The sequence below is a fragment of the Tachypleus tridentatus genome, chromosome 12, assembly GCF_004210375.1.
Source record: "Tachypleus tridentatus isolate NWPU-2018 chromosome 12, ASM421037v1, whole genome shotgun sequence".
Classification (NCBI taxonomy): domain Eukaryota; kingdom Metazoa; phylum Arthropoda; class Merostomata; order Xiphosura; family Limulidae; genus Tachypleus; species Tachypleus tridentatus.
This window is the reverse complement of record NC_134836.1, coordinates 86038327-86159219: the sequence shown is the minus strand read 5'-3', so window position 1 is coordinate 86159219 and position 120893 is coordinate 86038327. Positions and strand designations below refer to the sequence as shown.

General features: G+C 32.9%; 1 protein-coding gene across 5 annotated transcripts; it reads left to right on the top strand.

Annotated features, from left to right (window-relative positions):
• The first annotated feature begins 11651 nt into the window (after positions 1–11651).
• On the top strand, positions 11652–101399 carry LOC143233882 (uncharacterized). Of its 5 annotated transcripts, none has more exons than XM_076470737.1 (15): positions 11702–11838; positions 44660–45005; positions 71824–71890; positions 76728–76781; positions 78546–80067; positions 82694–82887; positions 83651–83709; positions 84547–84680; positions 89647–89740; positions 90865–90946; positions 91391–91461; positions 95423–95580; positions 96139–96283; positions 96987–97145; positions 99011–101399. In XM_076470737.1, exons 5-15 carry the CDS (start codon positions 78596–78598, stop codon positions 99254–99256), a joined length of 2814 nt encoding a protein of 937 aa, XP_076326852.1. In that variant the 5' UTR covers positions 11702–11838; positions 44660–45005; positions 71824–71890; positions 76728–76781; positions 78546–78595; the 3' UTR covers positions 99257–101399. The 5 variants fall into 5 exon arrangements, with proteins under 5 accessions (XP_076326850.1, XP_076326849.1, XP_076326852.1 ...); XM_076470738.1 differs by lacking the exons at positions 11702–11838; positions 44660–45005 and adding exons at positions 61213–61410; positions 64068–64160; XM_076470735.1 differs by lacking the exon at positions 44660–45005 and having other exon boundaries at positions 11652–11838; positions 97002–97145.
• The last annotated feature ends 19494 nt before the right edge of the window (positions 101400–120893 follow it).

Below are 120893 nucleotides of genomic sequence, written 5' to 3'. Positions count from 1 at the left end.
TATTTTGTTTTTTGTACTCGCTTTTCTTAATGAAAATGTCATAGCTGATGTCTACTCATGTTGATATGAGCAAAAAATTGCAAACTAACATTTCAGCTAATGATCACTTCTATTTAGATTCGTGTCATGCTCATCTTAAATAACAGTACTCAAAGATAAACCAATTATGTATTTTAAAAGGCTCGCCCTACAGCCAGTGCGATTGGTATGCTGACTCAAAGCACCGGAACTCACACTCCTTCAGTTATTATGATGTTGTGCAACATTTGTAACATTGGCTAGTTAGTATAGAAACGTTTTTTGTTAACTGTTTAAATGTCACACTTAATTCACTGAAATTGCTCCATTAAATGCATCAAGTGGTGTTGTATTACATGAAAGAGAGTTGTGTGTTCTATTAATGAACAAGGTTGTACCTTTGTCGGTTCTTCTTCACAGTTAATTTGAACCAAGAATTGTTTGTCTAGCGATGAACTTTCCGGACTTTAATCCTGAGTTCAATGATTTGCTTTCCATTGCTACAAAAACGTGCTCAGCATTTTGGGGCCATTGGTGCGTTATAAGAATGATTTTCAAACTCCTATATTTTACTACAGTAACTCAAGAGTTGAGAATGTATGCTGATTACTAGCTGCTTGTTTTGTAATCTACCAAATAAAAATTAAGGACATCTAACACAAATGCGCATTGTGCATCTTAGTGCAACTTTCCTAAACAAACACATTTAACTTCCTTTTAGTTAATATTATTATTTGATAAATGTATTTAGTAGAAACATCCATTGTCAGTCCAGAAAGAGCTGATTTTTCGTAGAATGCCACAGTGGCTGTTCAAAATATGATAAAATTGTCCACATTGCTAAATACATACAAATGCACAAATGTTTAAAGCATATTGCCATCTATGGGTCGCATAAACAACTAGTCTTCGAAATATAAATAGAACACAGAATAGTATACAATTACTTTAACATTATGAAAATTTGAGGAAAAAAAAGTAACGAAAATTTGTGAAATTAAAGTCAGCAGATATTTAAACCACCTAAATGAAGTTAATGGCTAATATTGGACTAATAGTAGTCTAACCATAGTTTTGTAAGATGAAAATAAATGAACAAGTTTTAGCGAATGAACAGCTGGATCACTTGATCACGTAATTATCTTCATAAATGAAAATATTAATATTTTAAAACTAAGAAAAGGAATTTTGTAAAATAAAAATGGATTTCTTAAATAACAATGACAGATTAAATTCAATCACAACCGTCAATTTTCAACATAAGTTACCTATTCGAGGCTAATATGTTAAATAGAACTGAATAATAAGATTATTTTAAGAGAAAATATACAAAACAAACCACCAATACTTTGGTGATTACGTGTAAAATCAAAACTGACAAAGCATGAAAACAGTTATTAGCTTACCTTATATTTCTGAATATTTATAAGAAAAATAAAAAAAACAGTTTAGATTGGGCAACACCTTATGTATTTTGATTTACTAAAAATGAAATTATTTGCTTTTTTGCAGTATATTGATGCAAAAGTGTTTAGACTGCTAGAAGAAATTCATTTTAAATTTAGAAAGAGTATGTTTCAGTCGTATATTCTCCTTAATAGCTCAACAACGAGATTAAGGAATTAAACTTTAAAGTTTTAAGTTGGATCTCTGCAGTTTATATAGATTAGACAGATATCCCATTCTATACTCTTGTGTTTAACAACAGATAAACACAAATATATCTTATATTAATATTAGCAAGGGCTAAAACTTTGAAAATCAATGTACAAGTAGCATCAATATTAATAACAGAAAAGAAAAACTCAGCAGTTATATTCTTGTATACCATTTCTTATTTGCTATTTCTTATATACCATTTCTTATATGCCATTTCTCATATAGCATTTTTCTATGTCATTTTTATATACTAATTCTTATATACCTTTTCTAATATGTCATTTCTTATATACCATTTGTTATATGCTGTTTCTTATATACCATTTCTAATATGCTATTTTTTATATACCGTTTCTAATATGCCATTTCTTTTATGTTATTTCTTATATACCATTTCTTATATGCCTTTTATTATATACTACTTCTTGTATGTCATTTTTATATACCATTTCTTATGTCATTTATTATATGTCAATTCTTATACGTTATTTCTTATATGTCATTTTTTTATACTATTTCTTATATACCATTTCTAATATGCCATTTCTTATATACTATTTCTTATATGCTATTTCTTATATACCATTTCTAATATGCCATTTCTTATATACCTTTTCTTATGTGCTATTTCTTCAGTAACTCATGAGAAAATTTGCAAACAAAAACTCTGCTATACACATTCCTTAATTGCAATACTTCTTTCAATAATAAAAACAAAGAAACAAAATTTTAATATGAAATATAAAATTGTTTGTTTTAATGTTTTCATCCTTAAAGTCTTTCGTCGGGTAAAAATTTGCGCTAGCTGCTCGAAACATCGTTCAAAATATTTTTAGACAGACTCAGTTCCTCAACAACACAGGTAAGGTATACATACTTTACTGTGTCTAAACCTTCTTTTTAGACAGACTCAGTTCCTCAACAACACAGGTAAGGTATACATACTTTACTGTGTCTAAACCTTCTTTCAAGCAATAATATATAATAACTATTGATGCTGTATGTTTCTGAAAAGTTTGAAATAGTCCATGATGAAAAAAGAATCATTCGTAGACTATCGTTAGCACTTTATGATGTAGATTAATATGAGTAAGGATGAAATTTACAAATATTCACAAATTATCTAGACCGTGCAGGTCAAACCTCTGTGGCACAGAAATGGGAAATAAAGAGAGAGTAGCTAATATTTCTATATTTAATGCCCCATAGAAAAAGATGATCGGCGTGCCCTTTTCTTTTTAATGTAACTACCTGAAGCCATTAATCTATCAAAATTAAGATATACTAAAGCAGCTAAATTTTCTTAATTTATTTTATTACTCACGAGAAATGCATTATTGTTTTTAAAAAATATGCTTTTCTTATTGGTCTTCAGCTATTTCAGCAGTGTGCTATAAAACTATTTATCTTTCAAAGAAAATTTCGAAACCTTTTGGTTAAAAATAAAAAATGTTTAACTTATCTGAGATGTACCATATCGTACTGTAACATCTCTTAACATTGCGTAGTATTTGTCTCACAACGAAGAGCTACCTGGTACATCGTAACTGTTCCACTTATTTTATCCAGCTCTGACTATCTATACTCGTATTTACTAATCATACCCTTTGTTGAACTGTTCCAATCCCGTTGCATCTATTACATCTGCAGGCAACCTATTTCAAAGGCTGACCACCCTCTTTAAAGAATTAAATTATGCAATTTTCAGACGACTTCTTTTCTATCAAATATTAAATGTATGCTCCCTATTATAACTCCTCTCGGTGTGGATTCCTGTACGTGGTGAGGGGACCTCCCAGGGAAGGTTCTGTTCTATCTGGTTACCTTCTCTGGGATCTAAACATCCACCCACGTGTTTGCCGTGCGTGGCGACCCGTGAAGGGGAGGAGAGGATCCTGGTGGTTGAGGGGTCCAACCCTAACACACCACTTTGGCCTCGAATTCCTGTAGACGGTCGGCCTTTGGGTGCCCCCCCCTTGGGTCAATTGGCTGGTCCACTTGGGCTAGAGTCAACCAAGTACCAGTGTTGGAAGTTATCAACAGGTGTTGTGGACATTGTGCCTGATGCTGGTGATTGGGTATAGTGCTCACTAAACCCTGGCGTTGCTGCATTGTCCTTGCGTGACTTTGTAGTGCGTCCCCTTGTAGAGCTCCATGGTGGGTGGGGTCAGTGGGTACCGAAATTTTTTCTTTTTCCTAGGGATTCTCTAGAAAATTTAAATAAAATTGTAAAAAAAACAGTCAATGGGTAAGCGACCACATCTTGAATACTCAGAACAGCAATCTTCAACATCAGTAACACACGTACCTCATTTTCTTATATTACATTCTCTTTCGGAAAAACCTTTAGGGCAAATGTCCCCTTTTTTTATTCAAAAGGGACTAGAGGGACTTGATGGCTCTCCAAAATCAGTAAAGAAACTTCGATCTGGTGACATATTGGTTGAAACATCCACATCCCAACACAGTGAATTCCTCTTGAATTCAAAGGCTATTGAGGTTACACCCCATGCTACCTTGAATTCTTCACGAGGAGTTATTGTTGAAAGGGATTTGAAGAACGTTCCCGAGTCAGAGATTCTCGCTGGTCTCTCCACTCAAGGAGTTTCTGGAGTGAGGCGCATCTCCACTCGCAAAGATGGAGTTACACTCCCAACAAATACCCACGTTTTAACATTTACTTCACCACATGCACCTGCCACCATCAAGGCAGGTTATCTCATTTGCAGGGTTCGGCCATACATACCAAACCCTCTTCGATGTTTCCAATGTCAGAGATTCGGCCACTCAAAGACATCTTGTCGTGGTTCCCTGACACGTGCTCGTTGTAGAGGCAAGGACCACGATGCCTATGACTGTGACATGAACCCACATTGCGTAAACGGCAATGGTTCTCACCCCCTCTTACTTTCATTCTTGCCCAAAATGGTTGGAGGAAAAGGAGGTGCAGCGTTTGAAAACGACACATAACATTAGTTATCATGAGGCTCGGAAATTGCTGTCCACAACTCAATATCGGACATATGCTGCTGCACTTCATTCCACAACTACAGTGGGAGTGCAGACAGATCTCTCTGTGCCTCCAAGAGAATCGTTTTCAAAACAAATGAAAAGCCTTTTGACCTCCGTGGTTAAAAAGGTTGATGAATCGACTTCCACACCCATCTCTGTTCCTCCCATACCTTCCAACAAACCTCAAGATCCACGTCCTTCAGTTTCAAATACAGGCATTTCTTCTGATACATCTTTTTCTCCCACCACAAGAGACAAAACAATTATTCGTTCGCGTCCTCAGTCACTGGATTCCCCTTCCAATAACAAAAACCTGCCCACCCGACCCAGAGCAGGATCCATGGAGGTTGATAGACCTCCTCAGACTAAAGACAGTAAAGAAAAAAGACGTGGTCGTAAACCGAAGGGTTCTCCAGACACTTCACCTACCCGTTCTTAAAAATGGCCACCTTGATACAATGGAACTGTCGAGGTTTACGTTCTAATCTGGATGATATCAAATCGCTGATTGCTTCCTACCATCCTGTTTGTCTTTCTTTACAAGAAAACTTTCTCAAAACTGCTGATACTGTCTCCATTCGGCAGTTTTATCTGTACAGAAATGACAGGTTGTGTGATGGTCGAGTACATGGAGGGGGTGGTACTGTTGGTTGATCAACACGTGCCCACCCTGTCTTTGTCAATCAACACACCCTTGGAGGCTGTAGCCATCCGTGTTTCCTTGGGTCATACCATCACTGTTTGTTTTCTGTACCTGTCCCCTGGAAAAACATATGATCAATCAGATTTTGATGCTCACATTGAACAATTGCCATCTCCATTTCTAATCCTAGGGGATTTTAATGGACATCATCCCCTCTGGGGAAGTGCTATTATTGATGGGAGGGGCCGATCTGTAGAGCGGATGCTCTCTGATCACAATCTTTCTCTTTTCAATACTGGTTCTTCCACTTACTTTCATGCACCTAGTCAGTCCTTTACCGCTATTGATCTCTCAGTTTGCTCCCCTTCATTATTCCCCCATTTTTCATGGAGGGTTGACAGTAATCCACTAGGCAGTGATCATTTTCCGATCCTTTTGAGAGAGACTGGCCGTGGTCGATGCCACCCTACCCGCGTGCCCCGGTGGAAGCTGGATCAGGCAGACTGGTCCACTTTCACTGCTCTCGCAGAACTTGATCCTGCCATCGTAAATCAGCCATCAATAAAAGACTGTGTAGCAGCGGTAACTGACTGTATTACACATGCAGCTGCTCAGTGTATTCCTAAAACCTCGACATGTTTTCTACGATATCCTCGTCCGTGGTGGAATCCTGCTTGCCACTTAGCACGGAAGGCTCAAAAGCAAGCCTGGGATACTTTTCGTCGATATCCCACACTTTCAAACCGGGTTGCTTTCCAACGGGCCCGTGCACATGCTAGGTGGGTAAGACGTCAAAGCCAGAAGGAATCTTGGATTAAGTTCACAATCAGCATATCTTCTACCACCAGTTCCAAGATCATATGGGACAGGATTCGAAAGGTCAATGGAAACTATAATTCTATCCCCCCTCTCGATCTTACTCTCTGATGGTCAGGAGGTGACTGATGTTCGGAACATTGCTAACACTCTAGGTGAAAGCTTTTGCCGGGTATCTAGCACTTCTGCTTGTTCCTCCACCTTCCTGGCCATCAAGACTCGGGCAGAGCGATCACCTCTTTCCTTTTGAAGTGACTATTTCTTTGATTATAATTGTCCCTTTACCCTGGCGGAACTAAAAAATGGTCCTTCATCGGTCTGCCAGTACTTCTGTTGGACCTGATGATATTCATTATGACATGCTGCACCATCTATCTCCTGCTTCTCTTGATGTCCTTCTGATTGTTTTCAACCGGATCTGGCAGGAGAATGTTTTTCCTGATGCCTGGCGCCAGGCTATTATTTTACTTTTCTCTAAGCCAGGGAAAGACCCCAAGATTCCTTCAAACTACCGTCCAATTGCTTTGACGAGCTGTTTCTGTAAGACATTAGAAAGGATGGTTAATGCTCGTCTTATTTGGTTCCTTGAATCAAACAACCTCCTCTCGCCCACCCAGTGTGGGTTCCGTCGACAGCACTCCACCACAGACCACCTAATTCGTCTTGAAACATCTATCAGAGAAGCCTTTCTCAACCGCCAACATCTTATATCAATATTCTTTGACATAGAGAAGGCTTACGACACAACATGGTGGTATGGCGTTTTGCGAAACCTCCATACATATGGGTTACGCGGCCATCTCCCCATGTTTATTAAAAAAATTTTAATGGACAGGAGATTCCAAGTTCGTGTGGGTTCGACACTTTCCCGTTCTTTTGTACAGAAACTTGGAGTCCCTCAAGGCTGTGTATTGAGTGTTACACTCTTCAGTATAAAGATAAATGCCATCACTGAACAACTCCCTCTCACTGTTGCGAATGGGCTGTATGTCGATGACTTTCACATCTCATGTCAGTCGTCAAACATGAGATATATTGAGCGGCAACTACAAACCGCCCTCAATTGTGTACGGAAATGGACTCTGGCGAACGGCTTTAATTTCTCTCTCTCCAAAACTGTATGCATGCACTTTTGCCGTCGACGAGGTATTCACCCTGATCCTGAACTTCATATCGGTGAAGTTTTGCTGCCAGTGGTCCCGGAGACCAAGTTCTTGGGGCTTATCTTTGATCGTAAACTGACCTTTATACCACACTTAAAGCAGCTTCGGTTCAAATACACAAGAGCACTGAACATCCTCCGTGTTCTCTCTTCTACCAGTTGGGGGGCAGATCGCTGTTCAATGTTAAAGGTATATCGTGCTCTTATTAGATCGAAACTCGATTATGGATCAATGGTCCATGGCTCTGCCAGACCCTCGGCCTTAAAGATGCTGGACCCCATTCATCACCAAGGACTTCGACTCTGCACTGGGGCTTTCCGTACCTCTCCAGCTCAAAGTATATACATTGAATCTCATGAACCTTCTCTACACCTTCGCCGTTTGCAACTATCTTTACAATATACTTCGAAACTTCATTCCTTACCAAAGCATCCCACCTGGAAATGTGTTTTCCTTCCTCGGTGGGCAGTACTTTTTCAGAACAGACGATCTGTCATTGCTCAGTTTGGCCTTCGCATCCAGGCGCAATTGGATGAATTGGGTCTGTCCTTGGATAACATTGCAGATTCCACAGGTTGGCCCATCCCACCATGGCTTATTACAGCCCCCAAATATGACCTTTCTTTCAGTCACCTAAAAAAGGCAGATACTCCAGATTGGAAGTACCGTCTTTTATTCAATGAATATCTTTCAAACAATCATTCAGTTCCCATTTATACAGATGGTTCCAAATCAGGTAATTCAGTGGGCTCTGCTATGGGTCAGTAGTTCGCGCAGAATCCCTTCTACAGCTTCTGTGTTCACTGCTGAACTGTATGCCATATCTCTTGCCCTGGATCATATTGCAGCTGAGCAGTACTCCAACTGCACTATTTATACTGATTTGCTTAGTTCTATACTACCTTGGAATCGCTACATGTTAGCTCACATCCTATTCTCGCTGATATTCGAAACCGACTGGCCCATTTCTCATTAGCAGCTACTTCAATCCAGTTTTTCTGGATACCAGGCCATGTTGGTATTCGCGGGAACGAGCTTGCAGACATGGCAGCTAAATATGTCTGCTTCAGCACCATCACTCCTATGCCTATTCCGTACATGGACTATTGTGTTGTCTTCAAGGCTGGCAGTCCACTTGGAGTGAGCAACGTGACAACAAACTTTTTCAAATCAAACCCAAAATTGGACTTTGGCCATCTAGCTTCCGTAAAGTTCGAAAGGAGGAAGTTGTTCTCACTAGGCTACGCATTTGTCACAGTTTTTTAACTCATCATTTTCTTTTATCTGGAATTGATGCACCAATGTGTAGTTTGTGTAACACTCAAATCACTATCAGCCACGTTTTACTTTCTTGCCATCGTTACAATTCTCAACGACGGCAATATTTTAAACATATTTTTTCCCAGGGTCAGTCTGTAACATTGGACAGAGTTATTGGTGATGGTGACTCTGTCCACCTTGATAATGTTTTTAATTTTTTAATGGCCATTAATCTTTTTAATCTCATTTAAGTGTTGTATATTTATTCATTACACCTTTTTAATTGTGGTTCCTTTTTTACAGTTTTAATCTCTCTCCTTCAATTTGACATTGGACAATGGCCAGAACATTAAATAACTCGACACCAGGACTGGAAAGGCCAACTTCAGGTGACTAACGCTACTGTTTGAACTATCCGTTTGATCTACTCGTTAGTCGTCCTGGCGAGTTGTTATTATACTTTTGCTGCATATCATTTCACACTTTTACTACTTAACTTTTTAGTACTGGCCATATTGACTCATAACCCGGAACCAGGACTGGAAAGACTAACTTCAGGTGACTGACGGTGGTTTTTATACTTACCTGATAGTCTTCCTGGCGGGTTATGATCATTACCATTCTGCTACAGGTAAATATTTTACAACTTTGAAGACTGGATGTCACCATTGGTTTTTACACCATTTTCTGTTTTAATTGCTGTTTTGTTTTTATCTTCATTTACTTTTACAAATTTTACTCCATTTACTTGACTTTATCTTTTTACTGGACATTTGGCTACTCATTGTTACAATTTTGCTATGTATCTTTTAAAACTTCTATTCTTTTACATTTTGATACTGGTAGCTATGACACATAACCCGGAACCAGGACTGGAAAGACCAACTTCAGGTGACTGACGGTGGTTCTTGAACTTACCTGTTAGTCTTCCTGGCGGGTTATGATCATTACCTTTTTTCTAGAGTAAATACCTTACAACTTCTTATACTCTGCCTTCTATCTTAATATTGTAGACTAGGTGTCAACATTGGTTTTATACTTTTTTGTTTTACCTTCATTTTCATTTATGTCTATTACTACATTTATTTTTTATTTTTTTTACATTTTTACCGAATGTATGGCGCAGATAGCCTCGCTGCTTTGTGCCATAAAACACTAAATCAATCAATCAATCAACCCTATTATTACCACTTACCATTAAAACTCGAAAAATGTGTGATGCTTCAATTTTACCTATTTTCTTTGTAATTTTAAACCAGATGCCTTCTATCCATTTTTTTTTCTCAAGAGAACATATTTTTTAAAAGCTATATTAGTTTTTCTTATGTCAAACTCTCTATTCAGGAATCACCCCAGTTACACTTCTTCGAATCCGTCACAACAATTCAATATCCTTCCTAATATCAGGAGCCCAAGATTGGATATAAAACTCTAAATAAAGCATAACCAGAGATCTGTACAGGAAACAATAACTTCCTTTGACATAATACGGTTAAAAACAAAAAAGAAACAGTTATTGTTTAAGTAACTAGTGATATTAATAGCATCTCAACCATTCATATTTCATTTCCGTGATGAGCTCTGGTTCTGTGCAATAAATCTTAACAGCACTGAATATAACATATATATGTATATAGGTGGTGGGTTTTGTTTGTTTATAATAAATAATGTTAACTATTTCGCTCTTCTATGTAAAATATTTTCTCAACCCAAACGGGCCGTTTTTGCATATATAAATAATGTTAACTGTTCTGTGTCTACTTCGAGCACTGAAACCCGATTTTTAGCGGTATAAGCTCTCAAACTTTTCTCTGAATCAATAGAAGCGTATAGTTGACATACTATTATTCTTTATTGTTACTCATAAGTTCTTACAGTTATATTCAATATTCCTGTGGATAAAACTTCATAATTCCCTTTTCTTTTCCACCAGCACTAATATTTTGCCTGAAGGACTTAATAAATTGGTTTGTCCAAACACCAAAATCACTTTATTCCACAACGTTACTGAATTGACTTTAATCCAGTTATTAATTGTAGTTTAAACTAATATTGACCATATACATTACCTTTTACTTAGCGAAATTATATGCTATATTCCACTTATTAACTCAATATGACAAATGATCTAAATTTGTTTATAGAATAATACTATTCTCTTAGCCAAGTATACCCAAAATTTTAATACTGTCAATAAACTTGATCAATTTGATAACCCTTCTCTTATTAAAATTGTCAATGTGTACCAAAAAGAGTAAAATCGCAGCACAGAGCCTTGAAGTACCACATTTGCAACTCTAATCCAGAGTGACTGAACTCCATTTATTAAATCTTTTTGCTCTATCCCTCTTTAACTAATCTTTAATCCACTGAAGTAACCTATTCCCCACACCCACAGAAATAATTGGATTTACTAGTCTTTCATGTGATACTTTCTCGAAAGATTTCAAAAATCCGGGTACCCCCTATCTACACGAACATAAGTTGTGTATTTTTTAATAATATCAAACGATTTGTGATATACTAATTTTCCTGTATCAGACTTTACCGGATGTCCAAGAGAATTGGAAAATTTGTCAGACGACTTTGCACAACATCTTTAATTAATCCATTTAAAATCTTTACCCTGATAGAAGTTCGACAAGCTGATCTATAATTATTTGGACAAAATGTTTAGCTTCCAGTAAGAAAAAGCAAATGAACCAAGAAAACGGGTTATTGCTAATTAGAAACTGATAATTACTTATAATCTAATTTAGTAACGCTTAAAAGGAATTTTTAGGTGTTACGAATAAGCCAGACAATGATAGATTTTTGCTTTGACATTAATTAATTTGGTAGCATAATTGTGCTTTCTTAATATAATTTATGAAAAATGAAAGTTAACAGCTCATATTTAAAAATATAAAATTCAGTTAATATATTAATCGACACCTGACGAAAACTACTAAAATAGGTTACTAACTTAACTACTAACGAACATTAACGTGTATTGGACATACCATATCAATATTAAAGAAGTAACTCGAATGAATAGTAATTTATTTATTTTTACGGGTTCTGTAACTTAACTCAAAAACAACAGAGGGCAGTAAGAAGCAACGCCTCTCAATCATGGAAGGTGAGGGGATAGAGGTGAAAGATGTCCAACTGCAAAGAAGTGATTTACATGGATATGGATTTTCTGTACTTGGAGGCACAGGTTTGGGATTACCCCCCGTAATATATGAAGTTGTAGAAGACTCCCCGGCAGCACTATGTGGTGTGGTAAGTTTGTTATCAGTCTTAAAACTACAATGTATTTATCACTGTTATGAAACTCAACGTGAAGTTACCAAGCGTTTAGCCATGAACCGCAATCAAACCGAAAATGTATGTAATATTACCAGTGGTAGTATAAGTAAGTAAGTTCGTAGGTGGGCTCAAAGAAAGCCTGTTGACATTCAAGATTTTTCTTCTCATATCTGTGTTATATAGAATATATATATTAATTATTTTATATATATTACAATAGTTGCATAAAAGATTTTAAACTATTAAAACGCAATAGTAATTTACAAAAGATTACAGCATACTGATGAGTAAGGCACATTGATATACTTATTCAGACTTCAGAATATGCGTACATACAGCAAAAGTTTAAACACAAACGACACTTTGCAAGTTTTTCTTTTTTCAAAGTGGGATAACCATATTCATTCACTAAGGATGTATGAAATGAAGTTAAGATTTATCAAGAAGATTTGACTATGATTTGCTATGCATATTTTCTGAGAAAAGTATCTTATTATTCATTAAATATTCTCCATTTTATATTTTTAAATTAACTCCACACTGTGTAATTGTCATTTTTGTGAATGTTACATATTTATCTAAATGTATGACACTTTGTGAACACTGAATTAAGTAACTTAAGAGCATTGTGAAATTTTTATTAGGCTGAAATAATTGTACGTACCCTTTCGTAACAGGCTGGAAGAAAGGGATAATCAAAGGATACATGGCTGAGTTTAAAAATAATTTCTTGATATAGGATGGTACAAGATTGCAATGAATTTCTGAACTCTAAATTGTGAGGTAGTTGCATTTATTGAGGAGATACATGGTGTCACAAATAAAAATTAACTTTGGAAACTTCAGCAATATGTTTTTTCAATTTTAGGGAAAAGGTATAAAGGTATAAAAAGAGTGCACAATTACTTGGACCATTTCAACTAAAATGCATTAATTGTATATTCATGTATATATTAGTGTACAAATATGATTTGTAAATCATAGTTTTCTGCTACTTATTAGTTATAAATAAGGTTTTGAAAAGCTATTTCCATCAATTCCAGGTTATAAAATTCATATTAGTATACCTGATTCTTTAAGGTGAGTCAAATTAAAACTAAAGTTTGACTTATTATGAGTTCATATATAAGTAATCTAAATGTACAAAAATTGAAAGTAGAAAAGTGTTTGATCACTTAAAGCTTTACTGATTATAATTACTGCATTGTAATATACATATTCTCTTGTTAAATGATGAAAAGAATCATCATATTTTTGGTTAATACATGACAAAGAGGAGTGGAAAAATACAGTGCAACTGTTGTTATTTGTTTAATTTTGATACTTCTGAGAGAAGGCTAATATATTAAACTTTAATGCAATTTAACATTTAGACCAAAGTGTTTTATCATTTGAAGATTTTACTGTCACTCGACATAACTAAATCTCTTAAACTGCATAACTGGCATTTCCCTTTTTACAACAACTGTCTTTGTGAAAAATATGTACTCTAATAATGCCAAATAACATAGTTTTACTGTATCTGTTCTATATGATTTAAATAATAACTACATGATTGAAATACTAGAGGACATAATATTAGGCTTTTATGATATTTTACTATTCTTAAACATTTATGAATTAAATAACATTACTTTAAATAAGTGTGATATGGCATCTTTTTGAGTATGCTCATAGATTTGAAATATTTTGTGAATTAAAAAGAATCTTTACATGTTTTTAAACATGTATAACTCAGAGTGAAGAATTGTGGTTGAAAATATTTATAATCTAGACCATTGTATCACTATATTTTGTAGTTGTTGGTAAAAAAAATAAAATCCAGTTACTCATTCTTATAATTTTTCCTTGTACAATTGTTAAGATCTTGATTGAATTTTTCCTTCATGAAATACACTCAAAATAATAATTTTTTTGAAGAAAAATATTATAATTGACTATTCGATTTTCACTTGCATATTTTTTTAATTTAACAAAGGAACTTGGAAACTAAAGGGAGAAAAAGTTTGAAAATTTCATATAAATCATCTTACATCTTCACTGACATGAGACTTAGCTTTGTCTGTTTAAATCTAAGATGTGTTTATGTATATAGTAGTTCATTATTACTGGTGGTAGTGGCAGGTAATAGCTTAAAAATAAAGCACCTAGCACCTACATTATGTTATACTTTGAAATTCTGTTTACATTCATATCATATTCTGTCTATTGATATATGTCATGAAGAAATCCTCTAACTGCATTTGTATATTCTAATTCATTTTTGCATGGTTATTCTTGTGTTTTACATTTTGAAAACTTTTTATAAAAAATACTCAGAAAACATGTACATGAAGAAGAAGTGTTTTATCACAGAAATTTCACGGGAAGTCTGAAAAATATTTGAAGGAAGATTGCATTTGCCAAAATTATTGTTGGTTCACCTTTGCTCTTTATGTAAAAAAATTGCATGATTTTTTTAGTGAATTATGTATTATTAGCTAAACAGTAGGTCGACTGAAAATTATATAGTTACACTAGAAAAATAAGTTGGCTTGGAAATAAATATACCTGTACATGTAAAATAACTTGATAACTGTTATAGTTAGGATGTTAGCTCATGCTAATAATACTTACATCTGTTCACTTAAACAGACTTTACAAAGTCAGTAAAGGTATATGAAATAGTCTGTTTCATTTAGATTTTAATCTATCACTCATGATATGTTAAAATTATAACATCTAAGAATAAAAACACATCAAGTCAGAACATTTTAAGTAAGTAATGTTGCTTTTCTTTTGCTACTTAAATATTAAAAAATTATTATGACTTCAGAAAACACATTACTCTATCTTATATTTTAAATATAAAGCATATGTTACTACATTTATTTTAAGCACTTCTGGTAAAGTTTGTTAAAATTGTCCTATTACAAAAAGTCATGGTAAAATGTGGAATAATGAAATTAGGCATTATGAAAGTGAAGTTTTGTTACCTAAAATTGTAAATTGAATGGTACAAGGTGAGTCTATACAAGTTCAGCAGTAGAAATAAAGTTGTAATTTGATATTTACCTAAAATTGCAAGTTATACATTAATAAAATATTCAAATTTTGTTTTATTGAATACAAAGTTGAAAAAATTGAAAAATATATTGTAAGAATAAAAGATCTTTGCAAACACAGTATCAATATTTAATACTTATAGTGACATTACTAATTTAAGTTCAGCTATTCTTAAGTATTATGATAATTTATTCTGATTCTACTATGTTGGTGTACTGTACTTTATATACCTGTACATATAGTCAACCATTATTCACTTTAACAGGAATATATATAAATTCATATATAATTACTGTATAAATACAGTACATGTATTACACTGCAATAAAGACTGTTTGACCCTGCTGGCTGGCTGATGTTATTAGCTGTAAGAATGTTGCTTCTGCTTTATAAAAGATTATTTGGTGAGTTGGGTAGATAAATGGCAAATAGCTTTCAATTATAATAATTGCAAGATAATTTTAATAGGAATAATATTATAAGAGTTATATGAAAGAAGAGTATCTTTGTGTTTTTGGCTGATCAGTCTCTCAAGCCATCCAAGCAATATGCTGTTGCTGATGGTAGAACGAATAGGATTTTAGTTTGTATCTACAGAAGTACTGAATACAGGTCTAAAGAGGTTATAATATCATTTTATTGATCACTTGTTAGACATCATTTGGAGTACTGTGTTAATTAAGTCTTGGACTTCTTACCTTAGGAATAACATTCAATTGTTAAAAATGGTTCATAGGTAGGCTATCAGGATGATACCTGGGATGGAAACATTGTCATACAATGACAGGTTAAAATCTCTGAAATTTTCTCTTAAAAAGAGAAGAGTTGAAAGATGTTGATATTGGAATAATGAAAAATGGTAATAATCAGAAACTAATTTATATTAGTTGATTATTTTCATGACAATTTAAGTATCCTTTTAAATAATCAGTTGCTGGAATAACTTAAAACAGTTGTTATTAGAAACACTATTTTTAATCACTTTTTTTTTGAGAGTTGGTATAATTGGAGTTTTGATTATAGTTTATTTTTGGAGTAATCAGAATATCTCAGTTGCTTTATTTAATCAGAATTTAGATTGATTGATATAATTGCTGCTTATGGACATTCAGTTAACTTAGCTCTTGTGGATGGGACAGCCTAGATAGATTAGTAGGTCTCACGTTGTCCTTAAATGTTATGTTGCCTTACATTATAGATGAATATCAGGACTAACAGGCTTATTATAAAAAGTATTTTTGAATAGACTGGCTCAAGATACAAACACACAAATCAATAGTTTTTTGTATATTAATCCTGGGCATTAATAATGACACTTAAATCTTTGAGAAAATGTTAGGAAAACTTATTTAGGCCAGGAGCTGACAAACTTGCTTGTATTTATATATGCATGCAACTAAGTCTGCTTTTGCAAAGAAAATATAATTTTGTAAGGTGTATGTGACAGTGAGTCATTGTGAGTTAAAAATTGTATATAGTTTGTGTGCTATTATTGAGAAGTTGTGTTAAAAGTTTTTTTGTTAATAGAAATCAGTATTAGTTTTGTTTCACTAAAGATTTTTGCTTTCTGTTTATACATATCCTAGATAACTGTTGTACAAGATGTGTTTACATATATCAAACTGTATTTTTATTAGCTTATAGAAGTTATTGAATAAAAATAGTTAAATGTAAAACTTTGATTCAGACATTAAAAAAACTAATGTTTTGTACTGATTAGAAATATTACAGATTATGAATTTTACAAATGGTTGCATGCAAATTGATCAATAGTAACAGTTTTCAGTGTTGTTTCCTTAAATGTATAAAGTTTTAATATATCAATGTAGTGTTATATGTTGAAATTATCCACAGTTATTTTACCATCAGTGACCATATTTATGAATTTATACTATAAAAGAGATTAATTTTGTTTTGTTGAAACAAAACATAATTTAATGTACATCTCTACATCTGCATTGGAGATGCTTTAAAGCTTTGAATATATACATCTTTCACATTTTCAGACTGGAATATGTCTGAAAAAAATAAGTTAAGGAAGATTTAAGGGAGAAAATGCAGATTTCTGATCACTGTTTATACTAAATACATTTTTTAATTAATGGCCTGAGAGATTCATAAAATTTAATAAATGTATTTTGTTTTGTTTTTTCTTCAGTGAGTTTCATAATGCCTTCTTTTAGGGACTGAATTTCAAGGTTGTTGGTTATGAAAGATGTTTTAATATGTGCAATTTCACTAGATTATTTAAATGACAGTTTATTTATGTAACTATATGGCAACATGATTCCTTTTCAACACTGGATAATATAATAATTCCTTTTTCTGAAAAGGAAAAAAAAATGCTGTTTTCAGTGACTTTAGGCCCTATACATCTCTATTAATTACTTCATTTTTCTTGGTGGACTTTTTTTAGTTCAGTAATTAGAACCTGGTTTATACTAACTATAGCAGTTTTTTTTTTTTTTTTTGAGGAAGTAGTTGAAGTTGAGATGGTCTTGAAAAAGAATCTTAAGACTCAGTGTAGTGTAGAATTAGTGTAAATAATTTAATTTCTAGTTTATCAGGTTCAACTCCATATTTTGGTTTTCTACTTCATACTCATGTTGAGAGAAAATGTTAATCAAGTGAAATGGTTTTTAAAAGAGACCCAAAATTTGGGTCTCTTTTAAAAACCATTGCAACATTTGCATATGATCCTGTGTGCTGATTTCTTAACCAGAATTTAATCAGATGAAGATGTTGTAGCTGTCTTTATGTTGCATTGTCTGCTATAAACACATTGTATTAAACAACTATCAATAAAAGCCATTAGATGTGAAATGTATTAGAATTTTTGTTTTTTTAATACATTTTATGTATGGTACTATAAAACATTTTAGTTGCTTAGTTATATAATTTGTAGACATTCATTCAGGCTACTTTTATTAGGTTTATTAGTGATAAAATATCCATTTTATTAAATTAAAAAATAAAAACTTCACAGTATACACATAAGGAATAGACACCTTTACCATTAATTCTTCTAATTTGGTAAATTTTATGAGAGACCTGTGGGACATTAATGAATGATCTCCACTAGATACTTAACACTGAAGCACTTTGATAGTCCTGATGTATATTTGAGTTCACTGGAAACTTCATGCTTTATATTTGTGTGTAACAGTAGTTTCCAAACTGTTTTCACTGATGACACCCTAACCCACTTACCTTGATTTGTGTGACATCCCTGATGTCATATACAATATTTTTTTTTGTAAAGCTTTCTAATGTTCTTAAATATTCTTTGTTTAGTGAGACTTGCATCCCTAGCAATTTTCTGTGACATTCTAGTATGTCACAATAAATACAGTTTGGAAACCACTGGTTTATGGAGTGCACAGAATGTACCCTTAGTGTGGATAGTAGACAAGTAGCTCTGGTGAGCACACATAATGTATAGCAAAAATTAAAAATATGGTTAGTATGTTAGTTGATCTATTTTGTTATGAGGATACACTAGCAATGAGTCTAGTAAAGATGAATATGGATGTAGTAGGTATAATGTCTTCAAGTTTTGATCATTTGGAGATATTGTGTAGTAATGGATCTGGTTGCATAAATATAGCTTATTATCTGGTGAGGTTACAGTGTAAGGGATATACTATCATTGGTGATATGATAAGGATACATTGTATCAGTATATTGAAGACCAAATTAGGATAAAATAGGGTAAACAAGGGACCATTTTTTGAACCTTTAAGCTTTTTCTGCACACCCACTCATGAGAAAAACCTTTAATATTTCAGGAAATTATCAATTCCTTTCTTAAAATGTTGTAAACAGCTGGTCTTCTCTGCTGTTAATGGGAACTCATTCTATAAGCTAGTTATCTTGTTAGAAAAATAATACTGTTTTAATTGAAAGCTAACTTGTCATTTTCCAAATATTAAATGTGTGTGCTCTCATTCTCTTGCCCTCAGGATGTAGCACAAAGTAATCAGAAACTTCTGTCCTAAATATCCTTTGGATAACCTTGTAAACTTCAATGAGGCCATTTCTAATGCTTGTTTTTTTCAAGAGAATATAATATGAGAGATCTTAACCTATTCCTATAAGATAACCCTTTCATTCCAAGAATAATTTTAAGAGCCATCCTCTGAACCCTTTTCAGTAAGTCAGTATTCATCCTTATATAAGGAGACCAAATCTGTACATAGTATTGCAAGTGAGACTGTATTAATGATTTGTGTAGAAAGATAACTTGCTTTTTTGACTTGTAATAAATAGGTCTATAAATACACATAGTAATAGAGCATTGCTTTGTTGGCTGTAGTTACTTTATCCACCACTATCATGAGATTTTTTTTTCCAGTCAAGCAGTAAGCAGTAGGTACACATTGTATCCATGAATGGGGACAGTGAAATAGTGAATCTGATGGACATAACATACTATTAAGTTGGTGTATATGGTGTAGTTGTTAGTCTAATAAAGATACATAGTACAAGTAGAAGTAAACTGTGAGCTTCCATGTAGCATTAGTATTTTTATAAATTTCCTAAACACTTAAATAGATAAAGTGGTCATTCATACACTTCAACATGACAAAGAAATAATCCTGATGTACTTTTATATAAAACAAAACAAAAGATCATTATGATGTCACACACATGAACAATATCACTGAGCTTTCATACTGATACACCAGCAAAAGTACCCACAACAGGTGTGGCATTTTTGTTCTCTCTCTCTCTCTAGAGAAATGAGGGGATGGCATACATATGTCTGCACTGAGGTGGTAGCATGGGAAAAAAAATTTATATCATGTGATGGTTGTCAGACTCATAAAAAGGAAAAAAAAAATCTAAAAGTAGAGGGTTTTATAATTCCTCTAGAGTGTATCCAGGAACCCTTGAAAATTTCATGGTGATCAAAGGTCATGAAGTTAGAAAAATCTCATTGTGAACATACATATAAACAAAAGCTGCAATAAAGTAAAGGTTTATAAAGAAATGATAAATTAGGCATAACCCATTACTTATTGAAATGCATGCAATAAATTTAAATATTTCATTAGCTGTCCAGAAATGGATTAATTTTATAATCAAAGTAATATTAATTTTAAGTGAATTAGTTCTAATGATTTTGATGTATATGTATTATGTATTTAGCACACATTTTTTTATTAAATAATGAATGCATTAAATGTATATAACATACTTGGAAGGAGAATTTAAAAATGAGTTTCAGACTTGTTGTGATATATACCAAATGTGTGTATGACTCTTCAGGTAGTCAAATGCATCGTTATCTAGTTAGTGATGTGCATGAATAGATTAACAAGATTCCCACTGTCCATTTCTACTATAGCAAAACCACAGCCAAGGGAACATATTTATGCTATTGTTTCTTCATAATCTCTAGTTAGTCCCACATGATATTTTTTAACTTTTGAGAGGTTATAGTTTCTCTTGATTCTCTTGTTTTCTGATGTTCTATGTTTTCACAAGCTGTGTTCACGAAGAATTATAGTTCACAGGCCTACATTTCAATTTCTAATTTTGTCATGTAAATGTCTATCTACAAATTCATGTTCTGTTTTGTGATCTCATTTTTTATTCCTCCACATCAGTTAAAAAATGATTATCTTGATTTTTTTTCATCTTTTGGTCTACAGTAAGTTTCTCATTTCTTGATATCATTTGTCGTAAAATACGAAAGAAGCCTGAGGTTGCTTGAAAATATTTGTTATCTGTACTATGCCCTAGCAGAAAAACAAGAGTAAAAATGTAATTTGACTTCCATTTTACATCGTTTATGTGAAGGTTAATAAATACTTGATTTTCAAACTTGAATCTTCTTCAAGTTCATGTAGTAGATAAGTGCTATTAAGATTTGTTTGTTTTTAATTTCGTGAAAAGCTACGCGAGGGCTGTCTGCACTAGGGTCCCTAATTTAGCAGTGTAAGACTAGAGGGAAAGCAGCTAGTCATCACTACCCACTGCCAACTTATGTGCTACTCTTTTACTAACAAATAGTGTGATTAGCAGTCAGTTATAAAGCCCCACGGCTAAAAGGCGAGCATGTTTGGTGTGACAGGGATTCGAACTCGCGACCTTCAGGTTACAAGCCGAGTGCCCTAACCTCCTGGCCATGCTGGGGCCATATTAAGATTTCAAGGTGATCTTTTCATATTAACATTAGGCTTTTCACAGTGTATAAAATTTCGTTACAGAAAGAGCTAGCTACGCGAGTTATTTTAACATCTGCAAAGCAATAATTTCTCAGGATATTTTAACCTGTTGTTTAATATAACTGTTGCCGAAATCTGGTGTGTAGTTGTGATGAAATGGTAGCTACCGAATCACGTGCGTTTGAATATATTGATGGAAGTGCCACGTGTGCTATTGCACAAGTACTTTTGTTGTTACTATTTTGATTTGTACTTTATTATAGTGAATGATTTTTAATACGCCAACTACATTTTCGCAAGAGAACATTTAATTTCTTGCTGTCCTCCCTCACAAAAGTCATCTTCAGGGTTTTAGACCCCATTCCCACCTTCTTTTTATTTGCGTAACCTGATTTGTATACGAATAGCTATCGTGTCATGGAAGCAATTGACGACCTATGGCAGTTGGTTGAGATGAAAGCATAATTTCATGCAAGATACGTTTCATTTGTCAATACGTGTGTTATCGCATACATTGGCATCATATTAAAGTTTGTGTAGCTGCAAGACTAACGGCCTTGATAGGTTTGGGAAATATACTTGTTTTTTCAGAAAATAATTTATACCGTATAATTAATAGGCGTTTAACTTTTCCTTAGAATGTAAACTTGTTGCTTGTTTGTATGTAGAACTAGGACTCGTTTGTAGATAAATAACTGGAAAATCCAATTCACACTCAAATTGTCTATAGTATGCCATTCACATACACAAAATATTGTCAGAGCGCTCTGCATGGTTATGTGTAGTTTGAGTTCTCTTCAACTCTTCATTTTTATGGTATTTCTTTGCGTGAATATTTTATGGAATACCTTTAGTTGCGCCGAAGACGTCATCAGCCTAAACTGACATCGTTTCATTATCCTTATGTTTCTCTACAGTATGTTTTCATTTTTTAAACTCGTATTTGTGTTCGAGAAGGACAAGAGTTCTGTTTATGGCTGTTATTTAGTTTGAAATTAAGTGTTACTAAAATCGAAACTACGAGTCTCTCTTAGTCACACCAAGCAATTAAGCTGTTCATGGTTAACATATCCGTGGATCTGCAGGTTAAATTTTCACGTACCCCTACAGTGAAAAAAGAAAAAGAAAGGGTTGGTGTGTTATATGTGTGACGGCCAAAACCCGTTATTCGGTCAGTCAAAAGTAGCCCAAGAAAGTTTACCGTAAACGCTGTTGTTTAGGTACCTGTCCTATAGCCCAGCAGCTCGAAATTAAAATAGTTATCGCAGACATCCTTTGAGTAACTGTACTCGAATTTCTGAAAAAACAAAACGAAAAGAAGAGAGATGTCATGTTGTTTGCGTGTCCGATAAATGTAATTCTGAGTGAAACGTGTCCGTACAAAATTCTGAAAGAATTTTACCTTCTCTCTAGTAACTAAAGAGAAACGCTCCCTCGTGATTCAGTGGTAAGTTTGATAACTGCAGTGGGCAGAACACAAGATAGTTCACTGTGTAGTTTTGCGCTAAACAATAAATAAATAAGTAAAAATAAATCCTAATCCAAGACTCTGAGAAGAAGCTGAGGCTTTCCGTAAGTGAAATACCTTGGTTTATGGCTTGTTTTTATTTACCCTAAATAAACTGCAGTATTTTGATTAGGCGTATATGGAAATACTCGGGGTCTCTTGTCAAGTATTTTCATAATTTCCTTGCTATTTTAATCTTATAAATCCATTTGGAGCAATGGCTATGTAGTTTGATAGATGGACAGCTCAGAAGTGTGTTTTCGAGAAAGTCGTGGATAAGCAGTTACTTATCTTTATATAGTGCATCTCTAACATCGAATTAACGCTTGGGGCACAGTTAGCTTGACAGCTTAACAAACAGAAATAAACAACAAACTAAAAATGCAATCTAATACGATCTGCCCTTATCGTGACTTCATTAAACTAGGATAACCTACTTAATGGTTATTTAAGAATGTTATGAATTTTGAGAAACATCATTTCATAATTTCATATAACAATTAAATATGTCACTCTTAACAGACTGGGCGTAATACGAACCCTAACATATCGTGTATTTTTTCTCAGAATCGTCTCTTTTAATGTCAAAATTTGAAAGGTAACAAGTATTTCTTACCGCAAAACAGACAGTAATATTAAGTTTCGGGGCCTGAGCGTTGTTTGGTGGTTAATATATCAGTCCCGGATGGATCGAAGGTTCCAGGGTTGGAGACGTGATGTCTGTGAAGATACTTCGCTATTTCAGTTTGGGTGTGTTATAAAAGACGTAGTGATGGATTCGTGATAAGGAAACCGAAGTCTAATAATGAAGATGAAAACAGTTGATAAAACACACACACACACACAAACTGTTTACAAAGTTTGAATGTTTCCGAATAAACAAATTTCATCTTCAGGGAAATCTTAAGGTCTTGATACAAAGATGATTAACATAATAATATAATTATTACGTGACAACAAGAAGCCCATTTAAAGTAAAAATGTATTTTTAGTACTTTAATTAAAATAATGTACAGAACAACGTGTCGACCTTTAGAGGTAATTTTCAGGTTAGAAAAGAACTTGAAAGGGAGCTAAGAAGGTCGAAACGTTGTTCTGTACTTTATTTTAGTTAAAGTTCTAACGGCCATACCAGCCGTCTTAAGAATACATCATAATCATTAGTTTACTTACTTATAGAAGTCGTAAAAGGGAAGATATATATATACATATATTACACAATATTTGAGTTTATGTGTGAAATTTTAGAACAGTTTTAGATCTAATGGGGGTTCCCCACTGATACAGCAGTAAGTCTACGGAGTTACAACGCTAAAATCAGGGGTTCAATTTCCCTCGGAAGACTCAGCAGATAGCCCAATATGGCTTTGCTATAAGAAAAAACATACAGATCTAATGGAGAGGTCTTTAGCTTTGAGTGAACTTTCTTTAACGTAGAGTTCAAGGTAAGAAGATCCTGTGGTAATGGAAAAGAAATCGTTGAATGAAATACTGTGACTTCTGGTTTCAGAATGTGAACGAATGATTGAATGGCTGGGTTAATGTAGTAGACGGTCGGTTTTGTTAGATATTTCTAAATGCTTTGCATTTATTTTAATAAAAAATATAATTTCTAAATAAGCATGTTTATATTTTTAACTAGTATAAGTAAATAATAATTTGTAATTTGTATGTTATAGGTTTTCACACAAAATTCTCATTGACGTCACAACACTGATTAATTTAATGGCATTACGATTTTATTGTTTGATTGTGATAATTCATTAATCGATATGTTTAAGCCCAAGTTAAGGTAAATACAGCCTCTTGGTGTATTGAATGTTCTTTAAGGACAAATGCATTTCTCAAACTTACTGCAAACAAAATAAAACAAATACAAACATGTATATTTTTGATAATTCATAGTCAACAAACATGTATCGTATAAAAAATTAAATTAAATTTTGTAAAAGTCTGTATGAATATACACATTTAAAATAATTAATAGGTATTTAGATCTGGTTACAGCATCTTCATTAACCAAACCTTTTCAGATCTACTGATGAATATATCAAACACTTGCAGGGAGTAAATTTAGGCTCAAATATAGAGTACATATACTCCTTTCGAAGGAATGAATTACATTCCCATTTTACATTTCCTCCCTGTCAGCTGGCTCAAATATAGGATAAATATACCCTTTCGAAGGAGTGAAATACATTCCCATTATAAATTTCAAACTTTAATGGGACTAATGCACTGTTTACTTCTTTTTCTTTCACTCATTTTTTTTCTCTAAGAGTGTCTTTGGTTTAAGTAGTGGACAATAGGTTCTTTTGGATAATCCTAAATGTTCACAGACCCTAGTTTTTAAGTTTCGTTTTTTAAGTTTTGAAGTTGTAGATCACTCAGATTAAATATTAGATTATCAGGATTGAAATATGGAGAGAAAGGGGAATAAAAGTGCATTTATTGAAAGTAAATTGTAATGCAAATGTTTCATCTTAGTCTTTATATTATTCAGTATGTTTGAGTGTCCGATAATGTGGGCTGACTCATTTGACCGCGAGTTTTCTTGAAGTTGCTGAATATATTTACTTAAGAGGGCTCTTGTGTCTGCTGTAATAGTAGGAAGAGATTTTCTCTGTAAGCAAGACACTCTCTTCTGTGTCTTAGTCGAAGTAGATCGTATTTCTGAAGCTTGTATAGGTCGTACTATTTTTATGGGCTGCTGTCTTTTCCTCAGTTGTGGCGTCAGTGTACACGCGTCCTCGTGAGGTTAAATATAAAAACGTACACGTGTGTATGCATGTGACAGAATTATGTTTTTTTTATTTTATAGAAATATACCTAGTTAAACAAGATACGAATATTTATTTAGAAACGTTTTTCTTCCGTTAAAACTGTATTTTATTTCGTGTTGTTATTAATGGTGGTTAGATTATCTATAATATTGTTATTTTATCTTCTCTTCCTTCCCTTTATTCTGGCAATATGTGTTGTTTTTCTGAATTTTTCTGTTTGTTATACGACTTTTAACTTGTATTTTATTTTTCAGAACTACCATAATGGTTCAGTAAAAAATATATAAATTCTTTCCAAACGAGTATGTACCATTTCTTTTGTGAATACAGGTAATATTAGACAATCAACTAACCGAAAAACATTTTTCGGTATCTGTAAATTTAACGTTCATGGAAGTCTTAAACTGAAGTACCCATCATGGTGTTAAATTGATATTTAGATGGTGAACAAGAAAGCAGGTGCAAATTAAGTCTGTAAGTGTGTGTGTGTATATATATATATATATATATATATATATATGAAATCACCCATTTAGTTATTATTTTCAAGGATAGTTTATAATACCCTTCTCTCATAAATGGTGCCGATATGAGTAAGACGTGGTTTGGGCGCTTGCCTTGCAATCTGCGAGCCACGGGTTCGAATCCCTGTCACTAAACATGCTCTCTCTTTCAGTCGTTAGCGCGTTTATGTGACGGTCAATCCCCTTATTCGTTGGTTAAAGAGTAGCCCAAGAGTTGACGGCGGTTGTTGATGATTAACTGCCTTTTCTCTAATTTAACTGCTGAATTAGTGATGGCTAGTGCAGGTAGCCCTCGAGTAGTTTTGCGTGAAATTCAAGAAGAAACAGATGTAAGAGTTCCAGAAACTTTGGCACGTCAAAAAAAACCAACAAAAAACAGTATATGCGCAAGTCGTGACTCGCTTTGTAAACCTTCTGACAATGTCCTCTATGATTTGTTAAAAAAATCCACTTAACATAAGTGTTGCATTGTGCGACTGGGTGGCAAGCGTTTCTAAGTGCTAACAATGTCACATAAAGAGAAAGCGATTGTTGAGACGTAGACGTTACAGTATTGTTACAACTATACTGGTTCTAACATTATGTTGTAACTGTCAGATAAAGGGGCTGCAGAAGGTTTGGTTAATAGGAAATGGTTTAAGTGGATAGAAAAGTGTACGAGATTTACCCGAGTTTTGTAACATCTTGCCAATAGAGATAAAGCTCGCCCTGGGTAAGGATGCAGGATATATATAAGTATATATAGTGATAATACATGTATAACACCTTTTACATAGTCGAGAAGACACTAATTAAATCGACAGCAGACTGGTTACTTGAAATGGTAGTTCCATACTTAGGATGCTAAAATCCAGGGTTCCATTCCCCGTGATGGACAGAGAACAGATAGCCCATTGTGTGTGTTCTAAAACAATAATACTTGATAAAGTTTCTTACATTCTTTCCAGTATGGAACACCATCTATCTACTTGTTTCAACATTAATTTGATGTATTTTGTTGTAGGGTTGGCAACCATGCGAATTTTCAAAATACAAAATCCACACTTAGTTCATAGAAACGTGCACACCACGAAGCATTGTAAGAGATCACTTCATTTTTTATTCTTCACACTTAATCGTATATTTTAATTCAGTGAAACGTGTTCAACTAAGTAGTTTTTATATTAAAATTTAAGGGCACGTAACAGCTTGTCAGAATCTAGATTTATATCGTTTTGACAACGTAGTTTTACTGCTAATAGTTAGTAGATGTGTCAAATAATATGCTTAATAATCATGCGCAAATATTCGCACGTTCTGTGTCGGTTGAAATTCTGTTTTGTCCTTGTATCATGTATGCTAACATTAACACAGTTGATTCTTCTGAGTACATTTGTCAGATTTGTTCCTTTTAATACATCTGTAGATAAATGAGAGTTACATGGTTAGAAGAAACTTTTTATACATCGACTTAATGGTGTCGTTAAAGTTGTAATGATACGTTTCCTTGTTAGTTGTAGTCATTTTGTTACCACTGTTACGTACTTGTCTCAATAAGAAATTCATGGGGTTTTAACGTAGAGATTACTTTGCCCTAGGGCCTAGACGAATAGTTTAAACCCTTAAGTAGCAGGAATGTTGTAGGTAGCTGCATCAATTGTTAACGACCGCCGTTTAAGGATTAAAATGTGGTGTATTTGAAGTGTAAAGCGGATATGATTTTTTTTGCTCCTGAAATGAGTGAACCTTAGTTTGGAAGATAACATTTTCCATTCAATTCATAAATAAAGTTTTGGACATTTTTTTTTCGTGTATTTACATAAAATTGGTCCAACGCAGCATAGTAGCTGGTTGTGCCTCTACTGTGAATTCCTAGTTTGGGTCTCGAGGGTATGTTTTTAGAGAAACTGTCAAATTCTACTGTTTAGTTAGACAAGAGAGCTTGAGAGCTGGTGGTAAGTGTTGTGGACTAGCTCTTTTTTGTTTTGTCTGTCAGTCCAAAATTACGAACGGCTATTCATCTTTGTATGCTTGATAATTGAAAAAAAAAGTACAGAAAACACATTTCAAAAACGCAACGACTGATTACACTATCAATATATACCCCACAGCTCCCCATTGGCACAGCGGCATGTTTGTGGACTTACACCGCTAGAAACTATGTTTCGCGATACCTGTGGTGGACAGGACACAGGTAGCCTTTTGTGTAGCTTTGCGCTTAACTATAGACAAACAAACACATTCCCTACACCAGAAATGGTACTAGAATGTCCCAAAGCAACTAGACATAGACTACAAACTTTCCGGACGTTTGAAGGACTTATGGTAGAGGGAGCGGCAACAACGGCATATCCAAATGTGTGTGTGTGTGTGAAGTAACGGCGGCGGTGTATAGCGATTTAAAATAAACAAATGCTCTTGTGAAATAAACGAAACTATTTGCACATAAAATTACGTACGTGACACTCATCAGCTAATGCAAATGTGTTGTTTCTTTAGTGAATCAAAAAGTAATTAAAATTATGGTCCTTTGTTGAAAGAGATTTCTTATATTGAATACTTTGGTAACACACACCCTCAGTTGTCTAAGGATTTTTTTGTTTGCAAGGCACGGAGCTACGTAATGGGCCATCTGAGCCGTGACAACAAGTATCGAAATCCTATTTATAGCATTATAAGCTCTCAGATACATGAAAGAAGTCTCTCCAGTGTATTTGGTACTGCTCAAAAAATTGTCACAAATAAACGATTGAGACTAATTAAAATGGATACCTGTAAGTGTTGTTGTTTCTTCTTTCTTGACTCACAATGTGTTAGTGGTATTTCAACTTTTAGTGATCTGTTACCGGTTGGAAATAATGTTGCACATATATTTCTATGGCATATCATACACTTAGCGCATAAAATTTAACTGAAAGGCAAAGTTTAGTCGTTTCTTGAGAATCGGCTAAGAGTCGCGTGCTTGAGAACATCGGAGCACGTCGTGATGTAATAGAACACGTATCCGCTTGTTGTCATTTATCTTCTCAGTTAAGATTTGTGACTGATTTGCATGTTTGTTCTCTAAAGATTCTGACGCCTGATACAAACGAAGTAGATGTTAGGCTTCACGCGTCATTATTTTGCACAACTATTATATATATTTTAATGGGTCACATGTGGCATAAAATTGCATAACAATTAAAAATCTGGCTTCCACTAAATAGTACCATGTATTTGTTATTATGGTAGTGTAATAAACACTGAGATAAGAGACAAACAAGGAACCAACGCTGCAGAACTCGTTGTTTTTGATGTGGTGTAGCACATCACTTCACGTTCCAAAACTCACCATTCACAGTTTCCCATTTATTTATTTATGGCCCGGTATGGCCAAGTGGTCAGGGAGCTCGACTTGTAATCTGAGGATCACGGGTTCGAATCCCCGTCGTACCAATCATGTTCGCTCTTTCAGCCGTGGGGTGTTCTACTGTTGTAGTCATTCCCACTGTTCGTTGGTAAAAGAGTAGATCAAGAGTTGACGGTGGGTGGTGATGACTAGCTGCCTTCCTTCTAGTCTTACACTGCTTAATTAGGGACGGCTAGTGAAGATAGCCCTCGTGTAGCTATGCGCGAAATTTAAAAACAGATATTCATTTACTTTAATGATATAAATTTAAGTAATGTGATCATAATATGTTTAAATGTTTTAAAGAGCAGCTGGTTATAAGATCAGTAACAAGTTTTGTTTTATATGGTGACTGATGTACGGACACTCAAAATGGCAATTTTAATTAATTATTGTTTTTTTATTAAACATAAAATGTCAAGAAACAAAACGCTAAGGAGAAGGATAGGGAAAATTGTTTGTTAGAACATGACCATAAGTTATTACAATAAAATATGTGGAATAATTTATGGATATACTATTTTCTTTTGTTGTTGCTATTTCTTGCGCGGATGCATCCATTTACTTCTAATAGTCTCTTCCTGCCACATTTTCATTCTATGTTTCCTTTCCTTTGGTGCTCTCTGACTTTTACACTTCCCCTTTAGTAGCACGAGATCACGTAATCTGAGGGTCGCGGGTTCGAATCCCTGTCCCACCAAACATGCTCGCCCTTTCAGTCGTGAGGACCGTTATAAAGTAACGGTCAATCCCACTATTCGTTGGTAAAAGAGTATCCCAAGAGTTGGCGGTGGATGGTGATGACTAGTTGCCTTCTCTCTTGTCTTATACTGCTAAGTGAGGGACGACTAGCGCAGATAGCCCTCGTGTAGCTTTGCGCGAAATTCAAAACAAACAAAGCATGAGATCATTTTTCACATTGAAAAGACATTTTGTAAGCAAATGTTTTTTCGAACTTTGAAAGTTTGTCTAATTTTAAAAATTTTCACAGATATAGACCAAAATAGTTGTTTTTGGTGTTCCATAGTGTTATTCTTTTAAATAAATCACCTAGATTAGAGTAAAAACAAACTTAAATAATCATAAAAGAATATAACTTGTCACTTTTAACAAGTCTTAATCAAATTTAATTATTTTTATTTTGTTCAATTATAGAAAACAAACGTAGAATTAGGTGTTCAGTGTTGAACGCGTCATAGAATTATGATGTAAAATACATTATATACTAAACATTATTATGAAAACCCCCACCACTACCAGATACATTTTTTATGAATTTTTTCTTAATGTTTATAAAATTCAGTAACTAGTCCAGACGTGGCCTGGTGGTTAGTCCATGGATCTGAAGATCTACAGCTTTAATTCCTTTGCTACGAGAAACAAAAATTTTAAGGCTGTTATAAAAGTGATAGTTAAATTCAACTATTCGATTTGAGTAGCTGAAACGTTGGCAGTGAGTTCTGTTGACTTGCTGCCTTCTCTCTTGTTTGTTAATTCTAAAGTAGGGCTCGAGCAGATGGACCTTGGCGAATATTTGAAATAATTATCATTGAACAAAATAAATAGTCAAACACTGGAATTAAAATATCTTGAGAAGTTAGTATGACTAGCTTTTACTTCTACCAGGAATAAACTCCAACTATAGGTCATCTTATATGCAATATCTGGCCCTAACTGAAGGTATGTATATTTTTCTTAGAATAAAGAAGTTAAGGTATTTATAGAATTACAGTAATGTAATAGTGTACACTAAATTTTCACATAACCTTTTTGTTAGAGTGGGTGGTGATGACTATTTGCCTTCCCTCTAATCATTTACTGCAAAATTAAGGACAGCTAATGCAGATAGCCCTCGTGTAGTTTTGCGCGAAGTTCAATGAACAATGATTTTTAATTACTTTTATTTAACTTAAATATCACTTGGTTAACGCAATTTATCTCAAAATTACTTAGTCCTTATTGATTTACTTGACATTTGAACTCTTATTTTTAATTAGTGAATATTGTACCATTGGGCATAATTTGTTTAATTAGAAATCACTGCGGTTCAGAATAAACAAACTGACATTCGCGAGGAATGTGAGAGGGTTAGGTGAGGGCGAATGTATGGCGTAAAGTCTAGTATCGTGATTTCAGCAATCTCTTCTCCATGACTGACTAGCAGTTGCACACCGGAAATAGTAAAGCACGTTAAACAGCATTTTACCGGAAGTAATTAAGAAGCACACAGTTCCGCGACAAAGTAAGAACCTTTTCTGGACCTGAAAACAAAATAATTCACACGATTTTAGGTCTCAAAAGCAACAAAAGTGTTTTTCACAAGCTTTGTTTATAACTCATAGTCGAATGTAATAAACTAAACGGTATATGGAATTTGACATACAGAAGTGTTTTATCTAGTTGGTTAAAATATTTGTCTATTTAAGTGTCTCCAGACGTTCAAATAATTATTGTTCTGGTGGAGAGAAAGGTTTCAGAAAATTCCAATTCCATAGACCACACTAAATTAGATTTTTTTTTTTCACCTCAAGGGATTTGTGGTGGTTGTATAATAGTTATATAAAGGTTGAGCACGCTATATTAAAATATTTCCACACGCGCAAATAAGAACATCTCGTAATAACTATAGCCGATATAAAGTGGCGAGCATCAATATTTTAAGCGGCATGTAATATCACTACGTTTTCACTTCTGTAAAAGCAACACCAATTGTTTCCACGTCATATTATTCAACTATTTCACACCTCGTCAGTTGGAGAATGAAGCAGGTATTCGCCTTATTCCATACGAATAGTAGGTGACGCATTACCAATGATTTTCTGTGCGAATGGAGTGATGAAATGAACAAAAGGAAACTGCTGTTGTCGTACACTAGAGGAAGTACGGAAACCCTGTAGTCAAGAATAGTATGCTTCGGACATGACAACCTTACCACAGAGCCGCTTGCAGTAGAAATTACCCTGCAAGGCTATTGTCGATTACAAATGCTCGTCAGATGAAACATGGAAGGACATAGCAGCATGGATAGTAGCGACGTGGTGAGGCTTCAAAAGTCCTTTTAATATAACTTACTAAACCCATTGTAATTGGTACGTTAAACTTTCGGAGAGTCGGAAAATGACAAAATGAATTTGCATGTGATTAGGCCAATGTGATAGCATCGAAAAAAAATTCATTTATTTAAGGACTGGTTGTGAATATATGGCTCCATCAAGACGAAACATTCAACAATATACGTCAGTAGCTCGACGAGTTACAAGTTCAAACTGGTATTAGTGTTCTTCATTTCCCTTAGATTTGTGTGACTTAGTTTGATCAGACAAACAGTTAAGTCTTCACCCATGTTGAGTTGATGTATGGATTTAAGAAAACTTAAAATACGTACATTAATATTGACCTTAGCGTATTACATAACAGCTTCTTACCAATAAGTCCCCCAATGGTACAGCGGTAAATCTACGGATTTACAATGCTAAAATCAGGAGTTTGATTCCCCTCGGTTGACGCAGCAGATAGCCCTATGTGACTTTGCTATAAGAAAACACACAAGTTCGTCATGTAAGATGGCTGTAGGTTCTCACTTCACTTTTGTATCGTCATCTTAGATTGTGAATATCCATCTGCATACTGATCTGTCAATGATCCTTAAACTATGATGTTCATCCATTTTCTAATCTACTTGCCCTTGCATCTGCTATACCCTAATTCATTCTGATTTATCCAACCATTTTATCATTTCTTTGTCAGTAAGTAGTATTTAATATCCACTTACTAATGTATTCACCCAAGTCAACTGTGTAGTGTGCTCAACAAACCTCCGACCAGTATACCTGTATCTTTTATGTACTTCCCTCATAACTCCACGCTTACTGTTCCATATATTTTGCATTTTTTTTTCATTCAGTTGAGAAAAATGCTAACTGATTATCCATCCACTTTGAACACATATCTGACATCATGTCCTATATACATTAATCTATAAAATATTTTGTACAGTTTCTCGTCTGTCAGTTATATTTTATCTTATCGTCCCTAACTGTACTCGTATCTTTATTTGCCGGTTTCTGTGTCCAACAGTCAGTTTACACTAATGTATTTAATTAGAGTGTACATTCATTAAACTACTCGTTGTGCAGCTGATTTGTGTTGGAGTGCGCAGGGTAAGGGTTAATTATTCTTAATTTAATTTATATTCATTCTACATGAGCAGCTTGATCAAAGTAAGTTTTGTAAGGTCAAGTTCAAAGTTTCTCATTTCTCTTGTTTTATTTTACTGTAAAATAGAAGTATTTTGTCCTGTTTTTTTACATCTTAACAACTGAGAAACGTTACTGTAATTGTTTTTGCTGTGTGTGTGTTTTCAGTAAACAAATGAGACTTAAAGACATAAAAAAAGATATTCGACATTACCTATGTAAATTGTGTTTTCAAGAGACCAGAAAGAAATATGAAAACAATAGATGGTTAACGAAACAAAAATTTAGGTTATTACTATACTGATCTTCCAAACTTTTCAACAAATACCCCTGCTGGTACAGCGGTAAGTCTACGGATTTACAACACTAAAATCAGGGGTTCGATTCTCCTCGGTGGACTCAGCAGATAGCCCGTTGTGGTTTTGATGTAATAAAATACACACAAGTGCTAGTGTAACGTAAATAGTAGATAAAAATTATTTTCCATTCAAAGTAAGTTGATATGCTTTTGTCCCGAAAATACCAATGCAACTATTTTTAATTACACCAACAGTAACAACAAAAATAATTTTTCTTTGTTGCTAGAAAAAATGCATCTGCTTCTGAATAAGCTGAAAATTCTGATTGTAAGAATCATGTTGGAAATTATTGATTGCTTATAGTTTTCGAGTTATGATAGATTTAATTAAAATATTCTTATATATATCATGAAAGTGGCCAGGTGGTTAAGGGGGCGTTGTAATGCGACGGTGAATCCCACTATTTGTTGGTAAATAAGTAGCTCAAGAGTTGGCGGTGGGTGGTGATGACTAGCTGTCTTCCCTCTAGTCATTAGACTACTAGCCCCCCGCTAGTACAGCGGTATGTCTCCGGATTTACAACGCTAAAATCAGGGGTTCGATTCCCCTCGGTGGGCTGAGCAGATAGCCCTTTGTGGCTTTGCTATACGAAAAACACACACATTAGACTACTAAATTAGGGATGGCTAGCGCAGATAGCTCTCGTGTAGTTACGTGTGAAATTTAAAACAAACCAAACCACTTTCTGTGTGCGTGTTAGAAGTTTGTACAATGTCCAAACTTCCCTTAATAAAACTTTATTTGATCATTGTTCATAAAGAATTCATAATAGCAGTACCAGTTAAAAAAACAAACATATACACGAGTATAATAAGATTATACACGAAAGATACATTCAGACTTTGTTCAAAACTTTCATCATGATATTATTCTTTGTTACAAGAAATTTTCTTGAGTTGTTGCATCATTTGTGTATGTTTTGAGTTTCGCGCTGTAAAAACCAACTGTAATCTTCCATCATCCTAGGATCCCATCATTTTTGTTATCGCTGTTCCATAGTAGAAATATCTTGGTGGAAGTGCTCATCATGCTTATCCCTCATTGCACCTAGATCATTCAGTGATATATCTAAATAGAAGTGTGAGAAGTGCATCTTAAGTGATATACTGAACCCTATTTTCTATAGCTCTCGAGAATATCACCAATAATTGCAGCATAGTTTTCATCTCTATGGCCCAACAAAGATACCTCCTTTCATTTTTGTGTTATGATTTTTGGAAACTTGTCAGACATATCTGAAACCATAACCATCTTTGCTTATCCCTTTTACAAAATTATTCACAAGTTTTACTGTTAAATGGAAGTAGAAACACATTTTGAAAATTCATTAAAGGTTGATACTCGACATTCTCTTTCCCTGGAATGTAATTCTCTCTTATCGGCTAGTACTTCTTTTTGAAATGATTTTAGTCATCTCAGTTACCCCAGAGATATAAAAACCAACAATGTTTAGTATATCCACTCTGCAGGCCTAGCAGGAATGCATTAACTTTTAAATTACCACACAAGTTACATCGACGGTGATCATATTTGATGGCCTCTAGTATACTCTTTATGTTTGTTTCATGTTCACAACAAGAACAAGAGGAATTAGTTTTCCTATTTTACAAAAGTACAGCTTTCAGACCAACTTTAGATTAATCGATAAAAAAGATTCACCATTCGTGAGGATGAAGTTCGGTATCTAGTTTTTCCATTAATGCATCAAAATGTGTACAAAAATTCAAAGTATCTTGCATACATCAGTGAGAAGCAAGACTGGTGGCGACTTCTGTAAATTGAAACTCTTATTATTGGAACTACTATATTTTATTGCTGTAAACGGGAGCTAAGAAGTTCCCCGTGTTGCTTGGATAGAGATAAATCATGAATCAGATCTTTTAGCTCTTGTGTGATCAGCTAGTGGATATGGTACTGGAAGACCATTCCCATAATGTACTGGTTTCATTGCAGGTGTGATATCTGGATATTTAATGTATTGTTTAAATTTTACTGAATATCCAGAAATATTAGTAAAAATAATTGTCAGATCTTTGAGCTCATGCCATATGAGAGAAGCTAGAAACAACATACTTACTTCGTTCTTATTCAGTGTGAAATGAGATGTGCAAACACTACAACACACAGTTGGAACCCACTGTTTTTCTTTGTAACTAAGTTTACAACCAAACTAATAGCAGTAAGCTACCTTTACCTTGTATGTGATAAATTTGCTTTGTGAAAATTTGATGTTTTCCATAAATGTAGCAGAAATTATTTGGGTGTTGTTGTTTTTTTTGGTACTTTTTAACTTTACTTAAACTGGAGGCAACCAACACTTCAAATGATTTACTAAAACAAAATATAAAATAATTTGTTTGTAGAACTAGAGCTTAAAATAATAAAAACAAACAATGACAAACTTTTGCAGATTTTGATTATATCGCGGGTATGATGCGAGGAAGTAGATATGACTTTGTTTTGACTGTGAGCGGAACGAGGCGAAGTGACCAACTGAGTGAGTGAAAGGCGACTGAGGCATATGACTCAGCCTCTTTTATTCTCAGTTGAGATACATCTGAAATGTTCTAGCAAACTGAGCACGTGAGAGTTTCATGATTCCCGGCCGGAGTAGGTGAGCATGGGAATGAAGCAATTCGCTACAGTTGTATCGAAAACAGTCAGCTCGTGAACAATATATTAGGACTTTTACACCAGCTTAATAGAGTCAGTATTTGAAGTTATCGAAAACGTACGCCTTTTACTCAATTAATTGTCAAAGTAAATTAAGTTCATAGCATAAATCTATTGTACTAAGTTGATTGCATGGTGTTTCACATAATGCTGAATAAATATTCAGATATTACAATAACTCAAAATCTAGATGGTATGGATAAATTCTTACTACCTTTTGTCAAATCAGCGCCATCAAATTACCTTGAATCATTTGAGATTTCATAAGTAACAAATTTTTTGTTTTCTGGTGTTATAAGTTATGTTATAAGCAGGGCTATCTGCTGTGTCCACCGAAGGGAATCGAACCCCTTATTTTAGCGTCCTAAATCCGAAGGCTTAACCATTGTCCCAACGGGGAACAATAAATTGTGAAAAACACTTGTAAGATAGATTACTCCAGAACGACATCATGTAGTGGATAAAAAAGATTTATCATTCTAACTTTGTTGGCATACTTTTGCGCTTATAATAATTAAATAGAAGGACTTGAATTGGTATTAAATCGTGATAAAAATGTTTGTAAGAAAACGAAATGATTTTCGAACAATGTGTAGGGTAGAAACATGTTAGCTAAAAAATAATTTATCTATGATACACGTGAAAGATCAGTCAATATAGTGTTCTCTGGTCTTATGCCAAGCATTCATAAATTTAGTGGGACGTTTGTTTTTTCCTTTTCTAATATAAATGTGAAGGCTGTTCGCAGTGCAGTTGGTCTTGTTTAAAATAAGACTATTTTTGAAAGTTATGGTGTAAATAGGGAGGTTGGAAAGTTACCTATAAAGTAGTGACGAAAATGTTTATGCTTTGGAGCACGTGACTTTGAACGTGAGAGTTTTTGTTGTTTTTTTCTCAAGAGCACAGATATGTTCTTTGGTTTAAAAAGTATAATGTTTCAAACAATGTACATATTTATCTTTAGATGTATATGTAAACGGATATGTATATTATAATATACACAAACATGTTGCTTTGAGCCACTAATAAACGAAGAAGTGTGCTACGAATTTGTTTCGGATTAAAATCAAAAGGATTGGGAGACATTAAATACAATAAACATACATCTTTCCTAACGTGTGTTGTGTGTATGTGTACGTGCGAAAGCCCATCTGACATTATGTTGTTTAAGGTAGGTGTTTGTGTATATACGTATAATAGTAAGTTGATGCTCGTAAACGTAACGTACACATTCATTCAGTCGTCTGTTTTCTGGAGGGTGGGTCGACTGCATGATTATTCTGGTGTTACTTGAAGTCCAAGTTTGTTGATTGGTGAAGAATAGTATATATACTTATATACTAAATGAGAATGTTAGCTTATGATTACATATTATAGAAAACTATTCATTACTTTTCTTATGTGAACTAAAAAACAAAACGTAACTGATAAATGAGTGTTATAAGCTGTATTATTATTGGATAAATTACTCCATCCATCATAATAGTTGTAGTCAATAAACCAATGTATATAGATGGATATCAATTGTTGCGTTAAAGGATTTAAATTCTTATTAGAAATAATGAAGAAACAGAAATACATGTAAAAGTTTACAAATTTTCCAGCTTCGAGTGAATTTCAGAGTCAGTTTCTTTAAGATGTTGATATTACTGCTGACAGTGAGCTCGGTAGTAGTTTGTTTATATTCCCGCAAGCCACCTAGAGGGATCATCTGTTTTGAACCACTCATACCTCTATACAGTAGTGTGTTGTCAGTCAGTCAGTAAACACTAAAATACTAAAATGATGTCAAATAAAGGACGCTCAAAGTTGCAATTTGTACTGTCGTGACGTCAGTTAAATGTGCGCATTCCATGAATCGCGAGAAGAATTCTGCACTCTATAGGCTGTAACATAGCATGATGTATGCATTTCAAAACATTGAAAAAATATTTTTAACTCTCAATTTTAGTTTTATTTACTCGTGAAACAGAACACTTGCGGTGACCCTGCGGAAGTACATGTAGTTTCATATGTTTAATAGTTTAATGCAAAAAATTCTTTCAAGCATTTCCCGCTGTATTCATTCATACATTTATGTATGTAACCACGAGTATATACGCGGACATTTATTATGGTTTTTACATTAGCATTGTACGTACACTCTGCACTTTAAGATGAAAATACCGCAACAAATCGAACCCATGAGTTTAACAATGTAAGCCTGTAAAATTACCACTGGACGTACCGAGAACAAAAATTTTCGTGTATCAACTTAACCCTTCTATGATGAAAAGCGAGGTATTTTTGTGTTTTACTTTTAACACATTTTGCTTTTTTTCTTTTTATTTATTTGTTAACACTAACGTCAGATCTGTTACACATTCCGAAAGTACTTTCTATAAAACATGTTATATTGACTGTATCATGTCTTAGTGTTTTAAAGTATTTTCTATAAACCTTTTTATATTGACTGTATCAGGTATTAGTGTTTTCTGGCATGAGATCAATATTTACGCTTCGATAACAAGAAGACAATCTGCACATTTTATATATAACAGCAACCCCTCTTGTTACTACGGTTTGTTTTGTAGCTAACAAATGAGACGCAAACATTTCAAAGGCACGCTAGAATGTCCCCCACCTTTAAGTATAAACAATACGAAAAAAACCACACAAGATTTGTGCAATTTGTTGAGTAAGCAAAAGAGTGAAATATTTGTATATAAATTTGTTCTTACCATTTATAATAAGACTACGAGGAAATATGAGTATTTCCCATCGTTTCAAGGAACAAATGTTTCCGACAAACCAGAATTATGTTTAGGCAAACGAAAAACAAAAAATGAAATCTATTTTTGTCATATGAACAATGCGAATGTTTGATAATGCTTATATGTTACAAATATTTCTCAGCTTTTAATACCACGTCTAAGTTGCCTGATTGTAGGTAATAAAAAAAAATAAACACCGTGGATTCGTTAGATATTAAACTAATTATATAGAATCTACGATCACGTTTTTGTTTTTATTTCAGGAAGTTTACTTTTTGTATAACCGGCTTCGGTATAGACGTTAATAGATATTTAAACTTTATATTTTATATATGCATTCGTTCGTACAAATCTACATGACTTATAGCCCAAGGACATATCAAAAGGATATATATTTTTCTTCTTTTTTTTTTATTAAAATACGGTAACGCATTGGTGACTGAACATTTTAATTCGTATCTACGCCTTGCGATTTACGTACTTGTTCAACGCGGCGAAGATAGGAATATCAGATCTACATATGGAAGGCTTTACATATAACGGCTGTAAACGACCATTACCGGAAATTCAGTGATAAGTGTTAGTTACGTGCCATTTTAATTAAAATATTTTATAGATGTCTTTCTTTCTACGGGGGTCACTCGCCGTATATCAGTTAACGTACTTGTTCTGGCGTTAAAAAAGTAAGACCTAGTGTAATTAATGTCGTCGTGGGAGAAAAGAGCTTATTGAAGCTTAGTTAATAAAGCTGCTGATGATAAGTAATAAGTTACACTATTTGTAGTAAACATTACATGGATTGTTTAATCAGTTTTTGTTGCACGTCAATTGATTAATTGTGCAAATACTTGTAGAAGAAACTTATTTCGTTACAACTTCTTAACCGTACTTTTATAGTTTGTTAACGATCTCTGTATACTCTCGAAACCGGATAAGATCAAATTGTAGCGTTTTTTCCCGGTTTAAATCTGTGTTGCGCGCATTATGAAAGCACGGTGGAATATTTACTAATTTCTTTTTTTTTTTAAATAAGGCGATATTGCACAAATATATATATATATACATATTTTGGCAAGTTATAAATGGGTAGGTTACATAGAAGTAACGTTCAATTGAGGAACCAACAAAAAAATAATTCCAGTTTATTTAAACTGTTACATGGAAGTATGAGAGTTCAGGTATATTAAACAACAAATGTAGATCTGTTACCTAGGGCTGACTTAACACGCTGGAAACCGGGTTTCGATTCTTGTAGTGGACAGAAAACAAATAGTTCATAATGTAGCATGATGCTTAACATAAAGCAACAAAAAACTGTTACCTGTGCCCACCAGTGTCACAGCTGTAAGTCTTCGGACTTATGGGTATCGAAACCGCTTTTAGCGTCATATTCGATACAGCCCAGATAGCCCATTGTGTGGCTTTGGGCTTAACTACAAACAAACTATTGTTACCCATACGCTATAATCTGCAACAGAGGTGTAATGTGTATACTTTAAACGAAAGAGTGGGAAGTATTTTTTATATACAAAGATGCTCTGTCGATGCCTTGAGATTATGACACGTGCAAGTTGTAAAACTCGTGTCAAGTAAGTATAAGGAATGGTGTTTGTTATATCCAAACCTACTGAGCGATTATCACACTTATTATAACATCGAATATTATAATAATTGGAACTTGGAGTTTGAAAACTACTTCAAAATAGGTTGGAAATAAACCAGTCTTCAGTTAGTTATTTTTTATTGTAATCGTAAGATTAGTGTTACATAGTTAGTTTTTTGTCAATTTATTTTTAAATGATAGTAATATTTAAATAACAAGTTAACGTGAAAAGTCTATCAGATCATAATTCGAACGAGCCCTGACAAAAAAAAAAGCCTTTGGCGTTTAGATAGAAGAGGTAAGTTTGCCATTTAAATGATTTCAGACTGATAGAAAGCCCTGGTAATTATTTCGTATATGATTCTCCATGTGAGTAATATAAGTTGTCGAAAATACCAACGGTGGATTTTTATAATGTTGGTTTTTCTTTAATCATTTGCTTCGAAGAAACATAAAAAAAACACAAACTTCATTTATCAGCTGACATCGACTGATTGACCTTATTTAAAAGTCAACTCATTTTGAACTTGTTCCAAATATTTTTCAATTTGAGTTTACTTCCTGGTAAAGTATACTTCATTACAATTTACAGCTTTTACTGTGAGATTAGTTTTAGGACAGGTACTACGTTTCAATTACTGGTGCAATCATTATTAAGAACACAAATGATCGAAACGTCGTACCTATTCTGAAAACTAATCTTACTTATTGTAAAAGCTACAAGTTGTGATAAAGTATATTTCAATTTAGATTAGGTTATTTGCAATATTTTTGAGGAAGCAGACTCCAAAAGTTTACGTTGTAAGATTATTCTGGGTCCGAACCCAATCCAGTAGTTAGCGTACTAAACTTTGGAGCTGTAATTCCCGCCTTGCCCCAAGTAGCACAGCAGTATATCTGCAGACTTATACTAGTAGGAACTGGGTTTCATTACCTGTGGTGTGCAAAGCGCAGATAGTCAGTCCTTGGTGTAGTGTTGTACTTAATGACAAACAACATGAATAACTCGATAAAAAAATCAAAATACTAGTACCTAAACATTTATTCTGCACATTCTATGTTAATTTTACTCACCTTCCACACTAGGATATTTGTGAGGGTCAAATCACACTATTGGGTCTGACAAAAGTAATTCTGGAGTTGTTGGTGGATGGTGTTGTCTAACTATCTTCCCTCTAGTCTGTAACTTCAAAATTGTGGCCAGTTAGCGTAGGTTGTTCTCGTGTTGCTTTTCGCGAAATCCAACTGAATAAACAAACAAATTATTTGTAATTATTTGTTTATTTAATTATTTATGCTATAATTTCTCGTATTTTCAAATACTCGGAGAATATAAGATGCTAACTTGAAGTGATTAATGTGTTATAGTATAAACACTTCTGTATTTTTTCTTAAAATCCAAACTTGGTAGGCCCGGCATGGCCAAGCGTGTTAAGGCGTGCGACTCGTAATCTGAGGGTCGCGGGTTCGCATCCCCGTCGCGCCAAACATGCTCGCCCTCCCAGCCGTGGGGGCGTTATAATGTGACGGTCAATCCCACTATTCGTTGGTAAGAGTAGCCCAAGAGTTGGCGGTGGGCGGTGATGACTAGCTGCCTTCCCTCTAGTCTTACACTGCTAAATTAGGGACGGCTAGCACAGATAGCCCTCGAGTAGCTTTGTGCGAAATTCAAAAACAAACAAACAAACAAACCAAACTTGGAACGATAATTAACTTTAAAAAAATCAAACAAGAACAACAAATCAATTAATTCGTAACGTAATAACAAGTAGATCTGCAGTAAAAGTAGATGCACGCGCATACTTGTCTTGGTTACATCGGGCACTTCGTTGAATGACATCATAAATCCTTCACGATTGGGCTACGTTAGAAATTGAAACGTTCAAAACCTATGGGTAAGTATTAATAAACGATAAAAGACAAAAACAACGGAGCCACTAAGTCGTGATTTGCTTTATTCGTGAAGTAAACGAAATGAAGCCATTTTCTTGTACTGTCATCGATTAATTATGGTTAAGGAGGACGTTTGTTGTTAGATGATTTTCTGTTGGATGAAGAAATGTCTGAAAATTCTAACCTCTCCTCGTACTAAACAGAATGCTATACTATCTTACTCTTATTACAAGTTAGTCCTAAATAGGATGGTTCGTGATTGAGAGTAAAGAACACAAAATCCAACGTTTTTTAGCAGAGTTAAAGGTAAAATATTTATTATTAGATATTTTCGACATATTTCGATGACAGTTACCACCACCAGAGCTATTATCTACAATGTTATCTTTGACCATAGCTTTAGTTAACTAACACTGTAGGACACTAATCATTATGCTGGTACATTTTCTACTGAAATAAATATAATAACTAGAAATAAATATTTTTATTTTCCATTGTGCCAAAACATGTCGGATTTTGTCTTTTAATATAGAAGCACAATGTGCCTGAAAAAAATTATGGTCCATGATTTTTTTTTTTTTTGTCATAGAAGTTACGAGTGGTTGAAAACAAATGCAGGTTCCATGTTGGTCGAAAGTTTGTTTGCTGATTTTCGCACAAAGCTACTCGCTGTTTATGGGTCTCATTTGAAGAAATCGACCAAATGGAAGACAACTAGTTAAAACCACCCACCGTTAACTTTGAGGCTACATTTTATCGACAAATAGTGGAACTGATTGTAACAATATAACGTCCGCGGTGTTGAAAGTTTGGGAATGTTCGATAAAGGGTTTCGATTTTATGATCTGCAGATTTCGAGTCAAACCCCGTAACAACTGTGTCATATGATCGCCTTTAGTTGGCAACTTTTGAGTGATTCTTTTGTTTAACATATTTGCTTGGTAGAATTACACAGTATTTCAATTCACGAAATGCATGCGAGAAGTATTTTTTTCTTCAGTAGTGACTTCATTAATAATATTATACGAATGTTTAATGCGTCTAATTTCAGTCTAATTTTTGTAATATTTATAATGGATATTATAATTAGAAAGATACAGACCTTTATTCTTCATATAATTTTTTAAAAAATTACTTCGTGGATTACTTTGCACTGTTGACATAATATATGGATTAAGAACTAACCTAAATTTCCTAAGCTGATCGAATTTCGAGATACATTAATGAGTTGACGATGAAACATACTGGTAAAACTAAGGACACCCAACAGAAAAAACAATGCATTTTAAACTTAAGTAGTAAAAGGTTAGCAGTATATTTAATTAGCTAAATTCCTTATGTGATTAATTTTTGTTTGATCTAAATATGTCGCTTGCTTTGTTTTGAAGTTAAAGCTGTATGTTTTGAAATGTCAAAAGTATTTGTATATTTTAAAGAAAGCTTTATATTATCCAACACGCAGCGGTGTTAATACAAAATTTCATCTACTGGAAGTTTTGTAGGGGAGAATGTATTTTGGATACTAGTGTTTGAATACAGAATTATTGCTCTGGTTAAGACTAAAGATCTTGAGAAAAAAATATACTGGCCCACTTTTTTTTTTATTTACATTAATTTAGTTGATGTCCAAAACCTTAGTTATGATATTGGCCGAGAGAGGTCACGCAAAACTTCTCGAAACTATTGCTTAGCGAAAACTGCACCTGTGCGTCGTTTCGTCATCAATAGATTGAAAACCTAAAGTCTCTGCAGTGGATAGTGATTTACAATACGAACTGGATTTCTTTTGTCACGGAATCTTGTCGTTCGCATAATTCGTTACTGAATGTAAAGCAACAGGTGTAATAATTGTACTAACTATATATAATTTCTTAATACAAATTGTTATTTATGACTTGTTTATTGTGAATGTGAACAGTGACGATGGTGGATCTGCGCCGCCTCCGATGATGTGAGATTTGTTTGTCTGCAGTGGTCAATGTCATCACGGGAAAACTACATTTGCGGGGGAATTCCAATTCAACGGCATCCATCGTTATCATGTGAAACTCAGAGTCATTGTACTAAGGAAAATTATTCACAAACACATAAAAAATGTAGATGTTTTCATCACTTGGTTGATTTCGATCTTAAAAAGCTGTGACTAGAATTAATAGTGTGACGGAAAGTTTGTATGGGGTCATATTCATATGTAACTAATGTAATTGAATCTTTTGTGACAATATTAATGACGTACTTCGTTTATTTTTGAAAGACCTTTTAAGGTAAGTAGCAATATTACTAAATAATTAATGCCTGAATAATTTTAACTTGTGGTTGTTCTGATTCAAGTTTTAATAACATTGCTGTGAATTCGGATAAAATATTAATCATTTTGAATTTGCTAAATAGATGTGATAAAAATTATCAAGTGTAACGTTACATATACTTTAGATTATAACCTTGAAGCTTATTTTCGCGAAGCCTATGAAATTTCGAAATGAAATTATTTTCAAATAGGAAAATAAAATACTTTAAAATCAGATTAAGGAATATAATTTAAATCAATACATTTCAGTAATCGAACGAAATCATTAAAATAAAAATAATAGAAATTACTACGGTATAAAAAGTTTGTTTAATTCAGCACAGTATTTTATGCTGACCTTAAGAACAATGGACACGAGTCTTAATTTAAAGTTAGAACATTTCTCTAAAGTAATAAACAAATTGTCAATCAACTTTAAGTTTAGGCGTGGTCATAACATAATGACCCAAGTTTTGTATCATAGTTTATTTAGATAATCATAGATAGGCGTCTGTAAATAACTTACACGTGCATGGTGTCTTAAAAAATAATAGTGTGAGAAGCCTGTTGTTTTCCTTTCTTGTTTACTGTTTACGATATTTAACACCTTCACTCCCAATCTGTAGGTCGTACGATCGAAGCCTAGCGCCGAACATTTCTTGCCCTTACAGTCGTGGGAACGTTATAAGATACAGTTAGTCCTGCTGCTTGTTGGTTAAAAGTTGTGTGATTGGCTGTTCAAAATTAGGGACGACAGCAGATGGTCTAAATAGCTTTGAAACAAATAAATTTATTATATTTATAATGAAGTAATCTGATACTTAACATATTTTCTAACGCACTAATAGATTTAATCAGTATACTCTCAGGTTTGTGCATACAGTATATATTTGAAAGTCTCAAAACGTCGTTTTCCTACTTTTAAGTTGAGTGTCGTATTACTAATAAACAGCTTTAATAAATCAACTTTTTAATAACAACTAAACAGATTTAGGAAGAAGGAAAATATCAATCTTATATAAATACATATTCTTTTTATAAATTTAATCCATAATGCATATGAGGACGTTTTTGGAGTATATACGATATATAGTATCAGATTATTGTGTAATAAATTTGATTTAGTGAATATGGCGCAGTGTCTGTTTGCTGTTCTTTTTATTGTAATGATGAATAGTTTCGTTTTTTGTTAAACATTAACAAAAAACGAAAAATTGTATTAATACATGTAGACTGCGTTGTATTAAAACAGTATATAAAGTATACGTTTTTGTAATAATTTTATTCACAAAAATAGTCATTGAAACAAAGCTACCTGTTCCTTTTTTTTTTTACAATATACAAAAAAAAATATATTCACTATCTTCGTTTTGACCCTTGGCAGATCATATTCTTTTAGTTATCAGGCAGGTGACAGCACTTCCTATCTAAGGATGACTCCGATTTTTATCGAAATGGTATTTCCTCAATAGGTCTTCAGAAGGTGACTGCTCTCCAAAGTAAAGAACTGTCTCTAGGCAGTGAAGTGTGATATAGATGTGGGACGTTGTGGGCTTGAGCACTCACATCTCCCTTTCCTACTCTCTGTTTTTATTATTTTAATTTCTACTGCTATTCCCTTATTTTATTTTTTTATGTGAGACTGGCGAACGGAGGTTAAGACTGATAGACAGTGTATCCTCACCGCAGTGTGGGTCCTACTTCCTCAGTCACCTACAAAACCTAGGGTAAATTTTATATCCCACACTACAGCCTGTACCCTGGAATCTTTTCAGTTGGTGCAGCATTTTTTATTTTTGTTTCGACTTCTTTTTGTTTATTACATACATAGATACATATATAAGACTATTCAATCACCTTTGACTTTATCCTTTTTTAACATTCTGCTACACTGTGTCCCTGTGTTATTATGTATTGATGATGCAAATTATATTATAAGAGTAATAACTATATAGTTAGAGTTCTAAATTTATTTTCTTCATTGTGTTTTGAAATTGACTTCTAGCTGTGAAAAAACAAGTTTTAGAACTTGAGCCACTTCTCGGCTCACTATTATTGACTCTGTTCTTGGTGGTAATTAGAATAGTATCGTTCATTGAATACAGGTATCATTCTGAAAATGTATTATTTCCCAAAGAGAAATAATGTGTTTTGTACGTATGAAAATTTTCAGTCACGATAGCGTATATAAATCTTTCAAGAATATACAGCCCCCCCCCACAAAAAATCATTTGAATATAGAACTGCCTTTGTTTGCAAATGCATACCACCTTTCGTGTTTGTATAATGATACGTGTCATATAATTTTCCTTGTGCATCGAGTTGTACGTAGTTTCTTTAGTATTTGAGAAACTTGAAAATAGATGTTTCCGGGTTTGTGTCCCACATAAAAGTGTGAATAAGTGTTTTGTTTTCATGATATTCACAATTTCTAAAGTATGTTCATGGATTCTTTATTTAATTTTGATTACTGTTATTAAAACAACGTGGCGCTGTTAACATTTTGCTACACAGTTTTCATTAATACTAACCAAAGGTATTGTTTATTAACAGAGTAATTTAGTATATAGGACCGCAGGATATACAACACAAATTCCATACAGATAGTAAAGTTCTTGGAATGCCAAATAAAATCATACTCATACGAATACACGGTTTGGTTTGCTATGAATTTCGCGCAAAGCCGCACGGGGACTATCTGTGCCATCGTCCCTACATTAGCAGTGTAAGACTAGAGTTCCCCTCGGTGCACTCTGCAGATAGCCCGATGTGGCTTTGCTATAAGAAAACACACACACATAAGACTAGAGAGAAGACAGCTAGCTAGTCATCATCACCGACTGCCAACTTTTAGACTCCTCTTTAACCAATGAACAGTGGGATTGACCGTCGCGTTATAACATCCCCACGACTTAAGGGGCGAATAAGTTTGGTGAAATGGAGATTTGAACCCGCAACTCTCAGTTTGCAAGTCGAGCTCCCTAACCACTTGGTCATGATGTGCTGTGAATACACGAATCGTCTCGTGACAATCATGAGGAAAACAAAGAGTTTAGTAATTCTGTATTAATGAAGTACCCTTAGGGTTTTCTACTGTCATAAACATTACAGCCAACGTGTTTTCAGTTTCAAAATCGTTCGAAGGTGCCAAATTGTTCTTGCGTGGTGAATAAAGGCCCACTTTTGGAACTTTTACTGCTTTTGGCGCTATTTTAGTGGAGCAAAGTTCTCGATTACATCTAAATGCTGACCGCCAAAGAGCTCAGAGAAATGTACACAGGTTAATTAAACATGAAGGAAAGAGATATAAAACGAATGATCGTAAAAACAGAAACGATATATAGAAAAGAGAGGTAAAATATAATAATATTATATATCCCTAATCTTGTTTACTGTGATATCGAATAGGCCATCTGTAATAAATATATATTAGTACTCCATGTATACATTTTATGTACGGTTCTGGTCAAGAGAAAAAAATCTTAATATTATTCATTATGTGTGCCTATGTTATGTCCATTTATTGCTTTAAATGTAATTGTAATAACAAAAGAATATTAATTTTGTTAATATCATTACATAACTGAACAAAAACTGAATATCTTGTAGTGTGGATTGAGTAGACTTCAACCAGTGATGCATATTTTCGTAATTAACATTTATTTATCAAACGATGAACCCCCTATTTTAGCATTTTAAGTCCTTCAACTTTCCGCTGACCCAGTAGAGGACTTCGAATTAATTACACCCTTCTTTCAGTTGAGTTAATCGTAATGAACGACCAACCTAAGTGCTAACATAATCTATTTACTATACGTGATGAAAACAGGGAAGAACAGTAACAAATCATTTGGAATCAAACATCAGAAAACTAATGCAGTTCGCTGCTGTACATAAAACTGTTTCGAAAGACTCGATAGGCGTGTGTGACGAACATTAGATGATTTTGCTACAACTAAACATTTGCAGACTGATAGAAGAAAGGGACATTGTGAAAACATTTGTTCAGGTAGGATCACCATCCGAAAAATATGAACAATAAGTTGACTAAACATCGTCAGGAATAAATGAATAGGTACTAAATAATAATGGAAGAAAAATCAGCAATAAATAAAACTATTACATATAAATATGCTGCCAAAACATCGATGCTCACTATAGAAACACTAACAATACCATCTTTCCGTGAATAGACCAAACGAGAAACGAAACAAAATTGTCTTTGTAGTCCTTTGCTTCGGAGAAAATGAAGTAAAGCTTTATAAATCCTATATAAATTTTTCTGCACAAATAAAAGTATGTCAACACTTTATATTATTAAATATATATATATATATATCATACACAAACATAAGGCTGATATATATATATATGTTACGATGTTGTGTTTCGGTGCCATATTATTCGAGTGTCTACAAGAGTCAAATGCCATAGTTCACTTAATGAGCCTACACGTTTTCATTGCGTTCTTTCCTAAATACAGACTTCTAAACAAAGCCACCTATTCTGTAACTGAAACGGTCCATTACATATCTTTTTTTTTTTATTTATCCGAATAAACATTTTCTGAAGCGGTTCTTTTTTTTATATTTGTACCTAATTGTTTTGTGAGTGTTTACACTGCACACAGTTGTAAATTCTTCATTAACTTTTTTCTAAATAAATAATTGACGATTGTCAATTTTGTTGCTAGTAAATATCTTATCTGATTAACTGATGTGGATAAGCATTAAGCTTAACGGCTTATTTTTAAACCCTAAAATTCTGTGATCGAACTCCGCAGCTAACATGGAATTGGTACTGTTCAACTTTATGGTTAAGATGTTTCCAAAGCATTGTCATATATCAGGGGGCCTGGCATGGCCTAGCGCGTTAAGGCGTGCGCTTTGTAATCTGAGGGTCGCGGGTTCGCGCCCGAGTCGCGCCAAACATGCTCGCCCTCCCAGCCGTGGGGGCGTTATAATGTGACGGTCAATCCCACTTTTCGTTGGTAAAAGAGTAGCCCAAGAGTTGGCAGTGGGTGGTGATGACTAGCTGCCTTCCCTCTAGTCTTACACTGCTAAATTAGGGACGGCTAGCAGATAGCCCTCGAGTAGCTTTGTGCGAAATTCCAAAAAACAAACAAACAAACAATCATATCTCAGCTGGAGACAAAAAGTTAGCTCATGGTCTAGCATCTGTAGCGATATCTTTTTACGATTTTTTTTATTAGTATTTTGTTTTTAACCATAGTATCGTGTAGAAATCGCAAGTTGTTTTGGTCATCACAATATCTAACAAACGCTAGAAAAGCGTTCAAAGTGCCTTTCAACAAAAATTATAATATTGCAGACTTTGAACAAATATAATTTTTGTGTTTACTGGATTAACTTTCTGTAAAGTAATCTTCATATGGAAATGGGTTTTTATTTCCGTTAGGATCTGGCCTGGTATGGCCAAAAGGTTAAGGCACTCGACTCGTAATATTAGGATCGCGGGATCGAATCCCCGTCACACCAAACATGCTCGCCCATTTCAGCCGTGGGAACGTTATAATATGACGGTCAATCCCACTGTTTGTTGGTAAAAGAGTAGCCCACGAGTTGGCGGCGGATGGTGATGACTAGCTACCTTCCCTCTATTCTTACACTGCAAAATTAGGGACGGCTAACGCAGATAGCCTTCGTGTAGCTTTGCGCGAAATTCAAAACAAACAAACCATTTGGATCAAGATTTTACTTTTTCGAAAGTAATTTTCCTATAGAAAAAATAGCCACTAAACTGGTCAGTATACATTTGGATAATGTTTACTCTAGTCGCAGCTTCAAATGCTAGGTTGAAAGGTACGGTGTTCGCACCAAAATCCCGTGTTAGGGATACAGTCAAGATGGACCTTTTTGAAATTAACGAGATCAAAAAGTGCTAGTCCCGAAACGTTAGAATCAAATCAAAAAGAGAAGAGGACTTTGAAGCCGAAAATATAGTAAGATTAAAATGCATTGTTTTTTCTTATTGTAACTTATTTCATTGTCATATGATTGATCAGACTTCAACCTACGAAAGGCACAAGAAATTGTTAAAGAACAACTTTCGTTTTTTTCATTAAGTGCGAGGACTATTTTAGATGTCATCAAAATGCTGTAGGCCATCCTTACCTGTAAATCAAGATAAAAGTTGAATGGCCTCGAGCAGAAGTGGCCTTGCATTTGGATTGCTTTTTTCATCAACACCAAAACAACGTTTTGTAATTTCTTTCCATTTTTCGAAGCAAAAGATTGAACTCTAAACTTTGCGAAATTTAATATGAGAAAATGGTTTAGCAGATTTTCTGTTGGTCAAAGTTTCCACCAAAAATTGGATATTTGTGTACGGATCTGCTCACGATCTTCGGTATAATTAAATTGTATTTTATTATTGTCCAGTGTAATAACTGACCATTGGCATGTGGAGAAGTAGGGACAGTCTACTTACTATTTCTACGGGTTGAATATATGCGTGTGTTGTACGTAGTATACACCTATGTGTTTGTGTATTTCTGTCGTAGTGAAACCTTATGGCTTCACGAATCTAATGTGACGTCGTTGCGGATAGTTAGATCATAAAATGTCCAACTGTTAAGCGTATTAGTGTTTCATTTATAGATACATTTCCGGTAAACAGTTAACTGTCTTCTTAGTGTCTGTATTCCCCTGCCTTCTAGTGGCACAGTATGGCTGTATGTCTTCGGACTCCCACTGCTAGAAACCGGTTTTCGATACCCGTGGCGGGCAAAGCATAAATAGTCCATCATAAAATGTCCAACTGTTAAGCGTATTAGTGTTCCATTTATAGATATACGAGTTTTAGGCTCATATTACTATACGGTATTTTAACTTGTAGGTCTTTTTTATATTAGTCGTAAAAGGTCGACGAAGTTTGAAAGGATTTCCTGATTGGCTTCTTTTATCTTCTTCTTTGTTTGACAGAGAATAAATAGAAGACCAAAGAGTCTTGTTTAATATAGCGTTATAATGCTATAAGAATATCTAATGACGTTAATCGATCCTAGCAGAAACCAGCAATTCCAAGCCGTGCAATGTATCAGTTATTAAACACAGTTATGTACGCAATATTTTTCTTTCCAAAGTCTAATATCTTTATATTCGTGTGTTTCTTTACCTTACTTTTAAATTGTGGGGAAATAATTTTTTCACTTCTTTGTAATTTCCTATATATTTCAATTAATGTTTTGAATATTTTTTACTTTCTTATCGCCTAAACCGTGTACTTTTCAAAACATATTTAATTGGATAATTATACTGTATTTTAATGTTTAATTCTTTTAGAGCATTGAACCTTGTTTCATTTCATAAAATAATTCATAAACACTGAAATTTGTTATTACTTCAACTTGCCTTTTAATCCCATTTTTGAATATCAATACACGATATTTGTACATTTGTTCTTTGGAACTTGCACTTCGTTGGCTCAGTAGTTTGAGGGCTTATTACGTTAAAACACGGGCTTTGATACTCACAGTGGACACAATACAAATTTAATTCGAAAGATCTTATAGGAACCAAAAGACAGATCTCTGATTTTAAATTTTAGGTGTACAACTTAAAACGGATGCGATAAAATATTCTGTTATCTAAATAATTTGTATTATCAGTACTGTACCTATTGGATTATTTGTAACTAACCTGTCAAAAATTGGTAGAAAATGTTAGGCTTAAAGAAAGGCGTTTGCTTAGAAACGTTGCTTAAATAATTCGAACTTGTCATTCCGATTTTACCATGGAATAACTAAGCCAGTAGCACTGAAAGGCAACGTTTACAAGATGATTCTAATTACACTTCACAACAAAGTTTTTGCTTTTTAAACGCTGTTGGGTGTTTCTTATAGATTTTTGGCTGCTGATCAGGAAAATCACATCCAAATTTGCCCATTACGTACCGTTTCATCGAAAACTTCACCAGGACATTGCTACAATGGAAAAACGATATCAGGGCAACTGGAATTCGTCAATGCTTGCTGACTACTGTTTGACACTGCAAAGTGATGCACCGGACAATGAATACAAACGAAAATCAGGAGCAAAACACTTTTATTTATGTTGAATTTAATAGCGTATTAAATACATAAACGCAATTAAATACGTTATTGCCGGTAAACTGTCTATTTCTTAGAGTTTCTACGTGATGAAGCAAAACCAAAACTATATTTGTGCATACCCACCAGGTACCTGTCACAATCAGCGAAAACTTAAAAAAAATCGGTGTGCAGTGTTGTCGATGTATTCCAAGGGCTTATATTAAATATAGTCTTTTGTAGAATACAATTAAAATTAAACTGATTTTTTGCAGCAATGGCAACGTTTGTCCTTTTATCGATATTTTTGTATAGGCCTTGTTCATATTTCAGAACATAATAGTGGGATGGAATTATGAAATTGGTTCTATACTGTCTTTTTTATTTATTAAAACGATTTTGTTGTGTATTCACAAAATATTGGTTTATAAGCCCATGGCAAGGAAAGCCATGGGTCAGAATTCTGTGTAATACCAATATGTTCTTCGCAGTATCAATAGCAAGTTTACTGATTTAAAGCGCGAAATGCTAGTATTCGATTCTATGCGTTAGGCAGAGCGCAGATAGTCCATTTTGTAGCTTTGTACCGAAACAAACAGTCGAGATTTAAGCGTTAATAGTTTGTGCAATATCTTTTTGGAACATATGACAGTGATAAAAAACAACAACTAAAGGCTTAATAATATTTCATTGTATATCAAAGGAAAACCATCTTGTTTTTGATTTCACTTTTGTAAGCAGTTCGAATACTTGTTATAAATTTTTCTGTCAACTCGATTTGGCGTCTCATATGATTGCGCTTAGTTAGGCCAGAAACACACGTTTGAAATCTTTAGCATTATTCACAACCTGTCACTAACTATTTGCACCGAGGTTTGGTGCATACCTGGTTGGCCCGGAATGGCCAGGTGGTTAGGGCGTTGGACTCGTAATCTGAGGGTCACGGATTCGATTCCCCCGTCATATTAAACATGCTTGCCCTTTCAGCCATGTGGGTGTTATAAAGTGAAGATCAATCCCACTATTCGTTGGTAAAAGAGAAGACCAAAAATGGCGGTGGGTGGTGATGACTAATTGCATTCCATCTAGTTTTACACTGCAAAATTAGGGACGGCTAGCGCAGATAGCTCTCGTATAACTGTGCGAAATTGAAAACAAAACAAACCCTTTAACTTTCCTGAATTTCGAAACGTAACGCACATATTTTATTTTGTCACATTTTTATAACAGCGATTTTAACGTTAAGCCTTGAACTCGTTTTGATTTTCCGTTCTTAATGAAACATTATCCAAGTATCATCAAATGTATTACAGTTATAGACCCAGGGTATTGTTAGACTTTCGGATGATCAGTTATATGTATCGGGTAAGTGATTATACTTAATAACATACTAGGCTGTATTACTTGTGAAAGAATTCTAGGTATATGTTAGAGGAGTTTTTAGCAACAGCCAAATCACTGGCTCTCCACCCTCCAATTATGTAGATCTTCTTTACGTGTAAGTTCAGTATGCATTACAGGTAACATGGCACCGGGCTTATTTTTGAATCGGCGATCACACGTTAGACAACCGTTAACAACGATGAACTGCTATTTTTATCACGTATATTATTTGATTATTATTTAATTTCAAAACCTAATTGAATTGATTAAACTTTTTAATTAGTTATTAGGAAGAACTATATTTTTGAAATTTACAGAAATTTTTGTCTGCTGTATATAGTAAAACAGGATAATTAAACCTGGTGAAACGTTCTCTAAGAAATAAAAATAAGTTTTTCCATGCACAATCGATAAAATAGTTTGTGTATGATCAGCTCTTGTATTCAAATAACCTGAAGTTATTTTCTAAGAAGGCAAAAAAAGGGTCTTAAATGATAAAATAAAAATTTCCGATAACTCAAATTTCATTCGTCTTTACTCTCCAGCGCCCTCTTGATGATGCTTTAGTTATTCCATTCTATTTATGTGCCAGTTCAAAGGCATATCGAGACGAACTATGGCTATTGTTATACTTTCACCTATACATTTTTAGATGAACAGTTTTTTCTCAGTCTAGCTTTATTTTCAGATACATAAAAAAAATAATATTCTTCAACGTCTCGGAAACTTTACACTGGTTAGCGCTGGAAGTTTGGGTAAAAATGGTGGTAAAAAAAAAAGTTCCAAATTCACATTAGTCACAGTGTGGTTAATGTTATGTGTTTCAAGGCTGAATGTAGGTTATTTAGTGTGCTCTGTATATATGCTCGTAGCATTGTTCTAGAAAGGGTTAGGATATATATGTGTGTGTGTGCTCGTGATAATGATAACGAAAAAATATCAGACATCCAACATGTCGTCATCTCGAGGGACCTCAATCACATTTAACAATATCCAAGATCAACATTTAAATAACTTGCACTTACATACATATCGGTGATGTGTTCTAGGCGTGGCCTAGAAACTAATGTTTTGACTTTGTATTGGAAAGTTTGTGATTCTCTTCTCAGGGCTATAAAAACGCTCTCAGTGCAATCTGAATGCGTTATAAGAGTGGTGACCAAATCCTACTGTTTAGTCGTATTAAAGTCGCCCAGGAGTTGGGAGTGGTTTTGTATTGCTAACTGGCTGCCCTCTCTTCTGTATTTGAATTCAGTATTAGGGACGCCTTAGCGTAGTTGCCTTTGTGTAGTTTTGCGAAAAGTTTAAATCGAAACATCAAAGTGACATTATTATATAATATTATATAATATTCTCCCTTAAGATCATTTTATTTTTAGCCTTCTGAATGTGAAACAATGGGTTCAATTTAAACTTAGCGATAAAACGTGCATAAACTGCGGATATTTTCTTCTACGTTTCTCTTAATTTGTTCAAAGCAGATTTAAAATAAGAGCTGTATAAAAAATAGCATTTACAATCTATCTTTTGTCTCTCACAAGTTAAAGCCCAAAGGCCTTTCGTTCAGTAAGAGACAAAATCCATAATGTTTTAAAAATTATAGCAGGTATTGCATGTAACCAAATACAGTTAACCTGATTTCTATCACTAATTTATTGCCAGTTGATTTCAAATGCTTTACCAGCTTTCATTGCTAAAAAGAGTAACTTTTAAAGTATTATACTGTCTACAAATATATTATTTAAAGAAAATTTTTGTCTCTCGTCCAGCCCAACTGACAAATTCTGGTATTGAAAGAAAGATTTCCTGGGCAGATTGAAATCCTATTTGTATACACTTCTAACTTGAATCCAGAATATCCAAATAAAAAGGGATGTGAAAAAAATTCGCTGTTTACCTGATTTTTATCACAAAGTTTAGGCCTATTGTTTTCAAATGCTTCGACAGCCTATTGTAAACATTGTTGTATCAGTTTTACGTCGAGTGACAAAGAATAAAAGACGTTTAAAAATCTTAACAGTCGACTTGTTTGGCTGCAGACTAGTAGGAGACATCTTCATGAGAAATATCTTTCGCTGATCAATCATGGAGTAGTTTAGATGTAGTTTTTTTTTTCTTTGTGTGTTGAGAATGAAACTAGACAGTGGACTCTGCGCTCTGTCTTTCGCAGGTATCGAAACCCAATTTTTAACATAATAAGCGTCAAATTTACCGCTGAATCATCAGACGTATTGGTTAGTAGGCGTGTAGTTTGCTGCTTATTTTACTCTGTGATTTTGGAAAAATTACTTAGTACACCGACGAAACCTGATCGAAAATATGTGAAAAAGATTCTTGATATTTAATTGAATATATGAACAACAGACTACTTGAGTGGATAGAAAGATTTGAGATAAAAAATGAGACGTCTTAATTTTCATCTAACGGCAATGATAAATGTTTCGTCGTCTTTAAAGCTAATTGTGTAATGTTATATTTTGATAGACGCTACTTTAATATTTTCATTGTTCAATTACGCCCGGCATGGCCAGGTAGTTAGGGCACTTGACTCGCAATCTGAGGATTGCGGGTTCGCATCTCCGTCACACCCAACGTGGTCGCTCATTTCAGGCGTAGGAGTTTTATGAAGTGACAATTAGTCCCACTATTAATTGATAAAAGAGGAGCCCAAGAGATGGTGGTGGGTGGTGATGACTGTCTGCCTTCCCTTTATAATTACACTGCTAAATTAGGGACGGTTAGCGCAGATATCCCTATTGTAGCCTTGCGCGAAATCCAACAAAAATAAACAGTTTGGTATTTGCTGTTTTTGATTTCACTACAACGTTTTAATCTAGATAATACATAGTCGTAGACAACAATATTATCACCAGATAATCATTGTATTAAAGATCAAAATACATAATTTCTAGTAAGTTACAAACTATAGAAAACAAAATACAGTAAGTAATTTTAAGAATTATTTCATGATAAAAAATTCTTACATCTTTCGTTAAACGTCTGTAAAATCTTAATAAAACTCATGAAAATAGATTAATTAAAACATTATTGCGCAGCAATTAAGCTGCATTACAAAGTTAATTTAGTATCCAGAACAGAAAACTATTTATTACCAAAATGTATTTTAAGGAGAACTATGGCAGCAAAGCAGGTGATGGTCAAAACAAAATAGATTCACAATTTAGAAAAAAACAAACAAACTGCAAACATACAACAACAGAGGAAATGGCTCCAAACCAATATGATATAAATATGGAGTACAGAAATGTACAATATGATATACAGTCATGTGAAAAAGTTAGGACACCGTATGAAAGCCTGTGTATTTTTGTAACATTTTTGGATATATAGATATTTAATCTCAATTGTAACAATACTGAGAGATTATAGGAATATAACTAAACAATTTAAACTGAAGAAAAGACTTTTAAGATCTTTTGTAAATGTAATTCTACAAAAATGCATATTCTAACTGAGGAAACAGTTAGGACATCCTACCTCCTAATATCTAGTGTTACCCCTTTTGGCTGAAATAACTGCGGTAAAACGCTTCTGGTAGCCATCTACCAGTCTCTGACATCGGTCTGAAGAACGTTTGCCCCACTCCTCAATGCAGAATTCTTTCAGCTGTGAGATGTTTGAGGGGTTTCTTGCATGTACAGCCCATTTCAAGTCACCCCAAAGCATTTCAATGGTATTAAGGTCTGGGCTTTGACTCGGCCATTCCAGGACTTTCCATTTCTTAGTTTTCAGCCAATCCTTGGTGGATTTAATGGTATGTTTTGGATCATTGTCGTGTTGCATGGTCCAGTTCCGCTTCAGCTTTAATTTTTGTATAGATAGTCTCACATGATCCTCAAGCACCCTCTGATACACAGTAGACTTCATGGTAGATTCTACAATTGTGAGCTGTCCAGGTCCTGCTGCAGCAAAGAAGCCCCAAACCACGACACTTTCACCTCCATGCTTCACAGTCGGTATGAGGTTATTTTCCTTGAATGCTGTATTTGATTTACGCCAAACACATCCTCTGTTCTGATGTCCAAATAATTCAATTTTGGACTCATCTGTCCATAGAACATTATTCCAAAAGTCCTGGTCTTTGTCTACATTCTCTCTGGCAAACTTCAGTCTGACCTTGATGTTTCTCTTAGAGAGCATAGGTTTCCTCCTTGCACACCTCCCATGCAAGTTAAACTTGTGCAGTCTCTTTCTGATAGTAGAGGCATGCACTTTCACATCAACAGTAGCCAGAACCTGCTGTAGGTCCTGTGATGATATGTTAGGGTGTTTGGAGATCTCTTTAAGCATCTTGCGGTCCGCTCTCGGAGTGAACTTGCTTGGACGACCAGACCTGGGCATGTTGGCAGTTGTTTTGAAAGCCCTCCACTTGTTGACTATTTTCCGGACAGTGGAATGGCTAATTTCAAAATCTTTTGGGATCTTTTTAAATTCTTTACCAAACTCATAAGCTGCTACAGTTTTCTTTCTGAAGGCTTCAGACAGCTCTTTTGCTCTCACCATGGTGCTCACTCTCACTTCAACAGTCAGGAGCACACCAAACTAAATGTCTGAGGTTTAAATAGGGCAAGCCTTATTCAAAATGCTGAGTAATGATTTTCTAATCATGTGCACCTGGTGTGATACACCTGTGTGTGAGTTGAGCCATTTTAAGTGGGAATAAATGTGGGGGTGTCCTAACTTTTTCCTCAGTTAGAATATGCATTTTTGTAGAATTACATTTATAGAAGATCTTGAAAAGTCTTTTCTTCAGTTTTAATTGTTTAGTTATATTCCGATAATCTCTCAGTATTGTTAAAATTGAGATTAAATATCTATATATCCAAAAAATGTTACAAAAATACACAGGCTTTCATAGGGTGTCCTAACTTTTTCACATGACTGTAAATATGGAGTACAGAAATGTACAATATAATATAAATATGGTGTACAAAAATGTACAATAATAACAATAATAAAGAAGTACCATAAAACAAATTCAACTGAAATGCTTTAAAGAAGGGGACGCCGAAAGATCAATACAGGGACAGCAAGTAGGAGAATCATTGGTTACCTTGAAACTACAAAGTACCACTCCAGCATGGCCAGGTGGTTAAGGCATTCGACTCTTAATCTGGAGGTCGCGGGTTCTAATAACCGTCACATTAAACATGCTCGCCCTTTCAGCCGTGGGGGCGTTATAATGTTACGGTCAATTCCACTATTCGTTGGTAAAAGAGTAGCCCAATAGTTGGCGGTGGATGGTGATGAATAGCTGCCTTTCCTCTTGTCTTACACTGCTAAGTTTGGGACGCTGTCGTGTAGCTTTGCGCGAAATTCAAAAACAAACACACAAAATACCAGATCCCTAGTGGAAATTTTCAAAGCATCAATTTTGCATGGAAAAAATTACAACATGTATTTAAGTGGAAGGAAACAGTGTATACGTCTGCTACTTACTTGAAATTCATTATTTTTACTGATTAAGATATTATGTTGACGTTTAAAAATTTAATACTGCTCAGAAGATTGAAAACTTTAAAATAAGTTTGTATAATAGATCGCACAAGTAATCAGTTTCTATATTTGTTTAATATAACGTTCAATTAAAGTAAACTAACTAGCTATAAATATAAAAAATGAATGAGACGTGATGTACTATCTGGAAGTGCATAATGCCATAAAACTGATAAGAAAACTGAAACCTATATTGGTTATTTTTTTTATAATGCATACCACAAGTGTCCAGAAAAAGTTGGGTGGTGGTGTGAGAAATTTCTATGTAGTGCAGCAAAAACGTTACAGGGACAAGTATTTCTTAGCTTAATTCAATGTTTAATTGGAAGTTTATAGTTGGAATGAACTTGTTTACCGAATGCTTACATTTACAAGGTGATACTTTGGACATTGGAATCAATCACCTGTTGTTGAAAGTGTAATTAACATATTCTTGGTCACGAAAATATGTTTTTGTTTTAGGTAATTTTATTAGAAATTAACACACTTAGTTTTATACATTATATACATCTTTGTGTTTCTGTACTATATAACTGAAAGTTTTGTTTTGTATTCTTCAACAAGTGTAGCCGTGTTAAAACATTCCAATATTATGTTGAATGGATATATATGTAACGATAGTTAATAAATTAAAAACCCGTTACAATTATTGTTTGCGATCTTTTGTTGCTTTAGGCTGCAACTCATATTACAGGCTAAAAGTTTGAGTATATTGGATATTTGTCGTACCCATAATTCTTTAACTAGATTGGTATATGTCTGTGTAATCTTGTCTATATATTGTTACTAGTTTTTGGCGTTTTTGTGAAATGTCTGTGCAAAATACGACATATACGTGCAGTACACGAGCAATACGTTTAAACAGTTATCTTTTTTATTTTTTAGTTTACGCCTGTGTTCCAGTGTACTTTGATCACAAAATTATATCAGTTTTCGCATCCAAGTTATGTGTACGACTGAAGATTGGAAAAGCATGTAGTCAATATACATTAATTGTCACGAAGTTTTTTCCATGTTATCACCTTCGCTGCTCTGTCACATTTATTAAACTGAAGCATTTCTTCTCTGTATTGTAACTACAGATAACATTTATCAACAGATTTGTGTGCCCATACTTATGTTATTTTGATGTGAAGTGGACATTCACTTGATAAGCGGTGCGTGTTTGAAATTATCGCGTGCAAATGGTATTGGAAACATTACAACACATGTACACACCCAAACGTGATAAGATTTTTGTTATATATAATTGTTATTCTGCATGGTTAGAGTTTAGTAAAAGACTCAATTTGTCTTTCCGAACACGATTATAGCGAAAATGTCTAGCAATTTTTGATAAGCGACATACCACAGTTGAAAATATTCAATTCTATAAGAAACGTCAGCGAGACCATGGATTTAGGAACATTTAGTGTATACAGTTTTTTTTCAGGTACGTGCGCTTCGATATTCAGCTATATAATTGTTATATATACAAATTTCGTTAGATTCTTGAATATTTCTATTTGTTATAGACATCGTTTGCTGTGTTTTCATACCATGCTGAGTTTTTGGAAAAGCAGTATCTAATTCTGACACCATTGGTAGTAAATTATCAAATTAATACATAATTTATTAATGAGGAGTCGAAATTAAAATCGCTTAACAAAGGTTAAATACGCGATGTTAAAACAAAAAAAATTCTAATCGCAGACATTGAAATTTATAAGCATTGCTGTTTTAGGTCTAAAGTTAATTGAGATTTATTAGATATACGGCCTATATTCGATAAGGAAATAACACTAATTGGTGTACGTGTTTTGCTTTAGTTTAGTTAGGGCTGAACTTTACCGTACTTAATGCTATGAGTAGATAAACTTGTAATGTTAATCTGCGAGTTAACGTTAGATCTTGTTAAAACTTTGATAAACATTTGATATGTTGCATGAAATGTCTACTCGAGGATATTTACATTCACTATTTATTTTTCATTCGGTTGGAATAAGTTCGCGTGCTTATGCATTTATATGGTAAGGTGTGCGCGCATCTTCGGGACAGACAGCAATCGAGTATAATAACAATAGTAATACTAACATATATATACAGTGTGTGTCTAGCATAAACGCGCCTTTACTTGTGTAAATACAAGCACTGTGCCTATAGACCATTAATAAAATAATTACAGACTAGAGGGTCACTCGGCGTTGATCATAATCGACCCTCAAAAAAATAGGAAAATGTGTCCGTATGTCCGTCATTAGCAACTTATCTTATACGGACTACTTTTGGCGGGACAACGACGAATGATATTTTACACATGCCATCAAGTTTCATTAAAATCTGATAATTTTTGAATGAGTTGTAGAGTATAAGTTATGTGAAAAATCGGTTCCCATGTTAACAGATAGGGACTTTTTTGTTTTGTTTTCATGACTTTTACCCTCCAGAAACTAATCACAACTGTGTTGGATCATAATCCAAATGTATACTAACTTTTGTTCAAATCCATTCAGCCGTTTTCGAGAAATATTTCTGACAAACACACAGAGGGGGTGAAAAAAACCTCCGCTACTGAAGGTGACTGAGCTGAAAATAGAAACCGAAAATGTTACCCTTTATTATAAATATATAATTTGAGAGAAGAAGATAATGGGATATTTTATATGAAAGACAACGTTTTGCACACTCAGCCCAATGCTTCAGTACTCTAGAAAGTTAGAAGGGGTTTATCCAAATATTTTAATTAGATCTGTTAGAAATCTAGTCCCAACACATTGTTCTGTCTAGCTTATCATTTTGTTGTAGTTAATAATTTTAAGCACCACTTCATTTTCGTATATTTCATATTTTATTCACTTTCAACTACTGTTATCACAATTTGTTACTTACCGTTTCGCGTCCAAGAAATGGTGAGTCTTGGGAAATTTAGAGAAATATGAAATTTTAAATCTGATTGATTTTTAGTGTTCCTTTTATTGCATAAACGTTCCACAAACTTTTACCCTCGGATTCAGTATGAAACCCTCTTATGAAAGTGTGCTTCTTCTTAAAGGTTAATTAATTAATTAAGACAATTCTAAAATCGATTGTCCTGATGAATGCATGAATAGAGATTATTTTTAAACAGGAAAACCACACAGGAAGTGCAATTGGTTATACTAAAAGGCCCGGCATGGCCTAGCGCGTAAGGCGTGTGACTCGTAATCCGAGGGTCGCGGGTTCGCGCCCGCGTCGCGCTAAACATGCTCGCCCTCCCAGCCGTGGGGGTGTATAATGTGACGGTCAATCCCACTATTCGTTGGTAAAAGAGTAGCCCAAGAGTTGGCGGTGGGTGGTGATGACTAGCTGCCTTCCCTCTAGTCTTACACTGCTAAATTAGGGACGGCTAGCACAGATAGCCCTCGAGTAGCTTTGTGCGAAATTCCAAAAAAAAAAAAAGAGAGAAGTAAAAGCGATGATACTTTTCTTCTTCTTCAAGCTGAAGGGAAGAATAAAGCTTCAAAGTATCCGAATTAAAAAAAAAAATCAGTACACTTAATATACTAACCATACAGCATACAAAAGAAAAGACCAGCTTTGTGAAAGATCAGTACAGGTCACGTGCTGTTCAGCGTGACGGTGATGATACGAGGTTTTATTCCTAAAGGAAACTTCAATTAGTCTATATCAGCAACTTATGATGTGCAGCAGTTGTGGTGCAGAAGGGACATCCGACGAAAGGTGGCGCTTCTGTTAGCGTATGTTTTCAGCATAATCTCGAGTCTTACTTTAAATAAAACCCATGTTTGTGCACATTAACTCATATCAGTTGTCTTCGCTAATCCTCTACGTGATACTAAGAGGTAGTTGTTCTGCATTAGTGTACCGTCTATCAACTAGCTATTTTTGTATCACGTAACATAACATATTTACGTTATTTTGGTTTTAAACTTTTAAAACCCGTTGTCTACAATAACAATGAAAGGTGATATGCATGTATACGTTTTTGCAGTTTATTATGTGGTTAACATTACTGATAAAATTTAAACCAAATACACAGTGATATAAAGTGTCTATAAAAATAGCAAAAATGTCAACTAATAGACTTCATATTTCTTGTTATACTTGCAGTCGAACACTACGAGAAATATAGTATGAATATGATGGTTTGTTTCATTCCTCAAGTATATTATCAAAAGACACGCAGCACTCTCGCTTCCTTTGGTATATGGATTTGATAAGTAACCTTTCGTTCGTATTAAGAAAAGAGAACTGCTGTAGATTTCCTATTAAAATGTATTAATAAAGATAATTTAAGATGCATTAGCGCTTTTAATCTGTTGTTATTAACCTAATTTTGATCTACCGACTGTTTATCAGATCAAGTAAAACATTTATTAAAAGGGATGTATCTCTTCTTACTACAACATGCTACTTGGAGTTGTGACCCGTCAAAATCATTCACGTTGTGAGCGAAGCTCTTAACATAGTAATGCTACAATATTAATATAAACGTTAATCACTGCTCCAATTCAAAGTCAAAAGCTTGAAGAACATCTCTAAGGATTAGTTGGTTGTATATTAACACGGTTAGATTTTAATTGTTCCTCTCTGTATTTAGTAGTACACCTTATAAGGTGTTTAAATGAAAATTTTTATTCAAATACAGTATTTTGTAGGACTGCTTATGATCTTAAGAGTATTACAGTAATAGAAACAATACGAAGAGTTAAAACTTATTATGATAACCCATTTTAATAGTTCGTAGTTGTCATAATTTAAACCGTGTATTTTTTGTCATTAAATGCCAGGTTGCTTGCTTGTTTGTTAAATTTCGCGTAAAACCTTCTCGAGGATAATCTATACTAGGTGTCTCTAATTTTGTAGTGGGAAAAGCAATTAGTCTATTCTAACAACCCCTACTTCTTGAAGTATTTTGCCAACGAATAGCGGAATTGACTGTCACATAACGCCCACACAGCTGAAAGTATGGCTTGTTTGGCATGGCTTAGTGGTTTAGGCGCTCAAATTTTAATCTGAAAGTCTCTCGTCATTTCACTCATGGTGGCATTATAATGTATGATCAATCTCACTTCATTGATAAAATAGTAGCCCAAGAGTTAGCATTGGATGATAATGACAAGCTGCCTTTCCTATAGTCTTACACTGCTAAGTTATGGACGGCTATGGCAGATAGCCCTCGCGTAACTTTCCGCGAAATTCAAAAACAAATGAACAAGCTTTGTGCTTAATAACAAATGATAACTAGCTTAAAATATGAATGTAATTGGAAATGCGTTAGTTACTATGTCATCCTTTTTTGTTTTATCCTGCGAATGAGGCCAGTAAGTTAAGGGTGAGGGATGATGTTGACAAAGGAGATGCAGAGAGAGGTGTGCAGCTTGTTAATTAAATGCCTACTATAATGAATAACTATCTTGCACTTACCTCCTGTTATTATAGAATAATATTAGAAAATAAATTGTCCTGATTCTCTTTCATAATACATGTTTTCACTAGCCTTAGTAGAATGTTGACATTTTTTACATGCTTGTTCTCTGGTGAGTCAGCATTAGATTTATGGATTTACAACATTAAAATTCAGGGTTCGATTCTTCTTGATTGACAGAATCATATTGTGTGTCTTAACTCTAAAATAAACAAATAAAAACCAGTTAAGTCTGACCCGATCGTGGTTAGTGTAAAATTAAAATTGTGGGTGAGGTTAAAAATTATTCATAGTTCTAAGATTTCAGTATGATGTTGCTGTAGATTCTATGACACAACACATATACAAATAGATTTCATAATGTATGATCATGAAGGGGCTTAGTATACACTTTTTTATTTCAGGGTTCTTGCAGAACAAACACAGTGATATTTCTTAGGAATCGGTTTTGAATGATTTAGGATAACACTTTTGTTACTTGCTTTGAGCATGTATATTTAAGTGCATAAGGTAGTTATCATTTATTTATTATTACACATACATCGTTGTTTTGAATTAAGCACAAAGCTACATAATGGGCTATCTGTGCTCTGCCCACTACGGGTATCGAAACCCGGTTTTTAACACACGTGCAAATAAAATTTCAATTGTGTAATGTGTGTGCTAATTTATACGGTTGATCGTGGCCTAATACTTATCATGTTATTAATTACTCTGAATCCGAAGATTCGTGGTTGCGTCTCGTTTTAGCTAAAATTCAAACCTCAAGTTGGGACCCTGGGTATCACGTAAGAGTAACAGTCTTACTTTTGGTAAGACAAAAGTAGTTTTAAGAACTAGTGGTGGACAGTTTTCCCTATAAACTACGCGACTGTACAACAACCAATCAAGTGCCGTGGGCATCCTCAGGGCGAGGAGTCTCAACAAATTGACGGCATTAATGACCCTGGCAATCTATAGGCCTAATGCCCAGGTAGCAAATTGGCTTAATAATCCAATGGGGTTGATGGTCTAAAAACACCTCCCCCATCTCCCCCCCCCCAAAAAAAAAAAAAAAAAAGTGGTAGCGTATATCCACACAACGTCTTGATACTGGTGTTTATGTAAATATTCATTCTGCACATGGATTGAAAGATTATAGGTCCACCTTGGGTTATAGGATTTTTATTCAGTTCTATCAAGGCTTCTCTAACCTTCGTGAATAAAACTACTTAATTGTTTAAGTAAAATAAAGGTGACACCTAATCACTTTATACAAACATCTACGGAAAGTTATCTTAAATAAATAGTAACTTTTACGAAAGTTAGCGTTCATGCTAATGGAAGAAATTAGCAAAGAATAAAAAAAATATTTTTCTGATAAGGATGAAACTAATGAAAGGAGATCACTGACATAAGGATCTTCAGTGATTCTACAACAGTGTTTGGATTAGAGACTTAATAAGCTTCTTTTATCTCTCTTCCAACTTTAGTCTTGAATCCTGTTTCAGTGTCTATGAAAGTAACATTGTTAATGGAATGACCGGGTTGGGTGAAGTGTTAAACAATATTATTTTCGGTTTTAATAAAAGATTTATGGTTGTTGAACCCTTCTCTAAGAATTGTTTGTTTGTGTCCTAGGTATTGGTAATTTCATTTTTTTTACACTATATAAGGTAAGTGGTGTTTTGTGTTCCATAAGTGATTTCTTTGAATATTGTAAAGTTTCTTTGCTTGTGCTTGTCAAAGTAAATCGGTTGTTTTTATGAACTTGCAAGTTTGACAAAGAATTTTATTACATGGATGACAACCATTTTTTTGGTGGAAAGTAATTCACTATTGTGTAAACAAGGATATCTTTAGAGTTCTGCTTTTTCAGGAGACAACGAGAACTTCAGGAAATATATATTTGAGGTGATCGTTCACTTATAGGAGATGAAAATGTTTTTTTTCAAAATTCATGAAACGTTTCTGAGTTTAAACTTATAGGTAATAGTGAGAGAAATTCTATTTGAAATATTAGTATTGTTATGTTTTAGGATGTTTTTCCGCTGAATGTTGTTAGTGTTTTCGATCGGTTTGTCGATGTTGGATATCTTTATACTCTGTTTGTAACATGGTTAGTTTTAAATCATTGCTGTGTTTTCTGTAACGTGTTTCATCTGAGAATATTTTCTTTATTTTAAGAGTTGGACTGTAAGTAGTATTTCGTTTAGTGTGAGAAGGGTGATGTATTTTATAGTGACAGTATTGTGGTCTTTCTGTGGGTTTTTTTTGTACAAGTCGTGTAAAATTCCATCCTTTAAACAAACAGTAATTTCTAAAAAGTTAGTTAATCAAAGGTAAATTTGATTGTTTTGTGAAAGGAGTTTGATATGTGAGATAAATTCTTTAAGTGATTTAAGACCAGCTGTCCAAATGAAAAATATTTCTTCTGTGTAATCAGTGTGTGAGGTTTTGTTGAGACATAATCGTAAAACCTGGTTTTTCAGTATGACTCATAAATATGTTGGCGTCATTGAGAGCCATTTTGGTACCCACTGCAGTAACATTAACCTGAAGGTAATGTTCGTTATTGAAATCGAAGTTGTTAAGAGTTAAAACTGAAAGATCAGTTGATGTTTGAGATTATGATGGTTATAAAGGTTTAATGTGGACTTTAAAGTTTCTGGTTCTTCATCATATGGAATATTGGTGTAAAGGGAAGAAACATCCATTGTGCAAAAAACATTTCCAGTAGGGTAGAGTTTGTTGTGAAAAAATTCACAAAGTCTTAATATTCTAGAGAAATCACGTAAGCCAAAAAGAAGATTGGGCTCATTAATATAGCTGTTATTTGGTTCAGGAGTTGAGATCTTTACTGAAAAGACTGAATTCTGGTTCAGAGAGAATTATACCTGAAATGTTAGAGATATGTGGGGAGAGTTTAACGTCACCTGTACAAGTTATGAGGTCACTGTTATTTTCAGTAGTTTTAGAAGGTTTATGCATGTTAAAAGAAAAGTATTTTTAAACATTTTAAAGCTGCTTATTGTAAAATAAAGAAATCTTGATATTATTTAGTAGACTGCGTGATGATATAGTAGCTTCTTTATGGTAAACAAGTAGATTTGAAATAATACTGTTAGAATTTTTTTTGTAGGGTTTTTATCATTTTGTTTCAAGAATTCTTGAACTTGTATATTTGATATCATGTACATTTAATTGTATGTACCAAAATCAAATAATTACATTATTTTTTAATGCTAACTGAAGTTTATTATTAAACACAGAATTCGAAATAAATTAAACACGCTCTCAAAGTCATTAACACCTAGTTTTACAACTTTGTTGTAAGGTTTAGTTTACAAACATTATAATTGAATAAATTCTGAAAAAGCTTAAAGCAAAATATTGAGTTCTAATAAAATTAATTTCCTGGAGGTAGAGGTATTGTTATAGTTATTTGATGTAAAATAAAGTTAGAATTTAATTTTTCAAGTAACAGTTTTGTGTATGTGATAATTAGTGTATTATGAAGTTAGGTACATTTTAGAAGAATAAAAAATCTTTAAGGTTGAAGCATACATGTATCTGTGAAATAAGCTGAGAAATATGGGTATTGGAATTGAAGTTGAAGAATAAGGTGAATGTATATTTTTATTTCGGTATAAAACTTTGCAATATAAACTTTTTTTTTCATACAATAAGTTAACCTCCACAATAAAACAATGGTATCTTTAAAATTTCATATCTTTTTTTATTTTAGTGTTTTAGATTTTTTTCACATTTTACAAGTAACAATAAAATTTATTGAAAATTAAGTGTTTCTTGTATTTGTTATATGAAATAAAAATATCAGCTACAGTGACATGATTAATTTTGGTTTGTGGCATGATTAATTAGCATTAAAGTCTAACAGGTAAGTGCTACTTCCTTGTTATAATTTAAGTTAAACAGAGTTGCATATGCACTTTTATATCAAATTTAAGAAAAACTGCTAAAACATTGCTCTTCTACATGATGAATTTTTTTCAGCAAAAGTTAAAGTACAGTATTTAGAGGAGCTGACAAATGAATTATAATAATATTAGACTTTTATCATTTTTGAACTGATCATCAGTTGATTTCCATAATATTATTCTGATAGGCTTAGTTTCATAACATGAGTTAGTATGGTTACTTGTAATTTTTGTGGCTTTGTATGTTATTGGAGTATAAAGATATTTGTGAATTTTTGAAGATTGTCCTTGTGTAGTGGTTTTAACTTTGTGTTATTTGATTTTTTTATTTCATCAACCATCATGCTTTTCTTCAGAGCAACTCAAAAAAAAAGAAAGGCCTGATACCAAAAATTATCATTCAGGCATCCTTGGTATAAATAGGAGCAGTTTAAATACCTTATTTACCCTGATATCTGAGTCTGATAAGTTTTTGATTATACAAGTTTACAATGCTAAAATCCTGTGTTCAACTCCCTATTGTGGATAGTGCAGAAAGCTTGAATCGTAGTTCTGCATTAAAATAAACAGACTTTAAATATCTTAATGCTTCTTTCTATTTTACAAGAGCTACAGAAAATGATGTTGAAATAGTCTTTGTCATTAGTTGAATAGTTCTATTCATCATTGTTGTTTTTTTTCTCTCCTCTGTGCAATTCCTGATAGTTACGACATCAGACTCAGAATCTGCAGGCTGGGATAGAAACTAATCACACCAAATAAGCCATAGTGGTCTTAAAATGTACAATATCTTATCCCACTAATTTTGTGGTAAAGAATAGCCTCACAGTTAGCAGTGAATGATGTTGTATAGTTTTCTTCCCCCTCACTTCAAAATTAAAATTAGCTAGTTGTGATAGCCCTTAAGTAGCTTTGTGTAAATTTCAACAAACTCTTCACCACCTTTTATCAAATTTCAAAGCATTACTAGAAAATAATGAATTTATAGTGAATCTAAATTTACTTTACATTTAGGTAGTAGCCACTGAAATTTCTGTCTAGAGATCTGTGTTTGTTTTTAATGTAGGACTAATGATATATTTGTGAAAAAATGAACTATATTTTTTTGTTATTTCAGTAAACCAAATCTATGTTACTTTCATAATTTTTTAAAAGAAGTAAAGCCTATCTTACTTCTAGTATGTTTTGTGAATTCCTACATTAATTTGTAAGATTTTAAATATAGGTAAGTTTGAAGTGGGAATTGTAGTAAAGACATTTCATTACAACACTATGAAAACTAGATTAAAATGTTTGCAAGCTCAGTTTTAACAGTCAGTTTTGATCATTAACCTTTTGTGTATGTTGTCTTCACTCATGACCTGGGATACTCCCTCCCAAAAATGTTGTCAGAATTCCATTTCAGGATATCTTAAAGCTCACACAGTATTTCAAAATTAAAAATTTGTTATTCCAGTGGGGATATATATACACACACATGGACACAACACAAGTACTAGTTAAGAATTATCTAGATCTAGGAGGCTAAACCACTTTTATCAATAAAAGTTAAGTGCAACTGTGTATAGTGGAAGTTGATATTGATTTTCAACATGGTGTTTTTTCATTGTGTACAGAACTGATAATTTGTGACATTTCTTATTTCAGAAGTGTTTATATGTAACTATGAATGTGTTTCCAGATTAAAACTTTATCACATAGTAACAGAACTCTACTAAACCTTTTTGGCCTTTCAATATACTTAGTAAGCTATGAAACTTTTTTTTTTTAACAAAATGTAAGCATAATAAAATGATGTATGTCCTTAGTACTTATTTCTTTTTAAAATACAATATTGTAAATAATTGTTTATCCAGTATTTACACAGTTGTTTTCTATATATTAATATTTTGTTTACTTTTTTTACTTCTTTATATGGTGCACTATAATTATTTATGTTCTAAGACTTTGGAATATTTAGAATCAGCTATCTTGAATACAGTACTTAGATACAGTAAACTTGGTTTAAAAATTAACTTTAGTTATATTGTATATTTATAACTGCTCTTTTTGCCATTCCATATATTTTAACATATGTTAAATGAAAAACATCTGTGTACTTGAAGAAAATCACAACATTGATTGAAGCATTGTATCTCTTTAAATAAAAATTCTTACTTATCATGAAAGCTGTAGTTTGTAAAAAGTACTTATAATTAGATTAAACTCAAACAAAACCATTCCAGTTAAAACACAACAGAATATAAGATGAATCTGTAACTCCATAATTATCTTTTTAGTTAAAATATTAACTATTGGATACATATGCTATAAATTGTAATAACCTTTGAAATTTGTGTATTGAGCTACTCTTATATGTTAATTTATGTCCTAATGTTTAGTTAACTAATATCTTATTTTAAATATTACATTCTATGCTTTATGTTCCAGTTAGAAAGTTTTTAAGACACAAACCCTATGCAGTGTTTCTGTGTTTTGAACCAGAATTATTACAGTATGTAATTGATATTTTTTTCAGATTGAGTCAGGCGATGTGATTGAAAGCATTAACGACCGAATCGTATTGTCCCTGACAACAAAAGAAGGTAATTGAAGTTTAAACACTATTTGATCACATTTAGATACTAAAAGTTTGGGCATTCTTAATGTACAAAATGTAACTCTGTTGTTTTTCTCAGCATGTCATCTAGAGTAGCTTAAGGGTCAAAATAAAACTGCTGTAATTAAAAATCCATATCAATTGACCATAAGAAAAATTTTCAACTTCAAGAAATAACGGTATTAACTCTTAACTACTAGCAACAGTTTTGATGGGTTGTAGTATTTCAAGTAAAAAGGTTTTACCACAGAGCAATTGGTTACACCTGGTAATTGGAGGTTTGGAGAGTACCAGACTAGAGGGTAAAATGTTCTCCCAGTTTACAACCAGAATTGTCTATATGAAAGATTTGGCATTGATAATTTAACAAGCACAGAAACGTCTATTTACAAAAGCAGAATCACAGTAAGAAGAAAACACGAAAAAACAAAAAGTAAATGAAAGTGTATGTTGGAATATGTTGAATAAAAACAATGAGATAGGGACAATTGAAAGGCTCTTATCAGTTTGAAGTGTCTTCCCTCTAAGTTAAAATTAAACTTTAAAATGATAATAAAGCCATTCAAGCAATCATAGCCAGAATTACAGTTTAAACATTGCTGTTACACAGAACTAAATCCAAATCACAACTAAAGTAAAAGTAAAAGAACTTCCAAAACTTTACTTTAAATTACTCTTACAGTAATCAAAGTTCAAAAATATGAAATGGACAACTTTTGCTCAGATGTTAACACAAAATGTTCTTACAAAAGTTATACAGTATTACAATTTTACTTACCACTGCTAAAAAGACGTTTTAAGATCTAAAAATTTCTAACTTTTTCTAGCTTATTTCCAATTTTGTTTTAGGGTAAACTTGGATTTAATTACAAAAACAAAATAAGTTTACAGTCTTTCTTACTTTAGGAATTGGTAGTCAAACAAACTACATGTGGCACAGGAAAACAAAAAACCTGAAAATACCCTTTAACAAATATAATGTGAAATAATACCTTTTCAAAAAGATTATCTCCTTTATGAGGGAGTAGTCTAATTAATTGTGCATAAATTTAAAACAAAATGAAAGCCTTTTAACAATAGAAAAATATATAAAAAACTTTAACAATGAAAAGCTTTAGTTAATACAAAAATATCCTTCTTGTAATTATGTTATATATGAATAACTGTGAGGGTTAAGATTGTAAAGTATGACTGTGTATTCATACAATATATTTCAAAATATGGCATAGAATCAAAAATGAACAATGGTCTTAAATGGGTTTCAACTCAGTTGTACTTGGCTATGATGAAGTAATTTTTAAACAAATTTTATGTAAATTTTATTCAATGTTATTATTCTACAGGACTACATTGTTTAACTTATGTAACTCACTGAATGTCTTAATACTACAAAAATATATATATTTTAAATTTAGCCAATTGAAATTGTGGAAAAAATATACTAAAAATAAAGTTTAACATAGGGAACTAACTATCCTAAATTTATATTTTAAATTTAGCCAATTGAAATTGTGGAAAAATATACTAAAAATAAAGTTTAACATAGGGAACTCACTGTCCTTTGCAAACTATTGTGTTTTAAGTGACAGTAATAAAACTGATTCCATGTGTAGTGGAAAGGGAAGGCTTGTATGAAGTTTATCAAGATGTGCCATCTGATGTTGAAATTCCTTTGAGAAGTTCTTAGGATGTGGTTGAAACAGTAGTTGTTTAATAAATTAAAATGTTTTATAATTTTGTTGGTTCACCAAGATGTTTTGAAAATTTCTAAACAAATATATTATTATGTATATGTAGGAGATATAATTTTACTGCAGTTCATTTACAACCAGACTACTAAAAATGATAGTTAGAATGTGAATGTATTGGATAAAATAAAAATGATCTGTCTTTATTTTGCTTAAAATGCTACCAGTATTACAAGGAATACAAGATAAAAAATTTGACTGTTAAAAATTGTGAACTTTTCACACAGTTATGTTTTAATTCATTGTGAACAAAACTGTATTAAATTTTATTTAGTTTGAACTATATAATTTTATATTGCTTGTAAATATATGAACTTTAAACCTAAGGTTATTTTTCATTTCTCACCTGATTCACTGGAATATTCTTTAGTTGGATAGAACACCTAAATTTAGAGATAAAATACTACTAAAATCATCATGGAACACAGTCATAAAAATTCATGAACTTGTAAAGTATAGCACTTTATTTCATTGAAACTGTTATCAACAGTTTCCTTGAAAATAGTTTAAGTTACTCATAACTTGTAAGCAAGCTGAGAAGTTTAACATAATCACAATTTCATATTTTGTAAGTTATTGTGATATATTTTTATTATTGCTGTCAAAATAAATGGTCAAATTATTTGAATAATACTGTGTTAATGTACTTTCTAAGAATAACCATCATTATAGGATTTCTTATGATTCTGTGTGTAAATCTGTCATGTGGTTTGTCCTAAACTATTACAACATCATGAGGATTTCTAATGAAAAAAAGGACATAGGAAAAGAGATTTGAGTAGGGAAGACAACAGATGGCTTCAGTTGGCATTTACTTCATGACTACACTTACTTTATGTATTGATGTTTTTTATGTAGAAGTATGTCATGTTTTAATAGTGTTTTTCATGTACAAGTTAAACTTTTGTGGTTATATGAATGTTTTTTTAATTATATCTTGTAACTTTGGCCATTATTTATGATTTATGTTATAGCAATGTTTTATGCAATATATATGTAGTATAATTCATTATGTGTGGACTTGCAGAATAATCAGAATGAAGACATTGATTATTTATTAATACGAGGTCTGTTCAAAAAATACGCAGACTGACGTCATAAAACAAAATGTACTTTATTTAGAAGTTACATGTCTGGGACCCCTTTAAAGTACTCTCCTCCCCAATGCACACACTTATCCCAACGGTGTTTTCACTTGTTGAAACAGTCCTGGTATGCTTCTTTTGTAATGTCCTCCGGCTCCTTCGTCGCATTTGCCTTAATCTCGGGGAATCGTCTCAAATCTTCTTCCTTTCAAGGGTCTTTTGAGTTTGGGGAACAAGAAAAAATTGCAAGGAGCAAGTTCAGGTGAGTAGGGGGGGTGGGGAAGAACAGTGATCGAGCGTTTGGCCAAAAACTCACGAGTTCTGAGGGCTGAATTTCGCAGCAATGCGGTGCATCTTCAATTTGTTGGTCAAAATCTCGTAAGAAGATCCAACTGATATCCCACACTCTTCAGCAAGCTCCCTGACAGTCAGACGTCGATTTGCTCGCACCAGGGTGTTGATTTTATTGACGTGTGGGTCATCAGTTGACGTGGAAGGACGTCCAGGACGCTCATCATCTTCAATGGACTGTCGACCATCCTTAAACGTTCATGCCACTTGAAACATGCCGTACGCTTCATAGCAACATCACCGTAAGCCGTGTTAAGCATAGCAAAAGTTTCAGTCGCAGATTTTCCAAGTTTAACACAAAATTTCACAGCAAGTCGTTGCTCCTTCAGGTCATTTATTCTGAAATCCGCCAAACGAAAAAAATCGCACTTCACTTAAAACTGCGTAGCTAATACACAAATGAAGATATCTGCAATCGGGAAATGGCGTCGCAATCAGCTGATCTGTGCGAACCTAGCGACACCAAGCGGATTCCCCTGGAACCAACTGAAGCCGCGCAATTCAAACAGTCCACGTATTTTTTGAACAGCCCTCGTACAATAAGAGTTTTAATTCACTCTGTACCTGTAGGTTGCTAGGGTCCTATATCCACAAATATGTAGAAGCAGAAACAGTTTGACGTCTAAATACTTTAGAAAAATGTTTTTTTAAGAGTAGTCCTTATGATCATATGTTTATTGATACATGTGATTTTTTTAAAATTAAAATAATATACTGCCTGTGTATGTTTACATGTACATTACACTAATGTAAAGTTGATCATACATGAAAATTTGAATTTCCTCTTGAAACACTTTCATGAAAATTAGTAAAAGACCCATGTGACAAATGATAAGATGAAACGTGTCTGAGAATACTCACTTTGGAACCAGATGAGAGTGTGTCATTGTATTTGTCAGCCATACCCATGTCTATTTACACAACTCATGCTGTATGCTTGTAAAAATTTGGTTTTGTATGTTTCTTTCATCCTATTTTTCCATATGACTTAATACTGTTATTGTAAATCATACTTTTTTGTAGTGGTTGTGCTTTTAGTATTATGACTAATATTGATATCATTTGTGCTTTTAACCACATTTCTGCTTACATTTACAAAGTTTTTGTGACATTTAATTATGATAAAATTATTATTAGGAATTTTATCCAAGTAACCACATGTGACCCAGATCACTGTGAATGTTTTTCTAGTAATAGCTAACAACATAAACAGTTCATCTACTTTGTTACTTATGAAGATGAAGCATAAGAGTAGTTATATAGAAATTGCAGAATATTTGTAACACATCTTCATGTTGTACAGAGATAGTTTCCATAAAAACTTAATTTGGGAGATGCTCCACTTTATTTATAAAATGTTTTGCTTATACAGTGATTATGACTAAACGTAAGGGCTAAAGTGGTAAATTGTAACTTTATAATGAATCAGAATATATATATATAAATACATTTAAACTTTCTGTGTCTGCAGAAAGAAAATAAATTGGGCTGTGATGCAGATTGTTACACAATAAATAAATTTCAAAGATTCATTTGGTAAATATGATGATATTTAATTGTAAACTTCTATTTCATTGTTATTCTTTTTTTTTGTATTTTAGAGAATTTGTTGTTGATCAAAATATTTTTATTTCTGTAGTGTTAAAATGTCTGAGGTTGTCCAACAGTGTAGTCAATCTAAAAGTAAGAAAAGGTAAGGGTTTTTGTTTTGTATCTGTTAAAGAAGCATGTCATAACTACTATAATTTTATCTGTAAATTAGATTGTTTAGTTGATGTCAGACATTTTAGCTTGAATTTTTACCATGCTTTATTTTGTCTTCTGGTTAAAGATGTCTTGTGGTACAGTGTAGTTTTCAAAATCCAAGATTATGAGTAAATGTTGAAATTACTTATTATAAATACTTTATAGTTCAGAGTAGCTACCAAACAAATAGATCATATACATATTTGTATAACACACATACACAAAATATGCAAAATTCTATTCACTATGCATATTTTGTATCTAGAGTATTTGCTTACAGATGAAAGTTTGCTTGCAGTACATATTGTAAAAGGTAAAATCATAATTGTTAAATTATTTTCATATTTCTGGTTGCTTTTAAAAAGTTTACATCCTTTAGTACATCTATAAACAGTTTTCCCTTGATTTAAGTTTTATTGTAAAAATTATTTATGGATTGTTGGAGATGTTTTTAACTTTAATTTCATGCACACATGATGTTTTTGTTTTTCTACTGGCTTCTATAGTTGTAATGACACTTCCTATTGTTATACCATGAAATACTATCAACTACCATAGAATATTAAAGTACATGTATATTATTTTAGTCATTTACAAAGTTGGGATTGCCTCAAAATCCAAAGTAAAACTGAATGATTAGAGTGTTGCTATTTTCACACACATATTTTTGCCTAGTTGCTGTAGGTAATTTATATACATAAGGAACTAGTTAATTGTTTAACTATTATTAAGAGCTAAGTGTAGCCTAATGGGTACCATGCTTGGCTGTGGATAAGAAAATTCAAGGATTAAGCTGAGATATGCCACTGAACACACACACACACACACACACACACACACACTGCTTACAGCTGTGGGTGTATCTTAACTATAACAGTTAATTCTGATATGTAGTTAAGATATTGTAGCACAAACTGTTATCTAATGTAATTATTTTTACCTTTGACTATGATGTACAGTGGATTTCAACTGGATGTTATGTAAAACTAGTTTTCAACACTTATTTCTGGACTTGACTATTAATTAGGCTGGTTTTCAACAGAATTGTTTATATTTTACTGTTATATTTTCTGCTGTGCTTTTCTGTGTTATAAATAGGTAATTATTAGACAATTTTATAAAAATAATAATAATTTTGTCTTGGAATATTTTGATACTTAAAATGTTTGTAGTTTGACTCTGAAAAAGAAAGGTTCACCTTATAAAATTGCTTGAGTTATAGTGTTTTTATTTAATTTCTATCAAGACTTCTTGAACCTATGTGTTTTTCTAACATCATAAAATGCATATATTGCATGTTGGTCATTCTGAAGCACTTGAAGAAAGAAAATCTAAAATGGAGAATTCAGAGCAGAGATTGCAAATTTATTTAAACATTTCTTTATAAATTAAAAACCAAAGTGTATATAATATAAAAATTTGAATTGTAGATGACATTTTGATACTAATTTATTGACGTTGATATGTGAAATGTACTTTTGCAAATGCCATGACACATACTTTGCTTTAATCTGTGCACTTAGGACTAAGGTGAATGAAATATTTGATTAAAGTGTAATAAGTTCAGTTCCATTTTATTATTTTTCCATGCATTACATTCAAAAGATTTGTATTTTACAAGAGTATTAGAGCTTGTAATAAGTATGTTAGAGAATGATAAATAGGTAATGTAACATTTCATAAAATTAAATTTTATATATTTTCTTGTTAGATCCTTTAACAAAGGAGAAGGTGCGGCGGCATATTGCCGCCTCCAGTGAAATGGAAGCCTTGCATAAACCATCTCACCATGGCATGGGTGATGAGGTATCAAGAAAAAAATCTGATTCATTGGAAACTAATGGCACTAAGGAAAATGATGAAAATATTCCACCCTCACCAAGGCATGATTCTATGTATCAGCAAAGTGACTCAGATACTGAAAGTGTTAAATCTAACAGGTCTCAGACCAAACAACCAAAATTTGAAGCCTTTATGATGACAGGGGACCTAATTATCAATCTTAATGCAAAGACATCTCATTCATGCTCATTATTATCTCAGAATCAAAGGATAGAGCCTTCATCATACATTCATAATTCAACACCAGCAAGTCCTGAAGAGTGTGAGTATCGCTCTCGTGGTAAAGGAACAAAAAGAGAAGCCTCCAATTTTCATAGCCCAGTTTCAGAAAAGAAAGGTAGTTTTAGTTATAATAACAGTTTTGTTAGGACTTCCAGAAGTGAGGACCATTTACAGAAGGCTTCTCTCACAACTGTAAATATTGATATTGATGAGGATATGGCATCTTCTTTGAACACACTTCTTGATACTAAACAGGACAGTTCAAGTGAGAGAATAGTATGGACTTATAATGCTCCAGTGAAACCAGGGGAATTACCTCTCAGCCCTCCAACATCTCCAACAAGTTGTTCCTCATCTTCTTCCAGTAAAACAACATCCCCAGAGAAATCTGTGAAACATAATCACACAGTGCAACCAGGCGAAACTGTTTTCTGTGTTGATGGTAAAGTTGCAAATGGTGATAATGGATTTGATTCATCTCAAAAACCAAAACAAATTGGTCAAAGAGATGATCATAGTGAAACAGAAGAAAGTAGTGAAATCATATCTGCCTTTAGTAGCTCAGATGACACTGAACAACTCCCAGCTAGCACCTCTGATCTCAGTTCTCCCATAGATAATCTCTCACCTTCTGAGGATATAAAGCAAGAGGACTGGGTTGTGGATGTAGATTCCAGGGAAACAGATGGACATAATGAACTAGTCAAAAGAACAGTTAGTAGTCAAGAAGTGCCAACTCCAGGAAAGAATTCTCGTGACAAGAAAGTTAAAAAAACTGTTACTGGTGATAATCGAGTGCACATACATGCTAGTTGTGAATGGCCACAATCTCCAGAATCTAAAAGTAGTTCATCATCAACACCAAAACATAAATTTAATAAAAGCATTGATCGCTCTCCATCAACAACTTCTGAAAGTGCTGTTGAAGATATGCCATATCAAGAACTCAAAGATAATCAAGATGAAGATCCAACTTCAACAGAAACAGAAGGAGGCATGCGACAGACTGCTTCGCCACCAACCGATGATGAATCGGATATTGATAGTCTTCATAGTTTTCATTATAGTCCAAAAGCCGTGGATATGCCTTCTGCCTCACGACTGGCCAAAAGACTTTATAATCTTGAAGGATTTAAAAAAACAGATGTTTCAAGGCACTTGAGCAAAAAGTAAGTTTTAATTAATGACAGCTTACAGATAGTATAAAACATGGATTTCACGTTTTAAATTATGTTTTTATAGTATTTGCAAAAAAAAGGCATCTAAGTGCAACTATGTGTACTAATATCTATATAGAAACTAATTTTAAACATTGTTCTGTGGTTCAAAAATGAATTAGTATTAACTTGTAGTTGGAGAAACAATGAAAAGTTTAACATGATTGTAAGTTTCTTTTAATGGCATCAGTATGAGTGGTATATGAATGAAGATTGATTACAACAAATTTGGCCATTTTGATTTTGTTAAGGCCTTTTCTAATTTAGTCAAACTTTTTGACTAAAGTAGTTGATGAAAGTTATATTATAAAGTTAAAATATATTTCAAAATGAAAGTCATCATTTGACACCTCAGATCTTTAAAACCAAGAACATGCACTGGCACATGTGCATAGAAGTTTATACACAACATATGTATATGGATATGAAACCATATGCTTAACATTTTAGTATTAAACAAAGTTTAAAAGTAAATAATTTTTGGGACAGTATCATGTACAGTGAAGAAAGCAGGTCAGAAGTTTTCTAATGGAATTTTTATGCAATAATGAAACCTGACATGTAATTTTTAAAATAAATAGTATACTCAATGCACGAGTATTTAAAAAAACAAGGTTCTTTAAGAAATATCTACCATATGCTTTGTTGTGAAATATTTCTATGACACCCAACTGAAAAGTATGTGTGACTCAAATAAATCACTTATTAGAGTTTCAAAGAATTAAAAATAATATATGAAACAGCTGTGGCTTGAAATTGATAATTTAAAAACTACATCATTACAAACATCTGCTTTAACAGAACTTACATCAGAGCATTGCATCATTTATCATATTACATCCAAGAAAATATTGAATATTAATTTCTAGCATTCATTTTTAAAAATGTTAGCACACATTAAGAAATACTTAAAACAATGGATCTTAAATACTGATGATAATATTCTGGGAACTTTATTTTGATTTTGTAAGTTTTGATTTTACTTTATTATGTGTTTAACCATCACAGGACGAGTTAACTCTTTGTTGATGGTTTTATATTGTTATTTGATTTTTTGTGTCTAATTTATTGCTTAATAAATTTATTATTATTATATTATCACATGTATATATAACACACACACACATTTTAGGAATTATATGTATGTACATGTAGTAGAAAGTTGTATGTATATGATGATAAATTCTAGTCATGGGAGTTGATTATTGTATATATAAAGTTTAGATATACCAATATGAAAGTAATTCCTGTCAGTATTTATACTTCCCATCTATCACGACATGTGGTGTAACACAATATTCTGTGTATTTTTGTTTTCATGATTAGTGCAGTGTGCATGTACCTTTGTAAACTGCTACTGAAGGAGAGTACATGTAAAAATCTATGAACAGAGCATGCCTGTTTTCATGTGTTTAGTGATTTCAATGTTTTTCTCTGTGTGATAATGATATTGTCTGTGATTAAAGAACAGAAATAGAGTTTAACTTCTCATAAGATATTAAAGAATTTATTGGAAGGTTTTTGTATTCAGCTATAAACAACTTTGAATACTTTTTTGTAAATACATCACATATATAAAAACTGCTTATTTGAAAAGTTGCTTTAAAATGATGTATGTTCTTATTATCTCTGGTTGACTTCCTTATAATATTTACTATGATATGAGACTTAAATTTTTAACTGTTTTTGTAATTTTTGCATTGATTTATTGCCAAAGATGACAATTGTCTTTGCTTTTCCTTTTTATGTTAACCAGTACCTAAAAGATGATAGTTTTTGGGTGTATGTAAAATTTGAAAGTTTTTGTCTCATAATTTTTTTATACATTAGTAAGTATTATAACTAAAATTTTTGGTTAATAGTTTATTTTCTTGTGGTATTTAACCTTTTAGTACGTGACTTCAGTGGTCACTCAACTTCCATCTTTCATTATTTAATTTCTGAAAGGCATGTTGATGAATAGAGACATATTATTACCAGAAATAAACAACCTTATAATACCACAGGGTTGTTGTTATCTGATTAAACACTCAAACTTTTGTTTAACACCTTCTTCAGGGGCATTCATGAGAACACAAACTGAAACTATTCTAGTGAATGCTCCTGAAGAAGGTGTGAAGTGAAACTTTGAATGTTTAATTAGGTAACAGCAACACTTTGGTGTTATAAAGATCATTTATTTCTAGTATTAATTTGATATAATTCATAGCAATACATCAATACACTTCTTTTTATGATATATGTGTAACACAGAATTAAAACTGCATTATTGTAACAGTTTTTAACTGTAATTCTTGGCATCCTTATCTTCCTACTAACTGTTAGTTATCATATGTAATAATATCATACATACTTAACTTCCCAAATTAACTATGGCTGTACTTAATACAGTTTTATGCTTATTTATAATTATAAATATCATTAAGGATGAAGTAGTTTTATTTATGATTAATTATTCTGTTAACTTATTGCTACATGGTAACTGTTTGTTAGCCAACATATTCCTAAAGTCATTTTAACTATTAGTTATTTATGTATAATTATATTAACCTTGTTTTGATCTATTATCGCCTTTCAGCAATGACTTCAGTAGAGTGGTGGCAGAGGAATTCCTCAAGTATTTTGACTTCACTGGCGACACCTTGGATGTTGCTCTCCGAAAGTTCCTTAAACAGTTTTGTCTAATTGGAGAGACACAAGAACGTGAACGAGTGCTTGTCCATTTTTCCAAACGTTATCTGGACTGTAATCCTGGATTCTTTAAGTCACAAGGTTGATTACATGCATTTTTATTACATTTTTTATGATTTTTTTTGCTGTTAAGAATTTGGTGCAATACGAAATAAACATTAATTAATTTTTAGGTTTTTGTACTTGTACATATATGTGTTTGCTATCAGAAAGTATACTCTGCCAAAATAAACAAGGGTTTAGAAAATGATTTTTATTCTTCAGTTACTATCAAGTGAAAACTTGTAACACCACCACGTTATCACATTTATAAACCCTGCTGTAATTTCAAAATTGCAAATAACTACATCAGAACAAAGTATTGTGTACAAATATACAATTATAAATAATAAAGTATTTTAAATTTAGAATTAATAACAGATTAAGATATAAAAGGTAACCATTTTAACTTACTTTGACATCAGAAATGCAATTTCTTTGATGGGAAATAATTACATTAAAACATTTACCAAACAATGTATCTCAGAATGGCTGGTATGGGTATTAAAACTTTTATTGATAAGCAGAGAACCATGTTTCGACCTTCTTAGGTCATCTTTATGTTGACAAAGAGTTAACCTCTCTTTGTTAACCTGAAGATGACCTACATAGGTCAAAACATTGTTCTCTCCTTATTAATAAAAGTGTTAATACCCATAGCAGCCATTCTAAGATACATTTTTATTTCAAGTGTGTTTTTCATCATCAAGAAAGAGTTACCAGACAACTAACTCACACCCATAGTAATTGTAAGAGCTTCAAGTACAAGAGAAAGAATTACAGTTAAACTGATTTTATTTTATAGATGCAGTCCATACTTTGACTTGTGCAGTGATGTTATTAAACACTGATTTGCATAGTGAGGTAAGGCAACAAAATACCAATTTTTATCCTATATTGATTAAATAGTCTTAACTTATACCTGAAGCATGTCTTTTAAGTTAATTGTGTAATTTATGATGATGAGATTTTTGCAACAAAATTGTGCTCATATAAGTGGAAGTAGTGTCAGTATTTCCTTTTACTTCTAAGCAAATATAATTACTAATTACTATACAGACATGAAATTAAATTACATATTTGGTTGTTTACCTATAGATAAAAGTATAGGTGGGATATAACTTAGTCATCCATTGGCCCATTAGCTGTGGCTGAGAACAGATTTTTTTTTCAGTTATTTATGTTCACATTCGATTTCTCATTTTTCAGTTGTTTCAGGTATTTATTTAAGGTGCTAAGCTGTTTAAAACCACAAGATACAGGTTTTATTATGTAACTTTACATTCACCATACTGATCTTTAGAAAGAAGTGATAAAACTTTATTGACTAAGTGTTATTTCAAAGAAGATTTTAGTGTGTAATATTGATTTATTTGTATAAGGTGAGATAATATATATTGACATAGGAAGTTTTTATTGAAAAACTAAAAGGACAAGTGAAAAGTAAACATCAACAAATTATATTTGAAACATATGTAGTAGTACCTGTCCATTACAAAAAAATTGTATTTTTGCTTTATAAATACAAGATACATGTATGTGTTTGTTTGTTTTTTCTATCTTGTAAGACAGTACTAGCAGTATAGCTCATTTCATCTGTAGTGTTGATTAGCATGCCTTCATGATTCATTTCAGTAAGCTACTGTAGCACATTTAATGTCTAATTCAACACATAATTTCAGATATTTTATATTGTTGCAGAATGTTGGTCGCTTGATGACATGTGTGGAGTTTATTGAAAATCTCTCAGAGCTGAATGATGGTGAAAACTTTCCCAGAGATGTTCTGAAAGCTCTGTATCATTCCATTAAATCTTCCCAATTGGAATGGGCTGTGTAAGTTTTACATTGTGATTTGTAAATTGAAGTTAACTGCCCATTATTGGTATTGGTAATTATTATTAAGGACTTGTGAACATGAATGTGTGAATTTTAACATTGTACAGGTTGTATTGGATTTTAAATAAATTTACATTTGGTTGTTTGTGTACACGAAATGTTAATGACACACACAAAGCATTTTACAGGTAAGAGTGTATATAACTTATTTGGTAAAATATAGGATTACAATTCCTTTTAAAATACTAATTATAGAAAGATGGAATTCTGTGCAGAACTTTTTATTGTAAAATAATATCCTTCTACTTTATATGTGAACAGTGATACTTGCAGTGCAATAATAACTACATTGGTATTATATTGCCTGCACAAAGCCCAAGGTGTGCCTACCTTTTACACATAGATCTAACATAAAACTTCTATGATGACTTATGTCTGTAAGCATTCTATTGTACATGTTCATAAACTTGAAACATCATCATGATGCAAGTGTTACTGAACAATTTCAGTTAATTCTTTTATAAATGACACAGTAAGAAATTGTTGGAGAGATGCAATTATTTTTAAGTAACCTTACAAATTATCATTGTACTAGATATTGTTATTTCTTCTAATATTTTTTATCTCAAATGTTAATATCATGCACATAACTGAAGCTTGTAACTCTTGAAAGTGAATTTTTTAGTTATAAAAATAAAACAAAATTTTTTTAATGAATAATTATTGAAATAAATTTAATTTACATAAGCCAAAAAGAAAAAACTTGTAAGCAAGGAAACAATTTTACAAAAGCAACAACAAAAGAAATATTTTATATGATTAGTTCATTTACATAATCCAAAAAAGTAAAAACATTGAGACCTACATTTATCAGTAATGAACTATAACGATTTTACCAGACTTTGCACATCAATAAATGAAATTGATTACTAGATTTAATGTTCATATAAAGAGGGCAAGTCAGGTAAAAGTGTGGATAAAATGCTTCACTAGAATGCAGGTCTGTTTTGTCTATCTAATCCTAAAATTGGGAATCAGTCATATAGAAATTAATGGCTCTTTTCATCATCATAAGGTCTGGCAAATAATAAAAAAACACTAATTATTTTACAGTAATAATTTGGTTTAAGAGCTTTTGTATTTGTTAATTCACCTTTCTCACAGAAAGTTTCATTTGAAAATGAGTTTTTCCCCACAATAGTAAAAATTTTGACAAGTCTAAAGCATTTTATGAAATATTTTCAAATAAAAGCCCTCTTTTTAGTTCCAAACTAGTCAGTATGCAGTGAGACAGAATGTCTTAAAATTCTGTTTATCCTTGTGTAAGATATGAGGGCAAAGTTAGAAGATGTGACATTCACATGAAATGCAAATATTGTAGATGCCATTACAATGGGGTTTCTGTTGAAATTAAAGTGACAAAAAAAGTCACCCAAAGATCTTAGAAACTGTAATAGATAAAATAGTAAGAATAAAATACTTTGTTCTTTTCATTATAAATTTTTTCTACCTTAGACTATATTCCAGTGATTGACAAGCTCAGATGTGAACAATCAGACTTAAGCCAGTGAAAGTAATAAAGAAAATAGTTTAAGAATGTTTATGTTTTTATACTTAGTTCCTTAGATATTTTGAATAGATCAGTTGCAAAATAAAAATAGAATGACCCAGAGTAAAAGTAATTGTGCTTTGTGAGGAATTTTCATCAACATCAAAGCAACATTGTGGGTATTTCATATTATTATTACAATCAAAAATCTGATCTTTAAAGTTATATAGTTTTATATGAGAAATTTGTCGATCAAATCTTCTCGGGTTCAGAGTTGTCACCAAAGCATGGCAATTTCTGTATGTTCGACTTATAAAATAAGAAAACTAATTATAAAAAGATGGAAATTCACATGATATGTATGTATATGTTGTAAAATAAACTTTATATTTGTTACGTAAAGTGCAATTCAACAAAAGTTTAAGTGTAAAAAGTGACAGTTTGACTACAGTATGAAATATACATAACATGGATGAAGTATGGATCAAATTTAAGAAGTAAAGCTAGAAAACAAAGATCCCAAAATATTTAAAGTTGTAAAAATCAATTTCCCAAATTAACAACCCTCCCTTTTGAGTTGAACTTTCACCTCTCTCTCCTAATAACCCATATTTAAGGACAAATCTCAATTTAAAAATAGTTACATTGAAAAGAAACACTGTAAGTTCAGTATGCTGGTTGGAGTTTAGACCAGACGCCTGCCTAATGTTTGTTTACAGATATACAGGAAACTGAAATGATGCAAATCTTAAAATATTTCAGAAGGAAAGAAAATATTTTAAATTTACACAAGCAGACTAAAATATATGTTTTATCTAGCATGAATTGACATTAACAGCAATGGAAACAGTGAGTGGTACAATTCAATCCAACCTCAAATATAGTTGGTGAGAATTTACATTAATAATGGACATAATTTTCAAACATGGGTAAGACTTTTAGGTTTGCTCAGAGACAGATTTTGTTCAGAATTCAAGAGTTATTTTGGTGTAAAAAAATACTAATTACATGGATAGTTTTAATTATTTAAATCTGTATTAAAAGTTTTTTTTAATCCTGATAAAATAAAGATGAAAATGAATAAGAGCCTAATGTCAAGCATAGTGAATGTTGAAATAAGTGACTAACTGAATAAAAACGGTAGTTTGAACAACTTTAACTGAATTATCACATTTGACAATCTCTGATGTAACTGACTTCTAGAGTGTGATCTTTGCATGTCATATGTGATATGATTAGGGATGCTTTGTTTTTCAGCTATTGAAATTTTTTGGTTATCCTCCATGCAACTTTCTTAAAAATAAATATTGTAGTATGATTTCAAATGTTAAACTCAGTGAACCAACTGAATTCAGTATACAGAAGTTAACGTGGTGAATGAGAACCAAAGACAGTCAAACAGTAAAACATAAAACTAAGTAAATGAATCCTTACATACAAATGTTACTGCTATATATGATGAAACCAGACTATTATTTTTAGCTAAATTCTAATTGATCAATCACATTCTGTTAACATCTTTACATTACTGTACCTTCTAACAGCAATAAATGTTCATGTGAGTGTTAACAGTGTTCTGCAACTTACCATTTGAATTAAATACAGATAAAAAATCTAAAATTTGTGTCTTATTAAAAAAATCTTCACTCCAATGACTAAGAATGAATTCTTAGTAACTTAAGCTCAGTTATGTTTTATTTGTTTATTTCATTTTTATTTAATATTAATTATCAGTATTTCTCAAATTTTGGGGTTAAGTCAATGGAAAAGATAATTTTTTATTCACTGCATCACAAAGTTATTATTGTAGGGATAATAAACCTACAATACTTTATTGTCAGTTCCTCACATTTCCATCAAATCTGTACATTAACAGTTTCATATCTGCAAATGACAGTACTTGCTGGCTGTATACCTGTGTTAACTTTAAATGTGAAGAGTAGAATTTGTTTATTAAATTTAAGAGTTAACAAACTGACAAAACATACATCAAACAATAAATATGTTATTTACTGTGTTTAAATACATTACTGTTTAACAATAGGTTTATTGGTTTGCCTGAGCATGGTTTATTACAGTGATGAGTGTGAAAAATGTGGTTCCACTTGGCTTGGTGATAAGCTTGAGGGATTACAATGCTAAAGTTTGAAGTTCAATCCTTGTGGTGGGTGCAGCATAGTTAGACTTTTGTGAAGCTTTATATTTAACAATATTTAACAAAAAACTAAAATTCAGTTGGAGAGTAATACAGGAGAGGTAATAAATCAGTTTATCAACTGTATTTACACTCAACTCACGTGTGTATATTTTTAATACTACTCATACATAAATGTATATATAAAAGATTAACAGTTGATTCCTGTTCATTTAAATCTTGTTTCATTTTAGAAACATGTATCATTTCCTAAAAAAAAACAAAAAAACTTATAAAAGCTAGATACAATAGTAGTGTATCTCAACATATGTTAGCTCTGTGGCATTAATAAACCTTCAAATATTTATGATTCAAGTTTCAAATAAACAAGAATCATGATATTATAATAGATAATTAACTGAAAATTTTCTGTAGGTAACTTAAAAAGACTGCAGTTAAACACGTTAGACATAAGATGTCATTGCCTGTAAAATTGTAGATTTCAAAGGAATAAGACTGTTTATCGTATTCAGGTGCATGTAATCTGTACAAAAACTGTATATTACAGTGCAATATATTTTTATACACCATATACTGGTATGCACATATAGTTACATTCAATGAAGTTATAGCATTTGTACTATTTATGTATTGTGTAAGATTACATTTTTCCAACACTTTATAAGCAATGACTAAAGAAGAAAGGTTTGTTTTTTGAAAGCACTCATTTTATAAGGTTTTTTTTATTTCATTTCTGTCAAGATTTCTTGAAGCTATGTGTTTTTCTACGATCATGAATGTTTTACATGTGTGTCATAATTTACAATCAGTGTTCTTCTGACTAATGGTAAACTGGAAAAACTTTAATACTTATGTTTTTTTACATGCACATATTAGCATAATTGTTACAGGAGATAGCAGTTAGTAATACCTACAAAACTTACTACACAGTTTTATTTTAATAATTCACCAGCATTTCATGATGGCATGGACTGAACACTGTTATGTCCTGTGAGTGTTATGCAGCTTTCCTGAAAATGTCATGCAGGTCACACACAGTAGTTTCAGAAGTATGGTAGTGTTTAACTCAAAACTCTATGACTGTTATAGTTGTATTTTAACTTAAATTGTGCTTTTAATTTTCAAAAGACTGAAATATTAATGTTTGCTTTTTTTATCTTATTTAATTGCTTATCCTGTTGTCTCTCTCAGGGATTGTATACATATCATCCTTACAATCAGTAGAACTTATAATTAGTTAATTTTTTTCTATTGAAAAGGGATGAGGAAGAGGAGGAAGAAGGAGAATTGGGAACGTATCGACCTGGTCAAGATGTACGACAGGGATTCATTGGACAGAATCCATTCTTAGAGGTAGCTCTTGTTTGGTATCACATTTCTATTTTTTTTTGTAGTATAGTTTTGTTTTACAGACATCTTTATGTAATTAACATTGTAAAAGAGATTTTGACAGATAGAGCTGTAAACTCTCATAATGTATGGTAAAAAATTTGTTTAAATTGTTGCTGTTTACAATTTATTTTATACAGTATTTGCAATATATTATACAGACACCTGAAATACCCAAGAATGAAAAATGTGTAATTTTTCTGAATAAGTACTAGTTTTGTATACAGATTACTAGTGACTTGTAGATGTTTATATCACTTGCTTTCATGCAGTTGTTTCAACAGTGTTTGGTTGGATGACATACAAACATACCTTATACCAGAATGTATATATATATATATATATATCTGGTATAGCTGCTGTTTGTTTATAAACTTCTTTACTGGAAAGTCAGATGAGCTTATACAACACATGTGGTAACTTATAATGAAAACCCTAGATACACTTTAGAGTATAAGAGGCTTTCTCTTTGGTTTTATTTTATTTTTTTCTATCACAGGATTTTCTTCTCAACTCAGAAAGTATTGTAAAAAGTAGCCTGTAAAATTCCCCTCAAACCAACTCATGTTGAACCAATTAATTTTGTGCATTATCTATCATGGTTATACTTGGAATCTTGTTGATTCTCATCAAAACTAATTGCTACTCAATTTTTGAATAATATTTGTGTATACCAATTGAAAATCCTTTTGCTTTCTACTTTTTCAGTAAATCAAAAATATTGATTCACTGATGAAGAAACTTTATGCATAACACCAATTTAAATTTTAGTCCTACAATAATATTATAATAATATAATAATAATATTATTATAATAGCTTCAGCTTTATTTTATTCTTGAATTTTAACTTGTTTATGAGAAAGATGGGGAAATTATTTTGATATCCTCTAAAGCAGGCTTGATAACATGGTCGAGTGTGTCTGTGTGTGTTTATACACTAAATTACATATTTAGGAAATAAAATCTGTTAGTTATTTATTGTAATTCTTGTATATTGAGCAAATTATTTGAGAAATTAGTATCATGAATGTAAACAATTTACATGCATTCATTTAGCATTTGATTTTATGTTAAACATATTTTTTAGGTCCCCAATCCAAGTTGTGCCACTGAGTACAAAAAAGGCTATGTCATGAGAAAGTGTTGTGTGGATCCTGGTGGAAAGAGAAGTAAATGATTTATTTAATTTTAATATTCTTTTGGAAGGTTTACATTTTGCTGTATGTATGCAGTTATGAAACTGAAAAGTGTATCATGCTAATAAAGATACATTTCTTTTAAGCTATAACATTTTCCTATTTTACCTAACTCTTCTATTGATAAATATAGTGCAGTGTTTTACTGGCAAAACTAATAATACTTAGAGACTTGTGTGGACTGTACCAGTCTTATAAATTTTTGGGTGATGTTTCAAGCTGCTTCCACAACCTTTATTAGCTAAAAATGTCACCTAATAACTTCTAAGACAGTTGAATTCCACAAGTAAGTATTGTCTTCTGTGCCTAAACTTTCTCTTAAACAGAAAATCAATAACAGTAAGCAAGTGATTTAATTTAGCATTTTAATAAAGATAATACATTCTAAATCAAATTGTTTGTATTCCCTACTGAAAGCTCCACTTGGGAAGAGAGGCTGGAAAATGTTTTATGTTACTCTAAGAGACATGGTCCTTTATTTACATAAGGTAAGACTGTATCACATGTATTAATAAATTATTAAATATTGTTTTTTGTTTTTTTTGCATTATGCATGCTTGTGTTCAGTAGTAAAAGTTGGTTGAACTCTTTTTCCTTTTTTGTACTTTGCACAAGGCTGTGTAACTATTTGCAGATTTGCAATACTTCCTGTATCCCATTCCCAGTTCAGGTAGCTTTCCTTCTAAGATTAAAAACCTATAACTATGAAGAAAAAATTAAGATTGTTGAATCTTCTGATGTACTAGTTAAAGTAATTTTTCATATTTCTGAAACTTATGACTAATTAAGAAATGTGTTGGATTTATTAGTTTCTCTTTCATTTTAAAATAAAACAATGTAAAGACACTGAAACTAAAACATTTTTAAAACTATAAATTGGTAGTTGGAACTTCTACTCAATAGATTAACTATTTTAATATTGGTATGAATTAAATATATTACAAAGAAACTATTTATGAAGCTGCACTTAACTCTTGTTGGTATTTAAGATGTTTTGTGAATGTTTTATGTTTTCTTTGATTACACCATGTAACACAAATTTTGTTCCTGGATAGTATGTGTTATGCTAATTGCTTATGTTGTAAACGTACAGAAAATGGCCATTATTCCCTTCAAACTTTGCTTTTGTGACCTGGATAATGAAATTTAGAAATTAACCTATTTTCTATGTAAAAAACGGGCAAACTTGCACATTTTCATTTACATAAGGTCTGAATAGAACAACATATTAATCAAGATTTACATTTATTTATACTAAAGTTATACAAAAATGAACATAAATGTGTAGAAGTGAATAGTTTTTTGAGATTTGTGACTGTAATGTAAATCACTTTCATGTATCAGCTCCCAAATATAGTCTCCCATCATGTTTTCATTATATGCTCCTTGTGGTAGCGACATTCAAAGTCCAGTATATCTTGGTGGAAGTGCTCACCTTGCTCCTCTGAGTATGCTCCCATGTTTTCCTTGAATTTATCAAGTTGAGCATTGTGGATATGGACTTTCAGGGACATCCTGCAGCCCATTTTGCTGTAGTTTTTTCACCAGAGCCTCAATCAGTTCCACATAATTTTAGTCTTGTGATTGCCCAAGAATCCCTGAACCACCTTGACAAAGCTGCCCCAAGTTTTTTTTTTCTTCCTACTGAGCTTCTTGGGGATTTCTGTGCATTCCAGGATCTTCTTTATTTGTGGTCCAACAAAGACACCAGCTCTGACCTTTGCCTCAGACAGCTCAGGGAAGAAGTCTAGAAGGTAATTGAAGGCTGCAGACTCCTTATCAAGAGCTATGACAAATTGTTTCCTGAGACCCAATTTTATGTGCAATGATGGGAACAACACCTTCTGGAGGTCTACTAGTTGCTCACACTTGACATTGTGCCTCCCCACAGAGAGCTCAGTCTGTTGTGGCCAGTACTTCCTATTGCAATGTGCTGTGGTGTCCCTGCTGTCCCAAAGGCAAAGATAACAGGGAAACTTGGTAATGCCTCCTTGGAGACCCATCGGGAATGTCACCATTTTGAAGTCTCTGATAACCTTCCAGCCATACTCATCATACTTCAAGGCTTCTAATAAGGTTTTGATGTTGTTGTATTCTTCTTTGAGGTGTACTGAATGAGCCGCAGTACACAGCGAAACTACAGCCATGAATGGATTAACGAGATACCCACTGTCCCTATCTACTATCTAGTGAAATCACAGCTAAGGGAATGGGCTTGGAGAAATCAGCCCTTTGGAGAAATAAAGGTTTCCAAATTGTGGGTCACAACCTTGCACCATGAGGGTGCAATAGGTACTGAGATGGGTCATGGTCAAGACACAACAAGACATAAAAATATTTTGACTTTAAAATTACTTAAAAAAGAATAATCTTACATTGTTTTTGAATAAGCAAAGCAAAAAGAAAATATAATAGCACTACTATACTGAAATGAATTAGAACAATAATTCTCTCTTTCCCCAGTTGAGAATCTCAAAAAATATCCTGGCTACTTCAGTAAACTATGAGTTTAGAAACTTTGGAAAAACCCTACAGCAATCCTTGTAGTCGAAACTGAGCTAATTAACTATGTAGGAAAGATATGGACATCATAAAGTGACTTTTCTTAGCCATGCATCAGTTAAATTGGCAAACTCCAAATAATTTGTTCTGTTTTGTGTGAACTTTTACAAAGTTTACCTTTTAGTACCAAATTATGTTTCCATTTGTGAATTTAACCTGTTTACACATCTGAAAAAAAAATCTTAACTAATTAATCTAGAGAAATATTCATAACAATTGTGTTGCTATTGTCATATTATCATGGAACTAGAATACATTAATGGTAGTGGTACATTTCTGACCTCACATGAAATTTTAATGTTTTTTTGGTTTTTTTCAGAAGCTTAAAAGTATTTTTATGCTCTTTTTTTAATGCTGAAATATTTCTTTATAATGTATTTTTTATGTGACTTACAGATTGAAAGGGTGATAATATACCTAACTGCTAAATAAATACCTAATTCACTTACAGCTGTGTTCATTTTGAAGATATTTTTATGTTGTCCATGTTTATAAGCACAGTTCATTAAGGTTAAGCTTTATGTGCTTGGTGTGATGAAAGTAATATTTACAAGTTTTTTTTTATATTGTGTACATTTCAAAGTGCTTCAAAGCTGCTATTGTATGTGATTTGTAGTTCGTTTTCCAAGTAACTTATTAAACTTTTGAATTCTGTTGAGTAAATTCCTTATGTATTAACCCTGGAATTGGGCTCCATAATCTGTTTTTTTAGACTATGTATTAAATTGTTTGCGAGTTCATGACTATTGGTTACATGGGTACTTAATAATGTTATTGAGTACACAAAACATTTAGACAAAATACTATCGATAATGCATTTAACCAGTACTTGCTTGGATCTTTTGTGTATTTAGAAAATGAATAATTTTACCCAGTTGTTTGGTCATTTCCTTACACTAAGTTCTGTAATAGTGGAAAAAGCATAAGAATTATCAATGTAATACAATATTAGGATTCCCACTAGTAGTGAATGGTACAAAAAAAGTCAATAATTTAGTGGTTAAACAGGTAAGGTTAAAATACATTAAACAACAGCTCATAGCAAGGAATGTTTATTGTAACCTGAAAAACTCAACTGTTATGTGTATTGACTTTGATTGTAAATAAATGTACTGTTGTAAATGGTTAACCCTTTTTTAAGTGAGGAGAGTGATAATGTTACCCCAACATTGTTCCTGGCATATACTTTTGTGATATTTTATTTTGTCAATGACTTTTCATTAGAACTTCAAAGATGCATTCAGAATTGTTGATGTACACCAGTACTACCATCACTTAGGTAGTAATATCATCAAAAACAAAAAAGGCTTAACAAAATGATGAATAAAATGGTTGTAATGTAGCAACTCATTTTGATTATTTTTTTTTTAATTAAAGAAAGGCACAGAACATTTACAAAGATCCTCTGAATCAATAATGTTCTTAATGAAATAAAGCAAACTCAATGATACACATTTTACATTGTTTTTAACACTGTTGAATAAAGAAACAAAATCCTAGCATTTGCAAAGATGTTAGAGTTATTTAGGATAAACATGTAGTCTTTTATTAATGTCCTTAATTGAATGAAAAAAGTGATACTGAGAAATTTACAAAAAAATTTTCAGCAAAAGCTTAAATTATCATTGTTTTGATGATTGATTTATAATGAAAGTAGACTATTTGTGGAAGGTTTGTGAAACAGTTTGGTATAAACATATGTGCTGCAATAATTTTTATACAAAATGAGCAACAAAATATTAGGATGATTCACAGTATTTTACTGCAAAAGTAGTTTTTGTATCCAAAGTTGTCGAAAGGCTATGGTCACATGTATTTATAGAGTAATAACCCTCCAAAACAGTACTTTCCAAGTTTTAAATTGAAAAGTATCGTTTAATACTTTAGGATGAGCATGGTTTTAAGAGGAACCAAATGTACGACAGCCTTCATAATGCTGTACGGATACACCACTGCTTGGCAACGAAGGCCACAGATTATTCCAAGAAACAGCATGTCTTCCGACTTCAGACAGCTGACCAAGCTGAATACCTTTTCCAAACAAGGTATGGTTATAAAACAGATTTTAAATATACAGAAATTATTATTACATTAAATCTTTTTTTGTTGTTGGTGGCATGTAATATTTATGAAAATTTGTACATGTTCAATTTTTTTTTTTTTTAAAATATGTTTGTTGAGTGTTTTAGAGAGTATAATTTAATCAGAATTGTTTTAGTATCCTTACTGCTAGTGCTCACTCTGTGTATTCATAATAACTGTTCTCTAAGTTATAATATGAAACATATTATTTGATTTTGGAAACCAAAGCAATGATGCATGGTCATCAGAGAACTGGAATTTTTGGAATTTTAGCTTGTAACAGTTCTTTAAGGCTGATGAGAAAAAAAATGTTGTTTACATAAAGCTTTGGATGAATTACACAAAAGATACTTCATACGTTTTTCTTAGCCTAAGTACAAAATGAGTTTCATATGTTGACATACTTTAAATTAACAACATTATATGGATTTATTATCTAAAGAGAGTTAATATTTTCCATGTTAAGATGTATTTCAAATTGTTTAGATTCCATTACTATAAGACCCTTTAAAAATGTCTAGTGATTCAAAAGAACTTCAAAGTTGGATTGATACGATCAACTTGGTGGCTGCCAGCCTTTCAGCAGCCCCTCTTCCGACTCCAGTAGGCTCTCAAAACAAATTCCAACGTCCCTTAATGCCAGTCAGCCATACAAAATCAAATCTTGTAAGTCTTAAATTTGAGCATAATTATTTTAGTTTGTTACAGCAAGTAAAGTAGTACATTTTACGTTTTTTGATAATTTCCCTCATCCAGTCAGTGAGTATATATTCTATAAACTAACATGAAATTTATTTTGATTCACCTAGAGAGACAGAGTAGAAGATATATGGTAAAATGTTACATAGAAAAACAATTTTATTTTTTTTAAAGACAGATTGTATCTTAAGACCCACTTTCAAGGATGGCCTTAACATAAGATTTTATATCCTAATTTATTTTCTATATGAAACAGCTGGTAATATGTTTTAGCAATGTTGCTGTATTGAGTGCATTATAAGTAGCATTTAATAAGTTACTTAAAAAATAAGGGCAAATATTCTTAGTTAAATTATCCTTCCACAAGTGAACAACAGAGCTAGGATTACTTCATATCTTAGCAATTACTAAAGTAGCTCTAAATCCGAAACTAGTTGATATTATTCAAAGTCAGTTGCTTTGAAAGTATTGTATTAAAATAAGTAAATTATTCTAGTCTATTTATTTCAGTATTTTGTCTAAAATACTATGAAAGCTAAAAACTAGTAGTACCTGTTTAAGCAAGAATCTGTATGTGAAACATTTCTATGGATGATACAAATCTTACTTATGAATGTAGAAGTCCAGCTTGTATATGTACTAATTCAGAGAATGCCTAGTATAGTAGTAGTGTTTTATCTTACAGAGAGAACAGCTTCAGGACCAAGAAAATCGTATTGTATGGTTGGAGAGAGAACTTGAAGAGCATTTAGCTCACATTCCAGAAAAAGGAGCCAAATCCCGCATTATTCATGATTTTGTTGAGAAAGAAGCATACTTACAGTTTGAGGTAAAAGCTGTAGTTGCACAGTATGCTTATTTTTGTTTAGATACCTTTTTTCATTACCATTGAACCCCATTTTGAATTTATGCAATCTGCAGATCATAGGATCAAACCCATTGCAAAGCACACTCACTGTTTCATATTAAGGATGTGAAAATGACTGTTCTCATTATTTCTTGATAAAGAATAACTCAATAATTTGCAGTAGGTGGCTTTGATTAGCTGTGTATTATCTTTAACATATCACTTCAAAACTGGGAAAAACCAGAGCAGACAGCTTCAACAAACAGACCTTCATGTAGCTAAAGGAACAAACTGAGTATGCATTTTACCTTTTTTTCTTCCTGTTAGGCCTTCAAATAACTACTCTTATTAAGTACAGTTTCTTTAATTTAATTAATTTGAACCTTTTACAGAAAACGTATACTACATGCAAGTGTAACAGTTATTGTATACTCTAACTCAGTGGATCTCCAAAGTCTTTCTGTCTAATTCACTTCATCTTGATTAAAAATAAAAGTTTAAGAAGAACAAATAAATATCCATACAGCTTCATTCTGAAAAGTAAATCTCTTATGGGGAAGGGAAGTAGTTTATGAAATTCAGGCACAAACGTTTTCTTATTTGGTGGGAAACTTTTGTCTTCATTAAAATTATCAAAGTTAATATTTGTGTATATCTAGTGAGAAGATGAATTGATCAATATGTTCCCCTGTTTGATAGATGTGGATTGACAGTGTTGACATAGTAATGGATGATATTACAGGCTAATACATTGGTAAACATTCCAAGCCTAGAATACTTGACTCATCATGTGAAATTGACCGTTAAATATGGTTATGGGTATTCCTACAGTTAATGGTTTAATGGGTCATTATAGTTACTCAAGCAAGTAATGTTATCTACAGAGTGTACCCAAGCTTACATATTTTTAAAGGATTTACGTAACTACATATTTCTCCCTATGAAACAATGATTTTTACACATGAGAAGTGGAAAACAGCAAACATTTTCTTACATTAATCACTTGGTTAATGGAAACTTCAGGAGACACTTCTAGCCTGATAATAAGTCATCTGCAACTCAAAATGATTTCATGTACCATTATTTGCTAGATATGACAGTTTTATTGGCAAAATATTATGGGTGGTAATGTTATTCCATGCCATAGTTTCATAGGTATATGCTGAAGCTATACTTTAATAATATTGTATCATCAGTCTTGTAAAATGTGTTATTCACTGCATTCACCAAGATCTCTCATGAATTATAGTGAGATTTCTTTGTTATTTTCCAAAATAATCTACTTTCATACTTCTACATCCTTAATATTGTTATTATGATAAACATAAATTTCTAAGGTCATTAATTCTTTGACATTTATTTTCTTATTTTAATTATTGTATGTACATATGAAACAAAGAATATGGTTTTGTTAAGAAGAACAAAGTGAGAGTTCTGTATATTAATTTTCCTTTTGAAATTGTGTGTTATATATTTTAAATTGTAATTTATATACAAATGATTTCAAAATTAGGACAATTTATACATGGAAGACTGATTTGTATGATTGGTGATTTTATTCACTTTTTAAAAATACATTTTTGTTTCCTGATTTATTTTTTTAATAGTCTTAACCTACTGCTTTTATTATTTCTGTTTTGAGTTTATTAGTATCCATTTTGTAATGTTCATGGTTTGAAATGTTGTTTTATAATTAGAATTTTCGGAATTATGACTGTCTTTTTGAAAGGTATTGATTTTGAAAAAAATATTACATTGTAGATGTTAGTGTAATCCTGATCCAAAGACTGCTTAAAATCACCTTTATTATTACTTATTCTGTAAATAAATACTGTTCTTTTTTGCAGCTTAAAAGATACAGGACGTATGCCTTTTTGTTACGATCAAAGATGGCTCAATTTCCAGAACTTGAACCATCTCTTGTAGAGACATCTATTGGTGAAGTAGAAGAGCCCCATGAGAGGGGAGATTATGCTCAATCTGTACCCTCTACTCCTTCTGGGGCAAAATCTTCAGGAAAACATCCTTTGCCTGATAGATACAGTTATCGTGCTGCCATCTATAAAAACAACATGAAAAATGACTGTGGATAATTGAGAGATAACGAGAGTGAAATAGTGTACTTAGACCACAAACGACATTATTATTAACTTTTATATAAAAGACAGTGTAACATATATATATATCTTTTGCTTTGAGAACCAGCCTTGATTAATTAGTACTTTAACCTTGGCAACATAAATGAAAGAAAGCCTGAAACCAATGGAAGCCCGATATTTTTGTCTAATCAGAATTTGAGAAAATACATGTTATTAGTAAATCATATACACTTTCTAACCTGTTTGCAGGAAAAGGTGTTAGCAACCTACTGTACAACTTTGCTCTCCGTGAGAAGCGTTCACGTTATGATGCATCACATTTAAATGTGTAAACTTTTATTAAAAGGAAAGTTTATCAAGGAAAAAATGTCGTGACTACTTATGAAAAAGACAGTGTTATCCTACTTCAGAAAACATTTTGATTCTGACAACTTTTCTGATCTTCTGTGCAGCCAAAACAAAAGTATGAAGTGATTCAAGCCTATATCTTTGTGTGATCGCAACAAAGTATAGGTAACCATTAAAGAAGATGAAATCTTTATAAATTTCTACAATATAGAAATGCAAATGTAAAGAATGAAAGTGGAGAAAGTCTTTACTATAAAAATTCTGGCAGAGGGTGAAATGTCACCTTTTTTTTTTTTTTTTTTTTTTTGAGTGGCAGCTAGGTTTGTGTCTGGCTACATCTCTGATTTTCTTCTCTTATAGTGGACTGATAGATCGAGACACTTGCCTTTAATGGTTAATGTATCAGAATTTTGTCTTTTGTTCCAAATAGTTTGAGAACCAAGTTTTCACTTTTTTTCAATTTTCTTACTATACTGTCACAGAAGAATTGTTTTTTAACTAAAGAATTGAAAATATTATATTTGTGTTTAAAATACTACAAGACACTAATACCTCATTACTACACCAGACAAGAAGCTGTATTTTCAACAAATTATAGTATATGAAAAGAGTAACATAAATTCTAACTGTTCTGTAAAAAGAACTATTTTTCTTTACTTGATATTTTTTACACAATTCACTTTTTATCCATATTCTATGACTTTTAACACCTGTCAACATTTGTTTCCAAATTATGCTAAATATACTGGCATAATTCTTGTAGTGTTTTTATATTGGTTGATTTTCAATTCACCAGTAACTTGTAACTAAATAGAATCTTTTTGGTTATTGTTGTTTATTATTATTGAAGATAAAACATAAACAGAATGTTTAAGTTGATGACCTGATATCCAGAAAATGAGATATTATAGGTATTGATCATGGATATATACAGAAATCAGGATATCAGACCTGTCCATAGATTAGTCTACATTAAGAGGAGCTTTATGATTGTCATTGTGAGTAATGAAGAGAAAAGTTAGTGTTCATTCTTTATGTTAAAACTCATTTAGTATTTGTTCCATACCTATGTGTATTGTACAGTATTTGTCATGTATTATTAGAACACTGGTAATCTCTTAGCTTTTGTTATGTGTTTGATTACATTTAACACAGTTTTTGTAGAATATACAAATTTTTAATGTTCTTTTTGAATACAGCTATCAACATGTCATTACTTGTAAAGATATTATGAAATTTATGTTTTGGTGCAGCATGATTAACAAGAAGTTTTTTTTTAATTTAGTATTTTCATTTTATTTGTAAAATTTGTATCAGAAAAAATGTTTGTTTCAACAGTTAGGTTTTGTACAGAGTTGCTAATCCTAGTCGGTTACTTAGTATATTTCTTTAATTTGTTTTTTGTATGCAGCTATGTTTGTTGTACTATGGCCTTTTACAGAACTGTTACTATTACACTTTCTTTAATTATTGTTCATTTGCTTTTAAATTCTGTTTACGTGATGAACAAATTTTTATTTTAATGTTACTAAAGAATAAATAGAAACATTGATAGGGCTTTCTTTTTGAAGAAGTATTTAGGTCCAGGCCTCATACTTGTAGCTTTATTTAAAGGAAAGTGTTTGATTTATTTTTAGATCTCTGTATATGCATGATGCAATTTTACCTTATTTGTTGTGAGTTGTTTTTTTTCCTAAATTTCACCTAAGATAATTTGTTTTATACTTATTTTAACAGTGGATCTTTATTTTCAAATAGAAAATAAAATTGTAGACCAATATATCATAAAGTTTTGTGTAGTGTACATAATGTTTGAAGCATATTATTTTGGTCATATGTCTCATTTCTTGTGTGGTATTAAAAATGATAAAGAAAAAGACATTCTGCTAGCTGCTGAAAATGCTATTTTAACATAAAACAGCTGGTTTTATGATATGTAATTGTATCTGCATGAAAAATAAATCAAAATAATTAGCTTGCCCATCTAAAGTAATGCTAATGTTGTTCAAACCTTATTAGGGTATGCCCAGATGCTACTATGAAAATGTTTTGTTGGATTGAAAATGTGTATGTATAAAGCTAAGAAATGCTCATGTTGTTGGAACCTGCATTATTATGGTACATCCAAATACTATTGTGAAAAGGTCTTGCTAGCATGTCGACATGCATCTGTAAAGCTGAGAAGCATTCTTGTTGAACAGATGAAAACAAGGGAAGATTTCTATTAGTCGCAGAGTTTTTATTGATTTTTTTCAATCCTTTGATTTGAAGTTTTGTTGCATACATAAAGATTTTTCTTTACATATTAAAAGAATTTTGCAAGAAAGAAATTTAACTAATTAGGCACTTGTCATCTTAATATTTGAAAAATTTTTCATTTCCTTTTGCAATTATTTATTGTAGCAAACAAAGTAAGATGGTTTTATGCAACCTGTGTAGCATAGTAGAATAATAGTAATCTGGTTCTACAAGTATGTTTCTGTTTTCATTGGCATTTTTTATAATTGTAATATGGTCTTATTTGATATACTTAACATTTCAGGTTAGTTGTGTTAGTCATAGGAACCATTGAATAATTAATGGCATTATACAGTATAAAACTAGTATCCATGATTATCACTTTAGTAGACTATCAGAGGTTAAGTTTGGCTGACATTTATTACTTTCTACTTTATTTTTCTACATTTGTTCTATCTATAATGAGCTACTGGTACAGTACTTTAAACTTATATTATCCTCATAAATTTATAGCATTTAAGAGATAAATGTAAAGAAGCAAAAATAATGTGTATAACAAAGATGTTATACATAATACTGTAGAAATAAAGAAAATTATTTTACAATAGATAATCTAATTTTTCTCACATTAAATATACTTTTTTTTACTTAGAAGAAATACCTAATCTAATATTTTTGATTATCTATAAAATGTTGTTAAAATTGGTAGTTAAATACACAATAATGGTTGACATTTTAATGACAAGTCTACACTTGTATGGCAAAAAGTAGCTTCAGTTTTATAATAATACCTGACAGCAGATTTTAAAATGACAAAATTGATTACATACATGGTAAACTCTTAAAAATAATATTGCTTTTGCATGAAAAGTATGAGTGCATCACAGAAATTATGAGAAGGCTCAGAACTGCATTATGTATTATATTAGCATTATGTCATTTACAATAATACATCTGTTGAAAACTGAGGATTGTTCTCTTTGATACACATTTTAAACTTTTTTTTTATTTTATCTAAGCATTCTATTAATTTCTATGCAAGTGTTGTTTTTAACGGTGGTTAGCCTATTGACTTGTTGTAGATTAATCCTGAATTTAAATATTAATGTTTCTCACTTCTTCTATCTTTATTTTGATTTACCTTCAAAATTTTTTCTTGTAAATAAATGCAATCACAATTGACAAAAACCATTTTAAAAATGACAATTTCTGCAACATTTTGCATGCAGTATCATTGGACAATTTGTGCTCTCTTTCTTAGTGTATTCTAATATATAGTGTGTTCTACAAATTTTGATTCAGAAATTGAATCAACAAAGATTATTCATTGCCTCTTCTTTTGGGTACTTACAAAGTGTTTGGTATTAAAATAAAGCATTTTCCCCATGTAGTATTATGTTATTCAAAGTTTAAACAATGCATAGTTTATCAACTGATGATTGCATTAAAAAAAATACCACAAGTAATCTTTGGTTTTGAACTTGTAACAAAGATTCATCTCTTTTATTTAAAAATTATTTGCTACAAATAAGAACAAACCATTCTTGTTCCACTTTCTCCCCTGTCTTATAGTTTTCTTTTAATTTGGTGAAGTATGTAATAAATATTGAGCCATCTTAGTACCAAAAGATATACAATTTCAAAAATTACTGAAACTGTCATACAATAAAGTATTTTCATTAAAAAATTTGTAAAGTTTTCCAGTAAGTTTTAAACTTCTGCTTTTTTCTCTGTAGAATATCTAGCATTTTGATTTGTAATTGTATACAAGATAGTTGTGATTTCAACAAACTAATATTAATAATGGGAAAAATAAAAAAAAGGAGTTATTTCAACCTGTTTAAGTTGTTGATAGCTCCAGTTTGATACTTTAAGTAAAATGTTTAAGTTGTAACTTAAATTGGTATTAATTAATTTGAAATATACTCTAGAAACTGAAGTTAGCTGTACACTTATTAAGATAAGTTTGCATGCTTAAGGTAAAGAAATAATGTATTCAGCAATTCATTTAGTCCTGACTTACTTGATATAAGAAACTTAAAAAAAAAAGAAAGAAAAAAGATTATTTTAAAATTAATTTCAAACATAAGTTAAACAGCTAATTCTAAAAACATAGATTCAGGTTGACTTTATTTTCATATCTCTTTATAACTGATATTGTGATTGCAGTATGTACTTTATTATAGATAGTAGTAGAGAACTCTGTGGCATATGATGTAATGTAATTAAAATAAGGTAAGAATGAAAAAGATATTACTATTTTTTTCTAAAACAATTTATTGTATCTATGGTTTGTGCTGAAGAATTTGCTTCTTAGTTATTATAAATATTTACCATAATGAAAAAAATGACTTTTTTTTAAATTTAAAGAAAGGGTTAGTGCTTTATTTCATAGCAAAGAAAGTTGTTTCAAAGGAAAGAAAAGCTCATATGTCAAATTTCCATTAAAATCATAATCAGTTCCAGTCACTGAGATCCACAGAATTTATAATAACTGTGTGGTCGAAATGCCTCAAACCATTTGAAGAGATGAGTTATTAAATGAATGCAGGGTTTGAATTCTATAACATATAGTAATTTATTTTAATTGTAATTACTTAAAAATGCGATTTATTTTTAAATCTTAAGGGTTAATAAATTTATTAATGAGTGATTTTCTAGCAGTATGTTGTATGATGGTGCTTTTTAAAATATTTTGTGTAGAAACTAGAAAAGTGTGCAAATCTGTAACTTCCATGTATATAAAACAAAGAGAAAGAAATGATTCAGGAGTGTTTGAATACCCGTAATGGAGTGTAGTAGCAGTGATGTTATAAAATATTTGTATATTTTCATATCAAATACAATCAAGTTCTGATTTCAAAATGAAGAAAAATAAAATATGTTCACTTGGTGTTTGATTTGATGACACATTGACAAGAAGTGTTTGTCAAATTTGGTTCAGTTGCAAGAAGTTAGTAAATAATATCTAACTTGAAACAAAGATTAACATAATTGATCATGCTGACTTGAGAAATAGTGGTGCAATATTCACATGGTACTTGTGAGAATGTATTGACAAGTGTCTGCCAAATTCAGTTCCCTGGTAAAAGTTAAGAAATGATTTGTAACTTGAATCAAAGGTTAATGTGATTGATACTTTCCAAGTTCAGAAATAATGATTTCACTTCTGTATTTTGAGATACACGTTTTAGTTTCTGTGCTATCTTTGTGCCAAGTTAAATGCACAACTGTTTTCCAAAGATCTGCTTCAATTGCTATGTTTTACCAAGTACGTTGATACTAGTATTTATAATGCTTCATGGGTAAGGATTTGTTTTATATTGTATACTGACTTGATTGTGATTGATTGGTTAACTCATTTGTGCATAACCAATGACAGTAATGACCTAAATTGGCAAAATATGTTTAACGCCAACACCATTACTGTGTTATCTTATATAGTCCCTCCAACAACTTAGGGTTTTGTTCTAAACAGCAGAACGTTATATAATGAAAAAAGAAGAAAAGATATATCTGTTAATTTGGCCAGGGGTACTTTGTTTAGAGTAGTATAGAGTGAATTTGGTCAATTAATAAATGTAGCTAAACTGAAATTTAACATTGAAGATACTGACTACATTGTGGTGGAATAAATTTATTTGAGAGCCTTCATTCTTCTGTCTCTTTGTTTGAGTTTTTATTTAAAAATTGCAGAAAAGTGGAGTGAAAAAGCTTAAACCTCAAGTTACTAACTCAATCATATACCGTTTATTACCATTTGGATACGTAAATTGAATCATATTGAGTAATTTCTTGTTTTTGTCTGTTACCCCCTTGGTGTGGATTCCTGTAGGTGGTGAGGGGGACCTCCTCTGGGATCTAAACATCCACCCACGTGTTGACCGTGCGTGGCGACCCGTGAAGGAGAGGAGAGGATCCTGGTGGTTGAGGGGCCAACCCTAACACAACACTTTGGCCTTGAATTCCTGTAGACGGGCTGGCCCACTCGGGCTAGGGTAAACTAACGTTGTTGGATGTTCTCAAAAGGTGTTGAGAACATTATATCTGATGCTGGTGTTTGGGTACAGAGCTTACAAACCCTGGCGTTGCTGCAATGTCCTTGTTTGACATTGTAGTGCATCCCCTCGTAGGATTCCATGTTGGTTGGGTTTAGTGGGCACCGAAATTTCCCTGTCTTTATTATGGATACTCCAATTAAAATTTTTAATAGTGAAAAAAATAGTATTTAGGTAAACGACCACGTTTTGAAGATTCTGAGCAGTAATCCTCACCATCTGTACCACCTGTTGTACTTCAATTTCTTATATTGCACTCACTTTCAGACGAACCTTTAGGGCAAATGTCTCCCTTTATCTCTCAAAAGGGACTTGCTGACTCTCCAAAGTCAGTAAAGAAGCTTTGATCTGGTGAAATATTGGTGGAAACATCCACATCTCAACAGAGTGAACTCCTCTTGCATTCACAGGCAATTGGGGATATACCTATTGAGGTTACATCTCATGCTACTTTGAATCCATCACGAGGAGTTATTGTTAAGAGGAATTTGAAGAACATCCCAGAGTCGGAGATTCTCGCTGTTTCTCTGCCCTAGGTGTTTCTGCAGTGAGGTATATCTCCAGTCACAAAGATAGAATTATGGTGTTGGCCGATGTCCTCATTCTCACATTTACGTCACCACGTCCGCCTGCCACCACCAAGGCAGGTTATCTTGATTGCAGAGTACGGCCATACATTCCAAACCCTCTCTGATGTTTCCAGCGTCAACGGTTTGGTTACTCGAAGATGTGTGCTCGTTGCAGTGGGAAGGACCTTGATGCCTAGGAGTGTGAAATGGACCCTCATTGCATCAATTGCAAGGACTCTCACCTGTCTTACATTCGTTCTTGCCCTAAATGGTTGGAAGAAAAAGAGGTGCAGCGTTTGAAAACGACTCATAACATTTACTTATCCTGGGGTTGGAAATTGCTGTCCTCCTCATCTCGGACGTATGCTGCTTCACTTCGTTTCACAACTACTGTGGGAGTGCAGACAGATCTCTCTGTGCCTCCTAAAGAATCGTTCTCCAAACTAATGAAAAGTCTTTTGACCTCCATGGTTAAAAAAGTTGAATCAACTTCAACACCTATCTCTGTCCCTTGTATACATTCCACCAAACCCCAAGATCCACATCCTTTGGTTCCAGGTTTCTTCTCTCACCCCAAGATGCAAAACAATCATTCGTTCACGTCCTCAGTGTCTGGAATCCCCTTGCAACAGCAAAGACCTGACCAATCGACCCAGGTCAGGATCCATGGAGGTCAATAGACCTTCCTGGAATAAGTACAGTAAGGGAAAAAGACGTGGTCATAAACAGAAGGGTCCTCCACCCAATTTGCCTACATGTAAATAAAAATTGCCACCCTGATACAATGGAACTGTTGAGGTTTACATTCTAATCTGGATGACATTGAAACAGATTGCTTCCTACCATCCTGTTTGTCTTTTCTTACAGGAAACATATCTGAAATCTGCCGATACAGTCACCTTCATGCGGTTTTCTTATACAGAAATGACAGGCTGTGTGATGGACGAGTGCATGTAGGGAGGGGTGGCACTGTTGGTTGATCAACATGTGCCCACCTTGTGTTTGCCACTCAACACACCTGTTTCCGTGGGTCATACAATCACTGTTTCTTCTCTCTACCTGTTGCCTGGAGAGACATATGATGAATCATACCTTGATGCTCTCATTGAACAGTTGTCGTTTCCGTTTTTAATGGTCTTTAATGGACATCATCCCCTCTGGGGAAGTGCTGATATTAATAGGTGGGGTTGCTCTGTAGAGTGTAGGCTCTCTGATTACAACCTTTTTCTTTTCAGTAGTGGTTCTTATACTTATTTTCATGCACCTAGTCATTCCTTTACTGCTATTGATCCCTCAATTTGCTCCCCTCACTGTTCTCCCATTTTTCATGGAGGGTTGACAATAATCCACGAGGTAGTGATCATTTTCCTATAATTTTGAAAGAGACGCCGTGGTCGATGCTACCCGACCCGAGTGCCCCGATGGAAGCTGGATCATGCAAGCTGGCCCTCTTTCATTGCTCTTGCAGAACTTGATCCTGCCATTGTCTGTAAGCCATCAATAAATGACTGTGTGACAGCAGTAACTGACTGTATTATACAAGCAGCTGCTCAATGTATTCCTAAAACCTCGACACGTTTTCCACGATATTCTCGTCCGTGGTGAAATACTGCCTGCCACATGGCATTGGAAGCTCAAAAGTGGGTCTGACATACTTTTCGTAGATATCCCACACTCTTGAATTGCATCACTTTCCAACAGGCCCGTGCACATGCTCAGTTGGTAAGATGTCAAGCCAGAAGGAATCATGAATTAAGTTTACAACCATCATATCTTCTAGCACCAGTTCCAAAGTCATATGGGAAAGATTCAATAGGTCAGTGGACAATATAATTCTGTTCCCCTCTCGATCTTGCTCTCTGATGGCCAGGAAGTAGCTGATACTCTCGATGAAAGCTTTTGTTGGGTATCTAGCACTTCTGCTTCTACCTCCACCTTCTTTGCCGTCAAGACCCGAACAGAGTGATTACCTCTTTCCTTTTGAGCTGATTGTCTCTGTGACTATAATCGTCCATTTACACTGGTGAAACTCAAAATGACCCTTCATTGGTTTGGTACTACATCGGTTGGCTGTGCCATCCATTTTCGGCTTCTCTTGCTATTCTTCTGATTGTTTTAACCGCATCTGGCAGGAGAATGTTTTTCCTGATGCCTGGTGCCAGGCTTTTGTGCTACCTTTTTCTAAGCCTGGGAAGGATCCCAGGATTTCTTCAAAACAACTGTCCAATTGTTTTGACGAGCTTTCTCTGTAAGACCGTAGAAAGGATGGTTAATGCTCGTCTTGTTTGGTTCCTCGAATCAAACAACCTCCTCTTGCCCACCCAGTGCATGTTTCAAAGACAGAGTTACATTGCGGACCACTTGATTTGACTTGAAACGTCAATCAAAGAAGCCTTTCTTAAATAACAACATCTTGTGTCAATATGCTTTGACATTGAGAAGACTTATGAGACAACATGGAGGTATGGCATTTTGCGAGACCTCCATATATATATGGGTTACGAGGCCATATGCCCATTTTTATTAAAAAATTTTTAATGGAGAGGAGATTCTAAGTACGTATGGGTTCGACCCTTTCTCGTTCTTTTCTACAAGAACTTTGACACTGAAAACACAGCCCTGAGGGACTCACACCTTTCAGTATAAAGATTAATGCCATCACTGAACAACTCCCTCTTCCTGTTGCAAACGGGCTCTACGTCGAACATGACGTATATTGAGCAGCAGCTACAGACTGCCCTCAATTGTTTACTGAAGTAGACCACAGCAAATGACTTTAACTTCACTCTCTCTCTAAAACCATTTGCATGCACTTTTGCTGCCAACGGGCTATTCATCCTGATCCTGAGCTCTGTATGTGTGAAGTTTTGCTGCTTGTAGTCCCTGAGACAAAGTTCTTGGGGCTTATCTTTGACCGTAAGCTGACCTTTATACCACACATGAAGCAGATATGGGCCAAATGCACAAGAGCACTGAACATCCTCCGTGTCCACTCTACCACCATTTGGGGAACGGATCGACGTTCTATGCTAAAGATCTATCGTGTTTTTACTCGATTGAAATTTGACTATGGATCACTGGTCTATGGCTCTGCCAGACCATTGGCTTTAAAGATGCTAGACCCTATTCATCATCAAGGACTTCGTCTCTTCACTGGGACTTTCCGCACTTACTCAGTTCATAGCTTATACATAGAGTCTCATGAACCTTCATTGCACCTCTGCCGTTTGCAACTGTCTTTTAAATATGTGTTCACTGCTGACCTGTATACCATTTCTCTTGCCCTGGATCACATAGAAGCTAAGCACGATTTATACTGATTTGCTTACTTCTCTACCGGCCCGAGAATCGCTTCACATTGGTTCACAACCTGTTCTCGCTGATATTCGAAACCGCCTGGCCCATCTCTCTTTAACATCTACTTCTATCTGGTTTCTCTGGATACTGGGCTACATTGGTATTCGCAGGAACAAGCTCGCCGACACTGCAGCTAAGTCTATCTGCTCTGGCACTATCACCGCTGTGCTTGTCTCATACGTGGACTATGGTCCTGTATTCAAGGCTCGGCTCCGTGTCAGCTGACAGTCGACTTGGAGTGAGCAATGCAAAAACAAGCTTCTCCAAATAAAACCCTATATTGGACTTTGTCCGTCTTACTTCAATAAGGATCAGAAAGAGGAAGTTGTTCTAACTAGACTACGCATGGGTCACAATTTTTTAACTCATCGTTTTATTTTATCAGGAACTGATGCACCAGTGTGTAGTTTGTGTAACACTCCGATCACAATAAGCCACATTTTACTTTCTTGTCTTCGTTACGATTCACAACAACGGCACCATTTTCATCATATTCTGTTCCAAGGTTTGTCCATGACGTTAGACAGTGTTATTGGTGATGGTGACACTGTCAACCATGGAAATGTTTTTAGTTTTTTAAAGGCCATTAATCTTTTTAATGCTATTTAAGGTTTCTAATTTATACATTTGACCTTTTTTAATGTGATTCCTTTTTAAGAATCAAAGTACATCTAGTTCGATTTAAAATTAGTTTTGTTTTTGAATGTTTGTTTTTGTTTTTGAATTTTGCACAAAGCTACTCGAGGGCTATCTGTGCTAGCCGTCCCTAATTTAGCAGTGTAAGACTAGAGGGAAGGCAGCTAGTCATCACCACCCACCGCCAACTCTTGAGCTACTCTTTTACCAACGAATAGTGGGATTGACCGTAACATTATAACGCCCTCACGGCTGAAAGGGCGAGCATGTTTGGCGCGACGGGGATGCGAACCCGCGACCCTCAGATTACGAGTCGCACGCCTGGCCATGGCGGGCCTTAAAATTAGAAAATGGCCGTAACATCAAATAACTCAAAATCAGGACTAGAAAGTCCAACTTCAGGTGACTAACGCTGCTTGTTGAACTACCCGTTAGTCATCTTGGTGAGTTATTATTAAAATTTTGCTATAAGTCTTTGAAAACTTTTATTACTTTACTTTTTGAAAATGGCCATAACGTCAGATAACTCGGAACCAGGACTGGAAAGGTCAACTTCAGGTGACTGATGGTAGTTATTGTATTTACCTGGCGAGTGAGTTATGATAATTACTATTATGCTACAGAAAGTCCTTTACAACTTGTTTGGCTGTAGTTTTCTTTTACTGCTGTAGACTAAATGAAACATTGGTTTTATGCTATTTATGTTCTTTTAAACTTTGTTTTGTTTTACCTTAATTTCCTTTAATTGTAACTTTTTACCGGATGTTTGGCGCAGATAGCCTAGCTGCTTTGTGCCATAAAACACTAAATCAACCAAATAACCGTCTGTTACAACACTCAATGTAAAGAAGTGAACAAAAATTGGATGAAATTGGTAGTTTTTATGTAAGATACGCAGGAGAGCCAGTAGTAATTAGTAAAATTAATTACAGTAGTGATAGTATGTTTTTATTTGATTTCCGCGTGTTTCTTGTATGTTAACAGAGACTCTATAACCAACAAAACAGTGTTGCATAAATAGTTTATAAAAATGTGTTTAAAATAATCATTTTCAGAGACTTGACTTTATAATGCCAAAAAGAGGGTTTCGATACCTTTGGGGGCGCAGATAGTCAATTGTGTAACTTTGTGTTTAACAAGAATCAAACAAAATTTTAAAAGTCGACATGAACTTCGTTGATAATTTTATGACTAACATAATAAAAACCAGTTAATTAATTGTCTTTTGTTACTGAGTAGTTCATAATACTCGTTTATTAAATGATTATTTTGAGAAAAATTATATTTTTATAGCTATTCATCTAAGATATTTTGTTTCAAATAGATTGATATTATTGATGCAGAAGAAAACAATGTTGCATCGAGATACAATAAAGTTCTTATTAAAGTGATTCAAAATATATAGACGTATAAATTATATTCTCGTTGAGAGCAAAATGTGCTGCATTCGAAATTAAACTTGCTTGTGTATGCAAAGTGTTATCCTAACTTTAGTATATTTAGTCGCGTTTCATTCTTACGGAAATCACTAAGGAAAGGTTATCAGTATTTGTATTGTAGGTTGTTGCAAGTAATCAAGTCAAAAGATATGTTAACAAATGTATGCATGTTCAGATACCGACTCATATTTTAGTTTGTAAATATTGTCAGCAATAACATTGTACAGCCATTAAATTTAACCTCTATCATCATCCAGGACACTTGCGCCACCTGATGGTTAGTGTGCCTGAACTGTGAGTTTCCCAATGCCTTTGACATTTTGGTTTGTGGGTAAGCTGTAAGAGCGAGTATCAAACTATAGTAGTCGCTCAAGCAAGAATAACCAAAGAATTAACGGGCCAGTGGTAATTTTGAAGACTTAACGCTACCATGCAGTGGACAGAGCGAAGATAGTCCATTGTGTAGCTTTGCGCTTAACAACAAATTTCCTTTCAGTCTACCAGTTTAAAGGTAGTGACATATATGTGTGAAGTTAGCCCGCGTGTATTTTTGAGCAAAATTCTAAAACTTGCATAAATAAGTACATCTCTCAGCGGTAAGTTTGCGGAGTTACATCGCTAAAATAAAGGGTTCGATCCCATATAGTGAGCAACGGAAATAGCCCATTACGTAGCCTCGTACTAAAAACAAATAGATTAATACAACTGAAAGTGCTTCCAATGAAACGTTCTTTGTAAGTAATATTTTCAACGTACATTGCAAGAGAAGTAACTACATTTATTAATTTTTCTCCAAGTTGGAGGTTACGGTGTAGGTTTAACTTCGACACTACACTGTTACAATGAAACAGCTTCCATCCCCCCACCAAAGACAACTTTGTAAGGTTGTGGTTATTCTACGTAGAAGTAAGTATCTGCGTGATATGTGCTAAATAATTTTAATTGAATGCACTCCATTGGCATAATTCAATAATCATTTTACTGGATAATGGTGATTAGCTGCCTTCCCTCTACTTTTACACTGCTAAATTAGAGAAGGCTATCAAAGATAACCCTGGTGTAGTTTTATGCGAAATTCAAAATAAGCCAAATAAAAATGATACTTAGTTGACTAAAGTGCATTATACACCTGTATGCATAGAGAATCAAATATCTTAACTGGAACCCATGCCAGTCTGTAATATTATGTTAAAATGTAAAACAAATCATATATTTAAAATACAATAATATAGGTATAGCTATTTATGTATGTATATAACGGCTGTTATGGATAGAGAAAGCACTATGTAGAGGAGCGACCGACGTTTCGACCTTCTTCGGTCATCGTCAGGTTCACAAAGAAAGAAAGAGGTAACTGACCGATAGCTGACCACATGTTTGAAGGGAGTTGTGTAACTGAGTATAGGAATGTAGAGGGCGTGCTTAAATGTTGGATTATATTTTTCATATAGGTATAAAGGTGTTCCTTTGTATTCGTTTATTTTGGGCTTCAGTTGTTGTTTAAGTAAGGCCACTATTTTCATGACACAAGCAATTAGCACAGCAATATATCCACCACTATACTGGTACAGATATGTAGACGACACGATTGCGGGATTCACATGTACAGAACACACACTTATTTTTTTCAATCACATTAACTCTATACATCCTAACATTAACTTCGCTAGTGAACAGGAAGAAAGCAATCAAATATCATTTCTTAACCTCAAAATTACGAGAACCGACATACAATTTAGAACAGGAATCCACTAAAAATTACCGATACTGGACTATACATTCCTTGGGACTCAGCACATGAAACAAAACAAAAACTCAACATACAAAGAAACCAAATAAACAGAGCCATAAAACTATACTCAACAGATAAAATTAATGACGAATTAGACAAAATGAAACAATACTTCATCAACATCTAGTTTCCTCCAAAAACCGTAGAAAACATTATACGCACACACCTAGACAAAAAGCAAAATCAACTAACAAAAGTAAATATATACCACGATTTAAAAAAATCACGAAACCATATATTGCCGCATACCATAACGCCAGGTGGGTTACGGCGTTCGACTCGTAATCTGAGGGTCGCGGGTTTGAATCCTGCTCCATCAAACATGTTTGCTCTTTCAGCCGTGGGGGCGTTATTATGTGACGGTCAATTCCACTATTCGTTGGTTAAAGGAGTAGCCCAAGAATTGGCGGTGGGTGGTGTTGACTAGCTGCCTTTCCTCTAGTCTTACACTGCTAAATTAGGGACGGCTAGCGCAGACAGCCCTCGTGTAGCTTTGCGCGAAATTCAAAAGAAACAAACAAAGAAGCATACCATATATTCCCGACATCAGCAGAAAAATAACCAACATTTAGAAAAAAGTAATAACAAAATACGACATTTCAGTTAATACCAAATTTATTCAAAAACCAGGCACAAAACTAAGGTCTATACTATGTAAAAACTACACTGACAAACACCACACCAACATTTTTATAAAATACAATGTGATAACTGCCACGACTTCTATATTGGAGAAACAAGTAGAAAAATGGAAACCAGATTCACAGAACACAAAAAGTCACCTTCACACGTTTTCGAACACTGCAAATCAAATAAACAAAACATAACCATAGAAAACACCCAAATACTAAATAGAGAAGCAAACATAAACAAATGCAAAGTTAAAAAAAAAAAAGCTTTACTTATTCAACAACTCAAGCCCAAAATAAACCATTAGAAAGGAACACCTTTATACCCATTTTAATACATATAATCAACATTTAAGCACACCCTCTACATTCCTACACTCAGTTACACAACAACCTTCAAACATGTGGTCAGCTATCGGTCAGTTACATTTTTCATTCTTTGTGAACCTGATGATGATCGAAGATGGTCGAAACGTTGTTCTCTCCTCTACATAGTGCTTTCTCTATCCATACCAGCCGTTTTTTACATATATAATTTTCTCTACAACAAGGTTTTCTCGTTATCACGGAAGGCATTGCTATTTATTTTGTGTTTGTTTATTTGTTGTTTCGTATATAACAATTAGACGAAAATACAAAGCACTTCCTAACACGGTGGTGTTAATCAGGAGAATGAAACAAACTAAATAAACTTGGTCCTTGTTGACTTGTCTGCTCTTTTCCTCTTTCACCGAAGGTGGGCGGAGTTTATAATTTCATCCCCGAGTGTGTTCACCAGCAAGATTTCTCGAAAATGGTTAAATAGATTTTGACAAAAGTTTGTATACGTTTGGTCTTGACCTAACTTAAAAGTGATTGCTTTCAGGAAGGATGAGGATCACTAAAATCCCTATATATACCAATTTTTGCTGTATAACTCAATAAAAAATTATCTTATTTTGATGAAATTTAGTGAACTTATGTAGAACATTATGTCTTATTGTCATATTAAAAGCGATCGGTGTCCATTGATGACGGATCGATTTTCGTTTCTTTTTTGATGGCTTGATATGATCAAGGCTGAGTGGAGGAAGTATGCGAAATATTGAACTGATATAAATTTAGTATAAGAACACTGTATCTTGATATTCTTGTGAACTCATAAAAATTTAGAATAAGAACATTGTACATCGTCACAATTTTGAAATGATATCAAGATAGTAGAGGAACATTATATATCTTAATAGTCTTCAACTGACATAAATGGAGTATAAGAACATTGTATATCTGATAGTCTTGAACTGATATAAATATAGTATTAGAATATTGTATGTCATCTCACTCTTGAACTAATATAAATGTACTATAAGAACATTTTTTATCTTCAAAGACTTGAACTAATGTAAATGAAGCATAAGAGCATTGTATATCTTGAAAAACCTCAACTCATAAATGTAGTATAAAACATTGTATATCTTGATCGTCTTAAACTGATACAAATGTAGTGTAAGAACAATGTATAACTTAATCGTCTTCAATTCATACAAATGTGGAATAAGAACATTGAGTGTATGATAGAAATGTGGTAAAAAAACATTGTATATCTTGATTGTCTTGAACTGATGTATATGTAGTATAAAATCATTGTATTTCTTGATTGTCTTGAACTGATATATATGTAGTATAAAAACATTGTATATCTTGTTGGTCTTGAACTAATATAAATGAAGTATAAAAACATTGTATATCTTGTTGGTCTTGAACTAATATAAATGAAGTATAAAAACATTGTATATCTGGATCATTTTGAACTGATATAAAAAAATAGTAACAATGATAAAAGAACATTGTACATCTTCATAGTTCTCAATTCATATAAATCAAACAAAAGAGCATTGTATATCTTGATTGTCTTCAAATGACATATTTGGTGTAAAACATTCTATATCTTTATAGTCTTAATCTGATATAAATGGAGTGAAAGAACACTGTATATTTTGATCGTCTTCAACTGATATAAATTTAGTATAAGAACACTGTATCTTGATAGTCTTGAGCTCATAAAAATTTAGAATAATAACATTGTACATCGTTACAATTGTGAAATGATATCAAGATAGTAAAGGATAATTACCAGCAGAAAAGTAATAACACAAGTGTTTTATCTTCAAGTTCTATTGTGTTTTATTTAAACAATATTTGTGTATCAATCCTGAAATACATCATTAAAAGAGTAGTTGTAGTTGATTCAAATGTTGCTGAAGATGAAGTAAGTAAAGTTCTCTCTCTTGAAGATGTATAACTTTGTTACTGCACACAAAACAGAATCTAGAAACAATCCTTCCATCTTCCTCGGAGAAAAATGCATTAAAGTTTTGTGGAAATATTACTATGCAAATGAATATTATTAAATCTCTCGTAATTATTTTTTTATGTTTATAGAAGGATAATACTATTTCTATTTAGTACTATGAATAATTATGTTACATTAAAAAATATTAAGTAATGCACTTGAATAGAATTCTAAAACTACTGTAATGTCTAACTGACCTACAATTAGGTTTATAAAAAAAACAAATTCATTACTGCCTAAAGCAACATTTTTTGTCTAAATCCATCAGGCAAGCTTCGTGAAGTATTAGCTTTGACTGGCAAAATAAAAAGAAATATGCCTGACTTATGTATAGAATACACTCTTTTCATTGGTTATAAAGATGTCCAATAGCAACGTTAAAGAGAATTACAGACATTTCTTGAAGAACAGAGGAAAATGAAGAGATATATCATTTGGGCTGAAATTGTATATTCTAGTTTGTATGTGTTTATGTTATGTTGTATACATTTCCAGAAGAGAAGACAAAAACATCTATAAATAACAAGTCAGAGCATCATCAAATCATGGAGTAAGGTACAGACTGAGAATTTATTTATTTATTATTGAAATAAGAAAGTAAAATACATGTAATAAATTATAAATTGTGTTTTGATATCAAGTTTATTAACACTGTGAGACAGCAAACTCTACTTTTATTTTGTTGCAGTTTCATTTAGTGTTTTTACTATTCCTTCAATCATGTAGTTCAACTATGATATTTTAGTTAATGTGCCAACTTATCTTCTAGCTAGAGCATGTTGATGTTAAGTATGTATCTATTATTAAATTAACACAAGCTTCCCCTGGTGGTGAGGTACAAACATTAAAGTTGTGAAAGATCAGATAGGTTTATGGTAGTAGCCAGTAACATGAGATGTAACCTCATGGTCTAATAACTTCATCAAAACCTTTCCTTGAAGTTTGAATTATTGCTCAATATTACAGTTGATCTTAAGAAGTTGTTTAAATTTGAAATATTTTTAAAAATTAGTTTTTAATTCTTCTTCTTTTTTTGATTCCCTTATTTATTAAAATAATTAACACTGAGGACTAGGTTTACTAACTAGTCTGTCGTTATTTAAAAGTTTTATTTTGGATTTGTGTGTTGTTTTTTAACCATGGTTGTACTACAATATTCTTAGTCTGTTTCAACATGCGTATATCATAAAAAGTAATTTAATTAATGTTTGAATCTGTAAAATGGTTATGACTTGTGCAGTTGATGTCTCATTTCAGGAGGGTTAATGTTTGAATCTGCATAAAATGGTTTTAACTTGTTCACTTTGATATCCCATGTCAACAGAATTAAAGTTTGATTGTATGTAAAATGGTTGTGACTAGTGCACTTTGATGTCCCATATCAGTAGGGTTAAAGAGACATGACACTGGTTTTTAATCACATACACATTGTTTTCAATGCTCTGTTACTTTAAAACAATAAAACAAAATTAATACTTACTTGCAGTATTCAACACTGGTGTCAGTTTCGGAAACGATATTCATATCAACAGAAAAGTCACTGATATTGAAATATAACAGAGTAAAGTTCAGCAATCCATTCAGTGACCCATCTGGTGAAATGTAAACTGAATAGAATATTTGGTCAATAGAACTGGAAATAAAGGTAATGATCAATGCCTGAAAAGTAAGAATATAGAATTAACAGTTCAGAAAATAACATACTTTCACCTTAAATAATATACTGTAATATTATTTAGTTTGATAGTGTAGGAACAAACCTTATTAAGTGTTTCACACCATTAAGTAGATTTGACAATGAAGAAAATAAACTTTTCACACATTTAAATGTCATAGTACACAGTTAACTAGATTTGACATAGTAGATAATAATAAAATTCAGTGTCTTAAATGTTTATTACATGACCTTTTTAAATTAATGAATGTAAATTTGTTTTCTAGTATTATTAAACTATTTAATTCTAAAATGGAATAGGACTACATTGCTCTGTAGAGAGATTACGAAGGTTAAAATGATTGTTTTTTGTTTCTACAAACATTAATATGTTCTGTACTATCAACAACTTTTACTTAGTTATGAACACAACATGCTAAAACATTAATCCAATGGGAATAAGCCCAGTAGAGTAGATGGAAGATACACAAACAAAGGTTTTGAGAATGCATGTCTCCTTGAAAAGAAATCTGAGATACTACTATGAAATTGTCAGAATGTATCATGAAAAATTTTTTCCCTCCAAGACAGACCTCCATTGCTAAATTTACAGCAAGGAGATCAAGAACACCGACATGGTGGGCAGACATGTCTCCTGTTTAAATACCTTGGAACTCCTGATCATGAATATGTCTCCAATCTCTGAAGAGATGCATCTGTGCACAGATGGATCTCAGGACAAAATGGTGGAATGGATACCCCAGTAATGGATGGTTCCAATCTAACCACCTTTGCAACTGACAATTTTGCTTATGAGTAATGAGACAGGGTGATCCAAAGGATCAGAATGCATGATCCATTAACTGCACAGTGATCACTGAAGGAACCTCATATGTGCTTATCTCAAAGGAATGAGAAGCTGAAGGATGCCCAAATCCCCAAAAAGGATAAAACCATCCATGCAGTAGGAGATGGAGACAGAAATAAAAGCCTGATAGGGATTGGTTGAGTGTGATGTATGTGAGCATTGATCCAGATATGAACATATCCAGATAAATGAGATATTGCACTGAGAACAGAATGGATTTCTTCAGTCTGATAACAAAGATCATTTGTGGCTTCTGAGAAGAGAATCTGAGTGTGTTGTTCTGCTAGTTGACTAGAAGGAGCCAGTCATCTGTATGATGATATACACATAGGCTCAAGGAACGTTGGCAAAGAAAAAAGCTTGAACAACTCCGTAGAAGATATAAAGTGCTGATGCAAGACCAGAAGGTAAAGCCCTGAATTGCAGCACCTGACCCTTGTGCACAAATATGATAAAATTACAGGAAGATTCTGCTGTTGGAATAAGTATCAGTAACATCGAACTCAATCACCCAAAGCCCTGGTGTAAAGTGCCATAGTAGGTTGAAAAAGGATTTTATTGTAAAGTGAGAAGGATCTAAAAACTGGTTGTGCTGAGACAGAACAATGACTGGATGCCAATCTCCTGTTTTCTCGGTTACATTGAATAAATAGAAATAAAATCTTGAAAGAACAGGACTGACCTTCTCTACTGCCCTTTTGATTAACAATTCTCTTATAGCCTGGGAATAAAGCTCCATTTATTGTAATTCTATTGGAAGTGAAAAGCAACAGGTTGGCCAGATAATGGTGGATCCCTGGTGAAAGAACTTCAGATGTCCAGAAAGTGTTGTAATCATGCTCCCCCCCACCCATGGAATAGTCACTAACACTGTTGTTGTCAGTCTGCCCAAGCTAAAGAACCTCAAGAGAAAGGAATCTATTGTGGGAATCAATATACCTGGGAAACAGGTGGGATTGGGAAACAATAAGGGTCAATACTTCCAAATTAGTGACAGATACTGAAGAAAGACAAGAAGCAAAGGATGATAAAGATAAATGTATAAGTGCTGTATTAATTCATGATTTTAACACCTCTGGAACTCCAGTAAATAACATGTAATTGAGAAAAGGAGCTTCACTTAACACCCTGAGGGTAGAAGATGGTAAATAAGCCCTCTCTAACTAAGTATCTCTACTCAATAAATCCCTAGAGCAAACATGCCAGGAAACCAAACAAAGAACTGAAAAAAAACAATCTGACTGAGGCAGATATCAACAAAATCATGAACTCGTCCTCTGTATCTTAACTGCAAATATTTTAGTATGAATAACAATATTAGAAAGAAGAAAAACCAACTGGTGACTTGTTGTTCTTTCTACCAACCAGACAGGAGTAGAGTTAAATACAATTAGAGGGATCCCTAAAACCTCATAAACTCGAATAACCAACTAAAGGAGAAAGAAAAAGTTGATCAAAATGATCCTCTGTTGAGGCCAACCTAGTAACAGAAGGAAAGAGAAAAAGTTAGTGTAAATTCTCCTCAGATAGTACTATTTGCAAAAACTGCCTCAGAACCACCTAGAGAAATACCATTGGTCTGCATGGATGTCTCCATCTCACAACTGATCATATCATGGACAGCTTTGACTGAGAGTGACCCCTCCCCTGTCTATTGACAAACACCAGATAACAGAGATGGAGGAGGAGAGGTCTGGTTGGTTTTCAAAGT

What these genes read in the sequence shown, in the direction of transcription:
- LOC143233882 (XM_076470734.1), top strand. Translation starts at nt 11,686, where the DNA reads ATGGAAGGTGAGGGGATAGAGGTGAAAGATGTCCAACTGCAAAGAAGT. An exon ending in TCCCAATTGGAATGGGCTGT is followed by an intron (nt 84,681 to 89,646) that starts GTAAGTTTTACA and finishes TCTATTGAAAAG; the next exon opens with GGATGAGGAAGAGGAGGAAG. An exon ending in AAGCATACTTACAGTTTGAG is followed by an intron (nt 97,146 to 99,010) that starts GTAAAAGCTGTA and finishes TCTTTTTTGCAG; the next exon opens with CTTAAAAGATACAGGACGTA.